The sequence below is a fragment of the Salmo trutta genome, chromosome 6 (assembly GCF_901001165.1).
Source record: "Salmo trutta chromosome 6, fSalTru1.1, whole genome shotgun sequence".
NCBI lineage: Eukaryota > Metazoa > Chordata > Actinopteri > Salmoniformes > Salmonidae > Salmo > Salmo trutta.
In genome coordinates, this window is record NC_042962.1 from 55888504 (window position 1) to 56017562 (window position 129059).

The 129059-nt window shown below is 43.7% G+C and overlaps 8 protein-coding genes across 11 annotated transcripts in view; all 8 read left to right on the plus strand.

Annotated features, from left to right (window-relative positions):
• LOC115196351 (collagen alpha-1(VIII) chain-like) overlaps positions 1-10358 on the plus strand; it is a 50205-nt gene extending 39847 nt beyond the window's left edge. For both annotated transcript variants that reach the window (XM_029757113.1, XM_029757114.1), the window contains 2 exons: positions 5137-5509; positions 6939-10358. In XM_029757113.1, the coding sequence (XP_029612973.1) occupies positions 5140-5509; positions 6939-8887 (2319 nt within the window). In that variant the 5' untranslated portion in view covers positions 5137-5139 and the 3' untranslated portion in view covers positions 8888-10358. The remainder of the gene's footprint in view (positions 1-5136; positions 5510-6938) is intronic.
• Positions 10359-13637: 3279 nt separating this feature from the next.
• LOC115196353 (protein jagunal homolog 1-B) lies at positions 13638-17588 on the plus strand. The gene is made up of 3 exons (XM_029757115.1): positions 13638-13747; positions 15226-15335; positions 15516-17588. Exons 2-3 carry the CDS (start codon positions 15247-15249, stop codon positions 15976-15978), a joined length of 552 nt encoding a protein of 183 aa, XP_029612975.1. The 5' UTR covers positions 13638-13747; positions 15226-15246; the 3' UTR covers positions 15979-17588.
• A 17000-nt stretch (positions 17589-34588) lies between these two features.
• Positions 34589-52873, plus strand: LOC115196354 (adhesion G-protein coupled receptor G7-like). Of its 3 annotated transcripts, none has more exons than XM_029757116.1 (16): positions 34589-34787; positions 36318-37505; positions 38306-38410; positions 38517-38626; positions 40568-40711; positions 40831-40916; positions 41115-41248; positions 41624-41737; positions 44365-44534; positions 44855-45007; positions 49803-49915; positions 50107-50438; positions 50703-50784; positions 51275-51433; positions 51686-51845; positions 52091-52873. In XM_029757116.1, the coding sequence occupies exons 1-16, from the start codon at positions 34751-34753 to the stop codon at positions 52277-52279; spliced, it is 3276 nt and encodes a 1091-aa protein (XP_029612976.1). In that variant the 5' UTR covers positions 34589-34750; the 3' UTR covers positions 52280-52873. The 3 variants fall into 3 exon arrangements, with proteins under 3 accessions (XP_029612976.1, XP_029612977.1, XP_029612978.1); XM_029757117.1 differs by having other exon boundaries at positions 36332-37505; XM_029757118.1 differs by lacking the exon at positions 36318-37505.
• A 10832-nt stretch (positions 52874-63705) lies between these two features.
• LOC115196355 (adhesion G-protein coupled receptor G7) lies at positions 63706-79914 on the plus strand. The gene is made up of 16 exons (XM_029757120.1): positions 63706-63901; positions 64923-65714; positions 69393-69497; positions 69604-69713; positions 70189-70332; positions 70452-70537; positions 70663-70787; positions 71006-71119; positions 71398-71567; positions 72091-72243; positions 75077-75189; positions 75381-75712; positions 75963-76044; positions 78065-78223; positions 78527-78686; positions 78932-79914. The coding sequence occupies exons 1-16, from the start codon at positions 63865-63867 to the stop codon at positions 79109-79111; spliced, it is 2862 nt and encodes a 953-aa protein (XP_029612980.1). The 5' UTR covers positions 63706-63864; the 3' UTR covers positions 79112-79914.
• A 4459-nt stretch (positions 79915-84373) lies between these two features.
• LOC115196357 (adhesion G-protein coupled receptor G7) lies at positions 84374-106593 on the plus strand. The gene is made up of 16 exons (XM_029757122.1): positions 84374-84807; positions 88704-88979; positions 94346-94450; positions 94986-95095; positions 95572-95715; positions 95834-95919; positions 96056-96189; positions 96399-96512; positions 97185-97354; positions 97821-97973; positions 101473-101585; positions 101777-102108; positions 104593-104674; positions 105367-105525; positions 105817-105976; positions 106215-106593. The coding sequence occupies exons 1-16, from the start codon at positions 84771-84773 to the stop codon at positions 106422-106424; spliced, it is 2385 nt and encodes a 794-aa protein (XP_029612982.1). The 5' UTR covers positions 84374-84770; the 3' UTR covers positions 106425-106593.
• A 5115-nt stretch (positions 106594-111708) lies between these two features.
• LOC115195161 (protein jagunal homolog 1-B-like) lies at positions 111709-112331 on the plus strand. Its single transcript, XM_029754960.1, has one exon. It carries the CDS (start codon positions 111709-111711, stop codon positions 112168-112170), a length of 462 nt encoding a protein of 153 aa, XP_029610820.1. The 3' UTR covers positions 112171-112331.
• A 6537-nt stretch (positions 112332-118868) lies between these two features.
• On the plus strand, positions 118869-120056 carry LOC115195162 (salivary glue protein Sgs-3-like; the record flags this gene model as incomplete). Its single annotated transcript, XM_029754961.1, has 1 exon — positions 118869-120056. A coding segment is annotated over one exon (1188 nt), but the record flags the coding sequence as incomplete, so codon positions are not given.
• Positions 120057-122896: 2840 nt separating this feature from the next.
• LOC115195163 (adhesion G-protein coupled receptor G7-like) overlaps positions 122897-129059 on the plus strand; it is a 13944-nt gene continuing 7781 nt past the window's right edge. The window contains exons 1-6 of the mRNA XM_029754963.1: positions 122897-126078; positions 126490-126752; positions 126848-126949; positions 127066-127175; positions 128640-128783; positions 128902-128987. Of these exons, the coding sequence (XP_029610823.1) occupies positions 125033-126078; positions 126490-126752; positions 126848-126949; positions 127066-127175; positions 128640-128783; positions 128902-128987 (1751 nt within the window). The 5' untranslated portion in view covers positions 122897-125032. The remainder of the gene's footprint in view (positions 126079-126489; positions 126753-126847; positions 126950-127065; positions 127176-128639; positions 128784-128901; positions 128988-129059) is intronic.

The window sequence follows — 129059 nt, forward strand, 5'->3', positions numbered from 1 at the left end:
CTAGGTTCCTGTCTCTAATCATCTCCCATTTAGCAGCATGTGCACTCTGTGTGGAACAACTCACTCTGAGGGGAAACGTGACTCTCTCTTCCTTACTCAGCGACGAGCCGGCGAAGAGAGGAAGGAGGGAAGGAGGGGATTGAGGGAAGGAGGGAAGGATGGGAAGGATAGGAAAGGAAAATAGAGGAAAAGAGGAATGTACACACATCCAGGGTGTGGAGGGCGTTTGGGTTTGGCCTTCTATGGAAGCGTGTGTGTGTGTGTGTGTGTGTGTGTGTGTGTGTGTGTGTGTGTGTGTGTGTGTGTGTGTGTGTGTGTGTGTGTGTGTGTGTGTGTGTGTGTGTGTGTGTGTGTGAGCTTATTGGCCGCAAATTGTTTTTTAAAAACAAATCCTAACAAATTCTCAATTCTCCAGAATCACAACTTGCCATAACACAAGATACAAATGCTGTTTTCTCATGTCTTCACTGCGTCTGTCAAGTGTTGTACTGTTTCTGCCCCCTAGTGGTGAAAGTAGGATGTTAGTTAAAGGGTGAGATATGGGTATCAGGGCTATCTTCTCCGCTACTGTAGATGTGTGGAGAGTGAAATGATTGGACTTAGCGCCCTCTTGTGGTCAAAGAGATTACATCAAATCAAATTTGATTTGTCACATTCATCGTAAACAACAGGTGCACCCAAGCAGTGAAATGCTTACTTACGGGTCCTTTTCAAACAATGCAGTTAAAGATAAAGATAACAATTTCAATAAAACATTGACATAGTGACACAAGGAATAAATACACACAACCAAACATATTAGACACACACGCACACACGCATGCACACGCACACAGACACACGGGCACACACACAGCTGAACTTTCCATCATCATTGTGTAGAAAGAGCAGAAAGAGAGAGAAGGACATGTCAGACAACTTGTGTTTATGAGGTCGTGCTGCAACCCAGAACCAGAGTGTTTTAGTTTAGTTTAGTCTGACAAAAAAGACAAGTGAAAGACACAGTGCAGATAAAACAAGTTAAGAGGTGTGCAGGTGAGTGACCATAGAGGTTACATATACAACAGCTAACTGGACCCTGAATTTCACGTGATCACAAAAACACACCTTGTCATGTGATCACATGTGATCTTATGTTGAATTTGATGTGAAATCATGTTTTTTTCTGTGAGGGTAATTCACACTGTTTTGTATTTTTTGCTGTGCAGATCAGTTTTTCTATTTACACAGCACAGTGTAATTACAGTGGATAGGAGGTCGTTCATGGAATAGAGGGAATGGGCGTAGCTCCACTCATGTTGTTACTCTGAGAATGAACAGAGTGAATATTACAGGCCATTCTTCCTCAGTCTCTGGTCTGGTCTACACTGACATGTGGCACAGCTGCTTGATGCTTCCCCAATGTGCTTATTGTAATTGTATTATTTTAATATTTGTGGTTGGAATAATAGAGGCATTATTCCCATGATTTCTCATGTGTTATTCATCAACCTAATGACTGCTATTCTGGCGAGGAGAATCCATCCAGCGCTGCTGTCCAAAACCAATTCCAAACTCTAACAAAATGGCTGATGTTGCTATTAAAACACTAAACCAAAATTAGCAGAGGGAAATAGAATAATTGAATAAATAGTCACTGCCTACAGCACACGTCCCCCGACAATGCAACAGGTTATAGATGTGGTGAGTTACTGTACACTATAGGCCTACAAATGTTATCCATTAATACAGTCTGGCAGCCTTCGTGGTCTATAGAGTGATAATAACAACCATATTCATGTGTCTACAGATCCACTACTTACACTATACACAAAACATTTGCAGCTGAAATTGGAATGTCTGCTGGCTGAGCCAATGTTAGCTGACACAATGCTGACATTGCATTAACAGTAAGCGGGTGGACTGTGTAACACTGGCGGCAGCCATCTCATTTGTGTGGCTCCAACAGCCTGCCCACATGAAAAACGACTGTATTCACTGTAGTGTTTCTGTGGGCTTTATTGTAGCATTCACTGTAGTGTTTCTGTGGACTGAAGTATACTGTAGTATTTACTATAGTGTTTTAGTAGCATTATCTTTGAGATAGAAGTGGGGGTTTCCTCCTTGAGGAGTACATTTGAGGAGTAAAAGTAAATTAAACAGGAGTTCAATTTGATAAACTCTTTGGTTAGTGTCAGTTGATCTCAAAAAGTATTTGTATTGTATTTTGTTAGACAACGTTAAATTTAAAAATGAAATGATACCTCTTCTATCAACAACCTGAAGCTCTCAGGTGAATTTACACTATGCTTTCAAATCACTTGTTTTAGGCCAATAGTGTCGTAATGGTGCCTGCAGTTAGACACAGCTGTATATGAATTCAACGTGAGAAATACTAAAAGAGCAAATTTTCCATAACATGTAGGTAGAAAGGTTGGACTGGGGTCTGAACAGATAGTTCAGAGTTTCTGCTCTTTTCAAAAGCCATACGGAACACAATATAATTATGGTCTATACGTGGCATGTAGGTTTCTCACTTATGACTGGCACAAATTGGGATATGGGGGTGGGGAATGGGCAGGGTATATGCAAATTAAATACTTTGGTATCTACTATAGTTTTTATTTATAGTAAATTATTTACTACAGTATTTGTTTGCGGATAACACTAGTATTTACTATAGTATACTACAAAATTATATACTAAGTACTACACATGATCAAAGGATACTGCAGTGTGTAGTATAGTATTCTACAGCATACTACAGTTATCTGCAGAATTCTATAATAAGTAGTGTAGTATTCTATAGTAAACTGTAGTATTTTTTTATGTGGGTAGCGCCCTTCAGTCTAATGACATGGTAATGTGTTGTTGATTTCCCAGACATCATGGTAAAAGCGCAAAGGTCTGGATGTATGTTATGGTGCTTTTACAGCTTGGTAGTTGGCAGTGTTAAGGAACAGTGTGGAGTGATTTGGTGTTTATGTGCTTTTCTTATTTCGCACTGGCTCATGGGATTAATCAACTCCATCAACAAGTTGTTCCTGGTATGCTCCTACAGTGGTTGGGAATGAGAAATTATGCTTAATTCTACCAGTAAACATTCTAAAGATGTTTGATAAACAGGACTGGTGACATTAGTGAAATTTGGAAAACCCTGAAAGTCAAAGTGTTCCGTAGCTTTGACTAGATCCAATGTGCCGACCTCCTGTTTCTAAGCAGTCTGTCACAACCAAGACTTGATAAAGTCAGCATTTAAGCTTTTTTAGGACAATTCATTTTGGCTGAGCATTAAACCAAATGTTATCCTGTTCCCCTGCTTCCTGCTTGTTTTCTGAGACATAATACATCTGGCATGTGGGCTATATATGGATTCACTGCTGTTCTCTCCTGTTCACAGCCTGGCCAGACTGATTCTGATGAAAGCATGGAGAATCACACCCTTGACTTGGACAGTGAGGTCATTTTATCCAGTGTTGAGCACGTACAAATGGTTACTGCGTAGACAAACTGTGCATTAAATGGTTAGTGAAAGCAGAGATATTTTTGCCAAGTCAAACCATAAATGACTTGATTCAGGTGGTATGGTTGTCTGTGGTCCATGTTGATGTCTACAAGAACCACACGTGCCAATTGTCCATTTAGTCATTGCTTTTCCTTTGGTCTGAGGAGGTCACTTAAATGCCATGTCAGTGTTGTACTGCATGTACTTAGCATATACTGACAACCCACTGTGCACAGACGTCAGTTCAAAAGTCTAGTTTTGATTTCCATTTGGTTGAGTTGTCAATTAACGTGAATTCAGCGTGAAATCCACAAACAATGTCACCATGCCATTGGATTTAGGTACAAATTTGGGTGAAAAGAAAAGAAAAAATCCCTCACACTGATGCGCAAATCCAATCAATTTTCCACGTTGCTTCAACGTCATCACATTATTTATTTGGTTGAAATGATGTGAAACAACGTTGATTCAACCAGTGGGAATAGATGTGCTGTGAAGACTTTGTCATGTTTAGACTCTGCTATGTTGCATCTAACTCCTCACCTTTCACAGTTGTTTTGTCTAGGTGTCTGGAATAAGACTAATCATAATGTATGAACAGCACAGGAGGTTGGTGGTGAACGGGCTCGTGGTAATGCCTGGAGCGGAATCAGTGGAATGGTACTGTATCAAATACATCAAACACATGGTTTCCATCTGTTTGATGCCGTTCCATTGGCTCCGTTCTCCCCTCAGCAGCCTCCACTGATCAAATGTACTCTAACACCTTGTTTGAACCAAATGTTCTCTTTAAAACCCAAACAAGCATACTGCAGTGTTAAAACTCATCTTTTGGTATTTCTTTCATTAGTCTGGTTGATATTATCCCAAAATGTTTTGCGTGTCAACAATCAAGTTATCAAGATATATAACTTTCAAAATACAGAAATACAGTCGTATGATGAATCACCTCTTCCCTCGTTACACTGGGGTAGGCCCACTGGATCAGTAACAACTGTTCTGTGTGAAGCTTCGAAGTAATGCGTTGGATTATTTTCAGTTTGAAGTTTTGCACATTCGCTTCTCAATGATGCAAAACACATCTCTTCATTAGAGCAGGAACTGACGTCCACAACAACAAGGAGCTCGCTCTCTTTTCCTACCCGCCCAGTAACTCAAAACCCCACCTCTGAATAAGAGTGTTATGGTTTCAGAGCCAAAAATGTCTGCCCTTGAGGAGTGGCCTGGCTGTCCATGCTGGCAGTATCAAACTCAAATCCATGTGATTTAGCTTGTCAGAACTATTTATTATCTGTTCCACAAAAAGATGGCTTTTAAAATGTTTCAGAGTACAGTATGATCAGAATATTTGGGAGTCCCTCGCTGTGTATAGTCATATGGTTATAGTGTGCATCCTGAGGCCTCGCTACAAAATGTTAAATAGCACACTTATCTTAGCTCTCATGATTGCGAGAAACTTCGGCGAGGGGTTATTGTACTGCCATACATTTTCTCTAATATATCTGGCAGAATACCTCTGTTTAACTCATTCTATGGTCTTGAAACTCTCATCTGCTTAACTCATTCTATGGTCTTGAAAATCTAATCTGCTTAACTCATTCTATGGTCTTGAACATCTCATTCTGCTGACCTGCCCTCTCTCTCTCCTATAGGACATGGCCAAGCCCCTCCCCTCTACTCATCTATTGGTGGTGGCACTCCAGCTGTGTCTAGTACTACGCCACCATGCCCGTGGGGCGGCATATTACGGGCACAAGCAGCCGCAGCACCCACAGCAGCACCTTCCCCAGCAGCACCAGCCCATGCAACAGATACCTCACATGTCCCTAGGGAACGGGTATGGGAACGGGAACGGGAATGGGGACGGGCTGCCCCAGCAACAGTATGGGAAGGAAATGCCACAACATATGCCATACGGCAAAGAGATGCCATATGTGCTGCCACAGTATGGGCAAGAACTTCCACAGATGCTTCCACAGATGCACGAACAACCCCAGATGCCACCCAATAAGGGCAAGGGAAAAGGTGAGATTTTAATAGATTGTCTATATCACAGAAAGGTACACGCTTAGAAAAAAAGAGTTCTTTGGTTGTCCCCATAGGAGAACCCTTTTTGGTTCTACATGGATCCAAAAGGGTTCTACTTGCAACTAAAAAGGATTATTCAAAGGGTTCTCCTGTGGGGATAGCCAGAGAACTGTTTTAGGTTCTAGATAGCACCTTTTTTTCTAAGAGTGTAGGCTAAACAATAGCATAATTGAACCATATTTAGATTTTAAATTGGGTCATGGCCATGGCCACCAATGTGGGTTTGAAGGGAAAGCCAACATGGACAGTATGGTACAACCAGAGGAAGACGAGCCATGTTCATGGTGCAGTGCTGACATGAAACCATTACCCACTCTCTGTCATGTTAATTCCATTCAAAACACCTCTCTACTGCTTTTCCAAGATTCTTCTCCCTTCGCCAAAGCAAACGTCATCTCTCCTAGCATCCACAGGAAATCATATCCAGCTCATGGGTTGTAAAAGCATCCTTGACAAATCACATGTGAAGCAGGAAAAATACACTGTTGTTTACTCACTGTGTATGTCTGTACTGTGTTCTCCACATAGCTTATCCTAATATAGCTACTACTATACAAACCATTTTTCTTCCAAATGATATACTGTCTATACACACCACGTATTTATATTCTGGATTCTGACACATGCTCATTCTAATATATTTACCCCTGGATTGTTAATTGGACTCATTCTGCTGTTTCTTGAGTTCTTGTTTAGATGTTTTATTATTTGTATTGTATTTGCGAGTCATTCTACTGCACTGTTGGAGCTAGCATGCTAAGCATTTCGCAGCACCTGCTATAACACCTGCAAATCTTTGTAGGTGACCAATACACTTTGATTTGATTTGAAATACGGCATATTGCAGGTAATGTACACACTGAGAAAAAAAGGTGCGATCTAGAACCTAAAAGGGTTCTTTGGCTGTCCCTATAGGAGAACCCTTTGAGGAACCTTTTTGGGTTCCATGTAGGACCTTTTCCACAGAGGGTTCTACATGGAACCAAAAAGTGTTCTCCCTGGAACCAAGAAGGGTTTTACTTGGAACCAAAAAGGGTTCTCCCTGGAACCAAAAAGGGTTCTCCTATGGGGACAGCCGAAGAACCCTGTTGGAAACCTTTTTTCTAAGAGTGTAAGACATTTCACATAAATGTGTATTTTGACTGTTTCATCAGCAACCTGTGTCCAAGGGGGACATTAAAGCCAGCTTTTGGCATTCATTTTCAAAGATAATAATTTGGCCAATCATCAACGGATGAAGGTCCATTGGGCTTACCCCAATGTCCATGCATATTAATTGTTCATGTTCCTATGTGCTCAATGAGATACTCAAGTCACTAACTCAAGTCAGTAATTCATGGTAAATGCTAATTGATGTCATTCACAGGTCAGTCATATCCCAGTAATGGGAAAGGCCTTGGAGGCCCACCACCTGATGATAGGGAACTACAGGGTCCTGGTCCCGAGGGGCCACCAGGAGCCCAAGGGCCTCCAGGACCACAGGGCCCTCCAGGGATGCTAGGTCAAGGGATGCCCGGCCCCCATGGAAAACCAGGCCCTCCTGGTCCACAAGGGTATCCTGGGATAGGGAAACCTGGAATGCCGGGAATGCCCGGTAAACCTGGTGGAGGCGGCCAGCCAGGTCCGAAGGGCGACCTTGGTCCTGGTGGTGATGTAGGACAAATGGGGATGCCTGGGGGGCCAGGTCTTCCAGGGCCACCAGGCCTGCCAGGCATCGGGAAGCCAGGGGGTCAGGGACTGCCCGGGCAGCCTGGGCCTCGAGGGGAGCCTGGACACAAGGGCATACCTGGACTGCCTGGTCTTCCTGGGCCCAAGGGAGACAAAGGGATTGGCTTGCCAGGATTGCCAGGTTTGAAAGGACCTGGTGGACCACCTGGGCCTCCTGGTCAAGGGGGATTGCCAGGGGTTGGAAAACCAGGTCTGAATGGACTACCAGGTTTGCCTGGGGGGGCAGGAAAACCAGGCCCACCTGGAGAAGGAGGACTTGCTGGTCCACCAGGTGAAGGAGGTGAACCAGGACCACCTGGGCTACCAGGTATTGGCAAGCCCGGGCAAGATGGTTTGCCAGGACAACCAGGGTTCCCAGGCGGTAAAGGGGAATCAGGCCCACCAGGTTTGCCAGGGGGCCCAGGCCTACCTGGTTATGGAAAGCCAGGATATCCTGGACCAAAAGGAGACAAAGGACATGGAGGTTTTCCTGGAGCTCCAGGCCCAAAAGGTGACAAAGGTCATGGAGGTCTCCCAGGGCAGGAAGGCCTTCCTGGACCCAACGGGCCACCGGGCCTGCCCGGTCCCATTGGGCCACCTGGGGGTCTTGGTTTCCCAGGTCCGAAGGGAGAAGGTGGCAATGGAGGGCCAAAGGGGCTGCCAGGTACTAAAGGTGAGCCAGGGCCTCCAGGGCTTCCTGGACAGGGTGGGTATCCTGGAGAGGGTGGTCATCCAGGACCGAGAGGTATACCAGGGCCACTGGGTCCGAAAGGGGATAACGGCCACAAAGGGTTACCTGGCCTCCCTGGAGCTCCTGGAATGCCCGGCTCAAGGGGAGAAGGTGGAATGCCCGGAGAAAAAGGTCACCAGGGACCCAAGGGAATCCCAGGAAATTTTGGTCCAGGTGGGCCACTTGGTCCTCCCGGTCTTCCCGGGCCAAAAGGCGAGCTTGGTCCACCAGGGAAACCTGGCTACCCTGGCGAAGGTAAACCTGGTGTTCCAGGTGCTTTAGGGCCCCAAGGGAAACCTGGCAACGGTGGACCCCCAGGTCAGCCTGGACAACCAGGACAACCTGGTCCCCCTGGCCCACCCGGACCCCCCACCCAACCACCTGGTCTTGGTGAAATCCTCCCTGAGATGGGTCCTGGTCTGGACGGTCTTAAACAAGGCGGTTACAAGAAACCAAAGAATGGAGGGGACAGGAACGGCCTGGAGATGCCAGCATTCACAGCTCAGCTCACCAATCCTTTCCCCCCCGTAGGCTCCCCTGTTGTCTTCGACAAGCTCCTGTACAATGGCCATCAGGACTACAATCCCCAAACCGGTGTCTTCAGCTGTACCATACCGGGAATCTATTACTTTGCTTACCACGTCCACTGCAAAGGAGCAAATGTGTGGGTGGCGCTGGTCAAGAACAATGAGCCTGTGATGTACACATATGATGAGTACAAAAAGGGCAGCCTGGACCAGGCGTCAGGGAGCGCTGTGCTCCCCTTACAGCAAGGAGACACTGTGCATGTACAGCTTCCATCTGACCAGGCAGCAGGACTTTATGCCGGTCAATATGTCCACTCTTCATTCTCCGGATATTTATTGTACCCAATGTAAAGATCATCAACAACAACAACAAAAAGGGCATCCACACCACAACTCACTACATAGATGTTTTATTAGCGTTTTATACATTTTAAACTGTTGACCTCAATAGTGACACATGATGACAATGGTGAAAACTACTACTTGGCTCTGAAGTATCCAATGAATGTGTGAGTGCTACAGTACATGCTATAGTATGTTTATGCATTTGTATTGCAGTACTACATGGGTGAAAAAGAAACCATAAATCAATCTCTCTGCAATACATTTAATTTACCACAGAAATTAATTTGGCAAAACCCTCAGATAAATTATTTGAGATGTCTGTATGTAGATATTCAGATAATTATGCAAATGACAATTTCTGTTGGTTGATAGGGGGTAAAAATGTTGCAAATTACTGAGAATACTGACTATCCCAATTGTAGCAGTGTCATCCACCTCACATGATTGACAGTTTATAGAGAAAACATGGTTGCAGACATGCTATGGCGCTACTGTGGATAGCAGCATATTACATTGGAAGCAATGTCTTATTTTTTTATTAAAGAGAACTATTTTTAGGATGGAATTATTTCATTTGCCCAACATGTTCTTCTCCTTATGTGAATATATAGCATTTGTTTGTATTTTATATTTCCATATCAGATTTATGTTATGTGCACTCAGTATATCCGTTCTTTGCATTCCAACAGTAACAGCCATATCATGACGCCACTAAATGGCTAACCGTCTACCGCAGCTTTCATAAGCAAGCATCAACGCATCAGCTTTATCTGTCATGCATACCTAATGTTAGTACACAATTATTCTTCAGTGATAGTTCTTCCATGTGTGGACATTTCAGAAGACATTCTAATGTCTTTATTTCATGCCAGATTATACTTTTGGCATATAAGTAACACTGTTACATCACAGTATGTAATACCATACATTGTTCCCCTTTAACAATATGATTTTTCCTATCCCATAGTTCCTCCACGACAGATTGATTTCTTTTTTATCATCAACTTATTCACGTTGTTCCAGATTATGCAGAAGTGTCTACCATTTTTATTTATTGATATCGTGTTTGGAAATTAGATTGTTTCATGGTTTGGAACCTAAAATAAAATAAAATTCATATGCAACATAGTGAAGACATTTGGTTGTAAGCTTCCCATTTCATCTGTTGTGCATTAATAAATAAATGAGTTATGGGAGTTTGAAGGGATGAATAGTTAACATTTTCAATATGCACATTAAGTTAAAAAGTCAACCACACTTCTCTAAGTTATGTGGCAGTATTCCTCTCTGTCATTTATTTGTTTAACTACTGATTTTGTCTGAAATTGTAAATGTGTATACCTGTTGAGACTGCCTTGAAGGAAAAAATAAATGTTACCTGACAATGGTGCTAAACATATAACCAAATGAAGAACTTAGTATAACGTTTTTGGCACTATTGTTGTTCTTCTAAATAAAGATGAAGTGATTAAAAAAATGTGTTCTCTTCTTTGATTGCTACTTGTTGCATTGGGCCTGCACACAAGCTGTGTTCACATTGGCAGTTTGAAGTGACTCAAATCTTTTTGTATATCTGATTTGAATATGTTCTTTTTCCTGCAGTCTGAACCGCCAAAAAGTACATGGAATCGGATATTTAAAGCCACAATTCAAACCATCTTCGTAGGTGGTATGAAATCAGATACAAATCTGAGTCCTGGCCATGCGACTTGAGTCTAATCTGTCAAGTGGTTTTTAAATTTATTTGGCATATCTTGTTGCTTGCTGGCCACACTGTTGAGAGTTTGACAAGAACATGTGTGTAATGGCTTTCTTAGAGAAGTGGAGGAGTCAGGCGCAGGACACAGGGATAAAGGTAAACAAAACGTGTTTACTAAAATTATCAATCAATCTTCTCATCAAAATACATAGTTTGGAGAAACACCTCCAACTACACAAAACAGGCAAACAATCACCGACAAGACAAACAGGAAATGCAGAGGTTTAAATAATGAACATAATTAGGGAAAATCAAAACAGGTGTACACAATAAAGACAAAACCAAACGAACAGTGAAACATCGATCGCGGCAACTAGTAAGCCGGTGACGTCGACCGCCGAACGCCGCCCGAACAAGGAGAGGGGTCGACTTCGGCGGGAGTCGTGACAATGTGGTAGCCAACTTGCTTGTTAATTGTTTACAAGCAAATTAGTCAATGTGCTACCTAGCGAGCTACAGTGGGGGAAAAAAGTATTTGATCCCCTGCTGATTTTGTACGTTTGCCCACTGATAAAGAAAGGATCAGTCTATCATTTTAATGGTAGGTTTATTTGAACAGTGAGATACAGAATAACAACAAAAATATCCAGAAAAACGCATGTCAAAAATGTTATAAATTGATTTGCATTTTAATGAGGGAAATAAGTATTTGACCCCCTCTCAATCAGAAAGATTTCTGGCTCCCAGGTGTCTTTTATACAGGTAACGAGCTGAGATTAGGAGCACACTCTTAAAGGGAGTGCTCCTAACCGCAGCTTGTTACCTGTAAAAAAGACACCTGTCCACAGAAGCAATCAATCAAAATCAGATTCCAAACTCTCCACCATGGCCAAGACCAAAGAGCTCTCCAAGGATGTCAGGGACAAGACTGTAGACCTACACAAGGCTGGAATGGGCTACAAAACCATCGCCAAGCAGCTTGGTGAGAAGGTGACAACAGTTGGTGCGATTATTCGCAAATGGAAGAAACACAAAAGAACTGTCAATATCCCTCTGCCTGGGGCTCCATGCAAGATCTCACCATGTGGGGTTGCAATGATCATGAGAACGGTGAGGAATCAGCCCAGAACTATACGGGAGGATCTTGTCAATTATCTCAAGGCCGCTGGGACCATAGTCACCAAGAAAACAATTGGTAATACACTACGCCGTGAAGGACTGAAATCCTGCAGCACTCGCAAGGACCCCTGCTCAAGAATACATATACATGCCCGTCTGAAGTTTGCCAGTGAACATCTGAATGATTCAGAGGACAACTGGTGAAAGTGTTGTGGTCAGATGAGACCAAAATGGAGCTCTTTGGCATCAACTCAACTCGCCGTGTTTGGAGGAGGAGGAATGCTGCCTATGACCCCAAGAACACCATCTCCACCGTCAAACATGGAGGTGGAAACATTATACTTTGGGGGTATTTTTCTGCTAAGGGGACAGGACAACTTCACCGCATCAAAGGGACGATGGACGGGGCCATGTACCGTCAAATCTTGGGTGAGAACCTCCTTCCCTCAGCCAGGGCATTGAAAATGGGTCGTGGATGGGTATTCCAGCATGACAATGACCCAAAACACACGGCCAAGGCAACAAAGGAGTGGCTCAAGAAGAAGCACATTAAGGTCCTGGAGTGGCCTAGCCAGTCTCCAGACCTTAATCCCATAGAAAGTCTGTGGAGGGAGCTGAAGTTTCGAGTTGCCAAACGTCCGCCTCGAAACCTTAATGACTTGGAGAAGATCTGCAAAGAGGAGTGGGACAAAATCCCTCCTGAGATGTGTGCAAACCTGGTGGCCAACTATAAGAAACGTCTGACCTCTGTGATTGCCAACAAGTGTTTTGGCACCAAGTACTAAGTCATGTTTTGCAGAGGGGTCAAATACTTATTTCCCTCATTAAAATGCAAAAACATTTTATAACATTTTTGACATGCGTTTTTCTGGATTTTTTTGTTGTTATTCTGTCTCTCACTGTTCAAATAAACCTACCATTAAAATTATAGACTGATCATTTCTTTGTAAGTGGGCAAATGTACAAAATCACCAGGGGATCAAATACTCCCCCCCCACTGTAGTTGACTGCTGTGGCTATCCAAAATGGACTTGTTTTTAAAGTTGGGTCATCTTATCCTTTGAGTTCTTACACTATGATTTTGAACATGTAAAGCAACTAGTAAACATCCATGGCAGTCATTGTTGTCACCTTTGCCTGTTACATAACTTTGAGTGATAGGAACCATGAGCACCACCACCAATCAGCCTACACCACTGCGCACACATCTGGCATTACTATGACAACTGCCATAGCCATGTCAGCAAATGACTGCTGTCTGAACACACACATATCCCATTTGGTCACTTGTAACTTGCTGTTTGAACAGCCAGTATTCCAAAACGGATTTCAAAAACAAAACTGATTCGAGCATTAAGCCCTGCAGTGTGAACAAGGCTCCAACACATACCATTGTTGCTCACTGTTTTCAAGAAGATCATCATCATTTTTGTCAATACCTGTACAACACTGCATACACTCACAAAATACAATGCATACATTTGTTGCTAAATGTTTACATAAAAAAGTATTTATATTTGACAGACCACTAATTATGCATCTATCTCATATAGCTACAAACAAATTAATATCATAGACTACACTGTGGTGTTATAGGTGTCACATTTATGGGCAGGTTGCAGCAGTGTGTAGGAGGGATAATCCAAGATGTGGGAAGTGTGAAGGAGGACATGGGACAGAACAGAGGGATGTGCCAGAACAGAGGGATAGGCCAATGAGTGATATACTGTATGTTTCAGTAAGGTTGGCTTCTTAGCAATGGTTATCAACTGTACCACAGTGATGGAATGTAAGTCACAGAATATATATGTTGTGGTGGCAGCTGCAGAGAAGCCTGTCGCGATGAGCGTTTCTGTTTCCAACTGTAGTATAACTTTTTGGATTGTCCCCCACTACCCTCCGTTCAGTCATCTGTCCAATCACAGACTGAATAGTCAACACTTCCGTATTGCACATGTCTACGGGAGAAAGGAGGAATGTCCACCGAGTTTAGTCGCAATAAGTTTGTTAATTGAACGTGTAACGACTACTGTTGTACTGAACATACAGTAAGTATTACATTAACGTATGTCTAGCAAACTAAACTGAAGCTGCAGTTGTCTGTTCTTGTAATGTGTCTACAGCAATGAGACTGTTAAGCTAGCAGTACCACTAAATTGGCAAGCTGGCTAGCTAGCTTGGTAACCTTAAAATTGTCTTGGTGACTTTTTACATTTTGATTTGTAAAGTTACATTGTCATGCATTTCCCCACTTACAGTCCAGGACGAACTGTGAGCATGCTTGTTTAGTTTACAAGCAGCTGGTCGTTTTATAAACTACATACTAATAGCTGATGATGCTTGCTAGCTAACTCTGTCTTAAAAAACTGTATTGTAATCAGGCCTGTTGATGAATGTTTTAACACAAGCGCTTGCTAACTAGAAATCATCCTCGCCTGGCCTGACGTTATCTGATAAGCCAGCAGAAGGGGACAGGAAAGCAGAGGGTAGCCAAGCTAGTGTTAATCCACATGCCCATCATCCTCATGTGTCCACTGTCAAGTTCACTGGGTAACCTTTAGGAAAACTAGGAGGATCAGCTATGCTTTGTACAAGTCCTTTCTGTATTTATGCCTCATCAACTAATCTATTAGCCTAATTCATAGACCTTATTCACCCAAGTCATAGACTTACCTGTGCTACCTCACGGCAAGCGGTACCTACTGCCAACAGGACCCTGAACAGCTTCTACCGCTTAGCCATAAGACTGTTAAATAGTTAACCAAATAGCTACCTTTTGAGTCATCACATACGCTGCTGACACTGCTTATTGTCTGTCCTGTTGCCTAATTACTTTACCCCTACCTATATGTAAATATCTACCTCAATTACATTGACTCGGTACTGGTACTCAGTGTATATAGCCAAGCCATCATTACTCAGTACTGGCACCCCGTGTATTTTGTGAAGTTGTAATTGACTCAGTACTGGTATCCAGTGTATATAGTCATGTTATAATTGACTCAGTACTGGTATCCAGTGTATATAGCCATGTTATCATTGACTCAGTACTGGTACCCCGTGTATATAGCCATGTTATCATTGACTCGGTACTGGTACCCCGTGTATAGTCATGTTATCGTTGACTCAGTACTGGTACCCGGTGTATAGTCATGTTATCTGTGTATATAGCTAAGTAATCGTTACTCATTGTGTATTTATTCTTTGTTATTATCTTTCCATTATTTTTCTATTTTTCTCTTTGCATTGTGGGAAGGGCCTGTAAGTAAGCATTTCACTGTTAGTCTACACCTGTTTACAGTGCATGTGACTAATGCAATACTTAATTCATTGGTATTGCTCATGTCATACAAATTGTATTAGTCCTATTATTTTAAAGGCTAGTTGTCTAATGTAATTAGACTGCCATTAGGTTACAATGTCTTTGAGAGTGATAGCGAATGCTGTATACTTATCTGCAGTTGTGAAATAACTAATGAGCACCTTAGAAAGCTCTAACACAATGAATGACATGTTTTACTTTGAGTTTTTTGGACAGGCGGTAACCATGGCTTCCCGAGCTGGACCTCGAGCTACTGGCACAGATGGAAGTGACTTTCAGCACCGCGAGAGAGTGGCCTCACACTACCAGATGAGGTTCGCTCTCATTTGAATGTTTTTGCATTTTAGTAATTTAGCAGACGCTCTTATCCAGACCGGCTTACAGGAGCGATTAGGGTTAAGTGCCTTCATAAGAACAAGATTACAGGTTTTGTTCACAGTGACCCATTTGAAACATCACATATTCTTGTGCTTCTCCTCTGTGTTTCTCATCAGTGTCGCCCTCAAGTCCGAGATCCGTAAGCTGAACATCGTCCATGTTCTGATCTGGCTCCTCTTAGCTGCCCAGGTGACGGTGAGCCAGCTGAACCTGGTGTCCCACAGTGTGGTGGCTGCTCCCTACCAGTGGGAGTACCCCTACCTGCTCAGTATCATCCCCTCCCTCTTCAGCTTCATGGCCCTGCCCAGAAACAACATCAGCTACCTGGTGATCTCCATGATCAGTGCCGGTCTCTTCTGCATAGCGCCGCTCATCTACGGGGGTATGGAGATGTTCCCGGTGGCTCAGCAGCTGTACCGCCACGGCAAGGCCTACCGCTTCATCTTCGGCTTCTCTGCCGTGTCTGTCATGTACCTGGTGATGGTGATCGCGGTGCAGGTGCACGGCTGGCAGATCTACTACAGCAAGAAGCTGCTGGACGCCTGGTTCACCTCCACACAAGACAAGAAGAAGAAATGAGGACAGAGGAGGACTTCATTATTTAAACAACTGACAAGGAATGACTATTGCTGCCTGCCACTGTCTGACACCACTTCTAGGACTATCTTCCGTCTATATTTGGGTTCTACATCCCCCCCTCTCGCCATCCCTAATTGATAGTTGTAGGACTAATTGGAATACTCAGCAGGCTGTCCTGTCGTCTTCCTGGTAAACCGTCTCACCTCCATTATCTCATCTCCTCGCTCTGGAGCCTGTGGACAGATTAAGACTTGAGTTGTTTATCTGAGACTCCAGGGACGGGTCACCTAGAAGTGGTGACCCGTCCTGCTGCCTTTAGAAACCCATCCTCTTTATATCTCATCCTGGTCTATGAAGCTGGCTGCCATAATCTGTCCTCCAAAGGATAGTACGCTAGCTACCTCCAGTCTTAGCCAAATGTTCCAATTATCTCTCCTTCCTCCACAAATTAGCACTTGTTCACTGCCCTTCACTGATTTTAACCGAAAGGTTGCAAGATCGAATCCCCGAGCTGACAAGGTAAATCTGTCGTTCTGCCCCTGAACAAGGCAGTTAGCCCACTATTCCTAGGCAGTCATTGAAAATAAACATTTGTTCTTAACTGACTTGCCTAGTTAAATAAAGGTTAAAAAAATAAACTCATCCATACCCACACATACAGTCAGAGCCGGCCCTAGCCTTTTGGGGGCCCTAAGTGGAATTTTGTGTGTGTGTGTCCCACCTTGCGAGCAAAGTTTTAGCGCCCCCCCCTAATGACAATGGAGAGGGAAAAAAAGTATATTTTAGAATTCATTTCCTGATATTCTACACAATTTGCCATGGGGAGGAGAGATTTTGTAACTTTACTCATTTCATGTAATTCTAATAATTTGCAATGGGGTGGAGAGTAATGTGCAGTTTTTCAGCTAATTTCCTGAAATTTCTCACCCTACTATAGGATGGAGAGAAATGTTTGCAGTTTTTATTATGATATCTGAGTGAGAATGACTTACAAAATCAATTGGGCCCCTCCCCAGTTGGTAATTCGACCATGATTACTACAAGTTTAGATCGCTGGCTAGACAATCTTACCAGTCTAGACAAATGTTAGCTGACATGGACTAATTGAGTGACTGTCAAGTGACTGACATTACAAGAGAGAAACTGCTGATACACAACCAAACATTGAAATTGCACCTTGTGTTTTCTACTATTCTAACTCTCAACAGTAAGTTGAGAACCCGACTGAGTTCATCGTTTTTTTTTCTTTCATTTTTGGAAATGTATTCGCGGGCCTACACTGGACCATCAGTTGCCCATCCCTGCTTTGGACAGTGCCTCTGCGAATCCAATGTTTTTAGATTTGTGGGTGAAGTAGTGAACACTTCAGGAGGCAGGAGTTATAATTGGGACATACCCATGACTAGGTCAGGGCATGATGTGGCCTTAATGAGAGGAGCCACCCAGAACTGAAAGGAATGGAAAGGGTTAAGAGAAAGGCAAGAGCAGTGGTCAGATTGCATCCATATGGTTGTGTGCTGGTGTCAATGCACATTTTCATGTTGACAGTACTCAACAATTCAATTGTTTCTAAATGAGATTAAATAACAATAAATGGTTATGCTGTAGCAGCTTTGCGTCTTGGCTATTATTGAATGAATTACATGAATTAATAATGTCAATGTAACTGCACCATTTGTCATCTCTGCAGTTGGGTTCATCTTTCCTATTACCATGGTTACTTAAGGAACAACTTCCTTTCATTGGAACAGTTTTCTCTTGGTATATGATGAGTTTTGTGTTACATGTACTTCAGCATTGTACCCCTGTTCTAGAGAAGTCCACCCTCTAGTGGCCTCACATTCTAATCCAGACCTCCAAGACACTTCCATTACTTTGTTTTATTCTAACCCTCGAATCAGGAGATCTAATTACACCTGCTCTAGTGGAAAAACGTTGTTCTGTTTACCAAAACATGTACTGTACCTTCCCAGCTGCAACTAAGAATGTGTTGCATAGATAAGGGTAATGCTATTGGTTGACTGGTCCTCACAGTATCCATCCATGTGTATCTAATTTATTCATCCAGTCATGTCTGATCTATTTTCAAAGAATTTTCTTCTTTGTCTTTACTGATCCTGTTGACAACGTTGGTTGTGTTGGGGCTAATGTACAGTAACGTTACTTTCCCCTTAATTCCAATACTAAATCATTATCTGGTACCTGCATGTTAATGCAGACTCTGTAATACCAATATATGACCTTATTGATTTTACAGTTTGGTTTATGAATTTTAAAGTTTGGTTTATAGTCAATGATTGATTCATGTTTTGTCTGTTTGCTGCAAGGGATACAGTAGCATTTTACATTTACATTTTAGTCATTTGGCAGACGCTCTTATCCAGAGCGACTTACAGTAGTGAATGCATACATTTCATTTCATGCATTTTTTTTTTTTTTGTACTGGCCCCCCGTGGGAATCTAACCCACAACCCTGGCGTTGCACACACCATGCTGGCATTGCAAACACCATGCTCTACCAACTGAGCCACAGGGAAGTGTCAGTGAAGACATTGTTTCAGAATTTATTTTTATCCAAACTATTTAGATTTATCGCTAAGCTGTTGTTTAGACTGTCAATAGACTACTATCAGGTCTCAGATACAGTTGATAACAGAGTAGCTTTTGCTATCAACTCTACTGTGTATTGGCAGTGTTAAAGATTTCTTTCTCCCATAAAGTACAGTAGAAAAGATTTCTACACTGATGCAGACACAATGAAACTGGAACAGCATGGATCATTACTATGATTATAGGAACTGACACTATGTATCCTTTATGTGGTTTACAGAGTTAATTAACTTTTTTAAAAGTCTCTTTATCACAAGGGGATCTCACTACATCATCTGCCATTCCGACCACCATTGACATAACTACCTCAACTACTTACACTCAAACTGACAGTCCAGCTACAGACAGTCCAGCTACAGACACTCCAACTACTACTGCCCCTTTAACCCCTGACCCTCCAACTACTGATGCCCCTGTAACACCTGATCCCGCTGGCCAAATACTGGCACGCCAACATCTGACACTCAACATCCTCAACATCTGTGTGTGGAGTAAAGGTGGTCTAGAGTTATTTTTCCTATGGTTGCAAATGTGACATGCTGGTAGAGATACGGTAAAATGGATGAAAATTTCCCAGCATTAAAGTCCCCAGCCACTAGGAGCACCACTTCTGGATGAAAGGAGGATACCTAGTCAGTTGTACAATTGAAATGTGTCTCCCACAGTTAACCCAAACCCTCTGAATCAGAGAGGTGTGGGGGGCTGCCATAATCGATATCCACGTCTTCAGCTCCCGGGGAACAGTGGGTTAACTGCCTTGCTCAGTGGTAGAACGACAGATTTTTACCTTGTCAGCTCGGGGATTCGGTCCAGAAACCTTTCAGTTACTGGTCCAACGCTCTAACAACGAGGCTACCTGAGGATTTCCTTGCTTGCTTATGGCTTTATACAGCTTGTTGAGTGTGGTCTAAGTGCTAGCATCGGTTTGTGGTGGTAAATAGATGGCTACGGATAATATAGATAAATTCTCTTCGTACTGTAGAGAGTGTGGTCTACAGCTTATCATGAGGTACTCTACCTCAGGCAAGCAATACCTTGAGACTTCCTTAATATTAGACATTGCGCACCAGCTGTTATTGACAAATAGACACACACCCCCACCCCTTGTCTTACCAGGCGTAGCTGTTCTGTCCTGCCGATGCATGGAGAAGCCAGCCAGCTCTATATTACCTGTGTCGATGTTTAGCCACGACTCGGTGAAACATAAGATATTACAGTTTTTAATGTCCTGTTGGTAGGATAATCTCGAATGGAGATCATCCAGTTTATTTTTCAGGGATTGCACGTTGGCCAATAGAACGGATGGTAGAAACGGGTCACTTGCTTTCATTTTGGCAAACCCCAAGCGTGCTGTCATGTGACTTTTACTGAGGAGTGACTTCCATCTGGCCACTCTACCATAAAGGCCTGACTGGTGGAGTGCTGCAGAGATGGTTGTCCTTCTGGAAAGTTCTCCCATCTGGTTCTTGGTCTTGGTCACCTCCCTGACCAAGGCCCTTCTCCACTGATTACTCAGTTTGGCCGGGTGGCCAGCTCTAGGAAGAGTCTTGGTGGTTCCAAACTTCTTCCATTTAAGAATGATGGAGGCCACTGTTCTTGGGGACCTTCAATCCTACAGAAACAATTATGTACCCTTCCCCAGATCTGTGCCGCGACACAATCCGGTCTTGGAGCTCTACGGACAATTCCTTCGACCTCATGGCTTGGTTTTTTCTCTGACATACACTGTCAACTGTGGGACCTTATATAGACAAGTGTGTGCCTTTCCAAATCATGTCCAATCAATTGAATTTACCACAGGTGGACTCCAATGAAGTTGTAGAAACATCTCAAGGATGATCAATGGAAACAGGATGCACCTGAGCTCAATTTTGATTCTTACAGCAAAGGGTCTGAATACTTTTTTGTAAATAAGGTATTTTTTTTTGGTTTTCAATAAATTTGCAAACATGTCTAAAAAACTATTTTTGCTTTGTCATTATGGGTTATTGTTTGTACATTGATGAGGAAACAATTGTATTTATTCAATTTTAGAATAAGACTGTAAGGTAACAAAATGTGTAAAAAGTCAGGGGTCTGAATACTTTCCGTAAGCTCTGTATATGGCTGCATGCATGGGCTCCTGAGTGGCACTGCATCTGAGTTCTAGAGGTGTCACTACAGACCCTGGTTCGATTCCAGGCTGTCTCGCATCGGGCTGTGATTGGGAGTCACATAGGCCGGCGCACAATAGTCCCAGCGTCGTCCGGGGTAGGCCGTCGTTATAAATAAGAATTTATTCTTAACTGACTTGCCTAGTTAAATAAAATGCAAATCTACCAGGAAATAACATCATCATTCTCTGTCCTTTAGGACTGCCTGCAGTTGTGGTGGCCCTCACCTTAGGAATTAGTTACAGAGTGGATGATCCACTGGGTTACAGGCAGGAGGAATTGTGAGTCAATACTGTACTATACTACTCTATACTATACTGTACTACTTCTCTGTATTATACAGTACTGCCCATAGGAGAAAAATCTATTGGTCACTCGGATATCCTCCAGATCTTTTGTGACTACCTAGAGCTTCTCAATTTTGAATCATTCTGTGACCATTTGTGTCTGGGTTATTGCTCCTAAAGGCCCCTTAGGAGAAATATTGAGATGAAGTTAGTGACTTCTATGATACATATATAGGACTCATGAAGTGCAATTGAGATTATCATTTTAGCAGTATTCGAGAAGTATGATCAGCAGAGGTCTCATCATTGTATACCGTTGAGCTCATCCTTGCCTCTGTTATTTTAAAAGAGCAATAATGATAAGTTCCTGAGACAAGTTTGAGACTTTTATTAGACTAATGATCTTTGTCTGAGGTGATCATTTCAGAAATATCTAAGAAGTATGAGCCATAAAGGAGATCTCTACATTGTACAGTGGGGGAAAAGAGTATTTGATCCCCTGCTCATTTTGTACGTTTGCCCACTGACAAAGAAAGGACCAATCTATAATTTTAATGGTAGGTTTATTTGAACAGTGAGAGACAGAATAACAACAAAAATATCCAGAAAAACGCATGTCAAAAATGTTATAAATTGATTTGCATTTTAATGAGGGAAATAAGTATTTGACCCCCTCTCAATCAGAAAGATTTCTGGCTCCCAGGTGTCTTTTATACAGGTAACGAGCTGAGATTAGGAGCACACTCTTAAAGGGAGTGCTCCTAACCGCAGCTTGTTACCTGTAAAAAAGACACCTGTCCACAGAAGCAATCAATCAATCAGACTCTCCACCATGGCCAAGACCAAAGAGCTCTCCAAGGATGTCAGGGACAAGATTGTAGACCTACACAAGGCTGGAATGGGCTACAAAACCATCGCCAAGCAGCTTGGTGAGAAGGTGACAACAGTTGGTGTGATTATTCGCAAATGGAAGAAACACAAAAGAACTGTCAATATCCCTCGGCTTTGGGCTCCATGCAAGATCTCACCTTGTGGAGTTGCAATGATCATGAGAACGGTGAGGAATCAGCCCAGAACACCACGGGAGGATCTTGTCAATGATCTCAAGGCAGCTGGGACCATAGTCACCAAGAAAACAATTGGTAACACACTACGCCGTGAAGGACTGAAATCCTGCAGCGCCCGCAAGGTCCCCCTGCTCAAGAAAGCACATATACATGCCCGTCTGAAGTTTGCCAATGAACATCTGAATGACTCAGAGGACAACTGGTGAAAGTGTTGTGGTCAGATGAGACCAAAATGGAGCTCTTTGACATCAGCTCAACTCGCCGTGTTTGGATGAGGAGGAATGCTGCCTATGACCCCAAGAACACCATCTCCACCATCAAACATGGAGGTGGAAACATTATGCTTTGGGGATGTTTTTCTGCTAAGGGGACAGGACAACTTCACTGCATCAAAGGGACGATGGACGGGGCCATGAACCGTCAAATCTTGAGTGAGAACCTCCTTCCCTCAGCCAGGGCATTGAAAATGGGTCGTGGATGGGTATTCCAGCATGACAATGACCCAAAACACATGACCAAGGCAACAAAGGAGTGGCTCAAGAAGAAGCACATTAAGGTCCTGGAGTGGCCAAGCCAGTCTCCAGACCTTAATCCCATATAAAATCTGTGGAGGGAGCTGAAGGTTCGAGTTGCCAAACGTCAGCCTCGAAACCTTGATGACTTGGAGAAGATCTGCAAAGAGGAGTGGGACAAAATCCCTCCTGAGATGTGTGCAAACCTGGTGGCCAACTATAAGAAACGTCTGACCTCTGTGATTGCCAACAAGGGTTTTGCCACCAAGTACTAAGTCATGTTTTGCAGAGGGGTCAAATACTTATTTCCCTCATTAAAATGCAAAAACATTTTATAACATTTTTGACATGCGTTTTTCTGGATTTTTTTGTTGTTATTCTGTCTCTCACTGTTCAAATAAACCTACTATTAAAATGACAGACTGATCATTTCTTTGTAAGTGGGCAAACGTACAAAATCAGCAGGGGATCAAATACTTTTTTCCCCCACTGTATACATCAGCTTGATTAATGAGATGAGACAATTGAGAATTTAATTTGTTAGCATTAATTTGCAGTATTAATTATGATTAGCTGTTCAAAACAAGAATGAAAACTGATACATTTCAACAAATGTATTCAACAGTGCTTATTATATTAACAAAGCATCTCAATTTTCATTCCCAGCGCTCCCTTTTGTACACTGCTGCTACTTGCTGTTTATTATCTATGCATAGTCACTTCACCCCTACCTACATGTACAAATTACCTCGACTAACCTGTACCCCCGCACACTGACTCGGTACCGGTGCCCCCTGTATATAGCCTCATTATTCTTATTGTGTTACTTTTTATTTCAGTCTACTTGGTAAATATTTTCTTAACTCTTCTTGAACTACACTGTTGGTTAAGGGCTTGTAAGTAAGCATTTCACGATAAAGGCTACACTTATTGTATTCGGCGCATGTGACAAATAAAGTTTGATTTGAGATTGTTTCCATTAACTGTAACAATGTAAATAAAATGAATATACAGCATATGCTCTTTTACATAGTCAGTTGTCACCCACCAGATGTAGTCAACAAAATGTCTAACCTACATGTGACACCAAGCACATAACAGTATGTTCTTACATTAACCTTATTGCAAATATGAACATTGCATATTGTACACAAACAAAAATATTTTACTCACTACTCTGTCCTGCTCTGGTCCTACACTTGTTGATGAATGCCTTCATCGATTCCGGTCCAGCCATCCAAGGTAGCACATCGCAAGACATAGGCTAGAATAAAGTATTGTTATGGGAATTAAGTTATCAATGATCTTAAACCGAACTTCAATTTAACTACTCAGTTTGTATACCAGAAGGTGTAAGGTTCCGGTTGAAAGAAACAGACTGAGACCCAGCCTACAATGATCAGAACATTTATTTACGAGAGCTCTAAAATCCATACAATGCACACAGCCTTTTATATTACACATTTCGTCATACAAATGAACTTACATCAGTAGAGAACTCCACCCCGCTTTACGCACATACCTCCACACACACAGTAGATATCCTACGCACACCCATACACCAGAACAGTAGGTAAATAGTATCCCTCCCCGGACTTCCCACCACTGTTATTCACTATCTAGCGCTGCCTGTTCCTTTCCCTCGAGATTAGGGGAACCTTGAAGGCTACCCCCTGTTTCTTCACACACACATGTCTACAGTTCCCTTAGGCCCACTAATCACACACACACACACACACACACACACACACACACACACACACACACACATTTCTCTCCCTTCCGGGTCTCTACTAGACCTTATGGGACTTCCGTTCAGTACTTTAATTATTAATTACCCATGCTACATAACTACTAATTACTAATTGGTTACGTGACAGGGTCGGATTCTTTATTCATTTACCTTTATTATATAATTCTCTTATCAAGTATATAAAACATTTCATGAATATTTTGACAAATAACACATGACAATTCTACTCAAGAACTCACAGTATGCAAAACACAAACATCTTAAAAAAACATTGGGGATTTTGGTTTGTTTTAGAGGTATTTAAGATACAGTTTTCAGAAACTTGATTTGACTTGATTACAGAGATGAATTAGCAAATAATATAGGTAAATCCTTTTCATCAAGAATCAATCCTAATTTGCAGTAGGCAGTTAAGTAACAAAGTAACCTAGCTTTGAGAAAATACTTAGAATTCTGATGACCTTCTTCCGGTCGAGGACTCGCTTCCCCTCTGGGATCTTGCCATGGCGTCCAAAGGCAAATGAATTGACACATTCTTCCACTGAGAAAAAACGGTCAAAAAGGATATGAAACAGATGCAAGTAATCTTGCCTAGATGCCTGATGGATGGCAGCAAGGCGGAACGATGAGAGGAACATGCCACTGTCAGGAAACAACTCTTGCTCGCCGGAAAACACCAATGGCTCTCTCTCCTGTAGCTCACAGTGTTGCTCTCCAACAATGTCAATGAGAGCATGCAGCTCTCGGATCTGGACTGGGTCTGAGATGAGACAATAGCACACAGTACATTCATTATTATGTGTTCAAGGCCCAATCACTCTTCCAAATGTAAAAAAACAACAACAGAAATGGGGTTGGAGAAGTTTTTCAAAATGACTTCAACTTGACAATGACAATTCAACTTCACAAAATAAAGTTTGATAGGTGACATGATATTAATTACTTACCTATTCTCAAAATTACTTCCTCCATCCTTCCCTTGTCACACAGGATTTTTTTCAACCTCATCCCTGCAACTATCACATAGCTGCCGTGCGGCTGGTGCGTGCTGTCCCACTGGAGCTGGTGCGTGCTGTCCCACTGAGGCTGGTGAATTCCATCCAGTGAGGGCTAGTGCGTGCTTTCCCACTGGGACTGGTGAATTCCATCCAGTGAGGGCTTGTGCATGCTGTCCCACTGGGGCTGGTGGTGCTGTCCCACTGAGGCTGGTGCGTTACATCCAGTGAGGGCTGGTGTGTGCTTCCCACTGGGAATGGTGCATTCCATCCAGTGGGGGCTGGTGCATGCTGTCCCACAGGGGCTGGTGTGTGCTTTCCCACTGGGAATGGTGCATGCTGTCCCACAGGGGCTAGGGGAAGCTGTCCCTGCACTGCTGGTGGATGCTATCTCACCAGGGTGGATGCTATCTCACCAGGGTGGATGCTGTCTCACCAGGGTGGATGCTTTCTCACCAGGGTGGATGCTATCTCAACAGGGTGGATGCTATCTCACCAGGGTGGATGCTATCTCACCAGGGTGGATGCTGTCTCACCAGGGTGGGTGTGTGCTGTCTCATAGGGGTTGGGGAATGCTGTCCAACTGGGGTTGGTGCGTGCTGTTCAATTGGGGCTGGTTGATGCTGTCTCACCAGGGCGGCTGCATTGCCACCATAGAGATGGACAGGCTGTGTTTTGTCTGCAGAGAGTAGGTATTGATCTGACATCTTCACCGTGTTCAGACAGTGGGCTCCTCAATTATTACAGTGTCACTGTGAGCTTAAATGTTCAGTTGTGGGTGACTGATGTACTGTTGGTTGAGGTGGGCAGCCCTTCTCTTGCTTGTCCATATCTAAAAATCTGTCATTGTTTTTCTTTCAAACCTTTTTTTTCAATCTAGTCTGGCTGCCCAATATATTCAACAGTGGCCTTATAAAATCTGCCGTCTGACCACTTGGCTAGAATGGTTACTCCTGACCTAAGATCATGCAGCTGTCTGATAGGAACTTCCTCTTCACCTAGAATATCAGATGTTTGGAAGATTTTTGCAGTGCATCCATTCTCAAACCTCACAAAAGCAACATGTCCTGAAAGAGAAATTGAAAAGAGGGAGAGAAAATGTTAAAGCCTTATGTTACTCAAAAGATCACTGGTTGAGACACGCGAAAAGAGACACATATTTGCACATCATCATATTCTCCATTTTGATATAGCCCTGAAAATGATATATAACCTATATTATTATTTCACCTTGGGGTACGAACATTTCATCGTTCACAGTGTATTCAGTTGATTATGATTCTTACCTTCTTTACTTAGCAAATTCAAACTATCTGCGGCGAGGATCCGCGTGGATCACTCATCGTCAGCATCAGCAAAGCAATGACCTCAATCTTAATTCCAACCGTCTTTCACGTGGGTCTTTGACTGGCGTCCAATCACATTTCAAGTAAGGTCATCCAATGAGTTATATGTTCTTTGAAATAAATGCAAAACAGGGTTGATTAAGTAGTTGCCAGGCAGAAAATACACGTTACATGGTTTTGCCAGAGAGCTTTTACAAACTCACGGGGAAAAGTTGCGTCAGTGTTTGCAAGAGCTAACTAAGTAAAATAGCGTTATCTTTTTGTATAAGTAATGCAAGCTAATCACATAATATACTTCAGTCGAGACCACCATGCATATTGAATTACAATATAACGTTTGCCTAGCTGGTAGCCTTAGTATTTCAGCATATGTGTGTACTGTATATAAGGGACAAAATTCCTAACAATTTTATTTGGTAATGCATATTAGTATTGCATCTTGAATCTTTATAAGATGTATTAGGCCTACGTATCTTGATGATAATTGCGTGAGTTGTAGCACTTGGATAGTCGTAATTAGTTGTATCTCTATTGAATAATATTGGAGACTCAAAATGACAAGACCAGAGCCTGGAAGCCGATGGAGAAGAAAGATGAATAAAGACAACACTGGGCCACTTAAATGACCAAGAAGGACTGCACATTTGGTGAGTGGCGTGGCATTGCCATATTTTAACATAGCAGACACCTGCCTGAATGGAACGCAAGCACCCTATTAGGATGGATCGACGCACCTGCCCCATCAGGATGGATCGACGCACCAGCCCCATCAGGACGGATCGACGCACCTGCCCCATCAGGATGGATCGACGCACCTGCCCCATCAGGATAACGCACCAGCCCCATCAGGACAGAATACATCAAATCAAATCAAATCAAATGTATTTATATAGCCCTTCTTACATCAGCTGATATCTCAAAGTGCTGTACAGAAACCCAGCCTAAAACCCCAAACAGCAAGCAATGCAGATGTAGAACACACACGCCCCATCAGGACAGAACACACCCGCCCCATCAGGACAGAATACATCAAATCAAATCAAATGTATTTATATAGCCCTTCTTACATCAGCTGATATCTCAAAGTGCTGTACAGAAACCCAACCTAAAACCCCAAACAGCAAGCAATGCAGATGTAGAATACACCTGCTCCATCAGGAAAGAACCCACCCGCCCCATCAGGACAGAACCCACCCACCCCATCAGGACAGAACCTACCAGCCCCATCAGGACAGAACCCACCCACCCCATTAGGACAGAACCTACCCGCCCCATCAGGACAGAACCCACCCGCCCCATCAGGACAGAACACACCTGCCCCATCAGGACAGAACACACACGCCCCATCAGGACAGAACACACCTGCCCCATCAGGACAGAACACACACGCCCCATCAGGACAGAACACACCCGCCCCATCAGGACAGAACACACCTGCCCCATCAGAACAGAACACACCTGCCCCATCAGGACAGAACACACCTGTCCCATCAGAACAGAACACACCTGCCCCATCAGAACAGAATACACCCGCTGCATCAGGACAGAACACACCTGCCCCATCAGGACAGAACACCCCTGCCCCATCAGGACAGAACACACCCGCCCCATCAGGACAGAATACACCCGCTGCATCAGGACAGAACACACCTGCCCCATCAGGACAGAACCCACCCGCCCTATCAGGACAGAACCCACCCACCCCATCAGGACAGAACACACCCGCTGCATCAGGACAGAACACACACGTCCCATCAGGACAGAACACACCTGCCCCATCAGGACAGAACACACCCCGCCCCATCAGGACAGAACACACCTGCCCCATCAGGACAGAACACACACGCCCCATCAGGACAGAACACACCTGCCCCATCAGGACAGAACACACACGCCCCATCAGGACAGAACACACCTGCCCCATCAGGACAGAATACACCTGCCCCATCAGGACAGAACACACCTGCCCCATCAGGACAGAACACACCTGCCCCATCAGGACAGAACACACCTGCCCCATCAGGACAGAATACACCTGCCCCATCAGGACAGAATACACCCGCCCCATCAGGACAGAACACACACGCCCCATCAGGACAGAACACACCTACCCCATCAGGACAGAACACACCTGCCCCATCAGGACAGAACACACACGCCCCATCAGGACAGAACACACCTGCCCCATCAGGACAGAACACACCTGCCCCATCAGAACAGAACACACCTGCCCCATCAGGACAGAACACACCTGCCCCATCAGAACAGAACACACCTGCCCCATCAGGACAGAACACACCTGCCCCATCAGAACAGAACACACCCGCTGCATCAGGACAGAACACACCTGCCCCATCAGGACAGAACACCCCTGCCCCATCAGGACAGAACACACCCGCCCCATCAGGACAGAATACACCCGCTGCATCAGGACAGAACACACCTGCCCCATCAGGACAGAACCCACCCGCCCCATCAGGACAGAACCCACCCACCCCATCAGGACAGAACACACCCGCTGCATCAGGACAGAACACACACGTCCCATCAGGACAGAACATACCTGCCCCATCAGGACAGAACACACCCCGCCCCATCAGGACAGAACACACACGCCCCATCAGGACAGAACACACACGCCCCATCAGGACAGAACACACCTGCCCCATCAGGACAGAACACACACGCCCCATCAGGACAGAACACACCTGCCCCATCAGGACAGAGCCCACCCCGCCCCATCAGGACAGAACCCACCCACTCCCTCAGGACAGAATACACCTGCCCCATCAGGACAGAACACACCTGCCCCATCAGGACAGAACACACCTGCCCCATCAGGACAGAACACACCTGCCCCATCAGGACAGAATACACCTGCCCCATCAGGACAGAATACACCCGCCCCATCAGGACAGAACACACCTGCCCCATCAGGACAGAATACACCTGCCCCATCAGGACAGAACACACCCGCCCCATCAGGACAGAATACACCTGCCCCATCAGGACAGAGCCCACCCCGCCCCATCAGGACAGAACACACCCGCCCCATCAGGACAGAATACACCTGCCCCATCAGGACAGAACATACCTGCCCCATCAGGACAGAGCCCACCCCGCCCCATCAGGACAGAACATACCTGCCCCATCAGGACAGAGCCCACCCCGCCCCATCAGGACAGAATACACCTGCCCCATCAGGACAGAATACACCTGCCCCATCAGGACAGAACACACCTGCCCCATCAGGACAGAACATACCTGCCCCATCAGGACAGAGCCCACCCCGCCCCATCAGGACAGAATACACCCTCTCCCTCAGGACAGAACACACCTGCCCCATCAGGACAGAACATACCTGCCCCATCAAGACAGAGCCCACCCCGCCCCATCAGGACAGAACACACACGCCCCATCAGGACAGAACACACCCGCACCCTCAGGACAGAACACACCCACTCCCTCAGGACAGAACACACCCACTCCCTCAGGACAGAACACACACGCCCCATCAGGAAAGGACACACCTGCCCCATCAGGACAGAACACACCCGCTCCCTCAGGACAGAACACACACGCCCCATCAGGACAGGACACACCCGCCCCATCAGGACAGAACACACCCGCTGCATTAGGACAGCGCGACGGATGAACAATATTTAAGTACATTATACATTCTTATTCCACTTCCTATGTTTTATAGTAGAACCCTCTTGTACTTGAAACATATTTGCATAAACATATAATTTGCTTTTATCAAGTCTGTGTGTGTTATCTTGCGGTTAATACTGATACGCTTGAGAGAGCATGCAATGGAACAGACTGGCCAGTGTTGGGCTAGCTAGGAGCATCTGACCAATCACAGGATGCATGGTTAGTGCATGGGCAGTGTGTGGGGTACATGGGGACAGTCTGATTGGCTGAAGCCACGAGCTGGAGCTGATGATATCTCTCACATGAACTGTACTGAATTGTACTGTACTACCAATATCAATGTGGGGCAATTGCTGTATAAAATGTTATAACTAATACTATAAAAGCATTTCCCTATCAATGAGCGTATTGCATTCTTTTAACGATGGCAAAGAGCAATTTTAAAAGTTGTAAAAAACTAAAAGAATGATCCATTGTGTTGAAAGGTTTCTTGTTTACTTATGCCACCCACCATGTTTACTTTATACCACATTATTCAAATCATTGGCATCCTGTTTTGTCTGTCACACAGTCCCACTAACTCATTAATTTGACCTCTCAGTTGCTGGCTTGCTGCCAGCCTGGTGTTTCAAATCAAATCAAATCAAAGTTTATTTGTCATGTGTACCGAATACAACAGGTGTATTCCTTACAGTGAAATGCTTACTTACAGTGCAAAAAAAGGTACTAGGTGAACAATAGGTAAGTAAAGAAATAAAAACAACAGTAAAAAGACAGAGAAAAATAACAGTAGCGAGGCTATATACAGTAGGGAGGCTATATACAGTAGGGAGGCTATAAAAGTAGCGAAGCTACGGTTAGTCAGGCTTATTGAGGTAGTATGTACATGTAGGTATGGTTAAAGTGACTATGCATACATGGTAAACAGAGAGTAGCAGCAGCGTAATGGAGGGGTTGGGGAGGTGGCACACAATGCAAATAGTCCGGGTAGCCATTTGATTACCTGTTCAGGAGTCTTATGGCTTGGGGGTAAAACTGTTGAGAAGCCTTTTTGTCCTAGACTTGGCACTCCGGTACTGCTTGCCATACGGTAGTAGAGAGAACAGTCTATTGCTGGGGTGGCTGTGGTCTGTGACAATTTTTAGGGCCTTCCTCTGACACCGCCTGGTGTAGAGGTCCTGGATGGCAGGCAGCTTATTCCCCAGTGATGTACTGGGCCGTACGCACTACACTCTGTAGTGCCTTGTGGTCGAAGGCCGAGCAATTACCGTACCAGGCAGTGATGCAACCAGTCAGGATGCTCTCGATGTTGCAGCTGTAGAACCCTTTGAGGATCTCAGGACCCATGCCAAATTTTTTTAGTTTCCTGAGGGGTAATAGGCATTGTCGTGCCCTCTTCGCGACTGTCTTGGTGTGTTTGGACCATTCTACCGGTAGTTTGATGTTGGTCCCGTGTGGCTCAGTTGGTAGAGCATGGTGTTTGCAATGCCAGGGTCGTGGGTTCAATTCCCACAGGGGACCAGTACAGAGAAAAAAGAAAAAAAAGTATGAAATGTATGCATTCACTACTGTAAGTCGCTCTGGATAAGAGCGTCTGCTAAATGTCTAAAATGTAAAATAAATGTTGTTGATGTGGACACCAAGGAACTTGAAGCTCTCAACCTTCTCCACTACAGCCCGTCGATGAGAATGGGGGCGTGCTCATCTCCTTCGTCTTAGTTTAGAGTGTAGTCTGTAGTTTTTATCCTGGTGTTTATAGTGTAGTCTGTAGTTTTTATCCTGGTGTTTATAGTGTAGTCTGTAGTCTATATCCTGGTGTTTATAGTGTAGTCTGTAGTTTTTATCCTGGTGTTTATAGTGTAGTCTGTAGTTTTTATCCTGGTGTTTATAGTGTAGTCTGTAGTTTTTATCCTGGTGTTTATAGTGTAGTCTGTAGTTTTTATCCTGGTGTTTATAGTGTAGTCTGTAGTTTATATCCTGGTGTTTATAGTGTAGTCTGTAGTTTTTATCCTGGTGTTTATAGTGTAGTCTGTAGTTTTTATCCTGGTGTTTATAGTGTAGTCTGTAGTTTTTATCATGGTGTTTATAGTGTAGTCTGTAGTTTTTATCCTGGTGTTTATAGTGTAGTCTGTAGTTTTTATCCTGGTGTTTATAGTGTAGTCTGTAGTTTTTATCCTGGTGTTTATAGTGTAGTCTGTAGTTTTTATCATGGTGTTTATAGTGTAGTCTGTAGTTTTTATCATGGTGTTTATAGTGTAGTCTGTAGTTTTTATCCTGGTGTTTATAGAGTAGTCTGTAGTTTTTATCCTGGTGTTTATAGTGTAGTCTGTAGTTTTTATCCTGGTGTTTATAGTGTAGTCTGTAGTTTTTATCCTGGTGGTTATAGTGTAGTCTGTAGTTTTTATCCTGGTGTTTATAGTGTAGTCTGTAGTTTATATCCTGGTGTTTATAGTGTAGTCTGTAGTTTTTATCCTGGTGTTTATAGTGTAGTCTGTAGTTTTTATCCTGGTGTTTATAGTGTAGTCTGTAGTTTTTATCCTTGTGTTTATAGTGTAGTCTGTAGTTTTTATCATGGTGTTTATAGTGTAGTCTGTAGTTTTTATCCTGGTGTTTATAGTGTAGTCTGTAGTTTTTATCCTGGTGTTTATAGTGTAGTCTGTAGTTTTTATCCTGGTGTTTATAGTGTAGTCTGTAGTTTTTATCCTGGTGTTTATAGTGTAGTCTGTAGTTTTTATCCTGGTGTTTATAGTGTAGTCTGTAGTTTTTATCCTGGTGTTTATAGTGTAGTCTGTAGTTTTTATCCTGGTGTTTATAGAGTAGTCTGTAGTTTTTATCCTGGTGTTTATAGTGTAGTCTGTAGATTTTATCCTGGTGTTTATAGTGTAGTCTGTAGTTTTTATCCTGGTGTTTATAGTGTAGTCTGTAGTTTTTATCCTGGTGTTTGTAGTGTAGTCTGTAGTTTTTATCCTGGTGTTTAGAGTGTAGTATGTAGTTTTTATCCTGGTGTTTATAGTGTAGTCTGTAGTTTTTATCCAGGTGTTTATAGTGTAGTCTGTAGTTTTTATCCTGGTGTTTATAGTGTAGTCTGTAGTTTTTATCCTGGTGTTTATAGTGTAGTCTGTAGTTTTTATCCTGGTGTTTATAGTGTAGTCTGTTGTTTTTATCCTGGTGTTTATAGTGTAGTCTGTAGTTTTTAGCCTGGTAGTTATTGTGTAGTCTGTAGTTTTTAGCCTGGTAGTTATTGTGTAGTCTGTAGTTTTTAGCCTGGTAGTTATTGTGTAGTCTGTCATTTTTAGCCTGTTCTTCATAGTGTAGTTTGTAGTTTTTTAGCCTGGTCTATAGGATAAATTAATGATGTGTCTATATACAGTATATATGTTTATTTGACTGGTACTGTGTGTATATGTATATATGTTTGTTTGTTTATTGTTTGTCTGTATATTCTGTTTATTGTGGCAGCACCATTTCACAGAGTCAAATTCCTGTACATGCAAATGTATTTGGTGGATAAAGGTGATTCCTTGAAGGAGGAAGAAGGAGTAGCGATTACAGTGACATCCTGCTCCCAGAATACTCAGGGTGGCGAGTACCTGTCAGGTGACCCAACAGCGATGACCCGCATTTAGATACTTCCTCACAGTCAACATTTGCTCAAACTAGTCCTTTATCCATCGATTTTGGAATATTCCAGTCTCCCTGACTGTCTAGCTTTTGTTTCGATTACTTTTATCAAGCTGGACAGAGTGCAGAGACTATACATGTAGGTCCATTATAATTTCAACACAGTTTCGATAGGGTTTAAGTCATTTCAATGTTGTTGATTCAAATAATCAAATCTTGAGTTATTTTAATTAACTGTGTAGTGCTAAGGTGAAAAACAAAACATGCTCCAGGAGGGCCCCAGGACTGAGTTTGGGAAACCCTGTTCTAGAGAAGTCCACCCTCTAGTGGCCTCACATTCTAACCCAGACCTCCAAGACACTTCCATTACTTTGTTTTATTCTAACCCTCGAATCAGGAGATCTAATTACACCTGCTCTAGTGGAAAAACGTTGTTCTGTTTACCAAAACATGAGCTATACTGTACCTTACCAGGTGCAACCAAGAATGTTTTGCATAGAGAAGGGTAATGCTATTGGTTGACTGGTCCATTTTATTCATCCTGTCACATAGCTGAATTATTTGTGTGTGCCTTTACTGATCCTGTTGACAATGTGGGTTGTGCTGGAGCCAATGTACAGTACTTCCCCCTTAATTTCAATAGTAAATCATTAACTGGTACCTGAATGTTACTGCAGTCTCTGTAATAGGTGGAGAGCAGCACAGCATTAGACCAACAGATGTCCTAATAATGTGTAGTCTGCTGACACTGGATGCCTGTAAACAGCAGAGATGAAGGAGCTATGGATTATGGTTGTCTTTGCTACAGGTAAGACTTGCTCTATATTTGATTCATTCAGGGTGATTTAAGATGTTCAGACATACACTGAGTGTACAAAACATTAAGAATACCTGCTCTTTCCATGAAATAAATTGGCCAAGTGAATCCAGGTGAAAGCTATGATGCTTTATTAATGACACTTGTTAAATTTACTTCAATCAATATAGATGAAGGGGGGAGACAGTTTAAAGAAGGATTTTTAAGCCTTGGGACAATTGAGACATGGATTGTGTATGTGTGCCATTCAGATGGTGAATGGGCAAGACAAATTGTTTCAGTGCCTTTGAACAGGCTATGGGAATAGGTGCCAGGCCCACTGTTTTTGTTCAAGAACTGCAACGCTGCTGGGTTTTTCATGCTCAACAGTTCCCTGTGTGTATCAAGAATGGTTCACCACCCAAAGGACATCCAGCCAACTTGACATAGCTGTGGGAAGCATTGGAGTCAACATGGGCCAGCATCCCTTTCGGCACCTTGTAGAGTCCATGCCCTGACGAATTTAGGCTGTTCTGAGGGCGAAAGTGTGTGGGGTGTGCAACTCAATATCAGGAAGGTGTTCCTAATGTTTGGTATACTCAGTGTATGATGCTGGTGTTAAGAGTCTTCTGTGATTGAAAATTCCTTTCAATTCAGATGTGCAAAAATGTATGATGCATTTAACTTATCAATTGATTATTACCCATATATAACCTTACTGTTTTTACAGTTTGGTTTATTTAATTTTAAAGTTAGATTTATTTATGTTTTGTCTGTTTGCTGTGAGGGATACAATAGCATCAATGAAGACATGGTTTCAATCCAAACACGTTCGATTTACTGTTAAGACATTGTTTACATACTGTGAATAGACTACTGTCAGGTCTCAGATACAGTTGATAACAGAGTAGCCTTTGCTATCAACTGTCAACCATTTATTGGCTGTAACGGGTGTCGTAAGGATCAGACCAAAACGCAGCGGGAACGTGTATACTCATCTTCTTTTTAATGTGAAGAAGGAAAAAACAAACGAACGACACTAACAGTCCTATCAGGTGCTCAGACACTAAACAGGAGACAACTACCCACAAATCCCATATAAAAAATACCCCTCTTAAATAAGACCTTCAATTAGAAGCAACGAGGAGCAGCTGTTTCCAATTGAAGGTCAACCCCATTAACTAAATATAGACATAGAAAGACTAGAACTAACATAGAAATAAACTAACAAGAACATAGCCCAAAAACCCTGGAACACTCTAAACAAACACTCCTCTTACATAATAACATAACCCAACAAACCCCGAACCACATAAAACAAACACTCCCTGCCACGTCCTGACCAAACTTTAATAACAAATAACCCCTTTACTGGTCAGAACGTGACATTGGCAGTACAGTACAAAGTACAGTAGAAAACCTTTCTACTCTGATGCAGACACAATGAAACTGGAACAGCATGGATCATCTCCTATGATTATAGGAACTTACACTATGTATCCTTGTTTATGTGGTTTACAGAGTTAATTATCTTTTTTAAAGTCTCTTTTCCACAGGGGGATCTCACAACATCCTCTGCCATTCCAACCACCATTGACATAACTACCCCAACTACTACTGCCCCTTTAACGCCTGATTCTCCAGCTAGTGCTCCTCCAACTAATGACATTCCAACTACTGATATGCCAACTACTGACCTTCCAACTACTGCAACTACTGAAACTCTAACTACTGACAATCCAACTACCGACAGTCCAACTACCAACAGCCCAACTACCAACACGCCAACTACTGACAATCTAACTACTGACAGTCCAACTACCGACACGTCAACTACTGATAATCTAACTACTGACACTCCAACTACTGACAGTCCAACTACCGACACGCCAACTATTGATAATCTAACTACTGACACTCCAACTACCGACAGTCCAACTACCGACACGCCAACTATTGATAATCTAACTACTGACACTCCAATTACCAACAGTCCAACTACCGACACGCCAACTACTGATAATCTATCTACTGACACTCCAACTACCGACAGTCCAACTACCAACAGTCCAACTACCGACACGCCAACTACTGATAATCGAACTACCGACCATCCAACTACCGACACTCAAACTGACAGTCCAACAAACTACACTCAAACCGACAGTCTAACTATTGACACTCCAACTACTGACACTCCAACTACCGACACTCCAACTACTGAATACACTGGAGCTACTACTGGTCATCCAACTACTGGTTACCTAACTACCACTGATCCTCCAGCTACTGGTTACATAACTACTACTGGTCTTCCAACTACTGGTTACCCTACCTCTATCCCTATTACCAGTATCAGTCTCCCCACCACCTCTACCAACACCACCACCACTACCTTTTCCACAACCTCTACCAACACCTCTACCAACACCGTTCCTACCATCTCTAACACCACCACCACGTCTCCTACCATCTCTAACACCCCCACCACGTCTCCTACCATCTCTAACATCACCACCACGTCTCCTACCATCTCTACCACCACGTCTACCACCACCACCTTCACCTCTACCACCACCACCACCTCTCCTACCACCTCTACCACCCCCACCATCTCCACCACCACCTCTACCACCACAATCCCTCCTCTGGACTGTATCAACGGTGGTGAGCTGCAGAGTGGAGACTGTATCTGTCCTGATGAGTGGACTGGAGAGACCTGTTCAGAAGGTACGTAAACACTCACTTACACTACACTTAACCCTGGATCTACCCTTCCGACTCCTCCACAATACTACACTACTATACCTAACCCTGGATCTACCATTCAGACTCCTCCACAATACTACACTACTATACCTAACCCTGGATCAACCATTCAGACTCCTCCACAATACTACACTACTATATCTAACCCTGGATCTACCATTCAGACTCCTCCACAATACTACACTACTATATCTAACCCTGGATCTACCATTCAGACTCCTCCACAATACTACACTACTATACCTAACCCTGGATCAACCATTCAGACTCCACTCCACAATACCACAATATTACTCCTAACCCTGAATCTCACATTCACAGTACACACCACTACACTTTTATACCTAACCCTGGATCTACCATTCAGACTCCTCCACAATACTACACTACTATACCTAACCCTGGATCTACCATTCAGACTCCTCCACAATACTACACTACTATACCTAACCCTGGATCTACCATTCAGACTCCTCCACAATACTACACTACTATACCTAACCCTGGATCTCACATTCACAGTACACACCACTACACTTTTATACCTAACCCTGGATCTCACATTCACAGTACACACCACTACACTTTTATACCTAACCCTGGATCTCACATTCACAGTACACACCACTACAATACTACTCCCAACCCTGGATCTCACATTCACAGTCCACAACACTATTCCTTGGATCTCACATTCAGAATGTATATTTCATGTTCAGTCATACATTTGGTCCATGTTGAAATGTATTTTACTTCGATAGGGAATTTCTGCAATTCCACCATCATTGGTGATTTTTTCTTCCCAAGAACAACGGTTGGCTGGTCTGCTTATTCAGAAGAGTTATGTGATAAGAAGACAACCAGTGGTATGTTACTTTTATTCACCTAAAATGAGAAAAATGTTACAGTCCTAATTAATGTTGTATTAGGTAACACAAAACCTTGACTATCTTTTTATCTTGGTTCCTCCAGCTGGTTTATCAAAAGCCTCAGCAAGATGTTTGAATGACACTGGATCTCCGATGTTTGGTCCTCCTCACGAGCTGCAGTGTGAATTAACCCTCAGTGACATTCAAGGAAATGTAAGTCAATAAGCATATTTTTTATGATCCTGATTCAAGTCTCAATTTAGCATTCTTCTTTCTTTGTATCAGTTACAGTCATCATTATGAGGAGTGGATCTTACAGTTTGAAGATCAGTAACAACTGGCTTTTACCTTCAGCTCATGTATTCTGTTCCTTTATTCTGCTTAACAGGTGATGAGGAACATACTTTTTTTATTTCTTGTGTTTTACGTAACATTTTATTTTTACATTTAGTAGACACTCTTATCCAGAGTGACTTACAGTAGTGAGTGCATACATTTTCATACTTGTCCCCTGTGGGAATTGAACCCACAACCCTGGCGTTGCAAGTGCCATTCTCTACCAACTGAGCCACATAAACTCAGCGTAAAAAGAAACGTCCCTTTTCAGGATCCTGTCTTCCAAAGATAATTTGTAAAAATCCAAATAACTTCACAGATCTTCATTGTAAAGGGTTTAAACACGGTTTCCCATGCCTGTTCAATGAACCATAAACAATTCATGAACATGCACCTGTGGAACAGTCGTTAAGACACTAACAGCGTACAGACGATAGGCAATTAAGGTCACCGTTATGAAAACTTAGGACACTAAAGAGGCCTTTCTACTGACTCTGAAAAACACCAAAAGAAAGATGCCCAGGGTCCCTGCTCATCTGCGTGAATGTGCCTTAGGCATGCTGCAAGGAGGCATGAGGACTGCAGATGTGGCCAGGGCATTAAATTGCAATGTCCGTAATGTGAGACACCTAAGACAGCGCTACAGGGAGACAGGACGGACAGCTGATCGTCCTCGCAGTGGCAGACCACGTGTAACTACACCTGCACAGGATCGGTATATCCAAACATCACACCTGCGGGACAGGTACAGGATGGCAACAACAACTGCCCAAGTTACACCAGGAACGCACAATCCCTCCATCAGTGCTCAGACTGTCCGCAATAGGCTGAGAGAGGCTGGACTGAGGGCTTGTAGGCCTGTTGTAAGGCATCACCGGCAACAACATCGCCTATGGGCACAAACCCACCGTCGCTGGACCAGACAGGACTGGCAAAAAGTGCTCTTCACTGACGAGTCGCGGTTTTGTCTCACCAGTGGTGATGGTCGGATTCGCGTTTATCGTAGAAGGAATGAGCGTTACACAGAGGCCTGTACTCTGGAGTGGGATCGATTTGGAGGTGGAGGGTCCGTCATGGTCTGGGCGGTGTGTCACAGCATCATCGGACTGAGCTTGTTGTCATTGCAGGCAATCTCAATGCTGTGTGTTACAGGGAAGACATCCTCCTCCCTCATGTGGTACCCTTCCTGCAGGCTCATCCTGACATGACCCTCCAGCATGACAATGCCACCAGCCATACTGCTCATTCTGTGCATGATTTCCTGGAACACAGGAATGTCAGTGTTCTGTCATGGCCAGAGAAGAGTCCGGATCTCAATCCCATTGAGCATGTCTGGGACCTGTTAGTTTGGAGGGTGAGGGCTAGGGCCATTCCCCCAGAAATGTCCGGAAACTTGCAGGTGCCTTGGTGGAAGAGTGGGGTAACATCTCACAGCAAGAACTGGCAAATCTCGTGCAGTCCATGAGGAGGAGATGCACTGCAGTACTTAATGCAGCTGGTTGCCACACCAGATACTGACTGATACTTTGATTTTGACCTCCCCTTTGTCCAGGGACACATTATTCAATTTCTGTTAGTCACATGTCAGTGGAACTTGTTCAGTTTATGTCTCAGTTGTTGAATCTTGTTATGTTCATACAAATATTTACACATGTTAAGTTTACTGAAAATAAACGCAGTTGACAGTGAGAGGATGTTTCTTTTTTGCTGAGTTTAGTTAGTACTGGCAATTTAATATCGAAATGTACTCACAGTTCAGCATGTTGCTGCAACTTATACAATGTTCTAAAATAAATATCTTTGTCTCTCCCTATTCAGATCTCCAGCAGTCCAGGTGATTTACTACAGTTAGCATTCAGTACTCAGATCCTGACCTCCCAACCAGAGCGGCTGTCAGCTGGCAACATCACCACAGCAGCTCAGATAGCTAACACACTGCTTCAGTCTGCAAATATCACAGAGGTATTAGATGTTTTGAAATCAAGTCGTGAACTATGACATGTTCTGGAGAGAAACTTGAGGTTGTTACTGCAGTGATATGAACACTTGAGGGTCATCCCCTGGTTTTGATCATGTTGCAGGACATCGCAGTGGCAGCTGTAACTACCATCAGTCAGCTGCTGAATGCCAGTGAGGAGAGTACACAGGAGAGAGACGCTGTCCAAAAGTACAGGATAGTGTGTGTGTGTGTGTGTGTGTGTGTGTGTGTGTGTGTGTGTGTGTGTGTGTGTGTGTGTGTGTGTGTGTGTGTGAGCGTGAGCGGTGTGTATTTCTACATATGTTGGAGTATATGTGTGTACGTGTGCCTCTGTGCGTGTCTGTATGGGTGCATGTAAACTAAGGTTTTTCTGTGTTTCTCTCCCAGCCTCACAGAGACCCTGGAGAAGTTTTCACTGGACCAGCACAGTAATGTGTCCTTGGTGGTTCAGCCCAACCTGGTAGTCCAGTCTGTCCAAGTACTAAGTGACTCAGTAGGGATCCAGTTTACTGCTCTGACTGGTGGGTGGGACTGCTATTGAACCTACATACTGGCATTTAAAGTTATAGTTTATATCTGTGTTGACAGACTGGGTAAAACTTCTGATTTTTGAAATGTTTCTCCTCTGATGGTCAATAAGGTTTGGTATGGATTTGATTTGTTGTATTACAGAACTGTGGAGGCTGCTGAAGATGGCTCATAATAATGGCTGGAACGGAGCAAATGGAATGGCATAAAACACATTGATGTATTTGATACAATTCCACTTATTCTGCTTCAGCTGTTTCCATGAGCCCGTCCTCCCAAATGAGTGTGCCACCCACCTCCTGTGATACAGAAGTAACACTATATTGTTCTGCTTTAAATTGCTAAATCAATTTATTCTCCTTCTCCAGGAAGATCTGGTCATTTTGTGGCCAATAGAATTAATCTCAACACCAACACCTCTGAACTGATAGCTGACAAAGGAGGTGCGACCGATGTCCAGATTGTCATAAAATTCCCACCAGGTGAGTGTCACGCCCTGACCGGGTGAACTCAGGTGTTTTGGGTCAGGGTGGTTTATGTTGGGTGGTTTTCCTGTGTTTGTTTTCTGTTTTGCGTTGGAGCCTTGTGTTGGCTCTATTGGAGAGTATTTCTATGTTGGTTTCTGTCTTCCCAATCAGAGACAGCTGTCGCTAGTTGTCTCTGATTGGGATCTCATTTAAGTTCATTTTCCCCCACGCTGTTGGTGGGGAATTGTATTTGCATTGCTATTCGTAGCCTGTGAAGCTGTTCGTTCATGGTATCGTTAATTGTTTTGCTGGTTCACCGTTCTAATAAAAATGATGATGAACCAAACCTCCGCTGGGCCTTGGTCCCTCTATAACGACGAACGTTACAGAATTCCCCACCGAACCAGGACCAAGCAGCGGGAGGAAAAGGAGCGCGAGAGATGGGCTCGCGAGGGAAAGGAGTTCTGGACCTGGGAGGAGATCATGTCGGGGAAAGGACCCTGGCGGACGGACTCCCAGGTCGAGGAGGAAAAGCCAGCCGGTAGACGGAGTCGCAGGCGGCGGTCGAGGAGGCCCGGAAAACAGCCCCAAGAAAATTTTGGGGGGGGGCTAATGGGGTGGTCCGGTAGGGCAGAGGAAGAGCCCAGACCACTGCTCTCGTGGGGGATGACGGCGGAGGAAGAGACGAGGATGAGGCAGTTGATTGAGGACCTGCAGAGGGAAGATCTGGAGGAGGAGCCCTGGTATGCGGAGTTGCGCGCTGTGTCGCCAGTGCGCCCGCACAGCCCAGTGCGTCCGGTGGACAGACCCAGCACATGCCGTGCTAAGATGGGAATCCAGCCGGGACGAGTGGCTAAACCAGCTCCACGCTACAGGTCACCTATACGTGTTCACAGTCCTGTCTGGCCCGTCCCTGCTCCCCGCACCAAGCCCACGGTGCGTGTCCACAGTCCTGTCCGGCCCGTCCCTGCTCCCCGCTCCAGGCCACGGGAAGCGGAGTTGCGCGGTGTGTCGCCAGTGCGCCCGCACAGCCCGGTACGTCCGGTGGACATGCCCAGCACATGCCGTGCTAGGATGGGCATCCAGCCAGGACGAGTGGCTAAACCGGCTCCACGCTTCAGGGCACCAGTACGTGTTCACAGTCCTGTCTGGCCCGTTCCTGCTCCCCGCACCAGGTTAGTGGTGCGTGTCCCCAGTCCTGTCCGGCCCGTTCCTGCTCCCCGCACCAGGTTAGTGGTGCGTGTCCCCAGTCCTGTCCGGCCCGTCCCTGCTCCCCGCACCAGGTTAGTGGTGCGTGTCCCCAGTCCTGTCCGGCCCGTTCCTGCTCCCCGCACCAGGTTAGTGGTGCGTGTCCCCAGTCCTGTCCGGCCCGTCCCTGCTCCCCGCACCAAGTCAGTGGTGCGTGTCCCCAGTCCTGTCCGGCCCGTCCCTGCTCCCCGCACCAGGTTAGTGGTGCGTGTCCCCAGTCCTGTCCGGCCCGTCCCTGCTCCCCGCACCAGGTTAGTGGTGCGTGTCCCCAGTCCTGTCCGGCCTGTCCCTGCTCCCCGCACCAGGTTAGTGGTGCGTGTCCCCAGTCCTGTCCGGCCCGTCCCTGCTCCCCGCACCAGGTTAGTGGTGCGTGTCCCCAGTCCTGTCCGGCCCGTTCCTGCTCCCCGCACCAAGTCAGAGGTGCGTGTTCCCAGTCCTGTCCGGCCCGTCCCTGCTCCCCGCACCAAGTCAGTGGTGCGTGTCCCCAGTCCTGTCCGGCCCGTCCCTGCTGCCCGCACCAAACCAGTGGTGCGTGTTCCCAGTCCGGCACGGCCCGGGTCCGGTCCACCGGTGCCCAATCCTGTTCCGGGCGAAGGCTCCGCTCCAGAGCCTGGGCATGCCGCTCCACAGTGGTCCAGTCCGGGCCAGAGGGGTAGGGCTAAGGTGGAGGCGGGGGGGAGAACACGCCCGGGGCCAGAGCCTCCACCGAGGGTGAGGCGCCCACCCGGATTCCCCCCCCTAATAGACTTAAGTTTGGTGCGCCGGGAGTACGCACCGTTGAGGGGGGGGTACTGTCACGCCCTGACCGGGTGAACTCAGGTGTTTTGGGTCAGGGTGGTTTATGTTGGGTGGTTTTCCTGTGTTTGTTTTCTGTTTTGCGTTGGAGCCTTGTGTTGGCTCTATTGGAGAGTATTTCTATGTTGGTTTCTGTCTTCCCAATCAGAGACAGCTGTCGCTAGTTGTCTCTGATTGGGATCTCATTTAAGTTCATTTTCCCCCACGCTGTTGGTGGGGAATTGTATTTGCATTGCTATTCGTAGCCTGTGAAGCTGTTCGTTCATGGTATCGTTAATTGTTTTGCTGGTTCACCGTTCTAATAAAAATGATGATGAACCAAACCTCCGCTGCGCCTTGGTCCCTCTATAACGACGAACGTTACAGTGAGTCAATGTTGGTATGCAAACATAGTGTATAAACTCAAGCTTCAATTTCCTTGTACCGCTTTCACCGAGAGAGCTTAACTGCTGTTTGTGGTCTCCAAACGTTTAGATTTAGAGTCACTATCGAAATAAGCCCTCAAGGCAAGGTCAAGCTACTCATGTATATGAAGTCCTGATATGAACAACAATCTCTCTTTCTCCCTCTCTCTCTCCCCTATTTCTCACTCCACTCAGTTTTACATAGTAAAAACACAAACTACTCCATTGGTTTTGTGCTCTACCAAAATGACCGGTTCTTCAGGTCCAGGGTTTTCAGAGCTTCTTCAGGGACAAGCAGAAGGGTCATCTCTGCTAACCTGGGACAAGTGTCTGGGTTACATGTTGAGATGCTCTTCAAGCCTACAGTAAGATTTATCTTGGAATCAGTAAACACATAGTGGTCCAAATTCTCTGGGAAACGTATTGGGAAGTTTTTCATTATCTAAGTCACATGTTTGACACCCCTGATCGAAGTTCTCCATTGATGCTTATCCGCTACAGGGAACATATGTTGTCTTGTACATAATACAATCTATCATAATTGGTATTTCTTCTTTCTGACATTTACTTAAACCTGTTAAACTTCACAATTGACTTAGATTATTTTTTTTAAATATGAGTAATGTGAATGCACGTCTTTTGCTGAAGGATTTACAGTGAGTTTGTTTCTGTTCTCACTTCTCAGGCTGTCCCCAACGCCTCCCTCTATGACTTTGCCTGCGTGTCATGGAACTACACGTTGAAAGACTGGAGCACCTCTGGCTGCTCCAAAGTCAACCACTCAGAAGACGGCCTGCGATGTTTCTGTAATCACACCACTAACTTCGCTGTGCTGATGGTGAGTAGCTAGCTGCCTTCATCTCTCTTTTACTGACCACACTCTGACCTATGGAGGGGTTCCTAGACTTTTTTGAAACATGACCCCATTTTGATATCTGAAGATTCTCGTGACCCAACCATTTTGTAGTGTCTTAGCTCTTATTACTAATGGATATAATAAGAAAGTCTCCAATACAAGGAAGTGAACTGGGGCTTCACATTTGCTAAAGATAGTTAGTACAAGTACGGTCCTCCGTTCTTAAAGGAGACATCAGTAATTAGCAGAACATGACATTCCTTCTCTTATACAATCCGAGTTACTTCTACCAAACCACAACTGAAACATTTCCCAGAACTTGATGTAGTTATTTTGCATCTTTTGATTTGAACTTGAACAGCTCATTTTTGTTTGTGTTTGTTTGTTTGTTTTTAAGTCCAGTCTGTCGGGTGTCTTCGTTCTGGGTAGTGCCTTGGATTGTCTGGAGGCTCCTGCACATCCTCAGTGTGTGCTTGGTCCATAATAGTTTGTGCTATAGCAGCACCTTCATCCACACGTTCCCTTCTTTCAGCCTGGGGTCTCTTTACTGCCCCACCGTCCTCTACAGTTCCCTGTGTGTCTCTCCCAGGAGCTCTCTGTGCCTGTTCTCTCTCGATTGTTGTGCTGTTTTCCGTGGAATGCATTTGGTTAATGTGACGCCGCCAAATTATGTCTGGGCTCACTTGAACCTGGTAAGTTCTGGATCCCGTTTGTGCGTGTACGGTCCCTCTTGTCCATTTCCATCCCCTTCTGTAATCTCACACCATCACTTCCTGTACTGTTCGGAGATGGCGCTCCCGACCGACATGAATCTTGAAAACTCATCACTTACAAAAGCTTGCGCTTTGTCGCTTACCAGCTGCAGAGCCAATCCGAAGCGTGTAAAAGTTGTTCTGAGACACTATAGTCTGAGCTGAGGTGGAGGAGTCAGTGCAAAACACCTCTGTCCATTTGGAATTGGCATCAACTATAACCAGAAACATGTGCTTTTCAAAGGGGCCGGCGTCGACATAAATTCTCTGCAATGGGCTATTCCCATAAGTGGACTGGGGCAGGAGCAGGCATGTGAAGGGTTTCTGTCACGTCCTGACCATGGTAAGCTGTTATTTTCTATGGTAGAGTAGGTCAGGGCATGACAGGGGTTTTCTAGTTTAGTTTTTCTATGTTGTTATGTTCTAGTTTTGTATTTCTATGTTGGGTTGTTCTAGTTTTTGTATTTCTATGTTGGGCTTTGTTTGAGATGATCTCCAATTAGAGGCAGCTGGTCATCATTGTCTCTAATTGGAGGTCATATTTAAGTTGGTGTTTGTCCCACCTTGGTTTGTGGGAGATTGTTTTTGAGTAGTGTATGTTTCACCTCTGCGTCACGGTTTGTTGTTTTTGTCAATTCAGTTTATTTATGTATTGCATAGTTTCGCAGTGTAAATAAAATGTGGAACGACACACACGCTGCACTTTGGTCTGCTTCTCCTTACGACAACCGTGAGAGTTTCCAAACATCCGCTACAGTTCTTTGCCATGTTTTCTATCTGTTTATCCAGCTGGGGCCACCAGAAGTGGCTCCTCGCGAGCAGATTCATTTTGACAATTACAACATGCCTTTCATGTAGTCGCTGCAAAAGCTGATGTTTGTATTTCTGGGGTATGATGACTCTCAATTCCCACATCAAACATCGAAGGTTACATATGAAACCACGGGACCAGAGGGACCCAGAGGGACCTGGCCAGCCAGCGGCGAAGTCCCAGCGCGGGACCGAGATGCAGGGTCCGTCAATGAGGAAGGGGTCCCAGCGACGCCCAGGGCCACTGAACCAACCGCAGAGGGAGGTGCCACATTTATCCGATAGTACCTAGCAAAGGAGCAAGAGGAAGCCTAGCTGGCCGCAGCACAGATATCAGCGTGGGGCTGTGCCAGTCGGCTCTCAGTAGAGCCCAGGGCACAGCCACACCTCGTGTTGAATGTGCCCCCATAGATCCCAGCACTGGCCTGCCAGCCAGGTGGTATGCTGTCTTAATCGTGTCCACGATCCAGTGAGAGAGCCTCTGCTTTGATAACCCAGCCCTCAGGACTCTCTCACCATAGCAGACAAAGAGCTGGTCTGTTGTTCTCACTGACCGTGTCCGCTCCACATAGGCAGCCAGTGCCCTCACAGGGCACAGCATGCCAGGAGGGAGGCCCAGACTTCCCCCTCACTGCCAGGGGGTGGTAAGCAGTCAGTATAAATGGGATGTTCATATGCCTGTCTGACAGAACCTTCGGGAGGAATGAAGGGTTGGGGCGGAGAGATATACTCCTCCCATCGGGGTCCATCCGGTAGCAATCAGAACTTACTGAAAGAGTATGGTGCTCACCCACCCTCTTCATGGAAGTAATAGCTACCAAGAAAGCCACCTTCATAGAGAGGTGTTTCAGGGATGAAAACTCCAACGGTTTGAAAGGCGGCTTTGCTAAAGCTGCCAAGACCACATCCAGATCCCAGCTCGCCATTGAGCGGGTCCTAGCTGGACACAGGCAACGAACCCCCTTCATAAACCTGGAGACCAAGGGATGTCGCCCCACTGGCCTGTCCATCCACCCCACATGGCAGGCAGATATAGCAGCCAAATATCCTCTCAGTGTAGAGGCTGCCAAGCCCTCATCCAAGCGAGACTGCAGGTATTGGAGCAGCGTGTTAAAGCAATTCACAACACACACATAGAACAAGCCAGTCGACAAGTTGTGTAAGGTAAATTACAGCTTTTGGCAGCAAGAGCCACCATACTAATGGATGCACACAGAGTCGTAGTGTAACGCTAACGAAACACAAGTACGACAAACCATGGGCAGAAGATACTGATCAACCGCGTGCAGAAAGTGGAGCACTTGAGAGGAGAGGCTGGCCACAGCTGCTCCAGGCTGCAAACAGCCAGTGAGTATACTTCAACGCAAGATATTGCAGTACGCTAACCAGTGACTTACCAAGCTAACTTCATAAAGTTTATACCTCAAATTATATGGACATCCGCTGAGAAAATGAATGAGAACGTGTGTCACAGCCATGGGGTCTATATATAGGGGCGGACCCCAGCCGTGACACAGTTGTTCACGGGGGTACATCTGTAAATCCTCACCTCGGATGTGTCCCTCTACTATCGTAGCACTCATGTTGGTAGCCATGAAGTGCTTTGAAAGGCTGGTCATGGCTCACATCAACACCATCATGCTGGAAACCCTAGACCCACTCTAATTTGCATACCACCCCAACAGATCCACAGATGACACAATCTCATTCGCACTCCACACAGCCCTTTCCCACCTGGACAAAAGGAACACCTACAGTGAGGGAAAAAGTATTTGATCCCTGCTGATTTTGTACGTTTGCCCACTTACAAAGAAAGGATCAGTCTATAATTTTAATGGTAGGTTTATTTGAACAGTGAGAGACAGAATAACAACAAAAAAATCCCAAAATGTTATAAATTGATTTGCATTTTAATGAGGGAAATAAGTATTTGACCCCTCTGCAAAACATGACGTAGTACTTGGTGGCAAAACCCTTGTTGGCAGTCACAGAGGTCAGACGTTTCTTGTAGTTGGCCACCAGGTTTGCACTCATCTCAGGAGGGATTTTGTCCCACTCCTCTTTGCAGATCTTCTCCAAGTCATTAAGGTTTTGAGGCTGACGTTTGGCAACTCGAACTTTCAGCTCCCTCCACAGATTCTCTATGGGATTAAGGTCTGGAGACTGGCTAGGCCACTCCAGGACCTTAATGTGCTTCTTCTTGAGCCACTCCTTTGTTGCCTTGGCCGTGTGTTTTGGGTCATTGTCATGCTGGAGAATACCCATCCACGACCCATTTTCAATGCCCTGGCTGAGGGAAGGAGGTTCTCACCCAAGATTTGACGGTACATGGCCCCATCCATCGTCCCTTTGATGCGGTGAAGTTGTCCTGTCCCCTTAGCAGAAAAACACCCCCAAAGCATAATGTTTCCACCTCCATGTTTGACGGTGGGGATGATGTTCTTGGGGTCATATGCAGCATTCCTCCTCCTTCAAACACGGCGAGTGGAGTTGATGCCAAAGAGCTCCATTTTGGTCTCATCTGACTACAACACTTTCACCCAGTTGTCCTCTGAATCATTCAGATGTTCATTGGCAAACTTCAGACACAATCTGCTCTAATTTGTGCATGAAACAGTAACTCAAGAAGATCTAAATGCATATTCTCATGAATCTGATTGAGATCAAACAATTGGATATCAGACACAGTTTGGACATTTCACTGGCAAAAAATGAAAAATTATCATTCATGATTGACAGGTATGATGCATTGGCCTATTTTGAAGTTAGGTACAGGGTAGGTTACACTGTCCCGCAAATCCTCCTGTTGTCCTGCATTATTTTAAATGTGGTCACCTTAAGTGGGAATGATTCAAGTGCAGCGGTCAAGTGTGGCCTTTTCCCATGATCTAAGGGCGCTCTCTGGTTGAATTTTATGTTTTAGATTTGAATAATTTTCATTTTGATTTTTAAGGTTATCCACATGACAGTGATTTTGAGAAACAAAGACACTCATTTGTTTATATATATATATTTTTTTGCAGGATTTTGGATATACTCCTGCGACCCCATTTTCATATCAGGCAACCCCACATGGGGTCGTGACCCCTAGTGTTGGAACCGCTGACCTATGGTTTACCACAGCATATCCAGACAGATGAGGGTGATGATTTTATACAGTATGACTGAGACAGATACTTAGTGTTGAAATATATCCTTTTTGTTTTTTTCTACAGTCGTTCAGGAGGGATTTTAAATACGCTGAAGCGCTAAACTGGATCACCATATTGGGATGCTCCATGTCCATCATAGGGTTGAGTTTAACAATAACATTCCAGATCGCAACCAGGTAAGATCCTACAGGGTTCCAGAACCAATTCAAAATATTCAGTGCTTCTCAATAGTGTAAAGAAGCCTTTTGTCTGATCCAACAGGACTTGATAGGTGAAACCAATATGAAACCCACTATTAATGAAGAAACACATCCACAGCTACACATCTAACTTCCCTAACATATTGTTGTCTATCACCTATCCCCAGGAAATCACGCAAAACCAACCCAACAGTCCTCTTAGTGAGCGTCTGCGTGTGTCTCCTGATCTTCACCCTCCTCTTCATGTTGGGAGTGGACAACCCTCATAAACAGCTGGACAAACCTGAAATACTCGAGGACAACGTTCTCCCCCTGTCCGACACACACACAGAGCAGGACAGAGGGCCTTGTACTGCAGTGGCAGTCCTGCTGCAGTACTTCCTATTGGGGACGTTCACCTGGAACACGCTGTACGCCACACATGTCTTCCTGATGATCAGAAACAGCCTGGCCACCAGCCCGTCACACTTCACAGCCTATACCGTGGCCATCGGATGGGGTAGGACAGCATGGAGAAAAATACATTATTTTGTTGTTTCAGAAGCTATGGCTGGCATTGTCCCTGGGCTCCTTGAACCAAAACTAATGCTAGGTGATATTTTCAGGCTCTAATAAGCCTGAAATATAACTTAAAAGCAACTTGTATAGTGATGTTATGTCTTTAGAGGATGTATGTGTAGTATATTGTATATACTGTATATACTGTGTATATGGCTGCATGCAAATCTACCAGGAAATAACAACATCATTCTCTGTCCTTTAGGACTGCCTGCGGTTGTGGTGGCTCTCACCTTAGGAATTAGTTACAGAGTGGATGATCCACTGGGTTACAGGCAGGAGGAATTGTGAGCCAATACTGTACTATACTACTACTGTACTACTTCTCTGTACTGTATTGTACTATACTATGCTGTACTATATTATACTGCACTGTTGTGTACTGTGCTGTACTGTTCTATACTATACCTTACTGTACTGTACTATACTACCAGTATTACACCTGAGTACTGTGCTGTGCTGTACTGCAATTTACTTCCTCTTCAGTGGTTACTGTATAATAGGTTCAATTTAAATTTAAGTGGGGCAATTGCTTTATAACATTTTATAACTCATGCTGTAAAAGGTTATCCCTATCAATGTTTGTATGCATGTTTGTAATGCATGCTAATAATTCGCCAAGAGCAATATAAAAAGTTCAAACATAAGTTATTAAAAGAATGTTCTATTTCGTTCAAAGGTTTCTTGTTTACTTTATACCATGTTACTCAAATAACAGGCGTTCTGTTTTGTCTGTAACATTGTCCCACTCTCTAACTCATTCATTTGACCTCTCAGTTGCTGGCTTGCTGCCCTCGATTCAAAGGGGAACTTTGACTTCAACCTGCCAATGTTTTGGGGGTTCCTGATCCCTGTGGCGTTCATGCTTATGTTCAACACGGTGATGTTGATATATTTTGCAGTTACAACATGCAAGACCAACCCACATTTAACTAGGTAACATTAATGGGGGCATTTTGGAGGCACAAAGTACAAAGTTGTATTCATTAAGATGTCTTGATTTAAATGCCTACTAATGAGCTTGTTAATGTTTTATTGTCTTTCCATTAAAAGCTTGTAATAAAAAAAATGTATTATTATTCATTGTCGTGCTCTAACCAACTCACCAATTGGAAGTCAAATGTTATTATACCACAGCATTACAGCAGTCTATTACAGCAATCTAAGTATGTTGGTTATGTTTCCCAGTACAAGACACACATCGATGAAGAAGAAGTTCCTCAGTAGCTTCTCTCTGGCTGTGGTGCTCGGTCTCTCCTGGATCCTGGGCTATCTGTTGCTCATTACACAGAATCAGACCATGGACACCATACTCAACATCTCCTTCTGTGTACTCACCACCACTCAGGTAGTAAATGTATGCACTCACTGCTGGAAGTCACTCTGGATAAGAGTGTCTGCTAAATGACTAAAATGTAAACTATAAATACTAGTGTACTATTGTACCACAGAATCCAGACATGATTTGAAAATTAGACACCTACTAAACATAAATAAATTGAGCTGGTCTTTATGGAAACGCTACCTTTTGTTTGTCCTTGTGTGTTCTTGAAAATACTTGATAATGTCTTTGTTTTTGCTTTCGCTCCACAGGGCTTGCAGATTTTCATTCTGTTCACAGCAAAAACATCAATTGTCAAGAAAATGATGGCAGATGCTTTGAAATCTGTCTCTAGTGTTGAGATCCCACTTCACACCGGGAGGTTCAGTCTATGGCGAGGCAAGCGCAGAGAAAAGGTGGAATCATTCACACAGCTGGACACTGATCTGTCAACACATTAACCCTTTAACTGCCACATCATTTTCTTCCTTCTGAAAAATATGTGTATTTAACCTTAATATAGGTCATAAATAATTTGTATTTGATTGCTAACATCTCAACCAGCCTGTTCAGTTGCCCAATTAGGTTAAACTAATTTTGTATTGGTTTTTACATATGCTTTTTAAATCATCTGAAAAAGGGTACTAATTAAAGTCATGTCTGCTTCAGTTACTTATAATGGAAGACAGGCCAAGAGAAATGATGACTGATATCAAATATGAATACAATATGATATATTTGTGTGTCAATATATGAGTATTCAAATATATATACATTCATTTTTACTGTTTATATGTTCATAATACCTGTAAAATTGCATGTCCTGAAAACATTTGTGAAACAAATTGAAGATAACAGGCAGACTGTAAATACTGATATGAATATGAAAATATATTTATATTTGCACAGACAAAAAAATCCCATAATAATATTACTCCATTGTCCATAATAGCTAGCTTCGTCTAAATAGCATTCCTTTAATGGGCAACTCAACCACCTGGTAGAGCATTTTTTTCACGAGTTCCTCAAATTAATAAACAACAACATATTAGTAATTTTATGATACCAAAAATGATGTTTTAGAGGTCAACAACATTGTACAGTCATGTAATATCCCATTTTATACACAATTAGTACTGGAAATGTGTGATTAATCAGGTTCAGTTTTGCTCATGTTCACATCTTGGTTTTTAACCATCTTTGAATGTTTGTGTAAAAATATATATAGGATATATATAGGAGTCCAATAATGAAAACCACATGATCATTTTACTAAATGGCATGATAAAATATGGTAAACAAAAGTTATGTTTATTTGAATTTACATTTGGCTGTCAGCCACTCAGTTGAGCTGCCTCTTAAAGGGTTAATTTCCAATTTGTTACTCACAGATTGTATAAAGCATCTAATTGATTGGCTGCAAGTTCAACCTCTGTCAATATCTCACAGACCTCCATTATTGCCTATAGTAATACACACACCATTTATATATATCAAAAGTGTTATTGCCCAATAATGTTTTGGCTGTGCACATGTTTGTAAATTGACATTGTTGAGTCGGTAAACCAAGACAGGTTGGGTCTGGTATGCACAACCAGGTCAAGCTGGAAGAAAGCAGATCCAAAGGAGTGCTGTGGTGCAGAGGGAGATATGAAACACTGAGGAAGAAAACAGGGAGGAATAAAAGGCTAAGGAAGAAAACAGGGAGGTATGAAAGACTGAGGAAGAAAGCAGGCATGTCAGAGGGAGGTATGAAAGACTGAGGAAGAAAGCAGGCATGTCAGAGGGAGGTATGAAACACTGAGGAAGAAAGCAGGCATGTCAGAGGGAGGTATGAAAGACTGAGGAAGAAAGCAGGCATGTCAGAGGTAGGTATGAAAGGCTGAGGAAGAAAGCAGGCATGTCAGAGGGAGGTATGAAAGGCTGAGGAAGAAAGCAGGCATGTCAGAGGGAGGTATGAAAGACTGAGGAAGAAAGCAAGCATGTCAGAGGGAGGTATGAAAGACTGAGGAAGAAAGCAGGCATGTCAGAGGGAGGTATGAAAGACTGAGGAAGAAAGCAGGCATGTCAGAGGGAGGTATGAAAGACTGAGGAAGAAAGCAGGCATGTCAGAGGGAGGTATGAAAGACTGAGGAAGAAAGCAGGCATGTCAGAGGGAGGTATGAAAGACTGAGGAAGAAAGCAGGCATGTCAGAGGGAGGTATGAAAGGCTGAGGAAGAAAGCAGGCATGTCAGAGGGAGATATGAAAGTCTGAGGAAGAAAGCAGGCATGTCAGAGGGAGGTATGAAAGACTGAGGAAGAAAGCAGGCATGTCAGAGGTAGGTATGAAAGGCTGAGGAAGAAAGCAGGCATGTCAGAGGGAGGTATGAAAGACTGAGGAAGAAAGCAAGCATGTCAGAGGGAGGTATGAAAGACTGAGGAAGAAAGCAGGCATGTCAGAGGGAGGTATGAAAGACTGAGGAAGAAAGCAAGCATGTCAGAGGGAGGTATGAAAGACTGAGGAAGAAAGCAAGCATGTCAGAGGGAGGTATGAAAGACTGAGGAAGAAAGCAGGCATGTCAGAGGTAGGTATGAAAGGCTGAGGAAGAAAGCAGGCATGTCAGAGGGAGGTATGAAAGACTGAGGAAGAAAGCAGGCATGTCAGAGGGAGGTATGAAAGACTGAGGAAGAAAGCAGGCATGTCAGAGGGAGGTATGAAAGACTGAGGAAGAAAGCAGGCATGTCAGAGGGAGGTATGAAAGGCTGAAGAAGAAAGCAGGCATGTCAGAGGGAGGTATGAAAGGCTGAGGAAGAAAGCAGGCATGTCAGAGGGAGATATGAAAGTCTGATGAAGAAAGCAAGCATGTCAGAGGGAGATATGAAAGTCTGATGAAGAAAGCAGGCATGTCAGAGCCATAGCCCTGAAAAAACAGGGCAGCTTGACATTCTGCGGGAGCGTGAGAGAGAGGTCACTCACCTGGAACATGGAAGGGCAGCGGATTAAGTTTCTGCTTTGCTCTATGTACAATGTTTTTCCCACACCAGCAAACCTTCACACATGGGGGTTGGCAGACAGCCCAGACAGCTGCACGCTATGTGGACGACCAGCCGATCTGAAGCACATGCTTTCCTCCTGCCACGCAGGTCTGACCAATGGAAAATTCAGGTGGCGGCATGACCAAATACTGACTGAACTGGCCACGGGACTGGAGCATGCAAGGAGAAAGCTGAAACATCTCACCCAAGTCTCCTGTTTCATCCACTTCCTCAGGTCAGGAGAGAGTGAAGAGAAGAGGGAGCAAATTGATCTTTACCACAGCAGGGGACTGGGAGATGCAGGCAGACCTCAAGAAGCAGCTCAGATTTCCAGAGATAGCCAGCACAAGCCTCAGACCACATATCGTTCTCTGGTGTGGAGACACCAGCAGGTGGTCCTCATAGAGCTCACAGCGTTCTGGGAGGACAGGATAGAGGCACATGAGAAGAAGATCAATAAATACCAGTCCCTCATCCTGCTGACTCCTTCAGAGTCAGCAGAATGAATGGAGAGCCTGGAATCTACCAGGTGAGATCGGCTGCGAGCGCTGGACAGGCCAATCACTCTGGAGAGCCCTGGAGCTGCTCAGCATTGAAGGAGTGGAAAGGAATGAGCAGTGGCAGAGCGAAGTAGACAGTAGGGACTCAGGGCTGAGTTGAGTGGTGGATCGAGGAGTTAGTTCCAGGATGCTGCCAACCAGCATTCTAGCCTGGTGTTTATAGTGTAGTTAGTAGTTTTTAGCCTAGTATTTATAGTGTAATCTAGTTTTTAGCCTGGTGTTTAGAGTGTAGTATGTAGTTTTTATCCTGGTGTTTATAGTGTAGTCTAGTTTTTAGCCTGGTGTTTAGAGTGTAGTATGTAGTTTTTATCCTGGTGTTTATAGTGTAGTCTGTAGTTTTTTAACCTGGTGTTCATTGTGTAAATAGTGTATGTGGATGTTGTTATTTCTGTGTCTATATACAGTATATATGTATATTTGACTGGTACTGGATATATATATATATATTGTCACGGTTGTCGTCTGGAATGGAGGACCAAAACGCAGCAGGAATGTGGATGCTCATCTTGATATTTATTTGAAATCAAAATGAACACCAAAATAACAAAACAACGAACTCACGAACAACAAAACAGTCTTGTAAGGCTCACACAGGCAAAACAAGAAACAATCTCCCACAAACACTAAACCAAACAATTACCCATATATAGGACTCTCAATCAGAGGCAACGAGAAACACCTGCCTCCAATTGAGAGTCCAGCACCCAAACCTAAACATAGAAAACCTAAACTAGACAACATGCAGAAATACAACCTAGAACAACTAACCTAGAACATACACCCAAAACCCAGGAACACATAAATCAAACACCCCTCTCTAACACACACACAAAACCCCCACCATACAAAACAAACATCCCTCTGCCACGTCCTGACCAAAATACTAAACAACTACTCCCTCTGCTGGTCAGGACGTGACACACACACACACATACATATATATATATATATATATATATATATACACACACTGCTCAAAAAAATAAAGGGAACACTTAAACAACACAATGTAACTCCAAGTCAATCACACTTCTGTGAAATCAAACTGTCCACTTAGGAAGCAACACGGATTGACAATAAAATTCACATGCTGTTGTGCAAATGGAATAGACAACAGGTGGAAATTATAGGCAATTAGCAAGACACCCCCAATAAAGGAGTGGTTCGGCAGGTGGTGACCACAGACCACTTCTCAGTTCTTATGCTTCCTGGCTGATGTTTTGGTCACTTTTGAATTCTGGCGGTGCTTTCACTCTAGTGGTAGCATGAGACGGAGTCTACAACCCACACAAGTGGCTCAGGTAGTGCAGCTCATCCAGGATGGCACATCAATGCGAGCTGTGGCAAGAAGGTTTGCTGTGTCTGTCAGCGTAGTGTCCAGAGCATGGAGGCGCTACCAGGAGACAGGCCAGTACATCAGGAGATGTGGAGGCCATAGGAGGGCAACAACCCAGCAGCAGGACCGCTACCCCCGCGCTTTTGTGCAAGGAGGAGCAGTAGGAGCCCTGCAAAATGACCTCCAGCAAGCCACAAATGTGCATGTGTTTGCTCAAACGGTCAGAAACAGACTCCATGAGGGTGGTATGAGGGCCCGACATCCACAGGTGCAGGACGTTTGGCATTTGCCAGAGAACACCAAGATTGGCAAATTCGCCACTGGCGCCCTGTGCTCTTCACAGATGAAAGCAGGTTCACACTGAGCACGTGACAGATGTGACAGAGTCTGGAGACGCCATGGAGAATGTTCTGCTGCCTGCAACATCCTCCAGCATGACCGGTTTGGCGGTGGGTCAGTCATGGTGTGGGGTGGCATTTCTTTGGGGGGCCGCACAGCCCTCCATGTGCTCGCCAGAGGTAGCCTGACTGCCATTAGGTACCGAGATGAGATCCTCAGACCCCTTGTGAGACCATATGCTGGTGCGGTTGGCCCTGGGTTCCTCCTAATGCAAGACAATGCTAGACCTCATGTGGCTGGAGTGTGTCAGCAGTTCCTGCAAGAGGAAGGCATTGATGCTATGGACTGGCCCGCCCGTTCCCCAGACCTGAATCCAATTGAGCACATCTGGGACATCATGTCTCGCTCCATCCACCAACGCCACGTTGCACCACAGACTGTCCAGGAGTTGGCGGATGCTTTAGTCCAGGTCTGGGAGGAGATCCCTCAGGAGACCATCCGAGTGTGACTCCAAATACAGACCTCCATGGGTTGATAAATTGGATTTCCATTGATAATTTTTGTGTGATTTAGTTTGTAAGCACATTCAACTATGTAAAGAAAAAATTATTTAATAAGATTATTTCTTTCATTCAGATCTAGGATGTGTTGTTTAAGTGTTCCCTTTATTTTTTTGAGCAGTATATATAAAAACAGCAATTTACATCGGCGCGTGACGTTCAGAAAATATTTTCCCTCAAATGCTTCCGGTGGATCAGCGCTACAATTTACAAAATTACTATTCGAAAACATTTTTAAAATGTAATATTGTCATTCAAAGAATTATAGATTAACATCTCGTGAATGCAACCGCATTGCCAGATTTAAAAATAACTTTACTGGGAAATCACACTATGCAATAAACAAGATGCTATGCTCAGAAAAATAGGCTAGGCGATACAGATTAGCACCATCTTGGAACCATCTAAAATCAAATATACTATTGTAAATATTCCCTTACCTTTGATTATCCCAGGCCCACAACAAATGTAGTTTTGTTCGAAAAAGTCCTTCTTGTTAGCGCGTTCCGAAGGCTACTCATAATGTACGAGGCGCGCCGGACTTGTCGTCACGAATGTGCAAAAAATATATATTTACGTTCGTTCAAACATGTCAAACGTTGTATAACATAAATCTTTAGGGCCTTTTCAATCAGAGCTTCAATAATATTCAAGGCGGACGATTGCATTGTCTTACTAAACGTTTCGGAACAAAAGGGTACCCATGGGCGCCCGCGTCATAGTAGTAATGGCCCTCCCTCTATGACCAACTTTCCAAGCCTCTCTTTCGGTCAGTTTCTACCATAGAAGACTCAAACCACTTTGTAAAGACCGTTGACATCTAGTGGAAGCCTTAGGAAGTGCTAAATGAATCCTAACTCACGGTGTGTTTCATAGGCAAAGTGTTGAAGGTGATTCTACAAATCAGATTTCCACTTCCTGCATGGAATCTTCTCAGGTATTGGTCTGCCATATGAGTTCTGTTATACTCACAGACACCATTCAAACAGTTTTAGAAACTTTAGAGTGTTTTCTATCCAAATCTACTAATTATATGCATATTCTAGTTACTGGGCAGGTGTAGTAACCAGATTAAATCGGGTACGTTTTTTATCCGGCCGTGCAAATACTGCCCCCTAGCCCCAACAGGTTTTAAGACATGAAGGTCAGTCAATACAGAAAATTAAGAACTTTGAAAGTTTCTTCATGTACAGCCGCAAAAACCATCAAGCGCTATGATGAAGCTGGCTCTCATGAGAACCGACACAAGAATGGAAGACCCAGAGTTACCTCTGCTGCAGATGATAAGTTCGTTAGAGTTACCAGCTTCAGAAATTGCAGACCAAATAAATACTTCACAGAGTTCAAGTAACAGACACATCTCAACATAAACTGTTCAGAGGAGACTGTGAATCAGGCATTCATGGTTGAATTGCTACAAAGGAACAATTACTAAAGGACACCAATAAGAAGAAGAGACTGGCTTGGGCCAAGAAACACGAGCAATGGACATTAGACCGGTGGAAATGTATCCTTTGGTCTGAGGTCAAATTCTGAGATTTTTGGTTCCAAACTCCGTGTCTTTGTGAGACGTGGGTGAACGGATTATCTCAGCATGTGTATTTCCCACCGTAAAGCATGGAGGAGGAGGTGTTGTGGTGTGGGGGTGCTTTGGTGGTAACAACGTCTGTGATTTATTTGGAATTGAAGGCACACTTAACTAGCATGGTTACCACAGCATTCTGCAGAGATACGCCATCCCATCTGGTTTGGGCCTAGTAAGACTATCATTTGTTTTTCAACAGGACAATGACCCAACACACCTTCAGGCTGTGTAAGGGCTATTTTACCAAGAAGGAGAGTGATGGAGTACTGCATCAGATGACCTGGCCTCCACAATCCCCCGACCTCAACCAAATGGAGATGTTTTGGAATGAGTCGGCCCGCAGAGTGAAGGAAAAGCAGCCAACAAGTGCTCAGCATATGTGGGAACTCCTTCAAGACTGTTGGAAAATCATTCCAGGTGAAGCTAGTTGAGAGAATGCCAAGAGTGTGCAAAGCTGTCATCAAGGCAAAGGGTGGCTATTTGAAGAATCTCAAATCTAAAATATATTTTGATTTGTTTAACACTTTTTTTGGTTATTACATGATTCCATATGTGTTATTTCATAGTTTTGATGTCTTCAGTATTATTAAAAATAAAGAAAAACCCTTGAATGAGTACTGTATACATACAGTTGAAGTCGGAAGTTTCCATGCACTTACTTTGGAGTCATTAAAACTCGTTTTTCAACCACTCCACAAATTTCTTGTTAACAAACTATAGTTTTGGCAAGTTGGTTAGGACATCTACTTTGTGCATGACACAAGTAATTTTTCCAACAAATTGATTGCAGACAGATTATTTCACTTATAATTCACTGTATCACAATTCCAGTGGGTCAGAAGTTTACATACACTAAGTTGAATGTGCCTTTAAACAGCTTTGGCTAATAGATAGGCTTATTGACATCATTTGACCTTTTAAAACATGCTATAATTAGTACAAACAATTTTAATATTCCTTTCTTACAGATAAAGGGGCCGGCTATATGGTTAGCCCTGACATCCATCCGTTTCCAATTCACCATCGTCAAGACAGGCTCTCTTGCTCGCTAGATATCCCGCACATTCCACGCTCCATAAGTTTTCATTCCATGGCTAGTTCAAACGTCTTGCTCTTAGGCTGGCACACAACCGGTTGTGTCTTAAGGATAGAAGAGCCCAGCGGCGTAATTGTTCATGATTTTGGAAAAGATTGTCCAGCTTTTTCATCATGGTTAGGAATATATGATAATCATCCCCACTTAAAGCTAAAGACAGGCATAAAATAGTTAACATCCTTGCAGGCTTTGGAAAATACATATGAACTAACTGATTTTGTAGCATTTGAACTATATCTGACATGTTACTCTGGTCTTTGTTTAAGTCAATAAACATGTGTGTAAAGTGTACACTTTTGTTTCACAGTAGATTTCTTTAAGACCACCAAGAAACACCTGATTTAGCCCACTGCATTAATTATTAAGTGGGGTAGAAAATGAATCTGTTTAAGTCATAAGTAAAGGGCCCAACTTTAACAGTAAAATTACCCTTTCAAAAAGAGGATGGCATGATTGACTGTGACAGCCACCCCCTGGAGAACAGCTCTCCTTTGGAGTGTAAGGGGTATAAACCTTTTTTTTAAAACCCCCAACCTAGGAAAAATCACCTGTTGTTTGGGTGTCGTTAAGTATATATGCCCTCCTATTGTTGAATTGTTTAGATAAAAAAACATTGTTTCAAACACCACTGCAGAGATGCACACACACACACACACACACACACACACACACACACCCCTCACACACAGACACACACACACCCACCAAAAAACATTGTTTTGAAACACAATTGCACACACACACACACACGCACACACACGCACGCACGCACACGCACGCACGCACGCACACACACGCACACACGCATACACACGCACACACACGCACACCCCAGGATAGATCAACTGCAAACACATGCTTTAACATATACAGATGCACTATCTTGTTAAATAAACACTAACTCTAAAGCATGACAGCTTCAAAGGAATAGATGCACTATATGCATAAATGAACTCTCACTCTAAGGCGTGAGAACGGACGACAGGATGTCCTGACAGGATGCCCATATATGGGCACTCTCTAGAGCACGTGATAACTTCCCGCCAGGATGTCCTGACAGGATGCCCATATATGGGCATACACACGTGACCCATGACATAGGGTCATAAATCACACGTTTGACGTGTGCCGCCTACTGTATTCTCTCTCATGTTCATCTGTACAAACAATAGTATGCAAGTATAAACACTATGGGACCATGCAGCCGTCAGGGCGTGGCAGGGGTGTGTTTGGTATGTGTTGTTGGGATTTTGGGGATAGCTGTATGGTTCTTATATTTATATTTCTACGTTCCCTTCTAGGTGTTGTATTTCTAAGTTTTGGCCTGATATGGCTCTCAATCAGGGACAGCTGTACATCGTTGTCACTGATTGGGAGTCATACTTAGGTAGCCCTTTTTTCCACTGTGTTTGTGGGAAGTTGTTTTTGCACTGCTGTGTGTAGCCTGCAAGACTGTTTGGCTGTCGGGCGTTTTTTCTTGTTTTGTGTTCTCTTCAAATAAAGTCAAAGATGAGCACTCAACCCGCTGCGCCTTGGTCTACTCAATACGACGGCCGTTACAATATCCACAGTAAAACGAGTCCTATAATCGACATAACCTGAAAAGCTGCTCAGCAAGGAAGAAGCCACTGCTCCAAAACCGCCATAAAAAAGCCAGACTACGGTTTGCAACTGCACATGGGGACAAAGATTGTACTTTTTGGAGAAATGTCCTCTGGTCTGATGAAACAAAAATAGACCTGTTTGGCCATAATGCCCATCGTTATGTTTGGAGGAAAAAGGGGGAGGCTTGCAAGCCGAAGAACACCATCCCAACCGTGAAGCACGGGGGTCATGTTGTGGGGGTGCTTTGCTTCAGGAGGGTCTGGTGCACTTCACAAAATAGATGGCATCGTATGGCAGGAAAATTTGGTGGATATATTGAAGCAACATCTCAAGACATCAGTCAGGAAGTTAAAGCTTGGTCGCAAATGGGTCTTCCAAATGGACAATGACCCCAACTATACTTCCAAAGTTGTGGCAAAATGGCTTAAGGACAACAAAGTCAAGGTATTGGAGTGACCATCACAAAGCCCTGACCTCAATCCTATAGAAAATTTGTGGGCAGAACTGAAAAAGCGTGTGCGAGCAAGGAGGCCTACAAACCTGACTCAGTTACACCAGCTCTGTCAGGCGGAATGGGCCAAAATTCACCCAAGTTATTGTGGGAAGCTTGTGGATGGCTACCTGAAATGTTTGACCCAAGTTAAACAATTTAAAGGCAATGCTACCAGATTCTAATTGAGTGTATGTACATTCCCAGTGTATGTACACTGGGAATGTGATGAAAGTAATAAAATATTAAATAAATCATTCTCTCTACTATTATTCTGACATTTCACATTCTTAAAATAAAGTTGTGATCCTAACTGACCTAAAACAGGGATTGTTTACTTGGATTAAATGGCAGGAATTGTGAAAAACGGAGTTTAAATGTATTTGGCTAAGGTGTATGTAAACTTCCGACTTCAACTGTATATATACATACATACATGTACATACATATATACATAGTCCGTATATATTATGTTTGTGTATGTATATATAGCCCATATATATTCTGTTTGTTCATTGTGTGTCTGTTTATTCTGTTTATTGTAGCAGCTCCATTTCACCCAGTCAAATTCCTGTAAGGTGATTCTGAGTTCCTTGAAGGAGGAAGAAGGAGTAACGATTACAGTGACATCCTGCTCCCAGAAGACACAGTGTGGCGAGTACCTTTCAGGTGAGCCGACAGTGATGACCCCCATTGTATTTTAAATACTGTACTTCCTCACAGTCAACTTTTGCTAAAAATAGTCCTCTATCCAACGCTTTTTGAATATTCCAGGCTCCCTAGCTGTCTAGGTTTTATTTGACTTTTATCAAGCTGGACAGAGTGAAGAGACTATAAATGTAGGTCCATTATAATTTCAACACAGTTTCGATGTGGTTTGATTCAAATAATAAAATCTTGATGAGTTGGTTATTTTAATTAACTGTGTAGTGCTAGGGTGAAAAACAAAACATGCTCCAGGAGGGCCCCAGGACTGAGTTTGGGAAACCCTGTTCTAGAGAAGTCCACCCTCTAGTGGCCTCACATTCTAATCCAGACCTCCAAGACACTTCCATTACTTTGTTTTATTCTAACCCTCGAATCAGGAGATCTAATTACACCTGCTCTAGTGGAAAAACGTTGTTCTGTTTACCAAAACATGAGCTATACTGTACCTTACCAGGTGCAACCAAGAATGTTTTGCATAGAGAAGGGTAATGCTATTGGTTGACTGGTCCATTTTATTCATCCTGTCACATAGCTGAATTATTTGTGTGTGTCTTTACTGATCCTGTTGACAATGTAGGTTGTGCTGGAGCCAATGTACAGTACTTCCCCCTTAATTTCAGTAGTAAATCATTAACTGGTACCTGAATGTTACTGCAGTCTCTGTGATAGGTGGAGAGCAGCACAGCATTAGACCAACAGATGTCCTAATAATGTGTAGTCTGCTGACACTGGATGCCTGTAAACAGCAGAGATGAAGGAGCTATGGATTATGGTTGTCTTTGCTACAGGTAAGACTTGATCTATATTTGATTCATTCAGGGTGATTTAAGATGTTCAGACATACACTGAGTGGGCAAAACATTAAGAACACCTGCTTTTTCCATGAAATAAACTGGCCAGGTGAATCCAGGTGAAAGCTATGATCCCTTATTGACAACACTTGTTAAATCCACTTCAATCAGTGTAGCTAAAGGGGAGGAGACAGGTTAAAGAAGGATTTTTAAGCCTTGAGACATGGATTGTGTTTGTGTGCCATTCAGATGGTGAATGAGAAAGACAAAATATGTAAGTGCCTTTGAACGGGGTAGGTGCTAGGCGCACCAGTTTGTGTCAAGAACTGCAACACTGCTGGGTTTTTCACGCTCAACAGTTTGTATCAAGAATGGTCCACCACTCAAAGGACATCCAGCCAACTTGACACAACTGTGGGAAGCATTGGAGTCAACATGGGCCAGCATCCCTGTGGAATGCTTTTGAGACCTTGTAGTGTACATGCCCTGATGAGCTGAGGCTGTTCTGAGGGCTAAGGGGGGTGGGGGGTGTTCCTAATGTTTGGTATACTCAGTGTATGATGCTGGTGTTAAGTTTCTTCTATGATTGAGAAGTGTGTAGGAAATTTGCTTTCACTTCAGATGTGCAAAAATGTATGATTCATTTATCTATTGATTATTACCAATATGTGAATTCAGTTTGGTTTAAGTATTTAAAAGTTTGGTTTATGATTGATCAATGTTTTGTCTGTTTGCTGTGAAGAATACATCAGTGTCTATTAAGACATTGTTTCAGACATTATTTTATGCAGACACTATTGACGGTGAATAGACTACTGTCAGGTCTCAGATACAGTTGATAACAGAGTAAGTAGCCTTTGCTATCAACTTTCAACCATTTATTGGCAGTGATAATGACTTCTTTCTGTTATAAAGTACAGTAGAAAAGATTTCTACACTGATGCAGACACAATGAAACTGGAACAGCATGGATCATCTCCTATGTGGTTTACAGAGTTCTTAACATTTTTTGGGGCAGTTTCTTTGTCACAGGTGGATCGAACCACATCCTTTTCCATTCCAACCGCCACTGACATAACTATCCCAACTACTGATTCCCCTTTAACCCCTGACCCTACATCTACCGATTCTCCTATAACCCCTGCCCCTACATCTACTGATTCCCCTATAACCACTGCCCCTACATCTACTGATTCCCCTATAACCCCGGCCCCTACATCTACTGATTCCCCTATAACCCCTGACCCTACATCTACTGATTCCCCTATAACCCCTGACCCTACATCTACCGATTCTCCTATAACCACTGCCCCTACATCTACTGATTCCCCTTTAACCCCTGCCCCTACATCTACTGATTCCCCTATAACCCCTGCCCCTACAACTACTGATTCCCCTATAACCCCTGACCCTACATCTACAGATTCCCCTATAACCCCTGACCCTACAACTACTGATTCCCTCATAACCCCTGACCTTAGAACTACTGACACTCTAACCCCTGACACTCCAACTACCGAATACCTAACTACTACTGGCCTTCAAACTACTGACACTCCAACTACCGAGTACCTAACTACTAGTGGTCTTCCAACTACTGGTTACCCTACCTCTATCCCTATTACCAGTACCAGTCTCCCAACCACCTCTACCACCACCACTACCATCACCACCACCACCTCTACCACCACCATCCCCACCACCACCTCTACCACCACAACCCCTCCTCTGGTCTGTATCAATGGGGGTGAGCTGCAGAGTCGAGTTTGTATCTGTCCTGATGAGTGGACCGGAGAGACCTGTTCAGAGGGTACATCCACACACTTACACTATACCTAATCCTGGATCTACCATTCAGACTCCTCCACAATACTACACTACTATACCTAACCCTGGATCTACCATTCAGACTCCTCCACAATACTACACTACTATATCTAACCCTGGATCTACCATTCAGACTCCTCCACAATACTACACTACTATACCTAACCCTGGATCTACCATTCAGACTCCTCCACAATACTACACTATCATACCTAACCCTGGATCTACCATTCAGACTCCTCCACAATACTACACTACTATACCTAACCCTGGATCTACCATTCAGACTCCTCCACAATACTACACTACTATACCTAACCCTGGATCTACCATTCAGACTCCTCCACAATACTACACTACTATATCTAACCCTGGATCTACCATTCAGACTCCTCCACAATACTACACTACTATACCTAACCCTGGATCTACCATTCAGACTCCTCCACAATACTACACTATCATACCTAACCCTGGATCTACCATTCAGACTCCTCCACAATACTACACTACTATACCTAACCCTGGATCTACCATTCAGACTCCTCCACAATACTACACTACTATACCTAACCCTGGATCTACCATTCAGACTCCTCCACAATACTACACTACTATACCTAACCCTGGATCTACCATTCAGACTCCTCCACAATACTACACTACTATATCTAACCCTGGATCTACCATTCAGACTCCTCCACAATACTACACCACTATACCTAACCCTGGATCTACCATTCAGACTCCTCCACAATACTACACTACTATACCTAACCCTGGATCTACCATTCAGACTCCTCCACAATACTACACTACTATACCTAACCCTGGATCTACCATTCAGACTCCTCCACAATACTACACTACTATACCTAACCCTGGATCTACCATTCAGACTCCTCCACAATACTACACTACCATACCTAACCCTGGATCTACCATTCAGACTCCTCCACAATACTACACTACTATACCTAACCCTGGATCTACCATTCAGACTCCTCCACAATACTACACTACTATACCTAACCCTGGATCTACCATTCAGACTCCTCCACAATACTACACTACTATACCTAACCCTGGATCTACCATTCAGACTCCTCCACAATACTACACTACTATACCTAACCCTGGATCTACCATTCAGACTCCTCCACAATACTACACTACCATACCTAACCCTGGATCTACCATTCAGACTCCTCCACAATACTACACTACCATACCTAACCCTGGATCTACCATTCAGACTCCTCCACAATACTACACTACTATACCTAACCCTGGATCTACCATTCAGACTCCTCCACAATACTACACTACTATACCTAACCCTGGATCTACCATTCAGACTCCTCCACAATACTACACTACTATACCTAACCCTGGATCTACCATTCAGACTCCTCCACAATACTACACTACTATACCTAACCCTGGATCTACCATTCAGACTCCTCCACAATACTACACTACTATACCTAACCCTGGATCTACCATTCAGACTCCTCCACAATACTACACTACTATACCTAACCCTGGATCTACCATTCAGACTCCTCCACAATACTACACTATCATACCTAACCCTGGATCTACCATTCAGACTCCTCCACAATACTACACTATCATACCTAACCCTGGATCTACCATTCAGACTCCTCCACAATACTACACTACTATACCTAACCCTGGATCTACCATTCAGACTCCTCCACAATACTACACTACTATACCTAACCCTGGATCTACCATTCAGACTCCTCCACAATACTACACTACTATACCTAACCCTGGATCTACCATTCAGACTCCTCCACAATACTACACTACTATATCTAACCCTGGATCTACCATTCAGACTCCTCCACAATACTACACCACTATACCTAACCCTGGATCTACCATTCAGACTCCTCCACAATACTACACTACTATACCTAACCCTGGATCTACCATTCAGACTCCTCCACAATACTACACTACTATACCTAACCCTGGATCTACCATTCAGACTCCTCCACAATACTACACTACTATACCTAACCCTGGATCTACCATTCAGACTCCTCCACAATACTACACTATCATACCTAACCCTGGATCTACCATTCAGACTCCTCCACAATACTACACTACTATACCTAACCCTGGATCTACCATTCAGACTCCTCCACAATACTACACTACTATACCTAACCCTGGATCTACCATTCAGACTCCTCCACAATACTACACTACTATACCTAACCCTGGATCTACCATTCAGACTCCTCCACAATACTACACTACTATACCTAACCCTGGATCTACCATTCAGACTCCTCCACAATACTACACTACCATACCTAACCCTGGATCTACCATTCAGACTCCTCCACAATACTACACTACTATACCTAACCCTGGATCTACCATTCAGACTCCTCCACAATACTACACTACTATACCTAACCCTGGATCTACCATTCAGACTCCTCCACAATACTACACTACTATACCTAACCCTGGATCTACCATTCAGACTCCTCCACAATACTACACTACTATACCTAACCCTGGATCTACCATTCAGACTCCTCCACAATACTACACTACTATACCTAACCCCTGGATCTACCATTCAGACTCCTCCACAATACTACACTACTATACCTAACCCTGGATCTACCATTCAGACTCCTCCACAATACTACACTACTATACCTAACCCTGGATCTACCATTCAGACTCCTCCACAATACTACACTACTATACCTAACCCTGGATCTACCATTCAGACTCCTCCACAATACTACACTACTATACCTAACCCTGGATCTACCATTCAGACTCCTCCACAATACTACACTATCATACCTAACCCTGGATCTACCATTCAGACTCCTCCACAATACTACACTATCATACCTAACCCTGGATCTACCATTCAGACTCCTCCACAATACTACACTACTATACCTAACCCTGGATCTACCATTCAGACTCCTCCACAATACTACACTACTATACCTAACCCTGGATCTACCATTCAGACTCCTCCACAATACTACACTACTATACCTAACCCTGGATCTACCATTCAGACTCCTCCACAATACTACACTACTATACCTAACCCTGGATCTACCATTCAGACTCCTCCACAATACTACACTACTATACCTAACCCTGGATCTACCATTCAGACTCCTCCACAATACTACACTACTATACCTAACCCTGGATCTACCATTCAGACTCCTCCACAATACTACACTATTATACCTAACCCTGGATCTACCATTCAGACTCCTCCACAATACTACACTACTATACCTAACCCTGGATCTACCATTCAGACTCCTCCACAATACTACACTACTATACCTAACCCTGGATCTACCATTCAGACTCCTCCACAATACTACACTATCATACCTAACCCTGGATCTACCATTCAGACTCCTCCACAATACTACACTATCATACCTAACCCTGGATCTACCATTCAGACTCCTCCACAATACTACACTACTATACCTAACCCTGGATCTCACATTCACAGTACACACCACTACACTACTATACCTAACCCTGGATCTCTCATTCAGAATGTATATTTCATGTTCAGTCATACATTTGGTCCATGTTGAAATGTATTTTACTTCGATAGGGAATTTCTGCAATTCCACCATCATTGGTGATTTTTTCTTCCCAAGAACAACGGTTGGCTGGTCTGCTTATTCAGAAGAGTTATGTGATGAGAAGACAACCAGTGGTATGTTACTTTTATTCACCTAAAATGAGAAAAATGTTACAGTCCTAATTAATGTTGTATTAGGTAACACAAAACCTTGACTATCTTTTTATCTTGGTTCCTCCAGCCGGTTTACCAAGAGCATCAGCAAGATGTTTGAATGACACTGGATCTCCAATGTTTGGTCCTCCTCATGAACTGCAGTGTGAATTTACCCTCAGTGAAATTCAAGGAAATGTAAGTCAATAAGCATATTTTTTATGATCCTGATATACGACAAGTCTCGATGTTGCGTTACTTAGGTCATCATTATGAGGAGTGGATCTTACAGTTTGAAGATCAGTAACAACTGGCTTTTACCTTCAGCTCATGTATTCTGTTCCTTTATTCTGCTTAACAGTTGATGAAGAACATTCTTTTTTATTTGTTGTGTTTTACACTACGGTATATGGGGCATTTTAGTAATTTAGCAGACTCTCTTATCCAGATCGACTTACAGTAGCAAGTGCATACATTTTCATACTGGTCCCCCGTGGGAATGAAACCCACAACCCTGGCATTGCAAGTGGCATTGCAAGTGCCTGATCCACATAGTTAGTACTGCCAATTTTAATATCGAAATGTACTCACAGTTCAGCATGTTGCTGTGACTTATAAAATGTTCTGTTGAAAAACAATACTAAAATATAAATCATTCTCTCTCCCTATTCAGATCTCCAGCAGTCCAGGTGATTTACTACAGTTAGCCTTCAGTACTCAGATCCTGACCTCCCAACCAGAGCAGCTGTCAGCTGACAACATCACCACAGCAGCTCAGATAGCTAACACACTGCTTCAGTCTGCAAATATCACAGAGGTATTAGATGTTTTGAAATCAAGTCGTGAACTATGACATGTTCTGGAGAGAACCGTGAGGTTGTTACTGCAGTGATATGAACACTTGAGGGTCATCCCCTGGTTTTGATCATGTTGCAGGACATCGCAGTGGCAGCTGTAACTACCATCAGTCAGCTGCTGAATGCCAGTGAGGAGAGTACACAGGAGAGAGACGCTGTCCAAAAGTACAGGAGAGTGTGTGTGTGTGCGTGCGTGCGTGCGTGTGTTTCTGCATATATTTGAGTTTATGTTTGTACGTGTATCTGTATGGGTGCATGTAAACTAATGTTTTTCTGTGTTTCTCTCCCAGCCTCACAGAGACCTTGGGGAACTTTTCCCTGGACCAGCACAGTAATGTGGTTCAGCCCAACCTGGCAGTCCAGTCGGTCCAAGTACAAAGTGACTCAGTAGGGATCCAGTTTACTGCTCTGACTGGTGGGTGGGACTGCTAGTGAACCTACATACTGGCATTTAAAGTTATAGTTTATATCTGTGTTGACAGACTGGGTTAAACTTCTCATTTTTTGAAATGTTTCCTCTGTTGGTCAATAAGGTTTGTAATGGATTGTATCTGTTGTTCTACAGACAAGTGCAGAAGTAACACTATATTGTTCTGCTTTAAATGTCTAAATCAAATGAATCTCCTTCTCCAGGAAGATCTGGTAATTTTGTGGCCAACAGAATTCATCTCAACACCAACACCTCTGAACTGGTAGCTGACAAAGGAGGTTCTGCCGATGTCCAGATTGTTATCAAATTCCCACTCGGTGAGTCAATGTTGGTATGCAAACATAATGTATCCTTCCTTATACCGCTTTCATCGAGAGAACTTAACTGCTCTTTGTGGTCGTCGAAATCAGGTAAGCAGTGCCACAAATATTGATTGTCCAATAAAGTTGAGTCACATGAGAAATGGATAAGTAAACTATCGAGATAAGCCTACAAGGCAAGGTCAAGCTACTCATGGATATTAAGTCCTGAGATGATAAACAATCTCTCTCTCCCCCCTCTCTCTTTCTCCCTCTCTCTCCCTCACTCCACTCAGTTTTGCGTAGTAAAAACACAAACCACTCCATTGGTTTTGTGCTCTACCAAAATGACCGGTTCTTCAGGTCCAGGGTTTTCAGTGCTTCTTCAGGGACCAGCAGAAGGGTCATCTCTGCTAACCTGGGACAAGTGTCTGGGTTACATGTTGAGATGCTCTTCAAGCCCACAGTAAGATTTATCTTAGAATCAATAAATGCATAGCGGTCCAAATTCTCTGGGATACATAATGGGAAGTTAACCATTATCTAAGTCACATGTGTCAAACTCATTCCACGGAAGGTTGAGTTGCTGTGGGTTTTCGCTTCTTCCTTGTACTTGATTGATGAATTAAGGTCACTATTTAGTAAGGACCTCCCCTCATCTGATTGTCTAGGTCTTAATTGAAAGGAAAAAACTAAAACCAGCAGACACTAGGCCCTGCATGGAATGAGTTTGACAACCCTGATCGAAGTTTTCCATTGACGCTTATATTTTGGCCAGTGAACAAGGAAGCAAATTTTTGAAAGTGAACCAGGAAGCATATGTTGTCTTGTATATCATATGATCTATAATAATTATTTCCCACATGTGCTTAATGACCTGTTATATTTTACAATTTACTTTATGATTATTTTTTAAATGAGGAAAACTGTGAATGCATGTCTTTTGCTGAAGGATTTACAGTGAGTTTATTTCTGTTCTCACTTCTCAGGCTGTCCACAACGCCTCCCTCTATGACTTTGCCTGCGTGTCATGGAACTACATGTTGAAAGACTGGAGCACCTATGGCTGCTCCAAAGTCAACCACTCAGAAGACGACCTGCGATGTTTCTGTAATCACACCACTAACTTCGCTGTGCTGATGGTGAGTAGCTAGCTGCCTTCATCTCCCTTTTACTGACCACACTCTGACCTATGGTCAAACTTTTTTGGCCCATGACCCAATTTTGATATCTGATCATTCTCGACCCCAACCATGTGAATTTTTTTGTAGTAATTAAGATGGCAGTCAGTTGCAAAACATTCTAACAGTTTTTCTGATTGTCTTCTCAACTCACCATCACATACTTTTAATGTGGGACTATGACAGTCAATTGCAAATGAGTCTGACATAATGTCTCTTATCTCACCACCACTAATGAGATGGTTATATAGGAGACATACTTGATGCATGTTGCTTTGGATCTTCTCAAAATCAGGGTGTGTGGTTGACAATGCTCCCCTCATCTCTGCTGCCACTTCTAACTTGGATCGATATTTGGTTTTAATGCAGACTAGTACACTAAATCCAGCTTCACACCGATATGAGCTGTCAAAGAGTACCATGAGTTTTAATGCTCAGAGGGAGACGGCAGGGTATTTATTCACTTTGGGTCAGGAACCAAAATGCTTTATCTGCAGCATTCGGTCAAAAGGGCGAGACCCAGATGCAGACACGGGAGGCAGATGGTTTGAGTCTCTGATATTTTTTAGTATCCAAGGGGCAGACAAGAGTATGGTCGTGGACAGGCAAAAGATCATAAGGTCAGAGTCCAGGAGGTACAGAGTGGCAGGCAGGCTCGAGGTCAGGGTAGGCAGTATGGTCAGGCAGGTGGGTTCAGAGTCAACGCAGGCAAGGATCAAAACCGGGAGGGCTAGCAAAAAACAGAGAAGGAAAAAGTAGGAGCACGGCGTAACATGCTTGTTGACTTGACAAAACAAGACAAACTGGCACAGACAGACAGAAAACACAGGTATAAATACCCAGGGGATAATGGGGAAGATGGGTGACACCTGGAGTGGGTGGAGACAAGCACAAGGACAGGTGAAACAGATCAGGGTGTGACAATAATGGCTCTTGAAGCTTTTGATTTCACTTACCGGCATGTCAACAAAGGCAGGATAACAGTCGAACAGATTTCTCTCCAGTAATAAATATTTCCTCTGAATCCACTGATTCGGTCACTCATCTGTAGAATGTTTTTGTATTTCCCCTGCATGCTTGCGTTCAGTTCGTTCAGTTTCCCAAATATGTCATTTACATAGGCAACGAGACGTATTTTCTTTTCATTATAAAGAAAGTCAACAAAGGCTGTTTGTTTTTTTGCCCATCAGCCAATCCCATGGAATCAGTTTTTTTGTCAATATAGTCACGCATCCTCTGGGCAGTTTCATGTTCAAGAATCGTTTGACAGAACAATATGTCATCGTGAATAACATCCCCGACATGTAGCAAACAAAAGTAAATGAACGGGCATCTCGGCCTTCACAACTAACATCCATTTGGAAAGCTGGGGAGTTTTTTAGTGGTTCAGTCAGTTTCCTATTGATTGCTAGCTATAGCATCAATTCTTAGATTCAGTGTTAGCTGACAAAGGTATTGATGTGAGTTTTTGTTCCTGCCCATTCACCTGGGAATAGGGTGACCACGTGTCCCGGATTGTGTGGGAATTTTGGACCTTTGTTCCGCAAACAATCCGGCCCAAATTGTATCCATAAACTCAAACACCACCATCAGTCAGACATTCCAACCTGTCTCTTGCAGTCACACACACACACACACACACACACACACACACACACAGAGAGAGAGAGAGAGAGAGAGAGAGAGAGAGAGAGAGAGAGAGAGAGAGAGAGAGAGAGAGAGAGAGAGAGAGAGAGAGAGAGAGAGAGAGAGAGAGAGAGAGAGAGAGAGAGAGAGAGAGAGAGAGAGAGAGAGAGAGAGAGAGAGAGAGAGAGAGAGAGAGAGAGAGAGAGAGAGAGAGAGAGAGAGAGAGAGAGAGAGAGAGAGAGAGAGAGAGAGAGAGAGAGAGAGAGAGAGAGAGAGAGAGAGAGAGAGAGAGAGAGAGAGAGAGAGATTTGAGCCAAACAGCATTCAGGATTAAACACACATTGTATAAAAAAGCTGAATCAATTTCTTGGAAGATCACTTAATGATTAACTAGTATTCTGCATAACAGAATCAAACATAATAGCATAGTATAACGTTACTGTTACACTAAAAACACCACCTCATGAGATTTAGGATGGTTAGCTGAATAGTCCCAAAAAATGATAATGCAGCCAAACCTCAACAGCGCACATGCCACTAGGCAGAATGTGCTTTGATTGAAAAAATTCAGGAAGGCTATATAGTTTAACACCATCTGCTCTAATTTGTGCATGAAACAGTTACTCAATAAGATCTAAATGCATATTCTCATGAATCTGATTGAGATCAAACGATTGGCAATCAGATGCAGTTTGGACATTTCACTGGCAAAACATGAAGAATTATCATTTGTGATTGACAGCGATGATGCATTGGCCTATTTTGAAGTTAGGTACAGGGTAGGTTACACTGTCCCGCAAATCCTTTTGTTGTCTCGCATTTGTGTATTTTAAATGTGGTCCCATTAACTGGGAATGATTCAAGTGCACCGGTCAAGTGCTGCCTTTTGCCACAATTTAAGGGCGCTCTCTGGTTAAATTTCATATTTAATATTTGAATAATTTTCATTTAAATTAAGGTTAACCACATTACAGGGATTTTGATATCACTGAGATTTTTTATTTTCTTTTCTTTTCTTTTTTTTGCAGGATTTTGGAAATTCTCATTTTCATATCAAGTGACCTGTGGTTTACCGCTGCATATCCAGACACATGAGGGGCGAGGACTTTATACAGTATGACTGTGACAGAAACAGTGTTGAAATTTCTTTTTTTCTTTTTTTCTACAGTCGTACAGGAAGGATTTTAAATACGCTGAAGCGCTAAACTGGATCACCATATTGGGATGCTCCATGTCCATCATAGGGTTGAGTTTAACAATAACATTCCAGATCGCAACCAGGTAAGATCCTACAGTGTTCCAGAATCAATTCAAAATATTGGGTGCATCTAAATAGTGTAAAGAAGCCCTTTGTCTGATCCAACAGGGCTTGATAGGTGAAACCATTATGAAACCCACTATTAATGAACCAACACATCCATAATTACACATATAACTTCCCTAACATAGTGTTGTCTATCACCTATCCCTAGGAAATCACGCAAATCCAACCCAACGGTCCTCTTAGTGAGCGTCTGCGTGTGTCTCCTGATCTTCACCCTCCTCTTCATGTTGGGAGTGGACAACCCTCATAAACAGCTGGACAAACCTGAAATACAGAAGGACAACATTCTCCCCTTGTCCGACACACACACAGAGCGGGACAGAGGGCCTTGTACTGCAGTGGCGGTCCTGCTGCAGTACTTCCTATTGGGGACGTTCACCTGGAACACTCTGTACGCCACACATGTCTTCCTGGTGATCAGAAACAGCCTGGCCACCAGCCCGTCACACTTCACAGCCTATACCGTGGCCATCGGATGGGGTAGGACAGCATGGAGAAAAATACATTATTTTGTTGTTTCAGAAGCTATGGTTGGCATTAGCCCTGGGCTCCTTGTACCAAAACTAATGCTAGGTGATATTTTCAGGCTCTAATAAACCTGAAATAGAACTTAAAAGCAACTTGTATAGTGATGTTATGTCTTTAGATGATGTATGTGTAGTGTATATACTCTGTATATGGCTGCATGCAAAACTACCAGGAAATAACAACATCATTCTCTGTCTTTTAGGACTGCCTGCGGTTGTGGTGGCCCTCACCTTAGGAATTAGTTACAGAGTGGATGATCCACTGGGTTACAGGCAGGAGGAATTGTTAGTCATTACTGTACTATACTACTGCTGTACTGTCCTGTACTGTTCTATACTATACTGTACTGTACTACCACTACTATACCTGAGTACTGTGCTGTACTAAGATTTACTTCCTCTTCAGTGGTTACTGTATAATAGGTTCAATTTAATTTAAAGTGGAGCAATTGCTTTATAAAATTACATAACTCATGCTGTTAAAGGTTATCCCTATCAATGTTAGTATGCATGTTTGTAATGCATGCTAATAATTGGCCAAAAGCAATGTAAATATACAGTGGGGGAAAAAAGTATTTGATCCCCTGCTGATTTTGTACATTTTCCCACTTACAAAGAAATGATCAGTCTATAATTTTAATGGTAGGTTTATTTGAACATTGAGAGACAGAATAACAACAAAAAAATCCAGAAAAACGCATGTCAAAAATGTTATAAAATTATTTGCATTTTAATGAGGGAAATAAGTATTTGACCCCTCTGCAAAACATGACTTAGTACTTGGTGGCAAAACCCTTGTTGGCAATCACAGAGGTCAGACGTTTCTTGTAGTTGGCCACCAGGTTTGCACACATCTCAGGAGGGCTTTTGTACCAATCCTCTTTGCAGATCTTCTCCAAGTCATTAAGGTTTTGAGGCTGACGTTTGGCAACTCAAACCTTCAGCTCCCTCCACAGATTTCTATGGGATTAAAGTCTGGAGACTGGCTAGGCCACTCCAGGACCTTAATGTGCTTCTTCTTGAGCCACTCCTTTGTTGCCTTGGCAGTGTGTTTTGGGTCATTGTCATGCTGGAATACCCATCCACGACCCATTTTCAATGCCCTGGCTGAGGGAAGGAGGTTCTCACCCAAGATTTGACAGTACATGGCCCCGTCAAATGATGCGGTGAAGTTGTCCTGTCCCCTTAGCAGAAAAACACCCCCAAAGCATAATGTTTCCACCTCCATGTTTGACGGTGGAGATGGTGTTCTTGGGGTCATAGGCAGCATTCCTCCTCCTCCAAACACGGCGAGTTGAGTTGATGCCAAAGAGCTCCATTTTGGTCTCATCTGACCACAACACTTTCACCAGTTGTCCTCTGAATCATTCAGATGTTCATTGGCAAACTTTAGACGGGCATGTATATGTATTCTTGAGCAGGCGGACCTTGCGGGCGCTGCAGGATTTCAGTCCTTCACGGTGTAGTGTGTTACCAATTTTTTCTTGGTGACTATGGTCCCAGCTGCCTTGAGATCATTGACAAGATCCTCCCGTGGTGTTCTGGGCTGATTCCTCACCGTTCTCATGATCATTGCAACCCCACGAGGTGAGATCTTGCATGGAGCCCCAGGCTGAGGGATTTTGACAGTTCTTTTGTGTTTCTTCCATTTGCGAATAATCGCACAAAATGGTGTCACCTTCTCACCAAGCTGCTTGACGATGGTCTTGTAGCCCATTCCAGCCTTGTGTAGGTCTACAATCTTGTCCCTGACATCCTTGGAGAGCTCTTTGGTCTTGGCCATGGTGGAGAGTTTGGAATCTGATTGATTGCTTCTGTGGACAGGTGTCTTTTTTACAGGTAACAAGCTGCGGTTAGGAGCACTCCCTTTAAGAGTGTGCTCCTAATCTCAGCTCGTTACCTGTATAAAAGACACCTGGGAGCCAGAAATCTTTCTGATTGAGAGGGGGTCAAATACTTATTTCCCTCATTAAAATGCAAATCAATTTATAACATTTTTGACATGCGTTTTTCTGGATTTTTTTGTTGTTATTCTGTCTCTCACTGTTCAAATAAACCTACCATTAAAATGATAGACTGATCATTTCTTTGTCAGTGGGCAAACGTACAAAATCAGCAGGGGATCAAATACATTTTCCCCCCATTGTATATATTATTTTCTTTCTTTTTTTATGATCAGTTTTGTTCAAAGGTTTCTTGTTTACTTATGCCACCCACCATGTTTACTTCATACCACATTATTCAAATCACTGGTGTCCTGTTTTGTCACTGTCCCGCTCTCTAACTCATTCATTTGACCTCTCAGTTGCTGGCTTGCTGCCCTCGATCCAAAGGGGAACTTTGACTTCAAGCTGCCAATGTTTTGGGGGTTCCTGATCCCTGTGGCGTTCATGCTTATCTTCAACACGGTGATGTTGATATATTTTGCAGTTACAACATGCAAGACCAACCCACATTTAACTAGGTAACATTAATGGGGGCATTTTGGGGACACAAAGTAGAACGCTGTAGTCATAAAGATCAGTCTTGATTTGAAATGCCTACTAACGAGCTTGTTATTTTTTTTATTGTATTTCAATGAAAAGCTTGTTATAAATAAAATGTATTATTATTTTGTCATTATGAATTCAGCCATTAGTAATCAAATTATCCAATTTAATGAGCACCTTGCACTAACCCACTCAGTCAATGGAAGCATACTGTTATTATATCACAGCATTACAGCAGTATATTACAGCAATCTAAGTATGTTGGTTATGTTTCCCAGTACAAGACACACATCGATGAAGAAGAAGTTCCTCAGTAGCTTTTCTCTGGCTGTGGTGCTTGGTCTCTCCTGGATACTGGGCTATCTGTTGCTCATTACACAGAACCAGACCATGTACACCATACTCAACATCTCCTTCTGTGTACTCACCACCACTCAGGTAGTAAATGTATGCACTCACTGCTGGAAGTCACTCTGGATAAGAGTGTCTGCTAAATGACTAAAATGTAAACTATAAATACTAGTGTACTATTGTACCACAGAATTCAGACATGATTTGAAAATTAGACACCGAGTAAACATAAATATATTGAGCTGGTCTTTATGGAAACGCTACCTTTTGTTTGTCCTTGTGTGTTCCTGAAAATACTTTATAATGTCTGTGTTTTTGCTTTCGCTCCACAGGGCTTGCAGATTTTCATTCTGTTCACAGCAAGAACAGCAGTTGTCAAGAAAATGATGGCAGATGCTTTGAAATCTGTTTCTAGTGTTGAGATCCCGCTTCACACCGGGAGGTTCAGTCTATGGCGAGGCAAGCGCAGAGAAAATGTGGAATCATACACACAGCTGGACACTATTCTGTGAACCTATTAACCATTTAACTGCCACAGAAAAAGTATTTTCCTGAAAAATTTGTATTTAGCCTTAATATAGGCCATAAATAATTTGTATTTGATCGCAAACATCTCAACACACCTACTAAGTTTCCCGATTAGGTTAAACTAATGTTGTATTGGATTTTACATATGCTTTTTAAATCATCTGAAAAATGGTACATTAATTAACGTCATGTTTGCTTCAGTTACTTACAATGGAAGACAGGCCAAGATAAATGACAACTGATATCAAATATGATACATTTGTGTGTCAATATATGAGTATTCATATATATGTAAAATTTCATGTTTACTGTTTATATGCACATAATACCTGTAAACTGACATGTCCCGAAAACATTTGTGAAACAAATTGAAGATAACAGGCTGATATCAATATGAAAATATTTTTGTATTTGCATAGAGAAAAAATCCCATAATAGTATTTCTCCATTGTCCATAGTAGCTAGCTTCGTCTAAATAGCATTCCTTTAATGGGCACCTCAACCACCTGGTAGAGCATATTTTTCAAGAGTTCCTCAAATTAATAAATAACAACATATTAGTAATTAAATGATACCAAAATTATGTTTGAGGCAAAAACATTTTACAGTCATGTCATATCCCATTTTATACACAATTAGTACTGAAAGTGTGTGATTAATCAGGATCAATTTTGCTCACGTTCACGTCTTCGCTCACCTTCACATCTTTGAATGTTTGTGTAAATAGATAGGAGTCCAATAATGAAAACCACATTATCATTTTAATAAATGGCATGATAAAATTTCATTTCATTTCATTTGGTTGTCAACTGCTCAGTTGAGCTGCCTCTTAAAAGGGTTAATTTTCACCTTGTTACTCACAGATTGTATAAAATAATATATATATTATTTTTTATTTCACCTTTATTTAACCAGGTAGGCCAGTTGAGAACAAGTTCTCATTTACAACTGTGACCTGGCCAAGATAAAGCAAAGCAGTGCGACAAAAACAACAACACAGAGTTACACATGGAATAAACAAACATACAGTCAATAACACAATAGAAAAATCTGTATACAGTGTGTGCAAATGAAGTAAGGAGGTAAGGCAATAAATTGGCCAATAGTGGCGAAGTAATTACAATTTAGCAATTAAACACTGGAGTGACATATGTGCAGATGAGGATGGATGTGCAAGTAGAAATACTGGCGTGCAAAAGAACAGAAAAACAAAAAACAAATATGGGGATGAGGTAGGTAGTTGGTTGGATGGGTTATTTACAGATGGGCTGTGTACAGCTGCAGCGATCGGTAAGCTTCTCTGACAGCTGACGCTTAAAGTTAGTGACGGAGATATACGTCTCCAACTTCAGTGATTTTTGCAATTCGTTCCAGTCATTGGCAGCAGAGAACTGGAAGGAAAGGCGGCCAACCGAGGTGTTGGCTTTGGGGGTGACCAGTGAAATATACCATTTTAAAAAATCAGACATCTTTGTCTTTGTTGTGTCCCTTGTATATATCTTGTTACATCTTTTTCTTTGCATATCTTTTTAAAATATTTCCTAAACCTCAACTTCTAAATACTCTCCTGCAACCCGTCTCACCCAATGTGGCGTGGATCTGCTTTTTTATCTCTAAAGTATTTCTATTTACTTCGGATCTGGAATCCCTCAACTGAAGCTAGCCAGCTAACTACCTACCAACTATCAGTCAGCAAACCATTGCTAGCGGTCATCAGCTAACCTTTAGCTCGGAAAGCTCTCGCCAGTTCGAACAACGTGACTCAAACCAGAGCATAACGGACCTATGCTGACCAGTGAGCTGAGATAAGGCAAAGCTTTACCTAGCAAAGACTTATAGATGACCTGGAGCCAGTGGGTTTGGCGAAGAATATGTAGCGAGGACCAGCCAATGAGAGCATACAGGTCGCAGTGGTGGGTAGTATACCATATATCATTTTTATGATTATTTATTTGAATTGCGCGCCCTCCAGTTTCACCGGAAGTTGTCCTGCTAGCGGGACACCTAGCCTTATTACGTTTTTTCAACAACAGGTTATGGTCAATAATATTAAAGGCAGCACTGAAATCTAACAGTACAGCTCACACAATCTTCTTATTATCAATTTCTTTCAACCAATCATCAATCATTTGTGTCAGTGCAGTACATGTTGAGTGCCCTTCTCTATAAGCATGCTGAAAGTCTGTTGTTAATTTGTTTACAGAGAAATAGCATTGTATTTGGTCAAACACAACAGTTTGCTAAGAGCTGGCAGCAAGCTTATAGGTCTGCTGTTAGAACCAGTAAAGGCCGCTTTACCACTCTTGGGTAGCGGAATTACTTTGGTTTACCTCCAGGCCTGAGGACAAAGACTTTACACTAGGCTCAGATTAAAGATATGACAGATAGGAGTGGCTATGGAGTCAGCTACCATCCTCAGTAGCTTTCCATCTAAGTTGTCAATGCCAGGAGGTTTGTCATTATTGACCGTTAACAATCATTTTTCCACCTCTCCCACACTAACTTTACAAAATTCAAACTTGCACTGCTTTTATTTCCTTATTTGTTTTTTATGCATGAATATAATTGCTCACTGTTTGTCGTGGTCATTTCCTGCCTAAGTTTGCCCACTTTGCCAATGAAATAATCATTAAAATAATTGGCAACATCAAATGGTTTTGTGATGAATAAAGCCATCTGATTCGATGAAATATGGAGATGAATTTGTCTTTCTGCCCATAATGTCATTTAAAGTACTCCATATTCCTTTATATCATTGATTTTGGCTTCATAATAAAGTTTCTTCTTCTTTTTGTTGAGTTTAGTCACATAATTTCTCAATTTGCAATAAGTAAACCAGTCAGATGTACAGCCAGATTTATTAGCCACTCCTTTTCCCCCATCCCTTTCAACCATACAGTTTTTACATTCCTCATCAATCCATGGAGCCTTAACAGTTCTAACAGTCAGTTTCTTAACAAGTGGATGTTTATCAATAATTGGAAGAAGCAATTTCATAAATTCAGATGAAACTGGCAAAACTGAAAGGTATTATTTTATGTCAGATTTGTTCAAGCCTAAAATGTTAGTCTGTAATCGTAATGTGGTGTTCATATGTTCACAGATGAAATTTCATGTTTACGCTTCACACATTTCTTATGAGCCTAACAATTTACATATGGATTTTCTTTACTATCCTAACGATGCGTACGTTAAACCTTTTGGCAGCTATCTGGCTCCATATTGACTCACCAAAAAAAAGTGTCAAGGAAAGCAAGCTTGGATTTTGGCGTCACTCCTATCAAGTCCCATTGAGAGCATACGTCATTGACAGATAAACTTGAATTGTTGCTTCTCATTGTGTTGTTGTCCTCCCGTGGCTAGCTAGCAAAAAAAAGCCCTTTCCTAAATTAGCCATGGATGGAGATAGGGATTTTGACTTGTGGTTTTATTTATCCTCCGTAATGGCGATTCTGATCCAACCATTAATTCATACATTGTTGTGCCACTGGCCTGAGAGGATGGAAGTTCAATATGTAGCTACAGTAACGTTAAATGTAGAAGGGTAATGTTTTAACTCGCTAATGTTGCCTCGAATTGAAGTTAGGCTAGCGAACAAGCATTTTAGCTAGGTAGCCTAGGACAACAAACAAATAAAAGCGTGTACTGCTGTATGGCAGAGTGATAGACCGTGTCCTCAACATGAAAGCGAGGAGGATGGCATTGGCGTTTCTCTACAAGTAGGGTAAGTTAACATGTTTTTCTACTTGCACACAGAAATCAGAACCAGGACAGCCACATCATATTTAGCTTACGTTGATTGGACTAAATTGTTTTTGGTATCTTTTTGTTGTGACTGTATTAGACAAAGCAGAGGTGATTTAATGATCAAATGTTTTAAGTTGGAATAGTGGAGGCAGCTCCTGTTTTCTTTGCGTCTTGCGGTAACACTGGTTCTAATTCAATAGTAGTTTAGTGGTCATAAAATGTCGAAACATTAACTTGCTTGGCCATGCTGCAGGTCATGTAACTGTCTGTTACTGTACACGTAATATTCTTTGTGGACTTCCATTGGACAGAGCTATACGGTTTTGTGATAAAACAAAGGTGTGGTTGAATTTATTCTGCCGCTTTGTCTTCTTATTGTCTCGGCCTTTAGACCTATATATCACGGTCGCAAAGATTATGAATTAACAGGTTATAGCACAATTATCACAGGACAGGTTGTAATATGGCTTTTTTGTTGTTGTTGGGGGGGCTTGATATTCCGCAGTGATTTTACCCTGGCACCGCTGCTGATAGTCTACAACCTGTTGATTACGAAGCATGTGACAATTCCATTTGATTTTGACGCAGCCTCTGTGTCTACCTTCAACTGCCATGTGGTGGCGCCAAACTCTTCCTCTAAAGGGTGATTTATTATGGCAGTGGAACGTCCATCCAAACTGTTCACCAGTCTTCCTCATTATTGTGCAGATAAATAGAGATGTTTCTGAAAAAAGTTTGAGCATATTCACTCACTGATGTATGTCTAATTTCAAGAATTCAAGGTTCATTTAGGGGTACATTCTTAGAGAACTGCTATACATTTTGCTCAGTATTTTAGGGAAAAAAGTGACAGTTCAATAAAGCGATACAAAAAAAAGTTAAGCCTTTGAGCCTTCATTAGGGCCAATAGGCTGTCCTGTCATCTACCTGGTAAACCCTCACCTCATTATCTCATCTCCTGGCTCTGGAGCCTCTGGACAGATTAAGACTTGAGTTGTCTATCTGAGACTTCAGGGTTTACTGTTGACCTGTCCTGCTGCCTTTAGAAACCCATCCTCTTTATATCTCATCCTGATCTATGGAGCGGTCTGCCATAATCTGTCCTGCAAGGGATAGTACGCTAGCTACCTCCAGTCTTAGCCATATGTTCCAATTATCTCTCTTTCCTCCACAAGTTTGCACTTGTTCACTGATTTGAAAGGAAATGACTGGAATAATAAATATGGTAGAAATTCCCACTAGAACAGTGATGGACAACTTTGATAGGGGTGGGGACCACAAAAAGAAATCTGAACTCATCAGGAGGGAAGTGGCTCCCACACAAGCAGTCAGAGCCAGCCCTAACCTTTTGGGGGCCTGAAGTGGAATTTTCTACCCCCACCCAGTTTAGGAAACTCACTTCCTACCCCTGGACCGAATTTGGAAAACCCTGTTCTAGAGAAGTACACCCTCTAGTGTCCTCAAATTGTAATCCAGACCTCCAAGACACTTCCATAATTTTTTTTACACCTGCTCTAGTGCAAAAAAGGTCTGTTTACCAAAACATGTGCTGTACCTTCCCATCTGCAACTAAGAATGTTTTGCATAGAGAAGGGTAATGCTATTGGTTGACTGGTCCTCACAGTATCCATCCATGTGTATCTAATTTATTCATCCAGTCATGTCTGATCTCTTTTCAAAGAATTTTCTTCTTTGTCTTTACTGATCCTGTTAACAATGTTGGTTGTGTTGGAGCCAATGTACAGTACTTTCCCCTTAATTTCAACACTAAATCATTAACTGGTACCTGAACGTTACTGCAGTCTCTGTGACAGATGGAGAGCAGCACAGCATTAGACCAACAGATGTTCTAATAATGTGCAGTCTGCTGACACTGCATGCCTGTAAACAGCAGAGATGAAGGAGCTATGGATTATGGTTGTCTTTGCTACAGGTAAGACTTGCTCTATATTTGATTAATTCAGGGTGATTTAAGATGTTCAGACATGCACTGAGTGTACAAAACATTAAGAGCACCTGCTCAATTCCCTTATTGATGTCTCTTGTTAAATCCACCCCAATCAGTGTAGATGAAGGGGAGGAGACGGGTTAAAGAATGATTTTTAAGCCTTGAGACAATTGAGACATGGACTGTGTTTGTGTGCTGTTTACAGGGTGAATGAGCAAGACAAAAGATTTAAGTGCCTTTGAACGGGGTATGGTAGTAGGTGCCAAGCGCACCTGTTTGTGTCAAGAACTGCAACGCTGCTGGGGTTTTCATGCTCAACTGTTTCTGTGTGTATCAGAAATGGTCCACCACTCAACGGACATCCAGCCAACTTGACAAAACTGGGGGGGGGGGGGGTGTTCCTAATGTTTGGTATACTCAGTGTATGATGCTGGTGTTAAGTTTCTTGTATGATGGAGAACTGGATCGGAAAATTGCTTTCACTTCCGATGTGCAAAGATGTATGATACATTTAACTTATCAATTGATTATAACCAATATATAACCTTACTGTTTTTACAGTTTGGTTTATGAATTTTGAAGTTCAGTTTTTCTTAAATGATTTTTATTTTTATTTATTTCACCTTTATTTAACCAGGTAGGCAAGTTGAGAACAAGTTCTCATTTACAATTGCGACCTGGCCAAGATAAAGCTAAGCAGTTCGACAACATACAACAACACAGAGTTACACATGGAGTAAAACAACATACAGTCAATAATACAGTAGAAAAAAAAAAAAAGATTTATGTTATATCCTTTTCTTGTGAAGGATGTACAGTTGAAGTCAGAAGTTTACATACACCTTAGCCAAATACATTTAAACTCAGTTTTTCATAATTCCTGACACTTAATCCTAGTAAAAATTCCCTGTTTTCGGTCAGTTAGGATCACCACTTTATTTTAAGAATGTGAAATGTCGGAATAATAGTGATTTCTTTCTTTCATCACATTCTAGTCGACCGATTAATCGGAATGGCCGATTTAATTAGGGCCGATTTCAGGTTTTCATATAATTTTCATATAGCATATAATGTCACAAAAACCCAGAAGACAGCTAAATGCAGCACTAACCTTTGATGATCTTCATCAGATGACACACCTAGGACATTATGTTATACAATACATGCATGTTTTGTTCAATCAAGTTCATAATTATATCAAAAACCAGCTTTTTACATTAGCATGTGACGTTCAGAACTAGCATACCCCCCGCAAACTTCCGGCGAATTTACTAACAATTTACTAAATTACTCACGATAAACGTTCACAAAAAGCATAACAATTATTTTAAGAATTATAGATACAGAACTCCTCTATGCACTCGATATGTCCGATTTTAAAATAGCTTTTTGGTGAAAGCACATTTTGCAATATTCTAAGTAGATGGGCTAGCTATTTAGACACCCAGCAAGTTTAGCACTCACCAAACTCCGATTTACTATTAGATAAGTTTGATTAGCTTTGGTGTTCTTCGTCAGAATGCACTCCCAGGACTTCTACTTCAATAACAAATGTTGGTTTGGTCCCAAATAATCCATTGTTATATCCAAAGAGCGGCGTTTTGTTCGTGCGTTCAAGACACTATCCGAAAGGGTAAATAAGGGTTACGAGCACGGCGCATTTCGTGACAAAAAAATTCTAAATATTCCATTACCGTACTTCGAAGCATGTCAACCGCTGTTTAAAATAAATTTTTATGCCATTTTTCTCGTAAAAAGCGATAATATTCCGACCGGGAATCTGCGTTTAGGTAAATAGACGAAAGAAAATAAAGCACGGGGTCGACTCGTGCACGCGCATAAGCCCATTATCCTCTTATCGGCCACTTGCCAAAAGCGCAAATGTGTTTCAGCCTGGGGCTGCCTCGATATCATTCAGCTTTTTCCCGGTTTCTGAGAGCCTATGGGAGCCGTAGGAAGTGTCACGTTACAGCAAAGATCCTCAGTCTTCAATAAACAGACAAGAAGAACAAGATCTTGTCAGAGAGGGCACTTCCTGTAAGGAATCTTCTCAGGTTTTTGCCTGCCATATGAGTTCTGTTATACTCACAGACACCATTCAAACAGTTTTAGAAACTTTAGGGTGTTTTCTATCCAAAGCCAATAATTATATGCATATTCTAGTTACTGGGTAGGAGTAGTAACCAGATTAAATCGGGTATGTTTTTTATCCGGCCGTGTAAATACTGCCCCCTAGCCCTAACAGGTTAACTTTTGGTCAAACGTTTGGGGTAGCCTTCCACAAGCTTCCCACAATAAGTTAGGTGAATTTTGGCCAATTGCTCCTGACAGAGCTGGTGTAACTGAGTCAGGTTTGTAGGCCTCCTTGCTCGCACACGCCTTTTCAGTTCTGCCCACAAATTTTCTATGGGATTGAGGTCAGGACTATGTGATGGCCACTCCAATACCTTGACTTTGTTGTCCTTAAGCCATTTTGCCACAACTTTGGAAGTATAGTTGGGGTCATTGTCCATTTGGAAGACCCATTTGCGACCAAGCTTTAACTTCCTGACTGATGTCTTGATGTTGCTTCAATATATCCACATAATTTTCCTGCCTCATGATGCCATCTATTTTGTGAAGTGTGCCAGTCCCTCCTGCAGCAAAGTACCCCCACAACATGATGCTGCCACCCCCGTGCTTCACGGTTGGGATGTTGTTCTTCGGCTTGCAAGCCTCCCCCTTTTTCCTCCAAACGTAACGATGGTCATTATGGCCAAACAGGTCTATTTTTGTTTCATCAGACCAGAGAACATTTCTCCAAAAAGTACAATCTTTGTCACCATGTGCAGTTGCAAACCGTAGTCTGGCTTTTTTATGGCGGTTTTGGAGCAGTGGCTTCTTCCTTGCTGAGCTGCCTTTCAGGTTATGTTGATTATAGGACTCGTTTTACTGTGGATATACATACTTTTGTACCTGTTTCCTCCAGGATCTTCACAAGGTCCTTTGCTGTTGTTCTGGGATTGATTTGCACTTTTTGCACCGTATCCTTCCTGAGCGGTATGACGGCTGAGTGGTTCCATGGTGTTTGTACTTGCGTACTATTGTTTGTACAGATGAACGTTGTACCTTCATGCGTTTGGAAATTGCTCCCAAGGATGAACCAGACTTGTAGTCTACAATTTTCTTTCTGAGGTCTTGGCTGATTTATTTTGATTTTCCCATGATGTCAAGCAAAGAGGCACTGCGTTTGAAGGTAGGCCTTGAAATACAGCCACAGAAAACCCCTCCAAATTAACTAAAATTATCTAATTTAGCCTATCAGAAGCTTCTAAAGCCATGACATAATTTTCTGGAATTTTCCAAGCTGTTTAAAGGCTCAGTCAACTTAGTGTATGTAAACATCTGACCCACTGGAATTGTGATACAGCGAAATAATCTGTCTGTAAACAATTGTTGGAAAAATTACTTGTGTCATGCACAAAGTAGATGTCCTAACCGACTTGCCAAAACTATAGTTTGTTAACAAAAAATTTGTGGAGTGGTTGAAAAACGAGTTTTATAATGACTCCAACCTAAGTATATGTAAACTTCCGACTTCAACTGTATTAGTGTCTATGAAGACATTGTTTCAGATGTTTTTTTGTTTTTTTTATGCAGACACTTGATTGTAAATTGACTACTGTCAGGTCTTATATTCAGTTGATAACAGAGTAGCCTTTGCTGTCAACTGTTTATTGGCAGTGATAAAGATTTCTCTCATAAAGTACAGTAGAAAAGATTTCTACACTGATGCAGACACAATGAAACTGGAACAGCATGGATCATCTCCTATGATTATAGAAACTGACACTATGTATCCTTGTTTATGTGGTTTACTGAGTTAATTATCTTTTTTAAAGTCTCTTTTCCACAGGGGGATCTCACCACATCCTCTGCCATTCCAACCACCATTGACATAACTACCCCAACTACTGATGACCCTTTAACCCCTGAACCTCCAACTACTGACACTCCAACTACTGGTTACCTAAATACTACTGGTTACCCTACCTCTATCACCAGTATCAGTCTCCCCTCTCCCACCACAACCTCTCTGGACTGTATCAACGGTGGTGAGCTGCAGAGTGGAGTCTGTATCTGTCCTGATGAGTGGACCGGAGAGACCTGTTCAGAGGGTACATCCACACACTTACACTATACCTAACCCTGGATCTACCATTCCGACTCCTCCACAATACTACACCACTATACCTAACCCTGGATCTACCATTCAGACTCCTCCACAATACTACACCACTATACCTAACCCTGGATCTACCATTCAGACTCCTCCACAATACTACACCACTATACCTAACCCTGGATCTACCATTCAGACTCCTCCACAATACTACACTACTATACCTAACCCTGGATCTACCATTCAGACTCCTCCACAATACTACACTACTATACCTAACCCTGGATCTACCATTCAGACTCTTCCACAATACTACACTACTATAGCTAATCTTGGATCTACCATTCAGACTCCTCCACAATACTACACTACTATACCTAACCCTGGATCTACCATTCAGACTCCTCCACAATACTACACTACTATACCTAACCCTGGATCTACCATTCAGACTCCTCCACAATACTACACTACTATAGCTAATCTTGGATCTACCATTCAGACTCCTCCACAATACTACACTACTATAGCTAATCTTGGATCTACCATTCAGACTCCACTCCATAATACTACACTACTATACCTAACCCTGGATCTACCATTCCGACTTCACTCCATAATACTACACTACTATACCTAATAGAGGTCTACCAATTTATCGGAATGGCCGATTAATTCGGGCAGATTTCAAGTTTTCATAACAATCGGTAATCAGCATTTTTGGACACCGATTATGGCCGATTACATTGCATTCCACGAGGAGACTGCGTGGCAGGCTGACTACCTGTTACGCGAATGCAGCAAGGAGTCAAGGTAAGTTGCTAGCTAGCATTAAACTTATCTTATAAAAAACTATCAATCTTAACATAATCACTAGTTAACTACCCATGGTTGATGATATTACTAGTTTATCTAGCTTGCCCTACGTTGCATATAATCGATGAGGTGCCTGTTAATTTAGCATTGAATCACAGCCTACTTCGCCAAACGGGTGATGATTTAGCAAGCGCATTTGTGAAAAAAGCACTGTCGTTGCACCAATGTGTACCTAACCATAAACATCAATGCCTTTCTTAGAATCAATACACTAGTATATATTTTTAAACCTGCATATTTAGTTAATATTGCTTGCTAACATGAATTTCTTTTAACTAGGGAAATTTTGTCACTTCTCTTGCGTTCTGTGCAAGCAGAGTCAGGGTATATGCAGCAGTTTGGGCTGCCTGGCTCGTTGCGAACTGTATGAAGACCATTTCTTCCTAACAAAGACCGTAATTCATTTGCCAGAATTGTACATAATTACTACATAACATTGAAGGTTGTACAATGTAACAGGAATATTTAGACTTAGGGATGCCACCCGTTAGATAAAATATGGAACGTTCCGTATTTCACTGAAAGAATAAATGTTTTGTTTTCGAAATGATAGTTTCCGGATTTGACCATATTAATGACCAAAGGCTCGTATTTCTGTGTTAATTATATTATAATTAAGTCTATGATTTGATATTTGATAGAGCAGTCTGACTGGGCGGTGGTAGGCAGCAGCAGGCTCGTTAGCATTCATTCAAACAGCACTTTCCTGCATTTGCCAGCAGCTCTTCGCTGTGCTTCAAGCATTGCACTGTTTATGACTTCTAGCCTATCAACTCCCGAGATTAGGCTGGCAATACTATAGTGCCTATAAAAACATCCAATAGTCAAAGGTATATGAAATACAAATGGTATAGAGAGAAATATTCCTATAATAACTACAACCTAAAACTTCTTACCTGGGAATATTGAAGACTCATGTTCTGAGCAAGGAACTTAAACGTTAGCTTTTTTACATGGCAAATTTTGCACTTTTACTTTCTTTTCCAACACTGTTTTTGCATTATTTAAACTAAATTGAACACGTTCATTATTTATTTGAGACTAAATAGATTTTATTGATGTATTATATTAACTTAAAATAAGTGTTCATTCAGTATTGTTGAAATTGTCATTATTTTATTTATATATACTGCTAAAAAAATAAAGGGAACACTAAAATAACACATCCTAGATCTGAATGAATGAAATAATCTTATTAAATACTTTTTTCTTTACATAGTTGAATGTGCTGACAACAAAATCACACAAAAATAATCAATGGAAGTCCAATTTATCAACCCATGGAGGTCTGGATTTGGAGTCACACTCAAAATTAAAGTGGAAAACCACACTACAGGCTGATCCAACTTTGATGTAATGTCCTTAAAACAAGTCCAAATGAGGCTCAGTAGTGTGTGTGGCCTCCACGTGCCTGTATGACCTCCCTACAACGCCTGGGCATGCTCCTGATGAGGTGGCGGATGTTCTGAGGGATCTCCTCCCAGACCTGGACTAAAACATCCGCCAACTCCTGGACAGTCTGTGGTGCAACGTGGCGTTGGTGGATGGAGCGAGACATGATGTCCCAGATGTGCTCAATTGGATTCAGGTCTGGGGAACGGGTGGGCCAGTCCATAGCATCAATGCCTTCCTCTTGCAGGAACTGCTGACACACTCCAGCCACATGAGGTCTAGCATTGTCTTGCATTAGGAGGAACCCAGGGCCAATTGCACCAGCATATGGTCTCACAAGGGGTCTGAGGATCTCATCTCGGTACCTAATGGCAGTCAGGCTACCTCTGGCGAGCACATGGAGGGCTGTGCGGCCCCCCAAAGAAATGCCACCCCACACCATGACTGACCCACCGCCAAACCGGTCATGCTGGAGGATGTTGCAGGCAGCAGAACGTTCTCCACGGCGTCTCCAGACTGTCACGTCTGTCACGTGCTCAGTGTGAACCTGCTTTCATCTGTGAAGAGCACAGGGCGCCAGTGGCGAATTTGCCAATCTTGGTGTTCTCTGGCAAATGCCAAACGTCCTGCACGGTGTTGGGCTGTAAGCACAACCCCCACCTGTGGACGTCGGGCCCTCATACCACCCTCATGGAGTCTGTTTCTGACCGTTTGAGCAGACACATGCACATTTGTGGCCTGCTGGAGGTCATTTTGCAGGGCTCTGGCAGTGCTTCTCCTGCTCCTTGCACAAAGGCGGAGGTAGCGGTCCTGCTGCTGGGTTGTTGCCCTCCTACGGCCTCCTCCACATCTCCTGATGTACTGGTCTGTCTCCTGGTAGCGCCTCCATGCTCTGGACACTACGCTGACAGACACAGCAAACCTTCTTGCCACAGCTCGCATTGATGTGCCATCCTGGATGAGCTGCACTACCTGAGCCACTTGTGTGCGTTGTAGACTCCGTCTCATCCTACCACTAGAGTGAAAGCACCGCCAGCATTCAAAAGTGACCAAAACATCAGCCAGGAAGCATAGGAACTGAGAAGTGATCTGTGGTCTCCACCTGCAGAACCACTCCTTTATTGGGGGTGTCTTGCTTATTGCCTATAATTTCCACCTGTTGTCTATTCCATTTGCTCAACAGCATGTGAAATTTATTGTCAATCAGTGTTGCTTCCTAAGTGGACAGTTTGATTTCACAGAAGTGTGATTGACTTGGAGTTACATTGTGTTGTTTAAGTGTTCCCTTTATTCTTTTGAGCAGTGTATATAAAAAAAATCAGCTGATTAATCGGTATCGGCTTTTTTGCCCTCGAATAATCGGTACCGGCGTTGAAAAATTATAATCGGTCGACCTCTAATACCTAACCCTGGATCTACCATTGACTCCACTCCACACCACTACTATACTGTACAGTCGTGGCCAAAAGTTTTGAGAATGACACAGATACATTTTCATAAAGTTTGCTATTCAGTGTCTTTAGATATTTTTGTCAGATGTTACTATGGAATACTGAAGTATAATTACAAGCATTTCATGAGTGTCAAAGGCTTTTATTGACAATTACATGAAGTTGATGCAAAGAGTCAATATTTGCAGTGTTGACCCCTCTTTTTCAAGACCTCTGCAATTCGCCCTGGCATGCTGTCAATTAACTTCTGGACCACATCCTGACTGATGGCAGTTTGTCAGAATTTGTGGATTTTTGTTTGTCCACCCGCCTCTTGAGGATTGACCACAAGTTCTCAATGGGATTAAGATCTGGGGAGTTTCCTGGCCATGGACCCAAAATATCGATGTTTTGTTCCCCGAGCTACTTAGTTATCACTTTTGCCTTATGGCAAGGTGCTCCATCATGCTGGAAAAGGCATTGTTTGTCACCAAACTGTTCCTGGATGGTTGGGAGAAGTTTCTCTCGGAGGATGTGTTGGTACAATTCTTTATTCATGGCTGTGTTCTTAGGCAAAATTGTGAGTGAGCCCACTCCCAAGGCTGAGAAGCAACCCCACACATGAATGGTCTCAGGATGCTTTACTGTTGGCATGACATAGGACTGATGGCAGCGCTCACCTAGTCTTCTCCGGACAAGCTTTTTTACGGATGCCCCAAACAATCGGAAAGGGGATTCATCAGAGAAAATGACTTTACCGCAGTCCAATCCCTGTACCTTTTGCAGAATATCAGTCTGTCCCTGATGTTTTTCCTGGAAATAAGTGTTTTTTTTGCTGCCCTTCTTGACACCAGGCCATCCTCCAAAAGTCTTCGCCTCGCTGTGCGTACAGATGCACTCACACCTGCCTGCTGCCATTTCTGAGCAAGCTCTGTACTGGTGGTGCCCCGATCCCGCAGCTGAATCAACTTCAGGAGACGGTCCTGGCGCTTGCTGGACTTTCTTGGGCGCCCTGAAGCCTTCGTCACAACAATTGAACCGTTCTCCTGGAAGTTCTTGATGCTCCGATAAATGGTTGATTTAGGTGTAATCTTACTGACAGCAATATCCTTGCCTGTGAAGCCCTTTTTGTGCAAAGCAATGATGACGGCCCATGTTTCCTTGCAGGTAACCATGGTTGACCGTGGAAGAACAATGATTCCAAGCACCACCCTCCTTTTGAGGCTTCCAGTCTGTTATTCGAACTCAATCAGCATGACAGAGTGATCTCCAGCCTTGTCCTCGTCAACACTCACACCTGTGTTAACGAGAGAATCACTGACATGATGTCTGCTGTGGCAGGGCAGAAATGCAGTGGAATCGTTTTTTGGGGATTCAGTTCATTTGCATGGCAAAAAGGGACTTTTCAATTAATTGCAATTCATCTGATCACTCTTCATAACATTCTGGAGTATATGCAAATTGCCAGCATACAAACGGAGGCAGCAGACTTTGTGAAAATTAATATTTGTGGCATTCTCAACTTTTGGCCACGACTGTACATGACCCTGGATCTCACATTCACAATCCACAACACTATTCCTTGGATCTTACATTCAGAATGTATATTTCATGTTTGCAGTCACACATTTGGTCCATGTTGAAATATATTTTATTTTGATAGAGAATTTCTGCAATTCAACCATCAAGGATGGATTCTCCTTCCCAAGAACAACGGTTGGCTGGTCTGCTTATTCAGAAGAGTTATGTGATAAGAAGACAACCAGTGGTATGTTACTCTTATTCACCTAAAATGAAACTTTTATTTATTTGTTACAATCCTAATTAATGTTGTATTCGGTAACACAAATCATGATTATATATTTTTTATTTCCTTTTTTTTTTTATCATCCAATTTTGTGGTATCCAATTGGTAGTTAGTCTCATCCCATCGCTGCAACTCCCGTACGGACTCGGGAGATGCGAAGGTCGAGAGCCATGCGTCCTCCGAAACACAGCCCAGCCAAGCCGCACTGCTTCTTGACACAATGCCCGCTTAACCCGGAAGCCAGCCGCACCAATGTGTCGGAGGAAACAGCGTGCACTGCGCCCGGCCCGCCAGTATGCGATGGGACAAGGCAAACCCTCCCCTAACCCGAACGACGCTGGGCCAATTGTGCGCCGCCCCATGGGTCTTGCGGTCGCGCTGGCTGCGACAGAGCCTGGACTCGAACAAGGATCGCTAGTGGCACAGCGATGCAGTGCCTTAGACCACTGCACCACTCTGGAGGCCCTTGATTACCTTTTTGTCTTGTTTCCTCCAGCCGGTTTACCAGAAGCCTCAGCAAGATGTTTGAATGACACTGGATCTCTGATGTTCGGTTCTCCTCACAAGCTGCAGTGTGAATTTACCCTCAGTGACATTCAAGAAAATGTACGTCAATAGGTAGATTTTTTTTATTATCTTGATTTCATGACCAGTCTTGATTTAGCTTTCTTCAGGTCAGTTAGTTATCATTATGAGGAGTGGATCTTACAGTTTGAAGATCAGTAACAACTGGCTTTTACCTTCAGCTCATGTATTCTGTTCCTTTACTCTGCTTGACAGTTGATGAGGAACGTTTTTTTTTTTTTGTGTTTTACATTACTTTTTATTTAGTAATTTAGCAGATGCTCTTATCCACAGCGACTTACAGTAGTGAGTGCATACATTTTCATACTGGTCCCCTGTGGGAATTGAACCCACAACCCTGGTGTTGCAAGTGCCATTCTCTACCAACTGAGCCACATAGTTAGTACTGGCAATTATAATATCCAAATGTACTCACAGTTCAACATGTTGCTGTAACTTAAACAATGTTCTGTTGAAAAACAATACTAGAATATAAATTATTCTCTCTCCCTATTCAGATCTCCAGCAGTCCAGGTGATTTACTACAGTTAGCCTTCAGTACTCAGATCCTGACCTCCCAACCAGAGCTGCTGTCAGCTGACAACATCACCACAGCAGCTCAGATAGCTAACACACTGCTTCAGTCTGCAAATATCACAGAGGTATTAGATGTTTTGAAATCAAGTCGTGACTATGACATGTTCTGGAGAGAAACGTGAGGTTGTTACTGCAGTGATTTGAACACTTGAGGGTCATCCCCTGGTTTTGATTATGTTGCAGGACATCGCAGTGGCAGCTGTAACTACCATCAGTCAGCTGTTGAATGCCAGTGAGGAGAGTACACAGGAGAGAGACGCTGTCCAAAAGTACTGGACTGTGTGTGTGTGTGCATGGGTGGTGGTGTGTATTTCTGCATACATTTTGAGTTTGTGTTAACGTGTGCCTCTGTGCGTGTCTGTATGGGTGCATGTAAACTAATGTTTTTCTGTGTTTCTCTCCCAGCCTCACAGAGACCCTGGAGATGTTTTCCCTGGACCAGCACAATAATGTGTCCTTGGTGGTCCAGCCCAACCTGGCAGTCCAGTCGGTCCAAGTACTAAGTGACTCGGTAGGGATCCAGTTTACTGCTCTGACTGGTGAGTGGGACTGTTAGTGAACCTACATACTGGCATTTAAAGTGATCGTTTAAATCTGTGTAAACAGACTGGGTAAAACTTCTCATTTTTCATATGTTTCTCCTCTGTTGGTCAATAAGGTTTGTATCTGTTGTTCTACAGACAAGTGCAGAAGTAACACTATATTGTTCTGCTTTAAATTGCTAAATCAAATGAATCTCCTTCTCCAGGAAGTTCTGGCAATTTTGTGGCAAACGGAATTAATGTCAACACTAATACCTCTGAACTGATAACTGACAAAGGAGGTTCTACTGATGTCCAGATTGTTATGAAATTCCCACCAGGTGAGTCAATGTTGGTATACAAACATAGTGTATAAACTCAATCTTCAATATCCTTAAATCGATATCACAGAGAGAGCTTAACTGCTCTTTGTGGTCTCAGAAATCAGGTCAGCGGAGACTTACATTTTGTTGAGTCACATGATATTTATGGTTGTTTGTAATTTTGTTTTGCCTTTTAATCATATATATTTTTTAATTGAACCTTTATTTATCTAGGCAAGTCAGTTAAGAAAACATTCCTATTTACAATGACGGCCTATTTTTTATTTATTTAAATACAGTAAAAATATGTTTGTCTTCTGTGCCCATATGAATAACCCCTATGATGTAACTGGAATGATGAGATATATGTTCTTCTTCTCTGTTTCTGTTGTATTATTTCACTGCCATACTGTGTTCGATCTTGTCTAGCCATCTTGTCTCAAGAGGACCACAATGGAAATAAGTCCCAGACTTTGTGTGTTACCCACAATGATTTTGTTCATGTGCATGTATGGCTTTTACAAGTTTTATGTGTGCTTGTTTTTCTAAATGTTCAAATGAATAAACTAAACGAAAAGGGGAAAAAAGGAACAGTGGGTTAACTGCCTTGTTCCCACTCGCTTTCTCTCGCTCTTTCTCTTCACCCCTTCTCTCTCCCTCTCCCCTCTCTTTCAATTTCACTCCACTCAGTTTCGCATAGTAACAACACAAACCACTCCATTGGTTTTGTGCTCTACCAAAACGACCGGTTCTTCAGGTCCAGGGCTTTCAGTGCTTCTTCAGGGACCAGCAGAACGGTCATCTCTGCTAACCTGGGACAAGTGTCTGGGTTACATGTTGAGATGCTCTTCAAGCCCACAGTAAGATTTCTCTTGGACTCAATAAACACAGTGGTCCAAATTCTCTGGGAAACGTGTTGGGAAGTTATTCATTATCTAAGTCACGTGTCAAACTCATTCCACGGAGGGTCGAGTGACTGTGGGTTTTTGTTCCTCCCATGTATGTGATTGATAATTAAGGTCACTGACTAGTAAGGAACTCCCCTCATCGGATTGTCTTAATTGAAAGGAAAAAACTAAAACCAGCAGACACTAGGCCCTGCATGGAATAAGTTTGACACTCCTGATCTAAGTTATCCATTGACGCTTATGCGCCACAAGGAAGCATATTTTGTATTGGGTATATAATATGATCTATAATTGTAACTACTTCAATCCCACATGTACTTAATGACCTGTTATGCTTCATAATTTACTTGCATACTGTGAATGCATGTTTTTTTGCTGAAGGATTTACAGTGAGTTTGTTTCTGTTTTCACTTCTCAGGCTGTTCCCAACGCCTCCCTCTATGACTTTGCCTGCGTGTCATGGAACTACATGTTGAAAGACTGGAGCACCTATGGCTGCTCCAAAGTCAACCACTCAGAAGACGGCCTGCGATGTTTCTGTAACCACACCACTAACTTCGCTGTGCTTATGGTGAGTAGCTAGCTGCCTTCATCTCCCTTTTACTGACCACACTCTGACCTATGGAGGGGCTCCCAAACTTTTTTGGCCCATGACCCTATTTTGATATCTGACAATTCTCGACCCCAACCATGTGAATTTTTTTGTAGTAATTAAGATGGCAGTCAGTTGCAAAACATTCTAACAGTATTTCTGATTGTCTTCTCAACTCACCATCACATCATTTTAATGTGGGACTATGATAGTCAGGAGACATTATGTCAGACCAATTTGCTACTATCTCACCACCACTATTGAGATAGGAGACATGATGCATGTCACGTCGGAGGTTCTCAAAGTCAGGGGGTGTGGTTGACAATGGGCACCTCATCTCTGCTGTCACTTCCAACCTGGATCGATATTTGGTTTTAATGCAGACTAGTACACTAAATCCAGCCTCACACAGATATGATCTGTCAAGGGGTACCATGAGTTTTAATGCTCAGAGGGAGACGGCAGGGTATTTATTCACTTTGGGTCAGGAACCAAAATGCTTTATCTGCAGCATTCGGTCATATGACGGCACAATCTGATTTCGATTTCACTTACCGGCATGTCAACTGAGGCAGGATCACAGTCAAACAGATTTCTCTCCAATAAGAAATATTTTCTCTGAATCCACTGAATCGGTCACTCATCTGTAGAATGTTTTTGTATTTCCCCTGCATGCTTGCGTTCAGTTCGTTCAGTTTCCCTAATATGTCATTTACATAGGCAACGAGACGTATTTTCTTTTCATTACATTGAAAGTCAACAAAGTTTGTTTTTTTTGCACGCTATTCGATCCCATGGATTCTGTTTTTGTCAATATAGTCACGCAGCGCGTCCTTTGTGCAGTTTCATACTCAAGAATTATGAGAGAACAATTTGTCTTCATGAATAACATCCCCCGGCATGTAGCGAACAAAAAAAGTTAATGAACGGGTATCTTGGCCCTCACAGCTAACATCCATTTGGAAAGCTGGGGAGTTTGAGAGGTTCAGTCAGTTTCCTATTGATTGCTAGCTATAGCATAAATGCTTAGTTTGATTTTTATTATTTTGTGTACTTTTTACCCCTTTTTCTCCCTAATTGGTAGTTACTGTCTTGTCCCATCGCTGCAACTTCCATACGGACTCGGGAGAGGGGAAGGTCAAGAGCCATGCGTCCTTCGAAACGCAACCCTGTCAAGCCGCACTGCTTACTGCTTCTTGACACACTGCTCGCTTAACCCGAAGCCAGCCGCACCAATGTGTCGGAGGAAACACTGTACAGCTGGCGACTGAAGTCAGTGTGCGTGCGCCCGGCCCACCACAAGGAGTCGCTAGAGCACGATGGGACAAGAACATCCCAGCCAGCCAAACCCTCCCCTAACACACAGACGACGCTGAGCCAATTGTGCGCCGCCTCATGGGTCTCCTGTCTCTGGCGGCTGCAACACAGCCTGGGATCGAACCCGGGTCTGTAGTGATGCGATGCAGTGCTTTAAACCGCTGCTCCACTCGGTAGGCCAATGAATTCGTATTTTTACTGTGTTTTACTGTGTTATCTGACAAAGGTATTAATGGGAGTTTCTGTGCCTCGGCCTCCACATACCTTGTGTTCACCATATCGATTGTGGCGGTAATATCTCTGAACTAGTGTGTGGTTTCATGCAGTAGTGGGCCTTGCCATTCACCTGAGAATAGGGTGACCGCAAGTCCCGGGATTTTATTCGGACAATCCTGAATTTTGGCCCTTTACTCCGCAACCAAACGGTCATGTCCCGCATTTTATCAAGAAGTTAAAACACTACCAATTTTTGCCGAAAAAATTGATTTGTCCAGTATTTGTCAGGCATTCCAACCTGTCTCTTGCAGTCACGTTGCGCTTATGAACGAATATACACTACCATTCAAATGTTTGGGGTCACTTACAAATGTCCTTGTTTTTTAAAGAAAATCACTTTTTTTTGTCAATTAATATATCATCAAATTGATCATAGGCATACAGGCCCATTATCAGCAAATCCCTTTGCAATTGTTAGCACAGCTGAAAACTGTTGTGCTGATTGATTAAATTCAGCAATAAAACTGGCCTTCAGCAATAAAACTGGCCTTCTTTAGACTAATTGAGTATCTGGAGCATCAGCATTTGTGGGTTCGATTACATGGTCAAAATGGCCTGAAACAAAGAACTTTCTTCTGAAACTCGTCAGTCTATTCTTGTTCTGAGAAATGAAGGCTATTCCATGCGAGAAATTGCCAAGAAACTGAAGATCTCGTACAACGCTGTGTACTACCCCTTCACAGAACAGCGCAAACTGGATCTAACCAGAATAGAAAGAGGAGTGGGAAGCCCCTGTGCACAACTGAGCAAGAGGACAAGTACATTAGTGTCTAGTTTGAGAAACAGACGCCTCACAAGTCCTCAACTGGCAGCTTCATTAAATAGTACCCTCAAAACACCAGTCTCAATATCAACAGTGAAGAGGTGACTCCGGGATGCTGCAAAGAGAAGGCCATATCTCAGACTGGCCAATAAAAAGAAAAGATTAAGATTGGCAAAAGAACACACAATGGACAGAGATACGGCTTTTTCTTTGCAACTCTGCCTAGAAGGCCAGGATCCTGGAGTCACTTTTTCACTGTTGACATTGAGACTATTGAGACTATCGTTATTGATATCTGATATTTTTGCAGCACAAGACATAGGCCTATGTCATAGGCCTTTCGTCAACAAATTATTTCTCAAATCCTTTCAGCCTAAATTCCTGCTAAACTTGGAGAGGATCGTCAGGCCTCCTAACTACTTACAGAAAACATGCTTCTGATGAAGAGCTATAAAAGTAAGTAAATAGCCATATTAGACTGAACGATATAAGCATAGCCGTGGGAATTAGGGTGATGAGAGTGCTGCACCCCCTGAAAAATCAGAAATACAAAATAATATTAATTCATATTTTCACAAAAGTAGTGCATTGGGCCTTTACTAGTCCTGTATTAGCAGACTGATATAGCTGTTTGTAGTACAGACCAAAAAAATTGTTTCAGCCAAAAAAATTGAAAATTGACAGCGACGATGCATTGGCCTATTTTGAAGTTAGGTACAGGGTAGGTTACACTGCCCCGCAAATCCTTCTGTTGTACCGCATTTTTGTATTTTAAATGTGGTCACCTTAAGTGGGAATGATTTAAGTGCAATATTTTAATAATTTTCATTTCGTTTTTTTAAGGTTAACCACATTACAATGATTTTGAGATACAAAGACAATATAATATTTTATACAAATTAGTTTTATTATTATTTAAATGTTTAGCAGGATTTTGGAAACTCTCCTGCGATCCCATTTTCATATCAGGTGACCCCACATGGCGTCGTGACCCCTATTTTGGGAACCGCTCACCTGTGGTTTATTGCAGCATATCCAGACACGAGGGGGATGATTTTATACAGTATGACTGTGACAGAAAGTTAGTGTTGAAATGTCTTTTTTTTTTTTTTTTTTCTACAGTCGTTCAGGAGGGATTTTAAATACGCTGAAGCGCTAAACTGGATCACCATATTGGGATGCTCCATGTCCATCATAGGGTTGAGTTTAACAATAACATTCCAGATCGCAACCAGGTAAGATCCTACAGGGTTCCAGAACCAATTCAAAATATTCAGTGCTTCTCAATAGTGTAAAGAAGCCTTTTGTCTGATCCAACAGGACTTGATAGGTGAAACCAATATGAAACCCACTATTAATGAAGAAACACATCCACAGCTACACATCTAACTTCCCTAACATATTGTTGTCTATCACCCATCCCCAGGAAATCACGCAAAACCAACCCAACAGTCCTCTTAGTGAGCGTCTGCGTGTGTCTCCTGATCTTCACCCTCCTCTTCATGTTGGGAGTGGACAACCCTCATAAACAGCTGGGCAAACCTGAAATACAGAAGGACAACATTCTCCCCCTGTCCGACACACACACAGAGCAGGACAGAGGGCCCTGTACTGCAGTGGCAGTCCTGCTGCAGTACTTCCTGTTGGGGACGTTCACCTGGAACACGCTGTACGCCACACATGTCTTCCTGATGATCAGAAACAGCCTGGCCACCAGCCCGTCGCAGTTCACAGCCTGTACCGTGGCCATCGGATGGGGTAGGACAGCATGGAGAAAAATACATTATTTTGTTGTTTCAGAAGCTTTGGCTGGCATTAGCCCTGGGCTCCTTGAACCAAAACTAATGCTAGGTGATATTTTCAGGCTCTAATAAGCCTGAACTATAACTTAAAAGCTACTTGTATAGTGATGTTATGTCTTTAGATGATGTATGTGTAGTATATTACTCTGTACAGTGCATTCGGAAAGTATTCAGACCCCTTGACCTTTCAACATTTTGTTACGTTACAGCCTTATTCTAAAATGGATTCAATAGTTTTTTCCCCCCTCATCAATCTACACACACTACCCCATAATGACAAAGCAAAAACAGGTTTTTCAATTTTTTTGAATATTTATTAAAAATAAAAAAATTATCAGATTTACACAGGTTGAAAATGTCAGTGAAGGCACTTGCCAGTTGGTCAGCGCATGCTTGGAGTATACGTCCTGGTAATACATCTGTCACTGGGCAGCTCCTGGCTGGGCTTCCTTTTGTATTCCGTAATAGTTTGCAAGCCCTGCCACATCCGACAAGCGTCGAAGCTGATGTAGCAGGATTCAATCTTAGCCCTGTATTTACTCTTTGCCTGTTTGATGGTTTGTCTGAGGTTATAGCGGGATTTCTTACGTCCTGGTTAGAGTCCCGTTCCTTGAAAGCGGAAGCTCTAGCCTTTAGCTCAGTGAGGATGTTGCCTGTAATCCATGGCTTCTGGTTGGGGTATGTACATATGGTCACTGTGGGGACAACGTCATCGATGCACTTATTGATAAAGCTGGTGACTGATGTGGTGTACTCCTCAATGCCATCGGATGAATCCCGTAACGTATTAGTCTGTGCTAGCAAAACAGTCCTGTAGCTCGTCTGACCACTTCCGTATTGAGCGAGTCACTGGTACTTACTGCTTTAGTTTATGCTTGTAAGCAGGAATCAGGAGAATAGAATTATGGTCAGATTTGCCAAATGGAGGGTGAGGGAGAGCTTTGTACGCACCTCTGTGTGTGTGGAGTAAATGTGGTCTAGAGTTTTTTTTTTTTTTTTTCCTCTGGTTGCACATGTAACATGCTGGTAGAAAATAGGTAAACGGATTGAAATTTCCCTGCATTAAGGTCTCTGGCCACTAGGAGCGCAATTTATTGTTTGCTTATGGCTTTATACAGCTCGTTGAGCGCGGTCTTAGTGCCAGCATCGGTTTGTGGTGGTAAATAGACAGCTACGAGAAGTATAGATAAACTCTCTAGGTAAATAGTGTGGTCTACAGCTTATCATGAGATACTCAATGTCAGGTGAGCAAAACCTCAAGACTTCCTTAATATTTGATTTCGCACACCAGCTGTTATTGACAAATAGACACAGACCACCACCCTTGTCTTACTGGAGACAGCTGTTCTGTCTTGCCGATGCACGGGAAAACCAGCCAACTGTATATTATCCAGGTCGTTCAGCCACGACTCGGTGAAACATAAGATAATACCGTTTTTAATGTCTCGTTGGTACTATAGTCTTAAACGGAGCTCATCCAAGTTAATCCTCAAAGTCCGGCTGGGCTACTCAAGGACATTCAGAGATTGTTCCCAAGCCACTCCTGTGCTTAGGGTTGTTGTCCTGTTGGAAGGTGAACCTTTGCCCCAGTCTGAGGTCCTGAGCACTCTGGAGCAGGTTTTCATCTCTGTTCCTCTTTCCCTTGTTACTGACTAGTCTCCCATCTCCACAGCATGATGCTGCCACCACCATGATTCACCGTAGAGATTGTGCCAGGTTTCCTCCAGACGTGACACTTGGCATTCAGGCCAAATAGTTCAATCTTGGTTTCATTTTGGCACACTCCAAGCGGGCTGTAATGTGCCTTTTACTGAAGAGTGACTTACGTCTGGCCACTCAACTATAAAGGCCTGATTGGTGGAGTGCTGCAGAGACCGTTGTCCTTCTAGAAGGTTCTCCCATGTCCAAAGAGGAACTCTGGAGCTCTGTCAGAGTGACCATCGGGTTCTTGGTCACCTCCCTGACCAAGGCCCTTCTCCACCGATTGCTCGATTTGGCCAGGAGGCCAGCTCTAGGAAGAGTCTTGGTGGCTCCGAACTTATTCCGTTTAAGAATGATGGAGGCCACTGTTCTTGGACATTCAATGCTGCAGCATTGTTTTTGTACCCTTCCCAAGAGCTGTGCCTCGACACAATCCTGTCTCGGAACGCTACGGACAATTATTTTGACCTCATGGCTTGGATTTTGCTAAGGTATAAGGTATTTCTGTTTTTTGTTTTCAATAAATTTGCAACAATTTCTCAACCTGTTTTCACTTTGTCATTATGGGGTACTGTGTGTAGAGTGATGAGGAAAACATTTGTTTAATCCATTTCAGAATAAGGCTGTAACGTAATAAAATGTGGAAAAAGTCAAGGGGTATGAATGCTTTTCAGAATACTCTGTATATGGCTGCATGCAAATCTACCAGGAAATAACAACATCATTCTCTGTCCTTTAGGACTGCCTGCGGTTGTGGTGGCCCTCACCTTAGGAATTAGTTACAGAGTGGATGATCCACTGGGTTACAGGCAGGAGGAATTGTGAGTCAATACTGTACTATACTACTACTGTACTGAATTGTACTATACTACTTCTCTATACTGTACTGAGAGTGACCCGGCTCAACGTATTTACCAGTCTATGACCCACTGACACCGCCCCCGGTTAGAGAGGATTAAGGCAATCCAAGAGTTAACCCACACAGGAACTTTATTCACACACAGGAGAAGATGCACATGGGGATGATTTTTGTAATCACGCATCCCATACACGTATGTTTACCCACGCTCTGACCCTGGAAACAACACAGTTCAGGCCCAGCTAATACTGACACACTTGAGAGAGCATGCAATGGACCTGACGGGCCAGTGTTGGGCTAGCTAGGAGCATCTGACCAATCACAGGATGCATGGTCAGAGCATTGGCAGAGTGTAGGGTGCATGGTGACAGTGATTGGCTGAAGCCACGAGTTTGAGGTGATCTATCTCTCATGTGAACTGTACTATCATAACTAATACTGTAAAAGCTTTTCCCTATCAATGATTGTATTACATGCTTTTAACGATGGTAAAGACCAATTTTAAAAGTTATAAAAAACTAAAAGAACGATCCATTGTGTTGAAAGGTTTCTTGTTTACTTATGCCACCCACCATGTTTACTTTATACCACGTTATTCAAATCACTGCCTGTTTTGTCTGTCACATTGTCCCACTCATTCATTTGACCTCTCAGTTGCTGGCTTGCTGCCCTCGATCCAAAGGGGAACTTTGACTTCAAGCTGCCAATGTTTTGGGGGTTCCTGATACCTGTGGCGTTCATGCTTATCTTCAACACGGTGATGTTGATATATTTTGCAGTTACAACATGCAAGACCAACCCACATTTAACCAGGTAACATTAATGGGGGCATTTTGGGGACACAAAGTAGAACGTTGTAGTCATAAAGATCAGTCTTGATTTGAAATGCCTACTAACGAGCTTGTTAATTGTCTTTCAATGAAAAGCTTGTTATAAATACAATTTATTATTTTATTATTATTAATTGTCATTAGTAAGCAAATCATCAAATTGTAATGAGCACCATGCTTTAACCCACTCACCCATTGGAAGCCAAATGTTCTTTTACAACAGCATTACAGCAGTCTATTACAGCAATCTAATTATGTTGGTTATTCTTCCCAGTACAAGACACACATCGATGAAGAAGAAGTTCCTCAGTAGCTTCTCTCTGGCTGTGGTGCTCGGTCTCTCCTGGATCCTGGGCTATCTGTTGCTCATTACACAGAACCAGACCATGTACACCATACTCAACATCTCCTTCTGTGTACTCACCACCACTCAGGTAGTAAATGTATGCACTCACTACTGTAAGTCACTCTGGATAAGAGCGTCTGCTAAATGACTAAAATGTAAACTATAAATACTATTGTACCACAGAATCCAGACATGATTTGACAATTAGACACCTAGTAAACATAAATATATTGAGCTGGTCTTTATTGGAAACGCTACCTTTTGTTTGTATTTGTGTGTTCCTGAAAATACTTTATAATGTCTGTGTTTTTGCTTTCGCTCCACAGGGCTTGCAGATTTTCATTCTGTTCACAGCAAGAACAGCAATTGTCAAGAAAAAGATGTCAAGTGCTATGAATTCTGTCTCTAGCGCTGGGATCCCTCTTCACACTAGGAAGTTCAGTCTATGGCAAGGAAAGCACAGTGATCAAGTAGAATCATACACACAGCAGGACACTGTGTCATTTCCGACTTGTTCCTCACAGACATCTAACTGATGGGCTGCAAGTTCAAACCTAGTTTGTAAAACTTGTCCTCTTGTACTATAATATACAATATACTGCACACAATTTTGTATCCACGTAGAGTACATTTACTGTGAAGACTAGTCCCTCAGAAGTTGTTGTCCAATGTTTTTTTTTTGAATAAAAGTGTTCAATAATTATGTGATTGTCTTTTAAGCTAATGTTTGTTTTAGTTTTCTTATAGTGAGAAAAACACAATTTTACACAATCTCAGAAAATAGCTTAAGACAGTGTATCCCAGGGGTGTCAAAATAATTTTCCCTGCCGGTCACATTTGGTCATTACCAAGGTCAGATGGGACGCACTTAAAATTGATTAAGAAGCTTCTGCTCCATCTGCCTGTACAGCACAGGCTGCAGCTGCCAATTACAGTTATGAAATGCTGAGGAAGAAAACAGGCATGTCAGATGGAGGTATGAAAGACTGAGGAAGAAAACAGGCATGTCAGATGGAGGTATGAAAGACAGGAAGAAAACAGGCATGTCAGATGGAGGTATGAAAGACAGGAAGAAAACAGGCATGTCAGATGGAGGTATGAAAGACTGAGGAAGAAAACAGGCATGTCAGATGGAGGTATGAAAGACTGAGGAAGAAAACAGGCATGTCAGATGGAGGTATGAAAGACAGGAAGAAAACAGGCATGTCAGATGGAGGTATGAAAGACAGGAAGAAAACAGGCATGTCAGATGGAGGTATGAAAGACAGGAAGAAAACAGGCATGTCAGATGGAGGTATGAAAGGCTGAAGACGGAAGCAGGCATGTCGTAACCATGAAAAAACAGGGCAGCTGGACATTCTGGGGCAGCTTGAGAGCGAGGGCACTCACCTGACAAGACATCTGCGTCATGGCAGGGCAGCGGATTAAGCTTCTGCATTGTACACAGAGCAATGTTTTTTCCATACCAACAAACCTTCACACGTGGGGGTTGGCAGTGTCATGACATGGACCTCTTTGGGTATAGTGAGCACCATCTCACTCTCTCTCTCTTACCACCTCTCTCTTTCCCCTACACCCAGGCTCTGTTAGGCAGGTCATACATTCCTAGAGGAGTTTCTCTCCTCATGGCCAGAGTATAGAGAGAGTTTCAAAGGAGAACAAAGGAACCTCTTCCACATCACAGAACTTGAGAACTGAAGAATATCCATGTTTTGGAGAATGTGTACACGGTTGGGGATGAATCCAGCTACGAACTGGTCCATTTTGTACAATTTTGTGAAACTCATGAGAGACAATACAGCCACATTACCATAACTCTGTTTATTCAAGAGTCTCCATTGTGAGGCTTGCGTCTAATTGTTGTATAAAATGAATGAGGAAAGATTAAACTATTTGTGAAATTGTCATGTGATTTTAAACTGTTTAATGAAAGAATCATATTCCCTTTAAAGTTGAACTAAATCAGGCATTGATCTGGCGTCATGAGATAGCCCCTTTCTACTGTTACGAATATGACCCCCACCTGGAGGAATTCCCTTCAGACCAGCTTACCTCAATTACCACAAGAGGGCTAAGGTTTGAGACCAGACCAGTACCTCATCACAGAGGGAGCTAAGGTTTGAGTAGATTGATGAATCTTTTAACCATAGCACGTGGTTAAACTCTGAGACTATCGATCCAACAGAATAAGAGCTACTCTTCGATACTAATTACTAGTCTGCAGCGAGAAATTATGTACCCGTGAATGCGAAGGCCAACAACCGCCGAAACATCTATTCTATAACAACGTTTCTGAATGGGATTCTGAACTATCCATTCTAACCACGTAAGAGAGAGAAAGTGAGGACAAACTCTCCAACAGAAACAAACTTTCCAACAGAGATCACGACGACACACTGAGCGTAAATATATATTTTGATTGCAATTATTCCCGAATGAGTGAGCGTTCATGTGCAAACGATTAGCATTTCAGTTGTTAGACTTATCAACTGTGTAGTGTATTTTATCCTTTGTGCCCTTCTCAGTCCCTTTGTCTACCAAGCCGCCATGCCGGTTTAGCCCACTAGGGCACATCCTCTATCATTTCCTTGTAACCATATCTACTTTGTTTGTGTGTGCATTTCTGTGATTATTTAGTTAGTTAATAAATAAATGATTGAGACAATTGATGTATGGATGATTCTTAGTGAAGACCTGGTTCGTGCAGATAACCAACAATTTACGACGTTTGGAATGAGACTTAACGTGAGGTAAAGAATAATTCATTAATTAGAAGACTAATTGATCAGATATTAAGATATCTGAAAGTTATATTAGGAAAATTATAACTTTGTAATCTGAATATTTTCCTTGGTGCCCTGACTTCCTAGTTAATTACTGTTACATGATTTGAATAATCACATAATAATAATTACAGAGAATTGATTTGATAAACTAACAGTCTTCAGTTTTAATGATGCCAAAGACACGACAGCAGACATCTCAGGTAGCTGCACACGATGTGGACGACCAGCCAATCTGGAGCATGTGCTCTCCTCCTGCCATGCAGGTCTGACTGATAGAAAATTCAAGTGGTAGCATGACCAAATAATGAATCAATTGGCCACGGGACTGGAGCAAGCAAGGAGAAAGCTGAAACATCTCACCCAGGGCTCCTGTTTCATCCACTTCCTCAGGTCAGGAGAGAGTGAAGAGAACAGGGAGCAAAGGGATCTTCACCACAGCAGGGGACTGGGAGATGCAGACAGACCTCAAGAAGCAGCTCAGATTCCCAGAGATAGCCAGCACAAGCCTCAGACCACATATCGTTCTCTGGTGTAGAGACACCAGCAAGTGGTCCTCATCGAGCTCACAGTGCCCTGGGAGGAAATGTTAGATGAGGCAGGCACATGAGGGTAAGTTCAAGAAATAACAGTCCCTCATCCTTGAGTCAGCAGAATGGATGGAGAGCCTGGAATCTACCAGTTGAGGTTGGCTGCAGGAGCTTCGCAGGCAAATCGTTCTGGTGAACCCTGGGGCTGCTCGGCATTGAAGGAGTAGCAAGGAAGAAGCTAGCGGCTGCCGTCAGCAAGGTGGCAGAAGTGGCATCTCGTTAGATCTGACAGAAGAGGAATGAGCAGTAGCAGAGCCAAGCAGGCAGTAGGGAGTCGGGGCTGAGTTGAGTGGTGGACCGAGGGATAGTTCCAGGATGCTGGTTCTACCAACAACCCCCCCTGAGGTGTTGTGGGCTTAACAACGAAACACTGGTGAAGGGGGGGACCCCTTGAGAACCCGATGAAGTCCCACTTCGCTCTGGCCCAGTTAGGTGTGGAGCTTATCGTGTTTATAGTGTAGTGTGTAGTTTTTTACTTTGCTTGAAGAAGGAGTAGCGATTGCATCCAGCTCACAGAAGGCACAGGGTGACAAGTACCTTTTCAGGTGAGCTGACAGCGATGATCCCCATTGTATTTTAGATATTCTACTTCTTAGCAATCAACATTTGCTCAAAATTGTCATCTATCCAACGCTTACAGAATTTTTGATGCTCCCTGACTGTCTACCAATTGTTTGACTTTTATTAAACTGGACAGAGTGAAGAGACTGAATGTAGGCCCATTATCATTTCAAGACAGTTTAGATTTGGTTTGAGTCATTTCAATGTGGTTTCTTTTCTCCAGAAGATAAAAATAAATATATTTGTATTAGGGATCCCCATTAGCCTCTTCTTGAGATCCAAACACATTGAGACACTTACATTACACATAAAACAAAATATAAAACAGTACATCATATAACATTATTACACCACTACATATCTACAATGCAAAATGTATAATACCACCATACAACAATAATACAATGTACGTGTGTGTAGAGTGCGTGAGCTAGAGTTTGTTTGCATGTCCGTTTGTCTGTACCTGTGTGTGTGATTCTGTACAGTCCCTGCTGTTCCATAAGGTGTATTTGTATCTGTTTTTTTTCAATCTTATTCTATTGCTTGAATTAGTTACCTGATGTGGAATAGAGTTCCATATAGTCATGGCTCTATGTAGTACTGTGTGCATCCCATAGTCTGTTTTGGAATAGGTGATTGTGAAGAGACCTCTGGCATTGTGGGGTATGCATCTGGGCAGGATTGAATGGGCTCGTTGGGTGGATCCGGCCGTGATGTATCCAATCGCTTCTAGCCTAAACTAGACAGGAAAAATAAGATTACAATAGATGTATTTCAATACATTTTGCATAAAGGATGACTGTGGTATTATATTATGGAAAGTTGATGTTGATGGTAATGTAGCTGTGACCTGAAGGTGTGATGTTGATGTCACCAGGAATGATGATGCTCACATTGCGCTGTATATCTGCTTTGTGCTCCTCAAACAAAGTCTGATGTACAGTTTATACTAATTCTTATTACATATGATTTGGTTTTTCTCTACCTCAACAGGCAATGATATTGTCACTATATATGACAGTTAGTATATCTCCCTGGTAGGGTTGCAAAATTCCAGGAATTGTCAATTATTTACATGGTTTTCCCAAAATTGTGGTTGGAGGAATCAGGAAGGAATAAGCAGGAAATGAAGAATCCTCCAAACATGATTTCTGGAAAAACACAGAATTTATTGAAAGTTCCCAGAATTTTGCAACCCTACTCCTTAAGGACCCAGTAGTGTAGCACATTCACACTATTAGTACGTCTGAATGCATTGAAGTATGCATGACACTGTGTATTTATTCATTCTGTCACTATTTATATTATTGATATTTAACTCTGCATTGTTGGAGAAGGACCCATAAGTAAGCATTTCACTGTTAGTCCACACCTGTTGTTTACAAGCATGTGACAATTAACATTTTATTTTATTTTAACACCAACTTCTCTGTCTACCTTCAACTGCCATGAGGTGGCGCCAAACTCTTCCTCTAAAGGATAATTTCTTATGGCAGTGGAACGTCCATCCAAACTGTTCATCAGTCTTTCTCATTAATGTGCAGATAAATAGAGATGTTTATGAAAACACTTTGAGCATATTCACTGTCACTTATGTATGTCTAATTTCAAGAATTCAAGGTTCATTTGTCTCATAAGGTTCATGTAGGGGTACATTCTTATTGAACTGCTATCCAATATGCCCACTATTACAGGGAAGAAGTGACAGTTCAATAAAAAGTGTTTATTATTAAAAACAATGAGTTCAGCCTTTGAGCCTTCAATAGGGCCATGCACATTTGTTGGACTGCAAATAGCAACAGACTGTATACTTTTATTTTGCATGTTGTTTAGTGTCAGAGTAAGTCATCACATCTCAGTGAGCTGTTGTGTGTGAACCGTCCCTCATGTTTGGCATTAGCGGAGGCACGTCAGCCCTTTTTGATGTGCACATGATCTGTCTCCTCTTAGCTGCCCAGGTGACGGTGAGCCAGCTGAACCTGGTGTCCCACAGTGTGGTGGCTGCTCCCTACCAGTGGGAGTACCCCTACCTGCTCAGTATCATCCCCTCCCTCTTCAGCTTCATGGCCCTGCCCAGAAACAACATCAGCTACCTGGTGATCTCCATGATCAGTGCCGGTCTCTTCTGCATAGCGCCGCTCATCTACGGGGGTATGGAGAAGTTCCCGGTGGCTCAGCAGCTGTACCGCCACGGCAAGGCCTACCGCTTCATCTTTGGCTTCTCTGCCGTGTCCGTCGTGTACCTGGTGATGGTGATCGCGGTGCAGGTGCACGGCTGGCAGATCTACTACAGCAAGAAGCTTCTGGACGCCTGGTTCACCTCCACACAAGACAAGAAGAAGAAATGAGGACAGAGGAGGACTTCATTATTTAAACAACTGACAAGGAACGACTATTGCTGCCTGCCACTGTCTGACACCACTTCTAGGACTATCTTCCATCTATATTTGGGTTCTACAGCCCCCCTCTCGCCATCCCTAATTGATAGTTGTAGGACTAATTGGAATGTTTTATACCACTCAGGAAGTTGTCCTGTCATCTTCCTGGTAAACCCTCTCACCTCCGTTATCTCATCTCCTGGCTCTGGACAGATTAAGACTTGAGTTGTCTATCTGAGACTTCAGGGTTTAATGTTGTTGACCTGCTCTGCTGCCTTTATAAACCCATCCTCTTCATATCTCATCCTGGTCTATGGAGCTGGCTGCCATAATCTGTCCTGCAAGGGATAGTACGCTAGCTACCTCCAGTCTTAGCCATATGTTCCAAGTTTCGCTCTTTCCTCCCCAAGTTTGAATTTGTTCACCTTCACTGATTTGAAAGGAAATGACTGGAATAATAAATATGGTAGAAACTCCCACAAGACCAGGGATAGGTAACTTTGATGGGGGTGGGGACCACAAAACATCTGAACTCATCACAAGGGGGCTGTAGTGCCTCGCGGGTCTACGTAACCTCATCCATATCCACACATGCAGTCAGAGCCGGCCCAGCCTTTTGGGGGCCCTAAGTGGAATTTTGTGTGTGTGTCCCTTATGTTCTACACATTTTGCCATGGGACAGAGAGAAATATGCAGTTTTCCAGCTAACTTCATGAAATGTTACACTTTACTATTGGATGGAGAGAAATGTTTGCCATTTTTAAAATGATATCTGAGTGAGAGTGTCGACCATGATTACTACAAGTTTAGATCGCTGGCTAGACAATCTTACCAGTCTAGACAAATGTTAGCTGACATGGGCTAATTGAGTGACTGTCAAGTGACTGACATTACAAGAGAGAAACTGCTGATACACAACCAAATATTGAAATTGCACCTTGTGTTTTCTACTATTCTAACTCTCAACAGTAAGTTGAGAATCCGACTGAGTTCCTAATTTTTTTCTTTCATTTTTTAAAATGTATCCGCAGGTCTACACTGGCCCAGCAGTTGCCCATCTCTGCGTTGGACAATGCCTCTGCGAATCCAATGTTTTTAGATTTGTGGGTGAAGTAGTGAACGAGTGTACACTTCAGGATGAAGGAGATATTATTGTGACATACCCATGACTAGGTCAGGGCATGATGTGGCCTTAATGAGAGGAGCCATCCAGAACTGAGGGGCAGGACTGAGTTTAGGAAACCCTGTTCTAGAGAAGTCCACCCTCTAGTGGCCTCACACTCTAACCCAGACCTCCAAGACACTTCCATTACTTTGTTTTATTCTAACCCTCGAATCAGGAGATCTAATTACACCTGCTCTAGTGGAAAAACGTTGTTCTGTTTACCAAAACATGTACTGTACCTTCCCAGGTGCAACCAAGAATGTGTTGCATAGAGAAGGGTAATGCTATTGGTTGACTGGTCCTCACAGTTTTCATCCATGTGTATCTAATTTATTCATCCAGTCATAAATGATCTATTTTCAAAGAATTTGCGTCATTGTCTTTACTGATCCTGTTGACAATGTGAGTTGTGTTGAAACCAATGTACGGTACTTTCCCCTTAATTTCAACACTAAATCATTAACTGGTACCTGAACGTTACTGCAGTCTCTGTGACAGATGGACGTCCTAATAATGTGTAGTCTGCTGACACTGGATGCCTGTAAACAGCAGAGATGAAGGAGCTATGGATTATGGCTGTCTTTGCTACAGGTAAGACTTGCTCTATATTTGATTCATTCAGGGTGATTTAAGATGCTCAGATGTATAATGCTGTTAAGTTTGTTGTATGATTGAGAATTGCGTAAGAAAATTGCTGTCACTGTCCAGATGTTCAAAAATGTATAATTAATTTAACTTGTCAATGGATTATTACCAATATATGACCTTACTGTTTTTACGGTGTGGTTAATGAATGTTAACGTTTGTTTTATAGTCAATGATTGATTTATGTTTTGTCTGTTTGCTGCGAGGGCTACAATAGCATCAATAAAGACATTGTTTCAGACTTTATTTTTATGCAAACAGTATTTAGATGTACCGCTAAGCCGTTGTTTACAGACTGTAAATAGACTACTGTCAGGTCTCAGATACAGTTGATAACAGAGTAGCCTTTGCTATCAACTGTCTACTGTTTATTGGCAGTGATAATGACTTATTTTTTTCATAAAGTACAGTAGAAAACATTTCTACACTGATGCAGACACAATGAAACTGGAACATGGATCATCTCCTATGTTTATAGCAACTGACACTATGTACCCTTGTTTATGTGGTTAACTGAGTTAATCATCTTTTTTAAAGTCTCTTTTCCACAGGGGAATCTCACCACATCCTCTGCCATTCCAACCACCATTTACATAACTACCCCAACTACTACTGCTCCTATAACCCCTGACACTCCAACTACTACTGCCCCTATAATCCCTGACATTCCAACTACTACTGCCCTTTTAACCCCTGACCCTCCAACTACTACTGCCCTTATAACCCCTGACACTCCAACTACTACTGCTCCTATAACCCCTGACACTCCAACTACTACTGCCCTTATAACCCCTGACCCTCCAACTACTACTGCCCCTATAACCCCTGACACTCCAACTACTACTGCTCCTATAACCCCTGACACTCCAACTACTACTGCTCCTATAACCCCTGACACTCCAACTACTACTGCCCCTATAACCCCTGACACTCCAACTACTACTGCTCCTATAACCCCTGACACTCCAACTACTACTGCTCCTATAACCCCTGACACTCCAACTACTACTGCCCCTATAACCCCTGACACTCCAACTACTACTGCTCCTTTAACCCCTGACACTCCAACTACTACTGCTCCTATAACCCCTGACACTCCAACTACTACTGCTCCTATAACCCCTGACACTCCAACTACTACTGCTCCTATAACCCCTGACACTCCAACTACTACTGCCCCTATAACCCCTGACACTCCAACTACTACTGCCCCTATAACCCCTGACACTCCAACTACTACTGCTCCTATAACCCCTGACACTCCAACTACTACTGCTCCTATAACCCTTAACACTCCAACTACTACTGCCCCTATAACCCCTGACACTCCAACTACTACTGCTCCTATAACCCCTGACACTCCAACTACTACTGCTCCTATAACCTCTGACCCTCCAACTACTACTGCCCCTATAACCCCCGACACTCCAACTACTACTGCCCCTATAACCCCTGACACTCCAACTACTACTGCCCCAATAACCCCTGACACTCCAACTACTACTGCTCCTATAACCCCTGACACTCCAACTACTACTGCTCCTATAACCCCTGACACTCCAACTACTACTGCTCCTATAACCCTTGACACTCCAACTACTACTGCCCCTATAACCCCTGACACTCCAACTACTACTGCTCCTATAACCCCTGACACTCCAACTACTACTGCCCCTATAACTCCTGACACTCCAACTACTACTGCTCCTATAACCCCTGACACTCCAACTACTACTGCCCCTATAACCCCTGACACTCCAACTACTACTGCTCCTATAACCCCTGACCCTCCAACTACTACTGCCCCTATAACCCCTGACACTCCAACTACTACTGCCCCTATAACCCCCGACACTCCAACTACTACTGCCCCTATAACCCCTGACACTCCAACTACTACTGCTCCTATAACCCCTGACACTCCAACTACTACTGCCCCTATAACCCCTGACACTCCAACTACTACTGCTCCTATAACCCCTGACACTCCAACTACTACTGCCCCTATAACCCCTGACACTCCAACTACTACTGCCCCTATAACCCCTGACACTCCAACTACTACTGCCCCTATAACCCCTGACACTCCAACTACTACTGCCCCTATAACCCCTGACACTCCAACTACTACTGCTCCTATAACCCCTGACACTCCAACTACTACTGCCCCTATAACCCCTGACACTCCAACTACTACTGCTCCTATAACCCCTGACACTCCAACTACTACTGCCCCTATAACCCCTGACATTCCAACTACTACTGCCCCTATAACCCCTGACACTCCAACTACTACTGCCCCTATAACCCCCGACACTCCAACTACTACTGCCCCTATAACCCCTGACACTCCAACTACTACTGCTCCTATAACCCCTGACACTCCAACTACTACTGCTCCTATAACCCCTGACACTCCAACTACTACTGCCCCTATAACCCCTGACACTCCAACTACTACTGCTCCTATAACCCCTGACACTCCAACTACTACTGCCCCTATAACCCCTGACACTCCAACTACTACTGCCCCTATAACCCCTGACACTCCAACTACTACTGCTCCTATAACCCCTGACACTCCAACTACTACTGCCCCTATAACCCCTGACACTCCAACTACTACTGCCCCTATAACCCCTGACACTCCAACTACTACTGCCCCTATAACCCCCGACACTCCAACTACTACTGCCCCTATAACCCCTGACACTCCAACTACTACTGCTCCTATAACCCCTGACACTCCAACTACTACTGCCCCTATAACCCCTGACACTCCAACTACTACTGCCCCTTTAACCCCTGACACTCCAACTACTACTGCTCCTATAACCCCTGACACTCCAACTACTACTGCTCCTATAACCCCTGACACTCCAACTACTACTGCTCCTATAACCCCTGACACTCCAACTACTACTGCCCCTATAACCCCTGACACTCCAACTACTACTGCCCCTATAACCCCTGACACTCCAACTACTACTGCTCCTATAACCCCTGACACTCCAACTACTACTGCTCCTATAACCCCTGACACTCCAACTACTACTGCTCCTATAACCCCTGACACTCCAACTACTACTGCTCCTATAACCCCTGACACTCCAACTACTACTGCCCCTATAACCCCTGACACTCCAACTACTACTGCCCCTATAACCCCTGACACTCCAACTACTACTGCTCCTATAACCCCTGACACTCCAACTACTACTGCCCCTATAACCCCTGACACTCCAACTACTACTGCCCCTATAACCCCTGACACTCCAACTACTACTGCTCCTATAACACCTGACACTCCAACTACTACTGCCCCTATAACCCCTGACACTCCAACTACTACTGCCCCTATAACCCCTGACACTCCAACTACTACTGCTCCTATAACCCCTGACACTCCAACTACTACTGCCCCTATAACCCCTGACATTCCAACTACTACTGCCCCTATAACCCCTGACACTCCAACTACTACTGCCCCTATAACCCCTGACACTCCAACTACTACTGCCCCTATAACCCCTGACACTCCAACTACTACTGCCCCTATAACCCCTGACCCTCCAACTACTACTGCCCCTATAACCCCTGACACTCCAACTACTACTGCCCCTATAACCCCCGACACTCCAACTACTACTGCCCCTATAACCCCTGACACTCCAACTACTACTGCCCCTATAATCTCTGACACTCCAACTACTACTGCCCCTATAACCCATGACACTCCAACTACTACTGCTCCTATAACCCCCGACACTCCAACTACTACTGCTCCTATAACCCCTGACACTCCAACTACTACTGCCCCTATAACCCCCGACACTCCAACTACTACTGCCCCTATAACCCCTGACACTCCAACTACTACTGCTCCTATAACCCCTGACACTCCAACTACTACTGATCCTATAACCCCTGACACTCCAACTACTACTGCCCCTATAACCCCTGACACTCCAACTACTACTGCCCCTATAACCCCTGACACTCCAACTACTACTGCCCCTATAACCCCTGACACTCCAACTACTACTGCCCCAATAACCCCTGACACTCCAACTACTACTGCCCCTATAACCCCTGACACTCCAACTACTACTGCCCCTATAACCCCTGACACTCCAACTACTACTGCCCCTATAACCCCTGACACTCCAACTACTACTGCCCCTATAACCCCTGACCCTCCAACTACTACTGCCCCTATAACCCCGACACTCCAACTACTACTGCTCCTATAACCCACGACACTCCAACTACTACTGCCCCTATAACCCCTGACACTTCAACTACTACTGCCCCTATAACCCCTGACACTCCAACTACTACTGCTCCTATAACCCCTGACACTCCAACTACTACTGCTCCTATAACCCCTGACACTCCAACTACTACTGCCCCTATAACCCTTAACACTCCAACTACTACTGCCCCTATAACCCCTGACACTCCAACTACTACTGCCCCTATAACCCCTGACACTCCAACTACTACTGCCCCTATAACCCCTGACACTCCAACTACTACTGCTCCTATAACCCCTGACACTCCAACTACTACTGCTCCTATAACCCCCGACACTCCAACTACTACTGCCCCTATAACCCCTGACACTCCAACTACTACTGCTCCTATAACCCCTGACACTCCAACTACTACTGCCCCTATAACCCCCGACACTCCAACTACTACTGCTCCTATAACCCTTAACACTCCAACTACTACTGCCCCTATAACCCCCGACACTCCAACTACTACTGCTCCTATAACCCTTAACACTCCAACTACTACTGCCCCTATAACCCCTGACACTCCAACTACTACTGCCCCTATAACCCCTGACACTCCAACTACTACTGCTCCTATAACCCCTGACACTCCAACTACTACTGCCCCTATAACCCCCGACACTCCAACTACTACTGCCCCTATAACCCCTGACACTCCAACTACTACTGACACTCCAACAACTGACACTCCAGCAACCGACACACAAGCTACCGATCTTCCAGCAACAAACTTTCCAACTTCCGATACTACAGCTACCGACACTCCAGCAACTGACACTCCAACTACCGAAACGCCAACTACCGACACTCCAACTAGCGACTGTCCAACTACTTACACTCCAACTACTGCTGCCCCTTTAACACCTGACCCTCTAACTACTGACTCTCCAGCTACCGACACTTTAGCAACCCACAATCCAGCAACCGACAGTCCAGCAACCGGCACTCCAATTACATACACTCCAACTACCGACACTCCAACAACTGACACTCCAGCAACCGACACACAAGCAACCGATCTTCCAGCAACAAACTTTCCAACTTCTGACACTCCAGCAACCGACACTCCAACTACCGATACGCCAACTACTTACACTTCAACTACCGACTGTCTAACTACTTACACTCCAACTACCGACTGTCCAACTATTTACACTCCAACTACTGACACTCCAACTACTGCTGCCCCTTTAACACCTGACCCTCCAACTACTGACACTCCAGCAACCGACACACAAGCAACTGATCTTCCAGCAACAAACTTTCCAAATTCTGACACTCCAGCAACCGACACTCCAACTACCGAAACGCCAACTACTTACACTCCAACTACCGACTGTCTAACTACTTACACTCCAACTACCGACTGTCCAACTATTTACACTCCAACTACCGACACTCCAACTACTGCTGCCCCTTTAACACCTGACCCTCCAACTACTGACCCTCCAGCTACCGACACTCCAGCAACCCACAATCCAGCAACCGACAGTCCAGCAACCGGCACTCCAATTACATACACTCCAACTACCGACAATCCAACTACTGACATTCCAGCAACCAACACTCCACCAACCGACCCTAAAACTACTGATCTTCCAACAACTGACACTCCAGCAACCAACACACAAGCAACCGACACTCCAACTACCGAAACGCCAACTACCGACACTCCAACTACCGACTGTCCAACTACTTACACTCCAACTACCGACTGTCCAACTACTTACACTCCAACTACCGACACTCCAACTACTACTGCCCCTATAACCCCTGACACTCCAACTACTACTGCCCCTATAACCCCTGACACTCCAACTACTACTGCCCCTATAACCCCTGACACTCCAACTACTACTGCTCCTATAACCCCTGACACTCCAACTACTACTGCCCCTATAACCCCTGACACTCCAACTACTACTGCTCCTATAACCCCTGACACTCCAACTACTACTGCCCCTATAACCCCTGACATTCCAACTACTACTGCCCCTATAACCCCTGACACTCCAACTACTACTGCCCCTATAACCCCCGACACTCCAACTACTACTGCCCCTATAACCCCTGACACTCCAACTACTACTGCTCCTATAACCCCTGACACTCCAACTACTACTGCTCCTATAACCCCTGACACTCCAACTACTACTGCCCCTATAACCCCTGACACTCCAACTACTACTGCTCCTATAACCCCTGACACTCCAACTACTACTGCCCCTATAACCCCTGACACTCCAACTACTACTGCCCCTATAACCCCTGACACTCCAACTACTACTGCTCCTATAACCCCTGACACTCCAACTACTACTGCCCCTATAACCCCTGACACTCCAACTACTACTGCCCCTATAACCCCTGACACTCCAACTACTACTGCCCCTATAACCCCCGACACTCCAACTACTACTGCCCCTATAACCCCTGACACTCCAACTACTACTGCTCCTATAACCCCTGACACTCCAACTACTACTGCCCCTATAACCCCTGACACTCCAACTACTACTGCCCCTTTAACCCCTGACACTCCAACTACTACTGCTCCTATAACCCCTGACACTCCAACTACTACTGCTCCTATAACCCCTGACACTCCAACTACTACTGCTCCTATAACCCCTGACACTCCAACTACTACTGCCCCTATAACCCCTGACACTCCAACTACTACTGCCCCTATAACCCCTGACACTCCAACTACTACTGCTCCTATAACCCCTGACACTCCAACTACTACTGCTCCTATAACCCCTGACACTCCAACTACTACTGCTCCTATAACCCCTGACACTCCAACTACTACTGCTCCTATAACCCCTGACACTCCAACTACTACTGCCCCTATAACCCCTGACACTCCAACTACTACTGCCCCTATAACCCCTGACACTCCAACTACTACTGCTCCTATAACCCCTGACACTCCAACTACTACTGCCCCTATAACCCCTGACACTCCAACTACTACTGCCCCTATAACCCCTGACACTCCAACTACTACTGCTCCTATAACACCTGACACTCCAACTACTACTGCCCCTATAACCCCTGACACTCCAACTACTACTGCCCCTATAACCCCTGACACTCCAACTACTACTGCTCCTATAACCCCTGACACTCCAACTACTACTGCCCCTATAACCCCTGACATTCCAACTACTACTGCCCCTATAACCCCTGACACTCCAACTACTACTGCCCCTATAACCCCTGACACTCCAACTACTACTGCCCCTATAACCCCTGACACTCCAACTACTACTGCCCCTATAACCCCTGACCCTCCAACTACTACTGCCCCTATAACCCCTGACACTCCAACTACTACTGCCCCTATAACCCCCGACACTCCAACTACTACTGCCCCTATAACCCCTGACACTCCAACTACTACTGCCCCTATAATCTCTGACACTCCAACTACTACTGCCCCTATAACCCATGACACTCCAACTACTACTGCTCCTATAACCCCCGACACTCCAACTACTACTGCTCCTATAACCCCTGACACTCCAACTACTACTGCCCCTATAACCCCCGACACTCCAACTACTACTGCCCCTATAACCCCTGACACTCCAACTACTACTGCTCCTATAACCCCTGACACTCCAACTACTACTGCTCCTATAACCCCTGACACTCCAACTACTACTGCCCCTATAACCCCTGACACTCCAACTACTACTGCCCCTATAACCCCTGACACTCCAACTACTACTGCCCCTATAACCCCTGACACTCCAACTACTACTGCCCCAATAACCCCTGACACTCCAACTACTACTGCCCCTATAACCCCTGACACTCCAACTACTACTGCCCCTATAACCCCTGACACTCCAACTACTACTGCCCCTATAACCCCTGACACTCCAACTACTACTGCCCCTATAACCCTGACCCTCCAACTACTACTGCCCCTATAACCCCCGACACTCCAACTACTACTGCTCCTATAACCCACGACACTCCAACTACTACTGCCCCTATAACCCCTGACACTTCAACTACTACTGCCCCTATAACCCCTGACACTCCAACTACTACTGCTCCTATAACCCCTGACACTCCAACTACTACTGCTCCTATAACCCCTGACACTCCAACTACTACTGCCCCTATAACCCTTAACACTCCAACTACTACTGCCCCTATAACCCCTGACACTCCAACTACTACTGCCCCTATAAACCCTGACACTCCAACTACTACTGCCCCTATAACCCCTGACACTCCAACTACTACTGCTCCTATAACCCCTGACACTCCAACTACTACTGCTCCTATAACCCCCGACACTCCAACTACTACTGCCCCTATAACCCCTGACACTCCAACTACTACTGCTCCTATAACCCCTGACACTCCAACTACTACTGCCCCTATAACCCCCGACACTCCAACTACTACTGCTCCTATAACCCTTAACACTCCAACTACTACTGCCCCTATAACCCCCGACACTCCAACTACTACTGCTCCTATAACCCTTAACACTCCAACTACTACTGCCCCTATAACCCCTGAGACTCCAACTACTACTGCCCCTATAACCCCTGACACTCCAACTACTACTGCTCCTATAACCCCTGACACTCCAACTACTACTGCCCCTATAACCCCCGACACTCCAACTACTACTGCCCCTATAACCCCTGACACTCCAACTACTACTGACACTCCAACAACTGACACTCCAGCAACCGACACACAAGCTACCGATCTTCCAGCAACAAACTTTCCAACTTCCGATACTACAGCTACCGACACTCCAGCAACTGACACTCCAACTACCGAAACGCCAACTACCGACACTCCAACTAGCGACTGTCCAACTACTTACACTCCAACTACTGCTGCCCCTTTAACACCTGACCCTCTAACTACTGACTCTCCAGCTACCGACACTTTAGCAACCCACAATCCAGCAACCGACAGTCCAGCAACCGGCACTCCAATTACATACACTCCAACTACCGACACTCCAACAACTGACACTCCAGCAACCGACACACAAGCAACCGATCTTCCAGCAACAAACTTTCCAACTTCTGACACTCCAGCAACCGACACTCCAACTACCGATACGCCAACTACTTACACTTCAACTACCGACTGTCTAACTACTTACACTCCAACTACCGACTGTCCAACTATTTACACTCCAACTACTGACACTCCAACTACTGCTGCCCCTTTAACACCTGACCCTCCAACTACTGACACTCCAGCAACCGACACACAAGCAACTGATCTTCCAGCAACAAACTTTCCAAATTCTGACACTCCAGCAACCGACACTCCAACTACCGAAACGCCAACTACTTACACTCCAACTACCGACTGTCTAACTACTTACACTCCAACTACCGACTGTCCAACTATTTACACTCCAACTACCGACACTCCAACTACTGCTGCCCCTTTAACACCTGACCCTCCAACTACTGACCCTCCAGCTACCGACACTCCAGCAACCCACAATCCAGCAACCGACAGTCCAGCAACCGGCACTCCAATTACATACACTCCAACTACCGACAATCCAACTACTGACATTCCAGCAACCAACACTCCACCAACCGACCCTAAAACTACTGATCTTCCAACAACTGACACTCCAGCAACCAACACACAAGCAACCGACACTCCAACTACCGAAACGCCAACTACCGACACTCCAACTACCGACTGTCCAACTACTTACACTCCAACTACCGACTGTCCAACTACTTACACTCCAACTACCGACACTCCAACTACTGCTGCCCCTTTAACACCTGACCCTCCAACTACCAACTCTCCAGCTACCAACACTCCAGCAACCCACAATCCAGCAACCAACAGTCCAGCAACCGGCACTCCACTAACCGATTGTCCAACTACAGACACTCCAATTACCGACTTTCCAAATACCGACATTCCAACTATCGATACTCCAACTACCGACTCTCCAACTACCGACTGTCCAACTACTGACACTCCAATTCATGACTTTCCAACTACCCACTTTCCAACTATCGATACTCCAACTACCGACTCTCCAACAACCGACGCGCCAACTACCGGCACGCCAACTACCGACACTCCAGCTACAGTCACTAAAACTACCGACTGTCCAACTACCGACTGTCCAACTACCGACTGTACAACTAAAGACTCTCCAACTACTGACTGTCCAACTACTGACACTCCAATTACTGACTTTCCAACTACCCACATTCCAACTATCGATACTCCAACTACCGACTCTCCAACAACCGACGCGCCAACTACCGGCACGCCAACTACCGACACTCCAGCTACAGTCACTAAAACTACCGACTGTCCAACTACCGACTGTCCAACTACCGACTGTCCAACTAAAGACTCTCCAACTACTGACTGTCCAACTACCGACACTCCATTTACCGACACTCCAACAACCGGCACGCCAACAACCGACACGTCAACATCTGACACTACAGCTACCGACACTCCAGAAACCAAAACCCTAGCAACCGACACTCCAACTATCGACACTCCAAATATCGACACTCCAACTACCGACACTCCAACTACTGACACTCCAACTACTGGCTGTCCAGCTACTGACTGTCCAACTACCAACTTTACAACTACCGACACTCCAAATACCGGCACGCTATCAACCGGCACGCTATCAACCGGCACACCAACATCTGACACGCCAACAACCGACATGCCAACAACCGACATGCCAACATCTGACACGCCAACAACCGACATGCCAACAACCGACATGCCAACAACCGGCACGCCAACATCTGACACACCAACAACCGACATGCCAACAACCGGCACGCCAACATCTGACACGCCAACAACCAACATGCCAACAACCGGCACGCCAACATCTGACACGCCAACAACCGACATGCCAACAACCGACATGCCAACATCTGACACGCCAACAACCGACATGCCAACAACCGACATGCCAACAACCGACATGCCAACAACCGGCACGCCAACATCTGACACGCCAACAACCGACATGCCAACAACCGGCACGCCAACATCTGACACGCCAACAACCAACATGCCAACAACCGGCACGCCAACATCTGACACGCCAACAACCGACATGCCAACAACCGGCACACCAACATCTGACACGCCAACAACCGACATGCCAACAACCGGCACGCCAACATCTGACACGCCAACAACCGACATGCCAACAACCGACATGCCAACATCTGACACGCCAACAACCGACATGCCAACATCTGACACGCCAACAACCGACATGCCAACAACCGACATGCCAACAACCGGCACGCCAACATCTGACACGCCAACAACCGACATGCCAACAACCGGCACGCCAACATCTGACACGCCAACAACCAACATGCCAACAACCGGCACGCCAACATCTGACACGCCAACAACCGACATGCCAACAACCGACATGCCAACATCTGACACGCCAACAACCGACATGCCAACAACCGACATGCCAACAACCCGCACGCCAACATCTGACATGCCAACAACCGACATGCCAACAACCGGCACGCCAACATCTGACACGCCAACAACTGACATGCCAACAACCGACATGCCAACAACCGACATGCCAACAACCGGCACGCCAACATCTGACACGCCAACCACCGACATGCCAACAACCGAGACGCCAACAACTGACATTCCAACTACTGATATTTCAACTACTGAACTTGTGTGTGGACCCACTGCCACTCTCCCCATCCCCTCTCCCACCACCACCTCTCCCACCACCACCTCTCCCACAACCTCTACCACCACCCCCACCCCCACCACCACCTCTCCCACCACCAGCACTCCCACCACTTCTACCACTTCTACCACTCCAGCTACAGTCACTAAAACTACCGACTGTCCAACTACCGACTGTCCCACCATCCCCTCTCCCACCACCACCTCTCCCACCACCACCTCTCCCACAACCTCTACCACCACCACCACCTCTCCCACCACCACCTCTCCCACCACCAGCACTCCCACCACCTCTACCACCACCCCCACCATCCCCTCTCCCACCACCACCTCTCTCACCAGCTCTCCCACCACCATCTCTCCCACCATCCCCTCTCCCACCACCACCTCTCCCACAACCTCTACCACCACCACCACCTCTCCCACCACCAGCTCTCCCACCACCACCTCTCCCACCACCAGCACTCCCACCACCTCTACCACCACTCCCACCATCCCCTCTCCCACCACCAGCTCTCCCACCACCACCTCTCCTACAATCCCCACCACCACCTCTCCCACCACCATCTCTCCCACCACCTCTCCCACCACCACCTCGACCACAATCCCTCCTCTGGTCTGTATCAACAGTGGTGAGCTGCAGAGTCGAGTTTGTATCTGTCCTGATGAGTGGACAGGAGAGACCTGTTCAGATGGTACGTAAACACAAGTACACAATATCTAACCCTGGATCTCACATTCAGAATGTATATTTCATGTTTGCATGTTGAAATGTATTTTCATTCGATAGGGAATTTCTGCAATTCCACCCGCAAGGATGGATTCTCCTTCCAAAGAACAACGGTTGGCTGGTCTGCTTATTCAAAAGAGTTATGTAATAAGACAGCCAGCGGTATGTTACTTTTATTCACCTGAAATGCAACCATTTTATTCATCTGTTACAGTCCTAATTAATGTTGTATTAGGTAACACAAAATCTTGACTATCTTTTTATCTTGGTTCCTCCAGCCAGTTTACCAAGAGCATCAGCAAGATGTTTGAATGACACTGGATCTCCGATGTTTGGTTCTCCTCACAAGCTGCAGTGTGAATTGCTCCTCAGGGACATTCAAGGAAATGTAAGTCAATAGGCATATTGACATATACCCTGATTTATGACTGGTCTCGGTTTTGCATTCTTCTTTCTAAGGGTCAATTACCTCAACCAACTCATTGCATTGACTCGATTCCGGTACTCCTTGTATATAGCTTCGTTATTGTTATTTTATTGTTTTACTATTTCCTCAGGTGCTAATTTTCATACTTTTTACCTCTGCATTGTTGTGAAGGAGCTCGTAAGTGAGCATTTCACAGTAAAGTCTACATCTGTTGTATTTGGCACCTGTGACAAATTTTTGGCACCTTGATTTACAGTTATTATCATGAGGAGTCCATCTTACAGTTTGAACAACATTTACATTTACATTTAAGTCATTTAGCAGACGCTCTTATCCAGAGCGACTTACAAATTGGTGCATTCACCTTATGATATACAGTGGAACAACCACTTTACAATAGTGCATCTAAATCTTTTAAGGGGGGGTTAGAAGGATTACTTTATCCTATCCTAGGTATTCCTTAAAGAGGTGGGGTTTCAGGTGTCTCCGGAAGGTGGTGATTGACTCCGCTGTCCTGGCGTCGTGAGGGAGTTTGTTCCACCATAGGGGTGCCAGAGCAGCGAACAGTTTTGACTGGGCTGAGCGGGAACTGTGCTTCCGCAGAGGTAGGGGGGCCAGCAGGCCAGAGGTGGATGAACGCAGTGCCCTTGTTTGGGTGTAGGGCCTGATCAGAGCCTGAAGGTACGGAGGTGCCATTCCCCTCACAGCTCCATAGGCAAGCACCATGGTCTTGTAGCGGATGCGAGCTTCAACTGGAAGCCAGTGGAGAGAGCAGAGGAGCGGGGTGACGTGAGAGAACTTGGGAAGGTTGAACACCAGACGGGCTGCGGCATTCTGGATGAGTTGTAGGGGTTTAATGGCACAGGCAGGGAGCCCAGCCAACGGCGAGTTGCAGTAATCCAGACGGGAGATGACAAGTGCCTGGATTAGGACCTGCGCCGCTTCCTGTGTGAGGCAGGGTCGTACTCTGCGAATGTTGTAGAGCATGAACCTACAGGATCAGGTCACCGCCTTGATGTTAGTGGAGAACGACAGGGTGTTGTCCAGGGTCACGCCAAGGTTCTTAGCACTCTCGGAGGAGGAGGAACAACTGGCTCTTACCTTCAGCTCATGCATTCTGTTCCTTTATTCTGTTCCTTTATTCTGCTTAACAGTTGATGATGAACATAATTTTTTTATTTCTTGTGTTTTACATTACATTTGCATATATTTTTTTACTTTTTTGTACTGTTCCCTGTTTGGAATTGAACCCACAACCCTGGCATTGCAAGTGCCATGCTCTACCAACTGAGCCACATAGTTAGTACTGACAATTATAATATCCAAATGTACTCACAGTTCAACATGTTGCTGTCACTTATAAAATGTTCTGTTGAAAAACAATACTAAAATACAATTTATAAAAATCATTCTCTCCCTGTTCAGATCTCCAGCAGTTCAGGTGATTTACTACAGTTAGCCGTCAGTACTCAGATCCTGACCTCCCAACAAGAGCTGCTGTCAGCTGACAACATCACCACAGCAGCTCAGATAGCTAACACACTGCTTCAGTCTGCAAATATCACAGAGGTATTAGATGTTTTGAAATCAAGTCGTGACTATGACATGTTCTGGAAAGAAACGTGAGGTTGTTACTGCAGTGATATGAACACTTGAGGGTCATCCCCTGGTTTTGATCATGTTGCAGGACATCGCAGTGGCAGCTGTAACTACCATCAGTCAGCTGCTGAATGCCAATGAGGAGAGTACACAGGAGAGAGACGCTGTCCAGAGGTGTGTGTGTTTGTGTTTCTGCATATGTTGGAGTATATGTGTGTACGTGTGCCTCTGTGCGTGTCTGTATGG

Coding starts and splice junctions, on each gene's coding strand:
- LOC115196353 (XM_029757115.1), top strand. CDS start 15,247: ATGGCTTCCCGAGCTGGACCTCGAGCTACTGGCACAGATGGAAGTGAC. Junction 15,336..15,515: donor GCCTCACACTACCAGATGAG/GTTCGCTCTCAT, acceptor GTTTCTCATCAG/TGTCGCCCTCAAGTCCGAGA.
- LOC115196354 (XM_029757116.1), top strand. CDS start 34,751: ATGAAGGAGCTATGGATTATGGTTGTCTTTGCTACAG. Junction 38,627..40,567: donor TCAGTGACATTCAAGGAAAT/GTAAGTCAATAA, acceptor CTCCCTATTCAG/ATCTCCAGCAGTCCAGGTGA. Junction 41,738..44,364: donor TGTCATAAAATTCCCACCAG/GTGAGTGTCACG, acceptor CACTCCACTCAG/TTTTACATAGTAAAAACACA.
- LOC115196355 (XM_029757120.1), top strand. CDS start 63,865: ATGAAGGAGCTATGGATTATGGTTGTCTTTGCTACAG. Junction 70,333..70,451: donor AGTCTGCAAATATCACAGAG/GTATTAGATGTT, acceptor ATCATGTTGCAG/GACATCGCAGTGGCAGCTGT. Junction 75,713..75,962: donor TACCGTGGCCATCGGATGGG/GTAGGACAGCAT, acceptor TCTGTCTTTTAG/GACTGCCTGCGGTTGTGGTG.
- LOC115196357 (XM_029757122.1), top strand. CDS start 84,771: ATGAAGGAGCTATGGATTATGGTTGTCTTTGCTACAG. Junction 95,716..95,833: donor AGTCTGCAAATATCACAGAG/GTATTAGATGTT, acceptor ATTATGTTGCAG/GACATCGCAGTGGCAGCTGT. Junction 102,109..104,592: donor TACCGTGGCCATCGGATGGG/GTAGGACAGCAT, acceptor TCTGTCCTTTAG/GACTGCCTGCGGTTGTGGTG.
- LOC115195161 (XM_029754960.1), top strand. CDS start 111,709: ATGTTTGGCATTAGCGGAGGCACGTCAGCCCTTTTTGATGTGCACATG.